Source organism: Sorghum bicolor, chromosome 4, assembly GCF_000003195.3.
Source record: "Sorghum bicolor cultivar BTx623 chromosome 4, Sorghum_bicolor_NCBIv3, whole genome shotgun sequence".
NCBI lineage: Eukaryota > Viridiplantae > Streptophyta > Magnoliopsida > Poales > Poaceae > Sorghum > Sorghum bicolor.
Window position 1 is genome coordinate 54,270,090 of NC_012873.2, and position 141,916 is coordinate 54,412,005.

At 43.4% G+C, this 141,916-nt stretch overlaps 13 protein-coding genes, 2 long non-coding RNA genes and 1 other non-coding gene across 32 annotated transcripts; 11 read left to right on the forward strand and 5 right to left on the reverse strand.

Annotated features, from left to right (window-relative positions):
• Positions 2,583-6,556, forward strand: LOC110435038. 4 transcript variants are annotated; one of them, XM_021460332.1, is made up of 8 exons: positions 2,583-2,894; positions 2,993-3,248; positions 3,956-4,027; positions 4,565-4,629; positions 4,788-4,947; positions 5,232-5,312; positions 5,395-5,484; positions 6,149-6,556. In XM_021460332.1, the coding sequence occupies exons 2-8, from the start codon at positions 3,060-3,062 to the stop codon at positions 6,269-6,271; spliced, it is 780 nt and encodes a 259-aa protein (XP_021316007.1). In that variant the 5' UTR covers positions 2,583-2,894; positions 2,993-3,059; the 3' UTR covers positions 6,272-6,556. The 4 variants fall into 4 exon arrangements, with proteins under 4 accessions (XP_021316007.1, XP_021316008.1, XP_021316006.1 ...); XM_021460333.1 differs by having other exon boundaries at positions 2,583-2,706; XM_021460334.1 differs by having other exon boundaries at positions 2,720-2,866.
• Positions 17,693-21,718, forward strand: LOC8070548 (beta-1,3-galactosyltransferase GALT1). Its single transcript, XM_021460308.1, has 7 exons — positions 17,693-19,168; positions 19,248-19,456; positions 19,542-19,820; positions 19,912-20,040; positions 20,125-20,304; positions 20,578-20,685; positions 21,223-21,718. Exons 1-7 carry the CDS (start codon positions 18,427-18,429, stop codon positions 21,433-21,435), a joined length of 1,860 nt encoding a protein of 619 aa, XP_021315983.1. The 5' UTR covers positions 17,693-18,426; the 3' UTR covers positions 21,436-21,718.
• Positions 18,353-23,566, reverse strand: LOC8070549 (transcription termination factor MTEF1, chloroplastic). 9 transcript variants are annotated; one of them, XM_021460317.1, is made up of 5 exons: positions 22,257-23,566; positions 19,921-20,275; positions 19,098-19,817; positions 18,900-19,024; positions 18,353-18,775 (listed from the first exon to the last, which is right to left on the reverse strand). In XM_021460317.1, exon 1 carries the CDS (start codon positions 23,560-23,562, stop codon positions 22,657-22,659), a length of 906 nt encoding a protein of 301 aa, XP_021315992.1. In that variant the 5' UTR covers positions 23,563-23,566; the 3' UTR covers positions 18,353-18,775; positions 18,900-19,024; positions 19,098-19,817; positions 19,921-20,275; positions 22,257-22,656. The 9 variants fall into 9 exon arrangements, with proteins under 9 accessions (XP_021315992.1, XP_021315991.1, XP_021315988.1 ...); XM_021460316.1 differs by having other exon boundaries at positions 18,353-19,255; positions 19,370-19,817; XM_021460313.1 differs by having other exon boundaries at positions 18,353-19,015.
• Positions 29,483-31,505, forward strand: LOC8055400 (7-deoxyloganetin glucosyltransferase). Its single transcript, XM_002452290.2, has 2 exons — positions 29,483-30,108; positions 30,201-31,505. Exons 1-2 carry the CDS (start codon positions 29,574-29,576, stop codon positions 31,196-31,198), a joined length of 1,533 nt encoding a protein of 510 aa, XP_002452335.1. The 5' UTR covers positions 29,483-29,573; the 3' UTR covers positions 31,199-31,505.
• LOC8070550 (7-deoxyloganetin glucosyltransferase) lies at positions 32,710-34,532 on the forward strand. The gene is made up of 2 exons (XM_021458275.1): positions 32,710-33,351; positions 33,443-34,532. Exons 1-2 carry the CDS (start codon positions 32,844-32,846, stop codon positions 34,390-34,392), a joined length of 1,458 nt encoding a protein of 485 aa, XP_021313950.1. The 5' UTR covers positions 32,710-32,843; the 3' UTR covers positions 34,393-34,532.
• On the reverse strand, positions 38,231-39,324 carry LOC8070551 (photosynthetic NDH subunit of lumenal location 2, chloroplastic). Its single transcript, XM_002454016.2, has 2 exons — positions 38,650-39,324; positions 38,231-38,515 (listed from the first exon to the last, which is right to left on the reverse strand). Exons 1-2 carry the CDS (start codon positions 39,199-39,201, stop codon positions 38,417-38,419), a joined length of 651 nt encoding a protein of 216 aa, XP_002454061.1. The 5' UTR covers positions 39,202-39,324; the 3' UTR covers positions 38,231-38,416.
• LOC8055401 lies at positions 45,859-46,467 on the forward strand. The gene has a single exon (XM_002452292.2). It carries the CDS (start codon positions 45,978-45,980, stop codon positions 46,320-46,322), a length of 345 nt encoding a protein of 114 aa, XP_002452337.1. The 5' UTR covers positions 45,859-45,977; the 3' UTR covers positions 46,323-46,467.
• On the forward strand, positions 50,032-50,658 carry LOC110435001. Its single transcript, XM_021460206.1, has one exon. It carries the CDS (start codon positions 50,168-50,170, stop codon positions 50,522-50,524), a length of 357 nt encoding a protein of 118 aa, XP_021315881.1. The 5' UTR covers positions 50,032-50,167; the 3' UTR covers positions 50,525-50,658.
• LOC110434470 lies at positions 57,141-57,593 on the reverse strand. The gene is made up of 3 exons (XR_002451981.1): positions 57,570-57,593; positions 57,346-57,475; positions 57,141-57,247 (listed from the first exon to the last, which is right to left on the reverse strand). It is a non-coding gene; the product is annotated as an uncharacterized LOC110434470 (long non-coding RNA).
• LOC8055402 (uncharacterized endoplasmic reticulum membrane protein YGL010W) lies at positions 63,993-67,245 on the forward strand. Its single transcript, XM_002452293.2, has 4 exons — positions 63,993-64,402; positions 66,569-66,631; positions 66,718-66,789; positions 66,882-67,245. Exons 1-4 carry the CDS (start codon positions 64,091-64,093, stop codon positions 66,996-66,998), a joined length of 564 nt encoding a protein of 187 aa, XP_002452338.1. The 5' UTR covers positions 63,993-64,090; the 3' UTR covers positions 66,999-67,245.
• On the forward strand, positions 68,570-71,617 carry LOC8070553 (expansin-B3). The gene is made up of 5 exons (XM_002452294.2): positions 68,570-68,938; positions 70,027-70,278; positions 70,365-70,474; positions 70,624-70,808; positions 70,966-71,617. The coding sequence occupies exons 2-5, from the start codon at positions 70,098-70,100 to the stop codon at positions 71,444-71,446; spliced, it is 957 nt and encodes a 318-aa protein (XP_002452339.1). The 5' UTR covers positions 68,570-68,938; positions 70,027-70,097; the 3' UTR covers positions 71,447-71,617.
• On the forward strand, positions 80,142-82,257 carry LOC8070554 (NAC domain-containing protein 79). 2 transcript variants are annotated; one of them, XM_002452295.2, is made up of 4 exons: positions 80,142-80,248; positions 80,554-80,830; positions 80,958-81,274; positions 81,410-82,257. In XM_002452295.2, exons 2-4 carry the CDS (start codon positions 80,635-80,637, stop codon positions 81,983-81,985), a joined length of 1,089 nt encoding a protein of 362 aa, XP_002452340.1. In that variant the 5' UTR covers positions 80,142-80,248; positions 80,554-80,634; the 3' UTR covers positions 81,986-82,257. The 2 variants fall into 2 exon arrangements, with proteins under 2 accessions (XP_002452340.1, XP_021314112.1); XM_021458437.1 differs by having other exon boundaries at positions 80,190-80,830.
• TRNAW-CCA lies at positions 85,331-85,402 on the reverse strand. Its single transcript has one exon. It is a non-coding gene; the product is annotated as a tRNA-Trp (tRNA).
• On the forward strand, positions 91,567-93,633 carry LOC8070555 (transcription factor MYB16). The gene is made up of 3 exons (XM_021460193.1): positions 91,567-91,847; positions 91,950-92,079; positions 92,671-93,633. Exons 1-3 carry the CDS (start codon positions 91,712-91,714, stop codon positions 93,431-93,433), a joined length of 1,029 nt encoding a protein of 342 aa, XP_021315868.1. The 5' UTR covers positions 91,567-91,711; the 3' UTR covers positions 93,434-93,633.
• Positions 128,991-138,159, forward strand: LOC8070556 (MADS-box transcription factor 27). 5 transcript variants are annotated; one of them, XM_021460596.1, is made up of 8 exons: positions 128,991-129,513; positions 130,107-130,185; positions 136,544-136,605; positions 137,251-137,350; positions 137,432-137,473; positions 137,558-137,641; positions 137,711-137,865; positions 137,956-138,159. In XM_021460596.1, exons 1-8 carry the CDS (start codon positions 129,332-129,334, stop codon positions 137,972-137,974), a joined length of 723 nt encoding a protein of 240 aa, XP_021316271.1. In that variant the 5' UTR covers positions 128,991-129,331; the 3' UTR covers positions 137,975-138,159. The 5 variants fall into 5 exon arrangements, 4 of the variants coding, with proteins under 4 accessions (XP_021316271.1, XP_021316270.1, XP_021316272.1 ...); XM_021460595.1 differs by having other exon boundaries at positions 137,711-138,159; XM_021460597.1 differs by lacking the exon at positions 137,432-137,473 and having other exon boundaries at positions 137,711-138,159.
• LOC110435157 lies at positions 135,366-141,894 on the reverse strand. Its single transcript, XR_002452834.1, has 3 exons — positions 141,830-141,894; positions 135,919-136,621; positions 135,366-135,803 (listed from the first exon to the last, which is right to left on the reverse strand). It is a non-coding gene; the product is annotated as an uncharacterized LOC110435157 (long non-coding RNA).

Sequence of the window (141,916 nt, forward strand, 5' to 3'; positions counted from 1 at the left end):
AAAGCAATGCACTTGAATCTCACTCAATCTCACTAGGATTAGCAATCAAGCAAGGAGATGAGTGGAGGGAGTGTTCTCTAGCTCAAAGTATGTCTCAAGTAATCAAATGTGCAAGAGCCAACCCTCCAAAGCCGGCCACCAACTATTTATAAGCCCCTCAAAGAAACTAGCCGTTGGCCACTTTCACTGGGCTAAAAGCGGGGGCACCGGACGCTACTAAGTGGTCACCGGACGCTCGACGCCCAGCGTCCGGTGCTCAGGGGAAGGCCACGTGTCCTTCAGGAATTTCGCGTGTCAGATTCTAACGGCTACTTGCGTATCACCGGACGCTCTGCAGGTCCACACCGGACGCGTCCGGTGCACACCGGACTCATGCGCAGAGAGTTCTGCAAACCTGCGGGTCACCAGACGCTAAGCACCGGTAGCGTCCGGTGCTCACCGGACTCATGCGCAGAGAAGGTTGCAAAACCTCCTCACACCGGACGCTAACACCGGACGTTCTCAGAGTGCGTCCGGTGCTCAACCCTTGCAGTGTCAAGCACACCGGACTCTGAGGCCAGCGTCCGGTGCCTCCACACTCAGCGTCCGGTGAGTGTTTCTCAGAGAGAAAACACTCCCGCGACTTCTCCAAAATTCCCACCGGCGCAATGGAAAATATACACTTATTTTTCTCAAAAGGAACCCAAACCCCTCTCAACCCTAGGAACTCCACCTCCTTTGCAAATGTGCTAACACCAACAAGTGTCCACCACCAAGGTGCAAGTGTGTTAGCTTTTCACAAACATTTTCCCAAAGGAGTTAAGTTAGCACTTTACTAGATCCTAATGCATATGCTCAAGATATGGACCTAGTAGCACTTGATTCGAGAGATGACCGTGATTTCCCCTCTTGATAGTCGGTTATCTATCCTAAACCCGGTCAATCACTTCTCTACTCATCTTAGACCGGCAAAAGTAAAACCCTATGTTTATACCTTTGCCTTGATAACATTGCTCCTGTCTATCATCATGATCTCCACATCAAGCTTCATCTCTTTATAGTCATGTGACCACCTTTCCATGCCACCATGCACCTTCATCGCATGTGTTGCTATGCCTAACTCACATCACTTAAACAAAAGGCATTAGCAACTTGGTGTCATTAATAACCAAAACCAAACTTGGGCTTTCAGCCTCAAGCGTTGACGTTCCACAATGGTCATAATGAAATATCCGTCATGCTTGTAGTTTGATGGTCTTTAAGTATCTCTCAACCGTATTTGTGTCTTTAGGTATAGGTGTAGTAGACTTAGCTTGTGTTCACTAAACTAGCTCCTAATAAGCATAACTAGGCACCATGACCCGCTGCAAGTCCGTTACCATAATGTCCACATCCTCTACAATTCGATTGTATACATAGTATCATTCAACAAACTCAACACCTGACCGAGAATAGGAAAAAGTCATGTTGGATCTTTAATTGCCAACAAAAAGGCCGACTCGTGTCGAAACGACTGGCCATTCTACCGAATCTACCTGCTCGTTTAAGCTTACCAGCCGAATCTGTTCGCCATTCAATAATATTTTTCTCTTACAACAAATCAACAAACAGAACTTACTGTTGTGTCTTTTCATCCAAGCAAAAAGGACAAATATAGGAGTATGGGACCACCACCAGCCACATAGCGTCGCCTTGTTCGCTTGAACTTATAATCTACCAGTCATTCAACAATGTTTTCCTCTCACCCCGCAGGCAACCACTTCTGTGCGCCTTGTTCGCTTGAACTTATCAGCCGAATCTATCAGTCATTCAATAATGTTTTTCTCTCACTCGGTAACTACTTGTAACGAGCTTTTTGACACCACGCAGCGGTTATTACCACTTTTTTAGAGCAACAGACGCAGTCACACAGTTTTTTAACAGTCAGAGATCACTAGCGCTGGACGAGGTGCATTTGCTGTGGGTAGTTAGGAAATACAACCCGTCAGGGATTCTATTAAGGCCAGTCTCAATGATCCGTTTCAATGCACTGTTTCCGAAACAAATCTGCTGACAGAGCATCAATGAAACGAACAATGAAACAACCTCCACAATGCATGAGTTTCACCTTGATGTTTCCTAGGCTGGGCAAAGCATTTAATTACTGCAAAATGATTGGATCACATGCAAGATGGTGAAACGATTTAGTCCTCAGTGAGGATTTCATCCTGTTTCACCGCGTGGTAAACAACGCCAGCGGAGTTTCACCATGGTGAAACTACTTCCTTCTCTCTTCTCTTCGTTTCATGCAAAAAATGCAGTTTTGCTGACATGGCGCTCTAATAAATGTACATGACATCCTGGTGAAACACCCAGATGATGGATTTTGGATAATGTCCAAGCGGCAATCCGAAATCCCCGTTCTCCACAGGTACGTCAACGATTACACACATTCGCACTGTCACGTGGGACCAGCAACGGCGGGAGCCACATGTCAGAACATCGCAATTCGCACGCCGTCTGCTGCGTCCCGAGCTCACTCCCAAGAGAAAACGATGTCCACACGGCGAACTGACGCCGTCACGCCGCGAACGATAAAAACGCCGCGAGGCCACCACCGCGAGACGAACGCCAAGGAAGTGCGGAAAATAGGGTCCTTTTTTTTTTCTCTCTTTTCTCGCGAGAGATATTTCGGAAGAGGAAGTGCGTGCGGCGTGCCTTCCTGTTCCTCGCAGCTCATTCGCCGAGGGACAAGCCCCCCCCCCCCCACCCCCCCTCCTGCCTTTCCTCCCCATTTCGTCCCTGCTCGTCGGTAATCGTTTCCAAGCCTTGCGTTTCGTGGGATTTATTGAGGCGAGGGCTTCGATTCGACCCAGGAATCGCCCAAATCCGCTCGTCTTCGACTTCGGTTCATCCCCTGGACCGAAATTTCTAGGGTTTTAGTGTCAATTTTGTTCCCCCTTCGTTACATTTTTTTATTGGAGGTGGATTGGCCCCCCCGTTCTGATGATTGCCTGGGTTCGTTGGATGGCAGGGCACGAGATCCTCTAGAGGTTTGCGCTGTTTGGCGTGAAATTTTGGGCGCGATTTGCTTTGCTCGCATGGGGGATCATGTCGCGGTGGATGTTGGGGAGCTCGTAGCGTCCCGAGTCGGTGAGGCAGCCGGGTTGGTGTCCCGCGGTAAGGAGGAAACGGAGGCGCTGATTGGGATGGTGGAGTGCCGCATTTGCCAGGAGGAGGACCTCGCGAAGAACCTCGAGAGCCCCTGCGCTTGCAGCGGCAGCCTCAAGGTGCGTGCTGCCTTATTTCTCTTCATTCAAACCAGAAACTCTGGGCCCATCCCACGTTGCTTATGCTGTTTGCCTCTGGTTCATTCTATTGTCAACTCACAGATGATAAATTCTTAAATCTAAGTATCTAAAATGCAAGCATCAACAAATCAAAATATCACATTCAGACTTAAACCTGAGTCTTTGTTAGGACATAACGTAGCTGTTGGGTCTCATGCTGGTTTCTAACTAATTTGCTCTGTATAAGTTGTTACTTGAGATGTTCTGGCTATTCAGATACATCTCCATATTAGGTTCCTCTTCACTTTTTGTTATACAGAAACCTGTTTGGTGCTGTGGTTCATGATATTTTCATGAAAAAGTAGTTGCACAAAGTGATGCTATCATGAGTGGATATCCTTTTCCCTTGATATTTTCATGAAAAAGTAGTTGCACAAAGTAGTTGCATGCTTGGTTTAATCGTCGATGTTGCTTAAAGAGTAGGACATCCTTTTCCCTTGTTGTTAGCTACTTTGCAAGCTTAACAAACAAGTCACAGGGGCTTTGGTATCTTGTGTGGGTTGCCTTCAACTGAAGACTTCGGTCATTGTCATTGTTTGCAAGTGGTCTAACTGCTTACCTAAGTTTGTCTTTTACCATCCTATATGCGCAAAGCCATTGCATAGACCCGTTTGCTAATTTTGTTTATACTACATTTGTTTGTACAGTATGCTCACAGGGAATGTGTGCAGCGTTGGTGCAATGAGAAAGGAGATATAACCTGTGAAATCTGCCATGAGGTAAACAATTGTTTCCTTCAGCTACTACTCCAAATGTAGCAAAATGGAAATTATTTCTTGTATATATAAGACTTAAATGATTGATTTTTTCCATTTTGTTTTCTTCGAAAGCTTTTCATTAGGCTAAATTAGTGTCTTGTTTATTTCTGTATTTTAAACAACTTTTTGGATGCACCTAGTCTTAGTGCACTGTATTATTATATTTCCAGCTATTGTTTAAATGTTTAAACATAGTAATTTGTCAAGAGGTACTAGGACCTGCCATATGCAAAAGGGAGGTTCACATCTGAGGATCCTTTTATGAGCAAAAGAGGGTCATGAGCTTGCATCGTAACTCAAGCTATTTTTTTAGCTGAAAAGATTTCGTATCATAAATTTAATAATAATTTCATGAATTTGAATCCTTACAAGTCAAGTTCTCACCAATTACCTTCTCTGCACTTTGTTTGCCTTTGCAGAAATGTTTATGCTTCCTTGCTAATTTGACTGAACTTTGTTGCTGTAAATAGATTATGAATTTTATTCTCTGTTTATCAGTCGTACAAGCCTGGTTACACTGCCCCACCCCAAGTGCATCATGATGAAACAACCATAGAGATAAGGTTTGTTATCTTTACTCATGAAGCTAACTTTTTTCCTTCTATCCTGGTGTTTTTGTGGACTGTATTTCTGTGTGATTATCAAAAAGCTGTCTTTGTGCACCGTAATTTATAAATTTCTGTTTGTTTCTCATTTTTGCATTTTTTAATTTTTTCTCTAGTGGTGGAGATTGGACCATCTCTGGCAACCGTTTGGATTTACATGATCCTAGAATATTGGCAATGGCTGCTGCTCAACACCGTTTACTTGAAGACGAGTATGATGAATATACTACAACAAACAACAATGCTGCTGCGTTTTGCCGCTCTATATTTCTGATTGTGAGTTTTGTGGTTTCTATTGTCGAAATATGTATTATTTTACCTCTATCATGCCAAGACAATGAAAATTGTAGAAAGGTCAAACATCTCCCTTTTCTCCTCAAACAACAATTAAAGCTATTGCTGCTTGTTTAATTCTAAAAGTTGCATCTTAGATTCTTAGATATTTTGGCTTCTTTATATTATTATTATTGCTCAAATATATTTTCCTTTCCTTTTTAGTGTTCCCAGTTTTACTATGTAACATTAAGTGGTATTGAAGTGTCCTTGCTATCTCTGTCCAGTTGATGGCCCTTCTGCTCCTGAGGCATACACTGACCATTACTAACAGTGATGATGAAGATGATGCATCAGCTATTTTCTCGGTTAGTGATTAATACTCTGTATATTTCCTATGGATCTTTTTTTTTGTCAATGTACAGTTAACTGACTATTGATCTTTGACAGCTATTTCTTTTGAGGGCAGCTGGATTTTTGCTGCCATGCTATATTATGGCTTGGGCTATTAGTATCATGCAGCGTCAAAGACAAAGACAGGTCGGTGGCTTGGTGCTCATGGAAATGTTTTTCTCTTTCATGTGTATACTGTCTTGAGTCTTGAGTAAAAAGAATTCCATGATTCATACTATCATGGCATTGAATAAATATCAACAGAGTTAAAATACCCTAAGGACCCCCCCCCCCACCCACACACACATGCACCCCTCAGTTGCACACATCTTTCATTGAACTGGGGAATTGGGATGTTGGGTTGACCATTTTTGTCCTTTCTGATCAAACATGAGATTTCTAAGGCCGTGTTTAGTGTTTAGTTCCTGAAGGGAAAAATTTCGCGACACTGCAACACTTCATTTGTTTGTGGTAATTATTGTCCAACCATGGACTAACTAGGCTCAAAAGATTCGTCTCGAAAATTCCGACCAAACTGTGCAATTAGTTTTTATTTTCATCTATATTTAATACTCTATGCATGCGTCTAAAGATTCGATGTGACGGAGAATCTTAAAAATTTTGGGTTTTGGGATGGAAGTAAACAAGGCCTAAGTCAGAAATTTTAGATCATTGGTTATCTGGTTTAAATTTCAGTAGTTCTGTACCCTATTAAATGCATGGATTGGGCCTACATGGAGTATTTATTCCAAATTGCCGTACCAATTAAGAACGCATGGTTCATGTTGTGTTGTTTATTTTGATACGTCAGGAAGAAGCAATGCTATTGCCAACCGAAGTGGCTATCATTCTGCACCGGAACGGAAGAACGATGCAATTTGCGGTGGCACCACCAGAATCTCCTACCTCACCTCAGCCCGAGCCAATCCAATAGAATACATCAGTGACAGGCTCACGAGTGCATAACAGATGCTTCTCAGCATCTGGGCTTAAAGGTGGAAACTCGAGGACATTGTGCAAAGCCCTGTTGCCTCGGCCACCTCGAATGGCTCCATGTTGCAGCAAAAATGTTGTGCCTTTCTTGGAATTGAGTTAACTTTCCAGCTGAGATTCAATGCTTGTTTGATGGGCTCTCAGCATCTTCTGTACATAAAGAGATTTCAGTAATAAGTGAATATAAATGTTAAATCAACACAAAATTTGATTTTGCACTGTGGCATATACGAGTTGAATAAGATAAGGTTTCGCCCCTTTGACAGTTGACACACGACAACCAATCACATACTGCTGAACAGATTTCTTTAGGCCAGTCTAAGCAAAAAAAGGTTGCTCAATTCATTTGTGAACTGTAAATTCGGAGTGCAAGGGACTACCAACTGCAGAGCTATGGAAAGCATATATGATCTTGTGTTGCAAACTTGCAATGATCTAAGAAGACCTTGTTGCACACTGATGCTGAGGACAGAGAGGGAGAGAGAGCGTGGTAAGCAAGTCTTGCGCGTGTGGGTTAGACGAGAGTATCTTGCAACAACTTCTGCAGTGCAAGGGACAGTTGCAGAAATAGAAAAAAACTGGTCATGGTTGAGATAAAGCATCAGTATATGATTGTCTAATAATCAGGTTGAGATAAAAAGTTGCTCAATTATTAGTTCCGTTCTCATAGACAATCTTCTACTGCATACCTAGAAGTTTAATTACTACCTTTTGTTTTCCAAGGTGCATGGAGTCTGCTAGACGCTTCGAACTCTTTTGATCAGTAAAATTTCAAGAACACGACCAACTGTAAGCGGCATGCCCATTGATCCACCACAATGAGGGCCATAAACTCCTAAGCATCACCATTGATCCACCACAATGAGGGCCATGAACTCCTTTTCATAGGTGGGAATACCTTGGTTTTTGGGTCCAAGAGATTTTACTTATGAAAGCAAATGGGTGTCCCTCCACAATAAGGATAGCTCCCACACTATTCTAGCAAACATCCGTTTCAACGTAGGATTGCTTGGTAAAATTTGGAAATGTCAATTCAGTAGCAGTACTGAGAGAATACTTTAGCACTTGAAAAGGATCTTGGTGATTAGAGGTCTACATAAACGACACAGCTTCTTCAACAAATTGGTGAGAAGTTCACGAATCTGTCCGCCAATCTTCTCCAGAATCGGCCCGTCCGTCCGCTGCTTCAATGATGGAAGAAAAAAAAAGAAAATAGAAGGATTTTAGGGTTCACAATGTAAAATCTCCTATACACATCAAAGCATGTTAAGAAAAAAAAAATACAGGGACCTAGGTGCAAAGTGTTTGTCCTAATAGTTTACTTTTCTTTTATTCTTTAAATCAGCTGAAAATTGATAAATGCGTAGTAATTCATAGAAAAATCTAAAAATTATAAAACAAATTTTGTTCAGCTCCACATATATAGATCCATGCAGTAAACAAAAATATCACAAATTTTAGTATAGTTTTTTGTTAGAGATGCTTGCCTATGCTTTTTAGTGTAAAATTGAAATTGTTGTTATCTTGCTCCAATTATTATGAAAATTTTATGGTAGCCTATTTAATATGATGTTTGATTTGTAGTAAAAGTTTTAGCACCATTTCTGCATATCTCATTGATTTACTAATTTACCTAGATTTATGCTTGCTAAATAGTTTATAATCAATTTAAGTATGTAAAAATAAAAAAACGATGCTCCTACTACATTTGCACGATGTGTTGTTATGTCAACGAACACTTCATAAGCTCATGTGTTCATAATCTACATACATTTAACTGATATATCATATTTTATAGGAATCCTAATCTAAATAAAAAAATAAAGCTAGCAACAAACTTCTCATGTTTTAATATAATACTAAGGTATATTAAGAGGTAATATTAGAGTAAGATAAGGTTTGCCTGATTTCTATTTTTATTATTAAATAAATATATCTCCAAGCTACATATTATTGTAAATATTAACTATCTAATACCATAGATGTCATGGTTATTAATAAAATAAATTATGGACTTTAAATTTTATAAAAAGGATAAATATAAATAGATATGTAACATTATGTCATCACTTTCTATGGCCATTTGATGCTTTTCTCCGTTGCAACGCATGAGCATATTTGCTAATAATGGTAAAATGTTTGATAAATTTTCTATTAAATCCTGCCAAACCAAGGAAACTTCTTAGCTCTTCGACATTAGTAGGAATGGGCTAGGACAACACAACTTCCACCTGAGAAGGATCAATGGCAACACCTTGATCACTTAACACATTGCCCAGTAGACAATTTGATTTTGTGCATACACTTGGACAACTGGACATACCATTGCTCGTTGGCTAGTAAGGACAACACTCGCTGGAAATGTTTTTTTTGTGTGTTCAACATAAGAAGCATCTTAAATCCAGATGCCTAAAGGGACCATGACGTCCAAGAGAGGGGGTTTTGAATTAGGCAATTTTAAAACTACTTCTAAAGCTAATGCCTCTAATTTTAACCTAGTCAAAACCTTATGAAAGAATGTAATCTATCTAGATAAACAACTTAGATTTTGCTAGATGTGTTGCTATCTCTACCACAAAAGAGTTATACATCCTAGATTCCAATTCCATTACTAGCCTAGCAAGCTAAACTAAAGTGCGAAAGCTAAATTGAGATAGAGATGCAAGCTCTCGTTGATGACTCCAGTATTTTTACCAAGGTATCGAGAAGCTCACGCTTCTCCCTACTCCTCGTTGGAGCCCCTCGCAAGGATGTCCTTGCAAGGGCCAAGCTCCTAGTCAGGACTCTATGGATAGCCTTCGGGTCTTCCCTGCGTGCAAGTGGGTCCTTGCCGTCATCACTGTCGAGTTTCTGGCCAAATCGCCGTTTGACTCGTTCCCTTCGTTACAAGGTGAGACCACACCACAAACACGATTGGTGTGGTCTCAGAAGACTACAGACCCCTCTGATGTACAAACATGGTGCACACAAGCACAGAGTAAGCAAGATATATGATGCAAAACTCATTAACACTAGGCTTAAACCTAGAGCAAGCACATTTAGCGATGGTCTAACTAGCTTAAGAACTCCGCAAAGCTCCTACACTAATCACCTAAGCACTATGCAAGTGGAGGGCACTAGAATGGAGCTCCAACTCCTTTGGTATGTTCCTCAAGTTCCTACTCTTCTCAAATGGCCGGTTGCGATATTATTATTTATAGGTCCAAAGTCCAAAACTAGCCGTTGTCAAAAGTTGCAGCGTTCTATGTACACACTGGACATGTCCGGTGGTAGCACCAGACCTCTACATCGGACCTCAAACATTCATACCGTTGGAATTCAACTGTTCCATTTATTTTTTTTGTGAGAACCAGACTTTAGCACTGGACATGTCTAATGGTTCAATGGATGTCACCATTACGTCTGGTATGCACCGGGCTTCAACACAAGACCTCTACACCAGACTTCACACCGAACATGTCCATTGCTCATATTTTAGCGTAACACACTTTCGTATTTTGGGCATAACTTAGCTTTGAACTCTGATTTTGATGATTTTGAACTTTTTTTGGAGAGCTAATAAAAATATCTACAACATTGAACTGATGTCATATCAATTTGGGCAGATCCAAAATCATGACATAATTCCAATTCATCCATCTCTTTGCCTCGACTTCAGTGGTTTCAATTTTGTTTGTGCCTTTGTGTTCTGGCTTCTACTTATTGGTGTCTTAAACTTCTAGCATGTCTTGCAGGTCTCAAATGGATTATAATTTCTTGCTTGAGGTGCTGATCATTCGGGCCTTCTCACTTTGTCTAAGTCCAAGTCTACCTTGCATCCATTTGAACTATACCTTATATAATAGCAAACGGTGTCAGTGAAAGGTCCTTGTTTGGTTTTGGTAATTGAGTGACAACTTAGGTGGACTAATAGTGTTTATGTGAGATACACAGGAGATTAGTCCACAGGTGATGACGTGATGATGGAGGAGCTCATTGCACATGAGACATGACATGGAGTCATGTGACCAAGGTGGAGAAGATCAAGATGAGGGTTGGCTCGATGGACCGGTTGCAAGAGTGAAGGGCAAGTCGGAGGCTTTGAAGCGAGGGACCGCGTGTGACGGTGAAGCTTGAGCAAGACTTGGCGCCGATAGACCGAGGCAACGGTGAAGAGCAAGTGAGGTCAAGATCGATGAACCAATACGGTCACGTGATGATATGAAGTGGATCATATCATTTGTTGATTGGTTGGTGCATGTGTTGCATCAACATTGGAGGAGATGGAATGGAATGCGCAAGGCAAAGGTATAACCTAGGGCATTTTCATTTCACTGGTCATAGATGTGTAGAGAAGTTTATGACCGGATTTAGGATAGATGACCGTACTATCAAGAGGGGCAAACTTGTTTGCATATCGGTCATCTAGTGCCACTTGAGCGATCTAACTTTGCATACGTGTTAGGATCGAGTGGCGTGGCAAGTTTGAGAGGCTAACTCCTTTGAGAAAATGTTTGTGAAAATGCTAACACACTTACACTTTGGTGGTGGACACTTGTGAAAGGTCCTAATATGGCTAGAGGGGGGGTGAATAGCCTATTTAAAAAAATCTACAAACTCACTAGAGCAAGAGGTTAGTTAATAACAAAGCGAAGCTTTTTGCTCTAGCTCTAATGGGGTGTTTGCAAGCCACCTATCCAATAATTTTAGTTGATATAATCACTAGGCACACAAGAGCTATCTCACTACTTACACTAGAAAGCTACCTAAAAGTTTCTATACAAGTAAGTAAGCTACTCTAGTTTGCGGGAATGTAAAAAGAGATAGTTTGATCTTTATACCGCCGCGTAGAGGGGATGAACCAATCAATAATATGAAGTCCAATCACCGAGAGAAATCCAATGAACAATCACAATGGAGACACACAATTTTTCTCCCGAGGTTCACGTGCTTGCAGGCACGCTACGTCCCCGTTGTGTCGACCAACACTTGGTGGTTCGGTGGCTAAGAGGTGTTGCACGAACCTTGTCCTCACTAGGACACCACAAGAACCTACCCACAAGTGAGGTAACTCAATGACACGAGCACTTTACTAGAGTTACCTTTTGGCTTTCCGCCGGGGAAGGTACAAGACCCCTCACAATCACCGGGAGATGGCCACGAACAATCACCAACTCGTGCCAATCCTCCTCCGCTGCTCCAAGCCGTCTAGGTGGCGGCAACCACCAAGAGTAACAAGAAAACTGCAGCTAGAACGATCCCCAAGTGCCACTAGATGCAATCACTCAAGCAAATGCACTTGGAATCACTCCCAATCTCACAAAGATGTTTAATCTATGAAGGAGATGAGTGGGAGGTGTTTGCTTAGGCTCACAAGGATGTCAAGTATGTTAGAATGCCAAGAGAGTGAGCCCCAAGCCGGCCAAACACGTATTTATAGCCCCTCAAACAAATAGAGCCGTTGGCTCTTTCACTGGGCGAAATACGGGGTCGCCGGACGCTCTTAAAGGGGCACCGGACGCTCAACACCAGCGTCCGGTGCTCCAACGTCAGCCGCGTGTCAGAGTCTAACGGTAACCTGCAGAGCACCGGACGCTTGAGCAAGTTAGCATCGGACTCATGCGCAGAGAGCTCCGCAAACTTGTAGGGTCACCGGACGCAAGCCACCGGACGCACCCTCAGCGTCCGGTGCTCACCGGACCCATGCGCAGAGAGGGTCGCAAAATGCCCGCACACCGGACGCTAACCACCGGACGCTCAAGCCAGCGTCTGGTGCCTATCGTCCGGTGCCTTACCCTAGCTGGGCTAGGCACTGTTTGCACCGGACGCTCAGACTCAGCGTCCGGTGCTCCAGAAGCTAGCGTCCGGTGAGTGTTTTCTCAGCGAGAAACACTCCCGCGACTTTTCCAAATTTCTCACCGGCGCAATAGAAAATATGCACTTTATTTTCTCGAAAAGCGTCGACACCACAACGTGTGCCAACACCACAACGTGTGAACCAACAAGTGCACGTGTGTTAGCATTTTCACAATCATTTTCTTCGAAGGAGTTAAGTTAGCTCACTAGGTTCTAAATGCATGCACATGAACAATGACACCTAGTGGCACTTGATAACCGCTTAGCCAAAGAATTCCCCTCTTTATAGTACGGCTATCTATCCTAAATGTGATCACACCCTCTATGGTGTCTTGATCACCAAAACCAAAACCCTAAGCAATACCTTTGCCTTGATCTCCATAGGGTTTTGTTTTTCTCTTTCTTCTTTTCCGAGTTGAGCACTTGATCATCTTGTGATCATCACCTTCATCACCATGATCATCACTTGCTTCATCACTTGGCATGTACCAACCTCATTAAGTCTACACACACTTAGTATAGAGGTTAGTACTAGGGTTTCATCAATTATCCAAAACCAAACTAGGACTTTCAAATTGGTGGTGTTGGCACATTTGCAAAGAAGGTGGAGTTCCTAGGGTTGAGAGGGGTGTGGGTTGATTCAGCGCTTTTGAGAAAATTAAGTGCATATTTTCTATTGCGTCGGTGGGAAATTTGGAGAAGTCGCGGGAGTGTTTCTCGCTGAGAAACACTAACCGGACGCTGGTGTTGGCAGCACCAGACGCTGGTCCAGAGCGTCCGGTGTGGTGTCTGTGGCGCAGGTGTGCAGAGTGCACCGGACGCACCGGAGTGAGTTCGGTGCTCCGCGTTCGGTGTGCGGGCGATTTGGCGATCCTCTCTGCGCATGAGTCCGGTGAGCACCGGACGCTCAAGGTGCGTCCTGTGGCTCGCGTCCGGTGACCCTGCGAGTTTGCGGAGCTCTCTGCGCACGGGTCCGGTGTGCACCGGACGCGTCCGGTGTGACGTAGTAGAGCGTCTGGTGGTGCTGTGCAGGTGCGCGTGCGCAGTAGCCGTTGGCGGCAACGGTCGAGTTCAAACGGCTAGTGACACATGGCTGACGCCTGAGCACCGGACGCTGGGGGTTGAGCGTCCGGTGCCCACGTGTTTTGCCCAGTGAAGGGGCAACGGCTAGTTTAGCCCTTGGGGCTATAAATAGAAGTGGTGGCCGGCCTTGGCCAGTGCTGAGCACCCTTGGGACTTAGTGTCCATGCTTGGAGAGTGCTAGGAAAGCCTCTAACTCACTTGTGCTTGCAAGAGTGCGAATCAATAGCGAGTGAGTGATTCTAGTGTCTTGCATTGAGAGATTGCATCGAGTTGCACTAGGTGTTCGTGTTGCAAGCCGGTGGTGCTTGTTACTCTTGGAGGTTGCCACCTCTTAGACGGCTTGGTGGCTTGTGACTCCGTCGAAGCACGCAAGGAGATTGTGCGGTGCTCCGAAGAAGAGATTGTGAGGGGTACGGTGCTCACCCCGCGGGGATCGCGAAGAGCAACTCTAGTTGAGCGAGACGTGAAGAGCGACAAGTGGTCCGGCCGGGTCAAGTGCTAGAGCTTGTGGTAAGCACTCCACGTGGGAGAGTGTGACCTGCGGGTCACCACTAGCAAGAGGACCGGCGGTAACCTTGGAGCTTGTCTCAACGGGGACGTAGCTTGGTGGCAACCAAGTGAACCTCAGGAGAAAATCATCGTGTCAACATTGTTCTTCCCGTTGGTTTGCAAGTCCCTAACACAAGCTTGTTCTTACATTCATATACTTGTGCTTGTGTAGTTGCTCTTGTAATTAGTTAGCTTGTGTAGCTTGCTAGTTACCTTCTTTCCTGTGTAGCTACAAGTAGTTTCTCTTGCGTGACTAATTTGGTTTGTGTAACCTTGTTAGTCATATTGCTTAGTTTGTGTAGCTAAGTAATTTGCGTTCTCTAATTTGGCATTGGTTGCCTTGTTATTGAGCTTGCTAGTGAGCTTAGGCTTGGTGCGCTTTGCCTCACTAGTTTGTGTAGGAGCTCCCCCGGTTTGCAAAGTACTAGTTGCATAGGTTTGTGTGACCTTGCTCCTAGAATTGATTAGGTGAGCTCTTGCTAAGGTAGCACCTTGCTTGCTTGTTTAGGATCTTTTCAAGGTGCTAGAGAACTTAGATAGAGGGGTGTAGTCTTGACTAGACCGATAGTTTTATTTCCGCATTTGTTTCGGTTAGCCGGCGTGTTAAAGTTTTAGAAAGGACTATTCACCCCCCTCTAGTCCGCCATCTCGACCCTTCAGTTAGTCCAAATGGTCATGCTAATCACTGAACAACAAAATCCAAACTAAATGGGCCATGAGGTGCCTGATGACAACACGATCAAAGCAAGCTAATAATAGATACAAAAATTAAAATGCACACGTCTTGCTAGGATGCAATGCAAGAGCAAGATCATATGATGCTAAAATATACCACTTTGGAAAGACCCTTGTATACTTATCTTGCCCTTGACGTTGTATAAATGTCCCCTTATGTGACATTATGGATTTAAGCCTCCCCTAACTCCATAATCTACTTCCTCACTTGAATACTTCATTTTTTCTGAATTTGTGATTGGTATTTATAATTGGTTGGGCTTGCGTTAGTCCTTCAAATTCCCCCCCCCCTTTGGAATCGAACATCATAAGGGAAGATATTACTAGCACAAGGGATGGCCAAATATTGTGATCCTTATGCGTGAAATGGAATTGATCACAAACCTTGACTTTCACATTACATAGACTAAGTTCCCCCTAAGCGTATGCATACATATGGTGGATGGCAAAGCACATGCATAACCAACAATTTAAGCACAAAGGGAGTTTAATCTATATGATGTATGTTGAAAGCATATAAAAAGTACCAATTGAAATGACATCGGTTTAGCAATTGGACTTCGAATTCATACCAACTGATATTCATACCACAAAGGATATGAAATACCACTTATAAGATATCAACCATGCTTAGCTCCGAGGACTCTATTTTCCTTTTAATGAGAATACTACACACATTATAAGCTTGAAAAAGGTGTTAGTCTCAAAGATGCAAATTTACAGAGTGACCACTCCTAAACGTGTGCATACAAGTGAGGAATAGTAATAGGAGACATGCACTTAGACTTTTAAGGTCAAAATACCACTTGAAAGATTATAATGTCACATGAAGGTGAACATCACTTATAGGTGATATTTAGGGAAAAGTATTTACAATTTGGACTTTGGCACATACAAATTGAATTCATAGCTGCCAGTTATCTCCTCCTTAATTTTCCTCAGTTTCTCCCTGGTGTGTGAACTCCAGCGTGACACGTGTTATAACTAGAAATATATTCTGGGAAATTCCAAACCCAAGCGTATCAACACAAACCAATTATTTTTTTTACTGAAACACAAACCAATTATATTGCAACTAAACTCTGAATCTTCTAGTCTTCCGCTATGAATCTACTTGATCCAGTCAGAAATTTGGCATACTTAACATTGTCAACAACAACAACAACAAAAATTTGGATTTTGCTACGGTACTCCCTATGAGCTGTTCATTTATTTAGATGAACGGTTACAACCACCTATTTACCTTCTATGAGGTATGAGGTAATAGGTAGAGTATATATTTGTTTAATTTTTCATTTTGTAAAATAAGATAAATAAGAAAAGTTTTAGGTACAATTTTTCTTCTAGATTTGATTGATACATGCGTGATCTGGTGGATATGGTAATTTTTTTATTTTTGTAACTTTAGACTTTTTTATCACGATATAATTTTGCATGTAATCTAATACACTTAAATTTGTGCTAGGGCTGAATTATTTTGCATGTTGTATGTGATTACTAGTCATATGTGGTAGGGCTGATTTATTTTTATTTTTCTACCTTATTTAACCATTCAAAAAAAATCAAGGACTCAGGTTTGTTTTTGAAATGTTCCCTCCCAGTCACTTCTCCACAACTAAAATAGCTAGAATAGCGCTTCAGGAGAAGCTTACATGTAATTGGGTCGATGAACCCCCTAGGTTTCTACTAGGAGCTTTGATGAACGATGTAACTGTCTTGCAAAATCAGTAAAGTGCGCCAAATGGCTTCCTCAAAAAAAAAATATATATGTAGAGGAATTGTCCACCTGACTAATGGCTTGCTCGCCTGCCGGGCTACATCGCGTGCGCGCCTGCCCTCACGAAATCCCACCTCCAATCAGGCTTCCTGTCCCTCGTGAGACCTCTCTTCCCGAACTCGCGCTTGCGCTCGCCCTTGCCCTTGCCCTCGCCACTGTGCTGCGCGCCCAGCCGCCGCGCTACCGCCTTCTCTTCCTCCCCATCGCACCCACGCTGCGCTCAGTCACGTTGTCACGCCCACGGGCTCGCCCGCACCACCGCCTCCTCGCGCTCGCCTATGTCGCCGCCTCCTAGTAAGTAAGTAATTAAATGGAGTTCTATAGCATTGTCCAGAAAATTAGAGAATCGTACATGCACGGGAGTTTAGTGAAGACAACGATACTTATAAGATTCTCCATTACACTCAAACATATGCTCTGCACTAAAGAAAAAAATGGCCAAATATGTATATTTTTTTCTAAGAGAAGTTCACATAAAGACCTTGATTAATAATGTAGCAATAATAATTAGATTAGAGGGTTATATTTGGCCCAACCCCCCCCATCTGACCGAGGGACAAGGGCTCGGGTCAATTTCGTGTCGCTCTTTCTTGTTTCTCACTGCCAGCTTGCCCGGCTGGCTGGCCCATTATTTGTTCCCTTCGCGGCTCCTGTATTTCTCGCCCGTTACTCCTCGCCCAGCCACACGGCAGAGCCATATGCCATACTCAGCTCCTCGTCTCCTCCCTCCCTTGTACTCGATCTCCTCTTCCTGCTCCTTTCTCTATCTGTGTCCAGACCTGAAGATCGAACGAAGCCCGAGAAGACCGAGGTAAGCTACTCATTCTCTCTCCCATGGCAGTAGCAAGTTCATTTGTGTGCGTCTCTCTCTCTCTCTCTCTCTCTCTCTCTTTCTCTGCGCAGCAAGTTCGCTCACCTCGATCAATCCATGCTCAGAGCATTTCTAGCTTCTTTCTTCTTGATTTGGTGACAACCTTTACCAAGCTCTTCAATTATGTTTTCTAGAGTGGATCAACTGATCAAGCTAAGCTCTGGTGACGACTTCTGGCAAGCTCCAAAATTTATCCACTTCCATTTCCTTTTTATTTCACAAACCACTTTAATAGGATTTCTTTCCCTACAAACTACTACTCCCGTCTCACTAAAAATGTCATTTTTTACTTTTAGACTTCTTGCTTGACTGTTTGTCTTATTCAAATTTTTTATATAAATATTATTTATTTTGCTATGAATTATTTTATTTTTAGAGATACTTTAATAATAATAATTTACTTATTTTATTATTTACATAAAAAATTTGAATAAGAAGCAAATAAGAAGTCTACAGGTGAAAAAACGATACCGGAGGGAGTAGTCTTGTTCTAAGAGCAACAGCACACAGACAAATAGCAGTACTTGGGATTAATCGCCTGCAAAATTCCCGGGGTAAAAGGTCAGAATTGCCGCCTACGCCTTTGAAGACTGCAAAGGCAATGGCAGGACTAGACTGGCACGGGGGCGCCTGGTCCGGCACGGCGCTGCTGTTGCTACAAGCTGCCGCCGCAAATAAGCATTGGACACATGCCAATGGTTTTGGTTTTTGACAAGGTCATGGTCATGCACACAGGGGAGGGCCGGCAACTTCCTTTCACTTTCAGCCAATATAACCGTAACTCTCCCCAGACTATGTGCTCTGAATTTTCAGCTGAATGATGATAGAAAAATGATTCATTGATTTTGACAATTTGTACTTTCTATTCGACTTTAGCCTGTTCGCTTGAGCTTATCTACCGAATCTACCAGTCATTCAGCAGTATTTTTCTATCACAATAAATCAGCGAACAATACTTTCAACAATGACTTTCTGCCAAATGAACATGCTTACATGTTCTCTGCGAAGTCATCGCCTCATAATATATTAGTAGAATTCTATTACAGCATGCAGACATGTATTCAAACTGGATAGGATATGCATATTTGACTAACGTCTATTGCACTGGCAGGTGCGTCCGGCCAGGACTTTGACCAGGGGCGAAGAGAAAAAGACCAGAGAGGGCTGCTAAATTTCCATCCAAGCCGGCGCCGGGTATGTGCTGACATTGTGACAACTGCGGCACCAGGGAAAAGGCGATCAAAACATGTGGATGACAAAGAAGCTTGCCATCACGGTTCTGCTCATGCTTACTTCTCTGCTGACAGCACGGTATTTGATAGAGCACAGTGCGAATTCGGGGATATCTCGGTATCAAATCCTCCATCTGGTTCACCTGGACTGGTTCAAGAGCCCAGCGGATGCACGAGAAACCACCACTCTGGAAGTAGCAGTAGTAACAACAGCAGATGCTCCTCCAGCTTCAAACAGCTCGGATTCCAGAAACTCCTCCCCTGAAGTGTTTCAGTGGCTATACACATGGAACCAGATGAAGCAGTTAGCCAACATCACCAACGGCCTTCCTCATGCGAGCGAGGCGATCAGCGATGGGAGAACTGCATGGGAAAACTTGACAGCATCAGTTCAGAATGCAAGCTCTCAGCACAGAGAGAAAGAGAGACTCTGCCCGTACTCAATTCGCAGAATGGATGCTTCCAAGTCGGAGAATGGCATCTTTACCATTGATGTACCCTGTGGGCTGATTGTAGGTTCTTCAATAACTCTTATAGGAACTCCTGGAGTACTCTCTGGTAACTTCTGGATTGATCTTGTTGGGACGGCACTTCCAGGGGAATCTGAAAAGCCTATTGCACTGCATTACAATGTCCGTCTGAATGGCGACAAGGTTACTAAAGATCCAGTGATAGTGCAGAATACCTTCACCGCAAACAATGGCTGGGGGGTTGAGGATCGCTGTCCCAGCACTAACTATAGCAATGCAACTGAAGGTACTTCAATGTTACTTCTCTCTTGCAAATAAGTTACTACTGTGCCTTGCACACTATATTTATCTGACGCCTTCTACAGTGGAAGATCTAGAGAGATGTAATGCCATGGTGGGCACAGAAGAGGACATAAATAACTCAAAACATCATACAGCTGCCAAACATGGAGAGCCAAGCAAGTATTTTCCATTTAAACAGGGATACCTTGCTATTGCAACACTGCGTGTAGGATCGGAGGGTATCCATATGACAGTTGATGGGAAACATGTCACTTCATTTGCATATAGGGCGGTAAACTTCTTCCACATCACCAAATGGATCATTAAATAGATCTGATATGAGACCAATCCTAACGAACTGGTGTTTCTCTTATTAGGGTTTGGAACCATGGTATGTAACTGAAGTAGGAATTTCTGGTGATTTCAAACTTGTAAGTGCGATTGTAAGCGGCTTGCCCACATCAGAAGACTTGGAGAACTCTAATATTGAAGCGTTGAAGTCACCACCTATTCCAGACGACAAAGATGTAGACCTTCTGATTGGCATCTTTTCAACAGCAAACAACTTCAAGCGTAGGATGGCAATTCGAAGGACATGGATGCAATATGACGCTGTGCGCCAAGGAGCAGTAGCAGTCCGATTTTTCGTTGGCCTGGTAAAACACTAAAAGCATTAAGTAATGCAACATAGTAAACTAACAAGAGTTATCTTTCAGACTAAATGTTATTTAATTTTGTTTTATAAAGCATACAAACCTAATGGTAAATGAGGAACTCTGGAATGAGGCACAAACGTATGGTGACATCCAGGTGTTGCCTTTTGTTGATTACTACAGCCTGATAACATGGAAGACACTAGCAATATGCATTTATGGGGTAAACACTACCATCACTAAGCTATACTTCTCCAGTTTCTGCTTCTTATGTTTCTCTGTGCTTAACTGCGATTTGTTTGACCAGACCAGTTCACTATCAGCCAAGTATCTGATGAAAACAGATGATGATGCTTTTGTCCGTGTAGATGAGATCCAATCCACAGTAAAACAGCTTAATGTCAGCCATGGGCTACTTTATGGTCGCATAAATTCTGATTCCAGTCCCCACAGAAATCCTGAAAGCAAATGGTACATAAGCGAAGAGGTAAATTCTTCACATAAAAGGGTTTACTACAATCAAAATCTAAAACTTCAGTCTCCTAACTTTAATGGTAAAAGGGAAAAAAACAATTATTGCAATGCTTTTTTATCTGAATTTCATAAGAATATAGTAGCCAACAGACATCTATGCAGGTTAATTTACAACATATTGCTAACATAACAGAAACTCAAGCAGTCAAATACACGTTATTTATAATATCATCATCAATAAATGTAAATGCCAACATTTCTGATATGTAGTTTATAATATCTCCAGGAATGGCCTGAAGAGAAATACCCACCATGGGCTCATGGACCAGGATATGTAGTTTCACAAGACATTGCAAGGGCAATCAACAATTGGTATAAAGCAAGTCGCTTAAAGGTATGTATATTCAAGTGGGAACATAATCTATGACTTGTACATACGAAATGGAAAATCACCTTCTAAGATCCCTCAAGCTACACAACAAGGTATCTGAAGGCATGCTTGCTCGCACAGAAAAAAATGAACTGCTCTATACCTCATGTGAAAGACCCAAGCTATAATGAACTGCTCTATGCCCTAGCAAACAAAAGCTATACCTCATGTGAAATACCGAAGCTATAAGCCCGTAAACAAGTAACTCAAAGTAATCCTGTTCAGAAAGAAAATAGAAACTACGATATCCATGAAAAGCCATAGACAAGCTTAGTTATGTGCACAAACTGTCCACATTTTCACTTTTCTGTTTCCCTAAATGTTCTGAATGAATATCACAGCACGTGTCCTGTGTCCAACTTGTAGTCTTGTAAACTCATATAAGGTGACTTCAGTTCTATTAATAGTTAGCTTGTCATCTGATGTGTTTTACTCCTGCTTCCAGAAGATGGTAATCAGATCAGAAGAGCTAAATTAAATGCTCCAAATGGTTTTTTGCAGATGTTCAAACTAGAGGATGTAGCAATGGGCATATGGGTAAATGATATGAAGAAAGATGGATTACCAGTCAAATATGAAACAGACAAGAGAATTAACATTGACGGATGCAATGATGGGTACGTTGTTGCTCACTACCAAGAACCAAGACATCTGCTATGCATGTGGGAGAAGCTCCTAACGACACAACAAGCAGAATGCTGCAGTACTAAGTAATGGATAAGGAACTTCAATGCTTAGATGTTGGCCCGGTTTATGTATCAGGCCACTCGCTAACTTTGCGATAACAACAAAGAAGCCTTTAACATCAATTTTTTTTTCTGGTGCGCAGCACTAATGTAATTAAACTCAATGAATTACACAGATAAAGTTAGTTCACCTCATCCCAGCTTATCTATATTTCCAGAGAATGTTTTTTAAGAGATACTAAAAGTCAGGAGAAATTTAATATTTTGTTGCATCTAACATTATGGGGATACAAGCACTCCAGGTGTATAAACTACTTGCAGTCTGAGAGCACATTTTAGCATCTACAATGATAGCATAGAAGTCCTCTGAAGCTAAACATCAACCATAACAACTGAGAACCTTAGGTCCCTAGCCACAAGGGAACATGGATTATAGCTATAATCAAGTATTCCAGATTTAAAATTTGCCAACTGCATGGTGCCAAAATAAAACCATGCAGCAATTGCATTTACAGTAGAAGATATGGTGAAAAAAATTGTCATAATAAAAAGTAGTGTGCATTGTTTTTGCATTGATCTTTACTTGAGAGAGCTTTGCAATGTTCTTGCTTTTCTCTTCTTGTGCACTCCACCCTTAACCTTTGGGGCTTGGAAATAAGACTGGTAACTTAAGCTTCTTTTGTTCTACCTAAATAGAAAGGCAGATATCCTGCCATTTTTCTTCCAAAAAGAAGCAGGAAAAACAAGTTGTTTGTATTCATTCTTAAATTCATGTCCATAAGGAAAATTTCACAGAAAGAAAAGAAGCAAAATGCTATTGCTAAACTCCTCTGGCTGATTACCACGCACCTATGTTTAGGGAGATCCACAGCTTCTCATCATCGTCCTTCGTTCTCCAACAACTAAGCCTCAGGCCCTTCTTACTCCACGACGTAGGAAACATAACTTGGAGTTCAATGGAACCTTTAGCTGTACATCAACTTTAACCTACCATCGCTGCTTATATGATATAAGTGAGTATCCATTCAGAGATTCAATCAGGCTTCTCCAGGTGAACTCCATGTATCTCAGCATTACAAGGCTGAGCTTTGAAATGGCATGTGAAACAATACATTCCAAATTGTTGCCGGTTCCATTTGGTCACGTGGTAGCCTGGTAGGATAATCTTGCTTGACTGAACCGAAATTCAAATGACTGCCATTTCATAATCAATGCTGTAAAAAAGCATATGGTGCATCTGAATGCCAGATCACAGCCTTGCCTTAGTGTCTGACAGCGTCACATTGACCAGCCGCTCCCTGAAATCGTCATCGTTGCTTGTTAGCATGTCCTTGAGTGGCATCTCGATGCCCCTTTGTCTCAACGCCTCGTGCCTCGGTTTGATCCTCCCCTCCAAACTGAATGCAAAGTAGTGCGGGAACTCGGCTAGCTCCGCGGCAGGGTCTCTCCGCATGCGCTCGGCGAGGAACTGGAGCTTAGGAGTGAGGTTGGTCTCGATCCCGTAGGAGAGGATGGCGGGCGCGCGCCTGAGAACCGCGCAGACGGCAGAGTCGGGGAGCCCCGTGGCGTCACGCAGGTATAGGAGCTTGGGGAGGAGGGTGCGCTCAACGGAGAACGCCAGGAGCAGCGCCGCGGCGAGAGGTAGCGGCTCCCGGCGGAGCATTACGCGGCGGCGGAGGAAGAGCAGCGCGGGGCGGAGCGTGTCGGGAACGGATGCGGCCAGGAGGCGTGGGGACCGGACCACCGCGGAGCGGAGGAGCGGCGGCGGGAGCGGCGCGTCGGCGGAGAGGAAGCGGAGCGGCTCCTCGGGCGGGGAGGTGAGGAGGGATGGGAAGGCGGAGAAGACGCGCGTGGCGTCGCGGGCTGTGAGGCCGTGGGAGGTGAGGAGGCGGAGGGAGTCGCGGAGGAGCGGCAGCGGCGCCGAGCGGAGCACGGGGTTTATGGCGAGGAGCGGGAACGGGTCGAGGTGGAGCTCAGAAGAGAGGAAACGGATCTTACGGCGAAACTCCACGCCGGCGCCACCGGCGCCGGTGGCGATGGGTGGAAGTGGGGCGACAGGTGGGAGGCGTGCGCGGCCGAGCATAGCCATGGCGGATTTGGCTTGGGGCTTTGTGGGGAGGGAGGCCGACGGCAGCGGTGTGTGACCGTTATCCATTGTGCCTGCTGCGTTGTTCCGCTGCGATGAACGGATACTGGTTGCGTGCTATAGAAATTTTTACGTATTTTTGCAAGGAAGAAATTTTTAGGTTGAAGTCTTTTTTTTTTCGCCATCAAAACATTGTTCTAGTTTGATTTTGAAATTGAACTAAAAAAAATCAAAAGTCATTAGTCATTATACAATTATAAAACCATTTATATGTGACTATTGAGTTACATCAAATTATGATTTTGTTGACATTGATGACAAGTGGCATTAGGGCCATTCGTCACAACTGTCTCCTCCCACCTACAATCTCTCATCAAAAGAGTGTCATGCCTACTATTTTCCTAATAAAACATCCTCCTCCTCCTTTCCAACCCCAGTCAACCTTATCACTGGAGTAAAAATAATTTTTTATATTAAAAAGAAATATCATAAATATTTTTGTATAATGACTATCCTCTAGGCCCCTAAACGTTTCTAATAGTTGCCTCCTACTGATTTCTAATACCCCTCATCCTCATCTGGGCTGCGAGCTACAACTACACCCACCTCCCTTTTCACCTATACAACCACATACCTCCTCCTATTCCTCTCCCTTGATCCCTGATTGGGACAAACTCGCGTGCCTCATCGGGGATTTTTTTTCTCAGAAGGGACCGAGCAAGTGTGTGAGTAGTGTGTGCGCCAGGTAGATGCATTCCGAGATTTCTCGAGTAGTTTCATCTGTACTTAAGCATGCGATCGGTATAAATGTCCAATACGACTCTTACATAATATGCCAGTGCTCCGGACGATGTTAAAGAAAACTCCTCTCTCTTCTTGAGTGGTCGCCACTACACCATAGAGAAGAGATGCTCTGTCGCTTTTCCACACTAAGCTCATTACCTTTGATACCTCAGCTTCCTTCCTTCTTCCCTTCATTAACCCATCCTCTCTCCCTCTCTCTTCCCTATCTCGCTCTCTAGCTTGTGCGCCCCTCCATACCACATCACCTCCTCACACCACAACAACCAATTTCTCCCCCCCCCCTCTCGCAACCGGTCTCACTCCTCTACCTCCAACATGCACCATCACCCTCTTTAATCTTTTATTAAATATTTTGTATTTAAGTTAATTAATTATTTTTATATATTCATAGCATTTCAATTTTGCTCTAATTAGTTATTTTATTTCCAATTTCCGTATTTTCATTTTTTTTGTTTCCTATATTGCATGGTATACATGTGATGTTCACTAAGTATAAATGCGATCTTCTATGATATATTTGGAATGTTCATATAGTATAAATGAGATATTCCACGAATACTTTTAAGTACTCATGTAATACTCACGAGATGTTATTGTGGTATGTTTTAGTTTGTTCAAATAGTATTTATGTGATATTTTCTTATATTTTCTTCTATTATGTGGGTTTTTCCTTTTTATTAGTTTCTCATATGTTCTGCTCAAGCTTTTATTAATTTATTTTCTCTTGAAATAAATAATTAATTTATAGCTACATATTCATTGCCTTTGTTACTTTCTTATTTTCTTTTCTCTTTCTTCTTTACTTTACTCTAACTAATTATTTGATTTCTTTTATTTCCACGTTTTTCTTCCCCCGCCTATATTCTATGGTAGTATTCACGTGATGTTCGTTGTATGCATGTGGTGTTCTATAAAGTATTTTAAGGTGTTCACAAAGTATGAATGCCAGCAAACATTCATGTTCCCTCAAAAAGTCTTTGTAGACCACTTTCCAATGAGAAATCTAATTCGTTAAAGTTTTGTCTAGTAAAATAGAAGAATTATAAATTTCTCAAATCGTAGATAGAAATATCGTGAATAAAGCCAATGCGACCTCATAAAAGGAGTAGTCCCCCAACCCGGAGCAACTTTATAATTATCTTTGAGTATTTATATAGTACTTGTGACATATTAATAAATTATATAGTATATTTTTAGGTTGCTCAGAAAGTATCCATGTGATGTTATTTAAGTTTCTCTCAGTTACGTGATTTTTTAATTTTGTTTTTCTTTATGCTTTATTCTATATTTTATTTTTTCTATTTATTTAATGATCTAATTCTATACTTTATAAATTTTGTTGTTCTTTTTTATTTTCATGGATAATATAATACCACACTTCACCTATAATTTATTCTCTTAGATGTGGAGTACAATTTTTCTAAATTGAGAATGTTTTTCTTGTGAAGGCAGAATATTGTTTTCTAAATCTAAAACATTGCCTCCACTCAATAGAAAATATTCTATCTTTATGCGATAAATATTCATTAGTGAAGTTTTATCTAAATATATTCATGTGGGTTTTATTTTGAAGGGTTTATTAAAAAACATGATGATGTAATCAATTATTAATTTGAATACTCGTAGTTACGGCCTTTTTTAATTTGTAAGAAAATATGACGTCACTGTATGCAAATTCTCATGTGCAAATCAAGGGAATGAAAAAATTGCTGGCACTTTGTTCGGCACACAACAGCTCCCCAAGTTTGAGGGTTATATTGTCTACGGAGATTCAGCGTGTTTGGTTTGCATCTTGAACACATGCAGAATTATGTCTTGTTTGGTCGAGGAGGTGAAATTTTTTTTTGGTATTATAGCATTTTTGTTTTTATTTAGTAATTATTATCTAATTCTGGATTAACTAGGTTAAAATTTTATCTTATAAATTATAGATAAATTATATAGTTAGTTATTTTTTATTTATATTTAATGATCTATATATTTGTCATAAAATTTGATGTGATAAGAAATTTTTAAAAGTTTTTGGGTTTTAGGTGACAGCCTTGGTCTAGGTGTTTGGTTTGCGTTCGTGTCGTCATATCATCCGTCCCGAAATTTTGTTTACTTTCCCCAGATGCGGACAAGGTGATTCCACGAGAAACGAGCTCACGAGTCCATGCTGGACCACTCCAAGTCTCCAAGGTTGACGAGTCCAAATTGTGCTGAGTGTTTGAGAAGATATGGCATTCCGAGGCCTTGTGTAGTCTCTAAAAATTTTCAAAATTTCTATCATATAAAATTTTTAAACGAACACTAAATATAAATAAAAATAATTAATTGTATAGTTTATTTGTAATTTATAAAATAAATTTTTAAAATTTAGTTAGTTTATAATGAGATAATAATTATTAAATACAAACGAAAATATACTGTAGGTAAATTCGAAAATTTTTAGGAAATAAATAAGGCCCAAGATCAACCGTGGAGGATCAGCCGTGACGTGATTGATTTGCCAAGGCTCAAGAAGGAAAACATGTTAACATGTGCATGCATGCAAGGACAGCTTGCGTGAGCAGGTTGATTCCGAGAGCTATACAATGCAGCATAGCATGCCGTGATTGAACGTGCATGCATGTAAGGTACACACAGCTTTGTTTGTTTCCGGAAAGCATACACTCAATCAGTACGCGTGTACACGAGATTTTGTGCATGCATGTAAGGTACACACAGCTTTGTTTGTTTTCGGAAAGCATACAATCAGTACGCGTGTACATGAGATTTTGGCTTGTGTGCGTACTATAGATAGGCGTAGTTGTGACTTGTGACACGGAGCACAAGGTGGTAAGAGCGGCCAGGCCGATCTACAACTTATTTGCTTGGCTGATATCAAAATATTATTGGTTGATTTAGGCCTTATTTAGTTCATCCAAAAACCAAATTTTTTTAAGATTTTTCGTCACATTAAATCTTGCAACACATGCATGTAACATTAAATATAGATGAAAACAAAAAATAATTATACAGTTTGTCTATAAATCGCGAGATGAATCGCCTAATTACTTTATGGTTGGACAATGTTTGTCAAATAAAAATAAAAATGCTACGGTGTCAAAATCCAAAAACTTTTTAGAGCTAAATAAAGTTTTATTATAAGAAAAAATATTGTTAAACAACTGATATGTTCGATAAATAAACTCATTTCACCTCGAACAGCCTATGGTCGCCGCGCTCTCATCCTGAAGTCCTGACGGGTTCCAAACTTCCAATTGCAGAGCGGCTTGCGCCAACGATGGCAAAGCAATCCACAGTGGGCCCGACTGGTACAAAGGAGTCATTTCCCCTTGTTGGGGTTTTTTCTTGCCTCGTTTTAATTATGAGTAGACTTATTTCTCATTTCCTCTTCTAAGAAACAGTATCATTAAATTTTCTACTTTTTTTATTAAGGCTAGTTTCAATAGAAATTTCAAGTAAGTTTTATTTGTATTAAATAGGGTGCTATATAGACATTTTTCATGACATGACAGTATATTTAATAAGAGAGTCTTGACATAGTTACTAACTCTCTATAAGTCTTGAAATTAAATGCTTTTGAAACCATAAAATGAAACTCTCTATTAAGAATAAGTGTTTCATCCAAGATTTGTTTCATTTTGTATGACATGACAGTCTTGAAAACAACACCATGAAACTCACCATTGAGACTGACCTAATTAGACTATCACATTAGTGTTTTTCTTAACTAACAGAATAATTAATAATGATATAAACTATCATTATTTACTCTATTGGGACTGCCGTAATTGACTACTGATTATCTTGTTCAGTTGGCAGTGGTGTTGGTTGCCTTGTGAGCCTTCACCTTCTCTGTCAGCATTTTTGCATATTAAGAATAAAAAATAGCGGTAACATCAAGAATTAGTAAATCACAAAAATGGCATGGATTATACTATATACTAATTTCACTCTCCACATCCATCCATCCTCTTGATTCCTCGGTTCTTATTGTTATGCTTCTTGAATGAACCGCTCCTCTACTGCATTCATGAATGAGTTTGGTGGACAAGTTCAGTCCCCTATAGGCTACTGCTCAATCTGTTCATTTGAGCTTATCTATGAATCTACTAGTAATTTAATAATATTTTTTTTATAATAAATTAGCAAATAATAATTTTAACCAACCGAACAGGCCAAAGTATGGCTGTCAATTTCACAAGCGGCGTGGTAGGCATGCCGACCTTTTTTATATTTGATTGAGCTATCAACGATGGAGTGCGTGGCGGCAGGATATCGATGATGGCATGATATCAATCGATCCATCAGTAGTTTATTATTATTATGATCAATAAAATTTGTTTTTTTACAACATCAATAAATTTTGGTTTACATGTAACGATGGCATGACGTGAATAAAAATTTCCTGCTCAATTACTTGTGCCTCTATGACTCTCGAGAAGACTGCCGGTGGACTAAAATAAGACAAAAGCTAACAGCTGAATCGCAGGTCCTGTCATTTGGAGACGTTGCAGCTAGAGATGTAACCGGCCGGGTTAGCCCATAAACTTATATATAAGTTTGATTTGTTGACCTATAAAATTAACAAGATAGTCCGCTTGCATCCCTATTTGCAGCTATGCAGAGTTGGTTTCGGTCCATTTGACAGCAAATAGTTGTTGAAATGTAAGTAATGATAAATGTTTGTACGTTGAAATCTTTTGTTTTAAATATATTCGTTTAAAAAACTATTTCGGACAAGCAACATGGTCATTTATGAGGGATATATAGGAGTTTTTTTTTAGGAAAGGCATAATTAAACAACATCTAATGATTACCTTATCTCGAACTAAAAAATTTGCTTCTCATATATTTTAGGTGTTTATTTCTATTGTTATTCGGGTCATATGTAGTTTTTTTATTATTTGGTTGTAATTCTTTTTTGAGTTTATTAGTTGTGCTTTTAGTTGTTCTATTTGATTATTCTCTAAAATTATTCGCTGAAATTCAGGTGCCTAAAATATAGAACTCTAAAAATATAACCTTTCTACTAAGCTGCACCAACCGATAATATCAGCGTCTTTGTTTCTTTACCAGTAAGTTGCCAATGCAAGTGACACAATACTCACCGCCGGTTTTCAAAACACGTGCACCAATCGTATGTATCTGTTTTATATAGGAGTATTATATAAGCGCCAGCAATCCAGAAGATCGCATCACTCATTCACTACTCCACAGAAAATTCCTGAACGTATATAGCACAGCATTACTCCCTCCTTTTCCGGCCGACGAGCGAGAGCTGAGAGATGGCAGCCGGCGACAACACCAAGCCGCACGCGGTGTGCGTCCCGTTCCCGGCGCAGGGCCACGTGACGCCGATGATGAAGCTGGCCAAGGTCCTCTACTGCAAGGGCTTCCACATCACCTTCGTCAACACCGAGTACAACCACCGCCGCCTGATCCGGTCCCGGGGCCCCCAGGCCGTCGCGGGCCTCCCGGGCTTCCGCTTCGCCACCATCCCTGACGGCCTGCCGCACTCGGACGCCGACGCCACGCAGGACCCCGCCGCGATCTGCGACTCCACCATGAAGACCTGCCTCCCGCACCTCAAGCGCCTGCTCGACCGCCTCAACCACGACGCCGCCGGCGATGGCGAGCAGGTGCCGCCGCCGCCGCCGCCGGTGACGTGCGTCGTGGCCGACAACGTCACCAGCTTCTGCCTGGACGCTGCCAAGGACATCGGCGTGCCTTGCCTGCTCTTCTGGACGGCCAGCGCCTGCGGCTACCTGGGCTACCGCCACTTCCAGTTCCTCATGGACGAAGGCCTTGCGCCTCTCAAAGGTTCGTACTGTGCCCACTGCCCCAGCTAGTCGATCGAACACACATCGGCGTCATGTCTGTGATCGGTTAGAGCATGCATGCTGCACCTGCAGACGAGGCGCAGCTGACGAACGGGTACCTGGACACGCCGGTGGGGTGGGCGCGCGGGATGAGCAAGCACATGCGGCTCAGGGACTTCCCGAGCTTCATCTACACGATGCAGCGCGGCGACATCCTGCTGGACTTCATGATGCACGAGGTGTCGCGGACGAACGCCGCCGCCGCCGTCATCCTCAACACCTTCGACGAGCTCGAGCCAGAGGCGCTGGACGCCATGCGCGCCATCCTGCCGCCGCCCGTCTACACCATCGGCCCGCTCAGTCTCCTCCTCGAGCGGCTGGTGGCCACCGCCGCCGCCGCCGTCCCTGAACCTGGCGACGACGTCGTCGTCGTCGACGCCGCCGCGCTCGGCACGGTCCGCGCCAGCCTCTGGAAGGAAGACCACACCTGCCTGCGGTGGCTGGACGGCAGGGCGGCCCGCCGGTCCGTGGTGTACGTGAACTACGGGTGCGTCACCACCATGTCGAACCAGGACCTGGTGGAGTTCGCGTGGGGGCTGGCGAGCAGCGGCTACGACTTCCTGTGGATCATCCGGCCGGACCTGGTGAAGGGCGAGACGGCGGTGCTGCCGCCGGAGTTCGTGGAGTCCACCAAGGGCAGGTGCCTCCTGGCGAGCTGGTGCGAGCAGGAGGCGGTGCTGCGGCACGAGGCGGTGGGGGTGTTCCTGACGCACAGCGGGTGGAACTCCATGACGGAGAGCCTCAGCGCGGGCGTGCCCATGCTGTGCTGGCCCTTCTTCGCGGAGCAGCAGACCAACCGTCGGTACGCGTGCACCGAGTGGGGCGTGGGGATGGAGGTCGACGGCGACGTGCGGCGGGAGGCTCTGGCGGCAACGATACGGGAGGCAATGGCCGGCGACAAGGGGAAGGAGATGAAGCGGAGGGCGGACGAGTGGAAGGAGGCCGCCATTCGGGCCACGCAGCCTGGCGGCACGGCGTTGACCAACCTGGACGACCTAATCAAGAATCACGTCCTGCTACCTAAGTGCTGACGGCTCTTTCCTGAAAAATAATTTTAGTTTCTATACTTAGCCAAACTATCTAAAGTTTGACTAAATTAATAAGAGTAATATGGAAAAGTAAAAAATTAATTATACTTATTTGGTTTCAATAACTATGATATTTTTAGATAAACTTTGCCAAAACACAAATGCTAGTTTCATGTAAAGTCGCTCTAAGCCCTATTGAATAAGCTGATAAGTGTTGGTGTACTTATATATAACAAAGGGCACAAGAAAGTAAAGGGCTGCTTGATTCATGCAGTGGCTTTGCCTCGTCTTGTGGAGGCTCTGGCGGCAACGATAACTGTTTTGTGTTCTATCCTTGGATTAAAGGACACTACAAATCAAATCTTTCAAGCATTCAACAGTTTTTTTAATAATAAATTAGCTAATAATATTTTTTGCCAAAAAAGTTGGGAGGTACTGGTCAAAAAGTGTGTGCCATCGGTCTTCACCTGCTCAATTTATGCAGTAAACTACCGTAAGTCAAGAAAAGCTAGTATATATAGGGAGTGTTTGGTTCACGTTTTCAACTTGGCCTGGCTAGCCAACTAAGCCAGGGTACCCAAGCCTGGCTCTCCCAATGCAAGAGGCAGTTGTTTGGTTCACTTGTCTTAGCTAAGCCTGGATTGCTTTGATCATGTTTGGTTGTCTGCTCAGCTTAAATACAGTTACCTCTTCCTTGTTCTGGTAGCTTTACCTCTTTGAGACATTACATCGAACAGTTGGTGAGCGGCCGCTAGAATCTCCACCGCGCTGTGGCATACGAACTCCCTGGCCATGGCTATCGATGCTGTGCCACTGCCACTGCCCGTGACATGGACGAGGAGGACAGATTCACCTTCGTCGCCGTCGATGTCGATGGTGCCTTCCCAGATGCCCGGTGGAGGACGCCTTCCCAGATGCCCGGAAGAGGAGGACGCCGATGGCCACCGTGCGGGTGCCGCTCGGGCGGCTCCTCCTGGAAGAGCCGTGGTGCGACAACGCCGACGCCGAGTGGATCCAGGGTTGAGAAGAGGAGGCGCGCGTCGGCGAGATCCGGGTTGAGCAATGAGGTCTCACGCGCGGCCGAAGCTCCTCCACCCGAAGCTCCTCCGCCGTGGACGAAGGGGAGAAGAGGAGGCGCGCGTCGGCCGAAGCTCCTCCACCCGAAGCTCGCCGCCCGGCTCCGCTTCATGGACTACCTCGACGAGGAGCAGCAGCGGGCCATCACCATGAAGCCGCGGACGGGAGGTGGCGGCGGCGCGGGAGGTGAGACGGTGCGAGAGGACGCGGCGGGAGGAGGCGCGGACGGGAGGTGGCGGCGGTGCGGGAGGACGCGGCGGGAGGAGGCGGCGGTGCGGGAGGTGAGACGACACGAAAGGTGAGACGAGCGGCCGGGGCGCTAGGCCAAGCCTGGCTACGCTAGAACGACCAATTTGGGCGTTTCCACGGAGCCACCAAAATCGTACGGACTGGGCTTCCACAAGCCTGGCTAGCAGGCCTTACAGGGAACCAAACAGACCCAAATTGCATTATGTAAGCCTGGCTAAGGGCTAAGCCAGGCAACCAAACACTCCCATACTGAACAAACAAGAAACAATTCGATCGCTTCAACATCACGACCGGCGGACCGGCCAGAAAGCCCCAAGCAGACATGAGCGCTGCTGCTACTCTCCCGACCGGCCATGGCCAGAAGCCGCACGCGGTGTGCGTGCCGTTCCCGGCGCAGGGCCACATCACGCCGATGCTGAAGCTGGCCAAGATCCTCCACGCCAGGGGCTTCCGCGTCACCTTCGTCAACACCGAGTACAACCACCGCCGCCTCATCCGCTCCCGCGGCGCCGCCGCCGTCGCGGGCCTCGCGGGGTTCCGCTTCGCCACCATCCCGGACGGCCTGCCGGAGTCCGACGCCGACGCCACGCAGGACCCGGCGACCATCAGCCACGCCACCAAGCACAACTGCCCGCCTCACCTGCGGAGCCTCCTCGCCGGCCTTGACGGCGTCACGTGCGTCGTGGCGGACAACCTGATGAGCTTCAGCGTGGACGCCGCCAGGGAGGCCGGCGTGCCGTGCGCGCTCTTCTGGACCGCCAGCGCCTCCGGCTACATGGGCTACCGCAACTTCCGCCTCCTCATCGACAGGGGCATCATCCCCTTCAAAGGTATGCTCTGCTGCCTGCCTCTGCTCCTCTGCATCCCTATCCAATCCGTCGAAAAGCCATGCGATTTTTTTTCCCCCTTTTGGTGGCGCAGACGAAGAGCAGCTGACGAACGGGTTCATGGAAACGCCGGTGGACTGGGCGCCCGGCATGAGCAAGCACATGCGGCTCAAGGACTTCCCGACCTTCCTCCGCACCACGGACCCCAACGACGCGCTGATGACCTTCCAGCTCCAGGAGGTGGAGCGCTCGGAGTACGCGTCCGCCGTCGTCATCAACACCTTCGACGAGCTGGAGCAGCCGGCGCTCGACGCCATGCGCGCCATCATCCCGGCCCTATACACCATCGGCCCGCTCGATTCCGTCGCGGAGCAGGTCGCCGTCCGCAGGGGGCCCCTGGACGCGGTGAGCTGCAGCCTGTGGCGGGAGGACCAGTGGTGCCTGGCGTGGCTGGACGGCAGGAGGCCCCGGCCGCGGTCGGTGGTGTACGTGAACTTCGGGAGCGTGACGGTCATGAGCGGGCAGGAGCTGGCGGAGTTCGCGTGGGGGCTGGCGAGCAGCGGCCACGACTTCCTGTGGGTCGTCAGGCCGGACGTCGTGAAGGGCGACACGGCCTCGGCGGCGGCGCTGACGCCGGGGTTCCTGGAGGCGACCAAGGGCAGGGGGATCCTGGCGAGCTGGTGCGACCAGGAGGCCGTGCTGCGGCACGAGGCGGTGGGCCTGTTCCTGACGCACAGCGGGTGGAACTCGACGCTGGAGAGCCTCGGCGCCGGGGTGCCGATGCTGTGCTGGCCATTCTTCGCCGAGCAGCAGACCAACTGCCGGTACAAGTGCGCCGAGTGGGGCGTGGCGATGGAGGTCGGCGACGACGTGCGGCGGGAGGCCGTGGAGGCGAGGATACGGGAGGCGATGGGTGGGGACAAGGGGAAGGAGATGGCGCGCAGGGCGGCGGAGTGGAAACAGGCCGCCGCGGGGTCGGCGGCGAGGTCGCTCGCGAACCTCGACAGCCTGATCAACGATGTGCTGCTCTCCGGCACGATTTGACGGCTCACTCAGATCAAAGTTTGCCGGGTTTAATCCATTTTTTTTATTTTAACACTGTGCATTTAGGTTTGTATTTGGTAATTATTATAACCATGAACTAATTAGATTTAAACGATTCATCTCGTAATTCGTCTCATAAATAAAAATAATTAGTTATTTTTTATTTATATTTAATGTTTTATATGCTATAAGAATCGATGTAATAGATATTTTTTTTTAATTTGAGAGTGAACTAAATAAGGCCGACGATGCTGAGCGATGGATGATGAGATCATCTACCGACTATCGAGAGTCTGAAATGGTTGTGTTTTTTCTAGCCCCTTTGTGACTTTTCTGACCGTGTGATGTATGCGTTGGGAAAGACAGCGTTCCCCTTTCGTTGCCTTGCACGGTAATTAGACCATTTCAAAAAGCTGAGTTTAATTTGTTTTTATTAAAAAGTCTCCAACATTTTTAAAAACATGAATCGGTCGGACGCCATTACACTCTAGTCGTGCCACGGACGAGCAATAGCTCAGCTGGTAGTGTCACGGTAGTGGGAAGCTCAAGATTGAGAATCTGGTGCGTCTATATCACAGACTCGTTCTGTAAAATGAGGCACTGGAAACAGAGACGGTTATCAGTGATTTCATCAAGACGAGTCAACGGGTTTGACCAAGACAAGTCACTGCCAAGCCCCCAAACATATCGTTCCTTTTTTTTACCGTAAACTTGCCAGGCTCAAACACATGTACTAGCTCTTCTATCGTAAGGCCAGTATTAGTGGAAGTTTCATTCACATTAAATAGTTATATAGACATTCTTGATGATATGATAGTGTATTAAAGAAGAGAGAGAAGAAATGAGTTTTATTTCGATGAAACTCTCTTGGCACGATAATCAACTCTTTGTGAGTCTTGAATTAAATGTCTCTCAAATAATGGAATGAAACTCTCCATTGAGAGTGGGTGTTTCATCCAGTTTTATTTTATTTCATATGATATGACAGTCTTAAAAATAACACTATAGAGCTCTCAACTGAGGCTGGCCTAACTAGTACACTTCTATTGCCACGTCTCGCACCCGTCTCTCTAGCCGCGGTTGCCCTCCTTGAGCAAGCTGTGGACACAGCCCGAGGCTACCACAAAGTAGGAAGTGGTCCTTGGTGGCCCTATATAGTGGCTGAACCACCAAGGACCACGTCCTACTTTGCGGCAGCCTCAGGTTCTCTTTACTAGAGAATGTTTATTATTGCCAGTTCCAGGAAGTGGTCCTTGGTGGCCTTATACATTGGCTATATGGAGCTGCCAAGGATCACTTCCTACTAGAGAATCTCGGGTTCGTGGTTGTCTCCGTTACGTTGTCTTATTAGAGAATGGTCATTACTGCTAGTTCCAGGTCCCCTTGTTACCACCGGTTTTGGCCCTCGTTGGTGAAAGTTGTTGGATACAAATGGTCATCATTGGCGGTTGGTATATCACCACCGGTTCATGTTACCTGCCGTCGGTGATTAGAATTTCCAAAAATTTCAAAATTAGGTCAAAAAATAGCAAAAAAAAATGATTTCCAAGTACCCCATACCATAAAGTCACACGTTGCATGCCACACAAGTCCCACAATTTTGTGTACGGATTTTCACTTGTGCACGGTGTTGAGATTCGAACTTGTGACTTGTGTGTTGCGTGTTGTGTCCACGCGTGTAGGTCCCAACGTTATTAAAAACAAAAGACTATAAAAATAGAATTCTTTTAATAAGTCTACTGGATCTCTTTGAACTATCAATGTAGTTTGATTTATATCTGCTACAGCTGATATGGGTGCCACATCAGCCAAAGCTACTTTTAAAACCACACAAGCAAATTTGAACAATTTTCAAGAAGTAGAAAAGATGAGTAAATCAGTTATAGGACTTCAACAATAATTAGATGATATCAAGCACACCTTTTCCTTTTAGCTTAGAACAACCCTAATTTGACTTTGAAAATCATGGCCTAGGGTGGCCCATTTGGTCGTTTGAGTTTGTTTTGTCTATAGAGCGACCAATTCATCTACATTTTTGTTTATATTACATTTGTTGTAGTGGATTCAATACGTGCCACGTGATGTTAGCATCAGTGAAATCTTGCATCCTACATAAAGATTTATCCGTGCAAAATCTTAAACAGTTCCTTTGTTTTAGTATGCTAAAATATTTTGGACCATTATTCATATAGGTGACGTGGTTATCTCTGTCTAGATCCATATCTCATTTGATAGGAAATTGACTAAGAGGCAAAGGATGGAGGAGAGGGCCTATTTTTCTAGGGATCTTAGACCTTATTTGCACAATTTGATGTTTGCATAACAAATTAACAATCAAGTTTCTAAGGAAAAAACAATATTCTTCACGTTTGTAGAATATCTTCAGGAACATATTAGCTGTGTTTTAAAGCACTACTACAACGTAAGGGCATTAAAGGGCTGTTTGGTATAACTCACAAGTTGTTGTGAGCTGTTATTTTTTTTACCAAACACTTATTTCTAAAACAGTTTCATGGCCGAAGCTGTTTTTCTTCTTCTCTCGTAAAGACATGTGGGATGAAGTTGAAAAAAGTAGCTTATTGCAGCTCTCTCTCCCTCATTTCTCTCTCTCATCTATGCAAGAAGTAGTTGGTGAAGCTATTTTACCAAATATTTTTTTCAAAACAGCTCAGCTTTATTTAAAAAGTTACTTATGAAGCTATTTTCTAAAAAATATTTTTACTAGTGAAGTTGAGATGTGCCAAACAAGGCCTAAGAAGATCGGTCCAAAAGGCATCCGAAGTTTTAGAGGTTGAAGATTTGGATATCTTGGTGAAGTATGAATGAAAAAGTAATAATAGATTTTACTCATAATTTTCTATTTAATATGTGCTCTCTCTCTCTCTCTCTTTATTTGATAAACATCAGTTAAGCAGAACGTTGTAAGTTTTTTTTGAATACCTAGGTTGTAAGAATTAGCCGTACGTGGTGGCTAAGGCTGAGATTTTTCCTTTTCTAAAGAAAAGACAATTCCTGCATAGTTGCATATGAACAATTCGTCTGATCGCCTGCACTTAGTGCTGCATACAATTCCATACAGCAAGTAACAATGCATCTAAGCCTGGGCGTTTGGGTTATTCTATTTTTTTCGGATCGAGTAATTCGGGTAGTGAAAACTCCTACCGATTTTAGTCCCGAAAAAATATTATCGCAATTTCGGGTACTCGATAATTCGAGTTCGAGTTCAGATATTCCTGATATACCCAAATTTACAGAAAAGAACAAACTACACAAAGTTTCAATAGCAATTTATATATAATTTCAGCAACAATTTGTATTGAATTTCAATAGTCTTTTGTAGATAATAATAATTACAGTCACTTTTCAAACAGAGAGAATTATATATTCTAATAAATTGGTAAGTTTAAATGTTCAACTAACAACACATGATAAATATAAAGACAAAGATAAATATTTTGGTAGTTCGGGTAGTTTGGGTACTGGAGATATTACCCAAATTATCCAAACTAATTTCGGATAATCAAAATCACTATCCAAATTTGTGATTGGGTACCTCGGGTTCGGGTAATTCGGGTCCGGATTTAAATAATTCAGGTATGGATAATAGGTATTTTGCCCAGGCTTAAATGCATCTACGAGGAGAGCACAGTTGCAGCTACAGCTTAAGTACTTTTGCCGATCAGGCCAAATGTTAACATGCTTAGCTGACCAGGATGATGTTTTCTCTAAAAATTGTGTTAAAAGAAAACAAATCTTGTTTTTCAATGAGTGAAACAATTTGAACTTTGACTAAAATATACAAAAAAATACTAATATTCATGATATGAAACAAATACCCTTAGGTTAATTCTGAAACATATTTCCATAGTAAACCTTATTTGAGATAAAAAAAAATGTTAATACTATTCATTATAGATTCGGTCAAACTCAAACCAGTTTGACACACACAACTCACATAGTTGTGTTCTTTTATGGACGGGCGGAGAACATATATCAAAGAACTACTTATACAATAATATGTACATCAAACGAGGAACTCTGCCACGTCATCCAGCGACTTCAACGTCTTCTCGTAGAAGAGGTAGGACTCGTAGACCTTGGGAGTCCGCACGAAGCGATCGAACTGCACAACACACACGCAAAATGCAGGATGCGAAAATTATTTGAGAAAATTTAGAAACCGCAATTAGCCATTTAGTTTTCACCATTCAAACCTCAGTGGCACAGTCTGTCCACAATCACAGCACATAGACGTACCTCCGTCATGTTGTCGACGAGCTCGTTAGCGACACGGACGTAGTCAGCGCGTCGGCCGGCGGGGACGCCGGCCATGGCGGTGGTGAGGTCGAGGCCGAGGTACTTGGACTTGAGGCGCACGTAGAAGAGCACGTACTTCCACGACATGGTCTCCAGCATGGGCCGCAGCGTGCGCATCCCCTCGGCGGTCTGCCGGATGCGCGCGGCCGCCTCCTCCGCGGTGAGCTCCGGCTCGAAGTACCGCTCCCGCACGTACGACCTGGTGCCCCACCGCGGCACGGTCCCGCCGGGCGTCGGCGCGGGCACCGCGGCCGCCTCCGCGGCCATCGCGGGCGGGGGCGGCGCGGGCCGGCGCGCCGACAGCGCGGCCGTGGCCGCCAGCGCCGTCGACGCCGCCACCGCCAGCCGACGCGTCGTGGACTGCGGCGGCGCCGGCGCCGGCGCCTGATGCCTGTCCGTGCCGCCTCCGGTCGCGTCGAGCGGCGGTGGCCTCCGGCGGCGTTGTGAGGGGGAGGATGAGCATAGGATAAGGTGCCTGGCGAGCGTGGCCATGGCGAACGAACGAAGGCGCGAAGCTTAGCTGGGTGGAGTGTGGTGCGGGTGACAGTGTGAGTGGAGCACTGGGGCTGCCGGCCGGTAGGAGATGGTTTTGCTGGGGTTGGATGGAGGGAAGCCCGGCGCGTTGCAGATATTATCCGCATTGGAGCCCTTTCGGCCGTGAATGCGCGCGCTTTTTCGTCTTTTGGTTCTGAGGTTCAGAAATGGATAAGCTGATCTATTATATGTGCTATTTGGCTGATGTAGGAGTATTTTGTAGCGTGATTCGATTACATGGAGAACAGGTGACGTTAAACCATGTTTGTTTGATTGATTAATAAATCCAGCCGTAATATAATCAGATCACGCTGGGAAGTGTGATACCGGCCGGCCTATTCAAACTTTACCACTTAATCAGCTTGTTACCGCTCGCACTTGACTCGAGTGTGAATCTTTACCACTTACCAGCCGTGCAGGTCGTTGTCGTCTTCGTTGTTCTCTCAGCGTTCAGGTCTGCAGTTTCAGGGTCTTGAGCAGAGGCTCGATCCACCATGCTCTGGCAACTGAAAAATCAATCGTATTGATATTGATGATGAGTAATTAATTTTGTTAAACTCTAGCTGCTGCACATCTGAGCGTCGCATGGTTGCTGGCTTCCTGCGATGGTTGCGACCGAAACCGGAGGTAGCGACTTGTGAGGTTACTCTCTCCGATGGTTCCGGAGCAGATAACATTGATGGTTGAGACAGAAAATGAAAGCTTATCTGTTTGCTTCTTAAGCTTGTCCATCGGCTCCATTATTGTCCAGAAAATTCTGCTTGGGCTACTTGGGTCAGACAAAGGGTGGGTCAATTTGGCAAGGCTTTCACTGGGAACTGTTGAGATCAATCTTTTTACCACTTTATCAGGCCCTCCCTAGTCCCTCACTACTGTATCCATTGGTAATTAGTGGTACCTCAAAGTCATTCGGGAAACTAGATTCCTCCGATGATTTATATTGTCCGCGATGAAAACAATTTCTTGCATCAAAGTTTTGATTCTAAACTGGTTGTCACGTTTTGCTCAATAGATACTGAAGACCACTTCGAAATCCTATAAGTTGAGACGATTCGAGGAGTGTTTTCACATAGCTTATTTGCGGTTAATTTCTGAACTGAGAGGATCCGGACACCTGCAACACAAGCTGAGGAGGATGTTTTGGATCTGTGTCCAGAATCATTAGAAAAAAGAAACCATCGCTGACGAAAACTCGACGGCCAACGAAGCTGAACTCAAATGGAATTAATTTAATTATTATTATTAGGCCATGGCTTTTTTTAGGGATATTAGGCCACAGGTTTTTCTTTGAGAAACTGCCCTCTCATCTTTGTTCAAAACCAATTATATTAGAACATCTCCAAGAGATGATCTAAAACGTTTTGTAAAACTAAATTTAGCTATTATTAGAAAAAAAAGTCTCCAAGAGCTATTCTATCCTGTCATCCAAAATAACTAGTCTGTTATTCTGTGTTTATCGCTAGGTAAAGATAGCAAGCCGTAGAGGCTCGCCATTTGCCCATCCACGACTATTCCTGCATGCTGCTCGCGCCTCTGGCATGCAATCAGATGGCAGCGAGCCAGTGTGAACATAACACATGTGAGTTTTAAAAATAGATGACCGGGTTTTATAAAGACTGTTGCATTACTCTGTTTTTTAGGATATTTTAAATTGGACAATGGCTAAATCGATGATTTTTAGAATCTAGTTTTACATGATCTCTTGGAGTTGGGCCATGTAAGCTGGGCGTGGGCCGAAGGTACTGCCGTGGCCAATATTGTCCGAGTGAACCGACAGGCGAGAGCTAAGGGAAGGCTACGAATCGGCAGAATGTGAATAAACATGCTCCGAGTGTAGAAATTACCCTCGCTAAGGTATTTTCTAGATCCAATTTTTTTTTTAGATTTTGATATCATAACACTTTCGTTTTTATTGATAAACATTGTTCAATCATGAAGTAACTAGGTTTAAAAGATTCGTCTCGCGATTTACAGACTGTATACACTACAAAAAATTAGGCTTTACATGGCGGTTTAATGGTGACGTTCTAAAAAAGCATCATAGAATTATATTATCTATGACGATTCATTTCCGAGGTGATACAGCTATGACGACTGATATAGCTATCGTCACGGCTAGATGTCACAGATCATTTTCTCCTGTGCTACTTTAAAGACTGAACTCAAATAGGGTTCTAAAAAAGTTTTTTTTCTTTATATAATTAATTTATGCATAGAAATTATTCATAAAATGTGGAAAGGTTTAAAAATATTTTGAACGTGGTGTTTCCCAACAAGTAAAAAAAAGAAATAGATGCACGCATGTTCTTTTGGTTGTTTCATAGAAAAGTTATAAATAAATAAAAAAGAAAATAAGAAATAATTAAATACAAAATCAACCCAGCACCCATCTTTATTAAAAAAAGAAAAAATATAGAGAAAGAAAAAACAAAATAGAAACGCCCACATCCATCACTCGTTCGCTCGGACGCTCGGCATATCTCCCTGAAAGCCCAACGCATCTCTCTCTCTTAGCCTTCTTCTACCAAATACCAATCGTGCTCCGTAAGCGCCAGCGGCGGCTCCTTCCGCAACCTCCTCCCCTGCGCAGGCCTGTGCTCCTCCCCGCAGCTCCCTGTGGTAGGTCCGTGTGCTCCGGAATGGGGTGCCCCCGGCTGCGAGATCGAAGCGCAGGCGCTAGATCCGGGTGTGGCCAGCTCGAATCGAGCGTGGGCGCCGGTGGTGGCGAGATCCCAGCCCGGGTGGCGGCGACAACAAGATCCCGACACATGGGCGATGACGATGGCAGGATCTAGGTGTGTGCCACATATCCCAACCATCTCAAGTCCCCTGGGTCATGGTGCTCCGTGTGCTCATGGGTAACCCTAACGATGCCTATGATGGCCCTAACCCTAGTTGCATGTTTTGTTGAAGTAGAGTAGATGATGGCCCTAACCCTAGTTGCATGTTTTGTTGAAGTAGAGTAGGATGGGGATTTACGGGATCTGAGTAGAGTAGGATGGGGATTTATGGCTGTCTTGCTCTAGATCAAGGAGATTAAAATTGATTCCACAGGGCAAGATGAGGTCGAGCAGGACGGAATTTATTATGAGATTAAGACCTACAAATCGCAAGCGTCATATTTACTCCCTACTCTCGGCAACATTGTTTTGTTGCCGCTAGTAACTTGGTGCTCAGGATTTTTTTAATTTTGATTTCCAGTTTTGTGATTTGCTCCTTCCTTGTACGCAGGATGCTGGCATCAAATTTGACAACAATTTTGGTGAAGATGTTAAATATCTTGTGAGCCTCTTCTCCCTGTAGACTTATTTAACACTTCTATGGATCTAGGTAGCAATATGTGGTATTGATCTGATTTGGGGCGTAAGTCATACTGCCAGGCTCGTCACTTTCTTCCTGTGTCTTCTCAAGCTGCTAGTATACTGCTGGCATGTATCTGTTCGGTTATCATTGACAAACAATGAAACAAGGTGGTAGTATTATCTGTAGGGCTGAGCTGATAGAAAGAAAATATTAGTTTTGCTCTTGGACAGTAGAACATCGGTTCTTATGAACTTAAGTCTGTTCCTTTGCCAACCGAGGCTTGGGATCAGTGGCAAAAGTAGCGATGTTACTTCAGGTTGATGAAATGTATATATAAAATATGTAAGTAAGTGATACCTTTTTAGTGATGTTACTAAAGATTGACAAATAAACAAAGGTATATACATGTTCATAGAAACTGGATCACGCCTAACTATGTACCTCTTTATTTCATCAAACTAGCATTTTTAGTTGCCTCGGTTGTATTTGTGGTGTTGTCCAGCTTGAATTGTTACATAGGTTTAGAATTAGATTGTGCATACAAAGATTTGTACCATTGTCCAACTTGCATTCTATGCTAGTTTTGTATGCCGGAATTATTTCAAGCACAAAAGGCCTAGGATAGAGTTGCATTTGTTAGTACAGAGCTTGCAATCCACTCTGATTGTTTCCTGATAAATAAATAGCATTTGTTTTTAGAATCTTTGCTCAGAACTAACATATTTTATATTCATATTGATTTTCAGGTAGTTCCTGGAGATGCTTGGTAGCATATCTTATGGAAAACAAGCCAATTGAATTCTTAGAGATGAAATCTAGTTTGTATGTTTGTTTATTGTAGACTCCCTAGAGCTGAAATCTTAGTTTTATGTACTTGTTAGTTTGACTGTGAATTGATTATCCTCAAACTGTATGTGACAATAGTGGACATGCCAAGAAATAAAAGAATCAATGTTTGTTTGTATGATTGGTGTATTCTGAGATGTGCTGCATGTTAATGCAGTGATGATTTCGCACTTAAGTGATGTTCTTTTTCGTCACTGTGGTTTGGATCTAGGCTTGGATATGGGCTGGGTACAATAGATGGACAACTAATCCATGATGAACTTATATGTCAATCTGTGACGATTTATTTCATCACTATTGCCTTTTGCTATTGTTGTGACCAGTTCATCTATGATGAATGAAAAAACCAATTCGTGACGCTCTATTTCGCTCCAACAAATGTATGACGCGGGATACATGACGTTTTGGGTGATGACGTTTTGGGTGATCGTCATTATGAGTTATCTGTGACGCATTTTCTCTTGTCTATGACGAAAGTAATCTGTCATGTATCAGGGAATTTCTTGTAGTGATAATTAGTTTTTGTTTTCATCTATATTTAATGCTTTATGCATGTGTCGTAAGATTCGATGTGACGAAGAATCTTGAAAAGTTTTTAGTTAAACAAAAAAATCAGGAACTCCGAACTTGATGATCCGTGAGATTAGCCTCTGGATATGTGAAACGGAAGAAAATAAGTCCAAGACCGAGATCAGCAGTCAGCACTTCGCTGTGATTAGTCTTCGGTGACATGAAAGTGAAGAATTCCAGTCCGAGTGCAAGAACCGGAAGAAAATCAATTATCCTTGTTTGGGGCTCGTGTGTACCGGACTGGTGAAAAAAGACGGATGCGGATAGGCCGTTTTTTTTTTCATTTAATCATTTTCCCATCAAAATTAACATTTATATGTCTAGGTGTCATAAATCCGTCTTTAGATCCGTGAGTCCTGACCTTAGCGTCGTGGGCTCCGACACCAAGGTAACATGTAAAGATTAGGATTGGTGTGGTTGGCAATGTGGCGCTGACGTGGCCAGAGCTCATTACAATTATGATCCGAATATCCTAAAATTTTAGCATGACATGGTTATATAAAAAATTGGGTGCATTTTTATTATAAAGTGGACATACAAGATATGTTGGAATTTTACCATAACTGCCAAATTCGGAGCTTGACGCCATGATTCACGACACCGAAGCTCAGCGCCACAAAATCATAGCGCCGAGCCTTGGCGCCGTGAATAGTGACACTAAGCTCTAGCCACCACATCGCCACATCGCCAGCCACACCAACTCTAACCTCCAACCTACGTGTTAACTTGGTGCCATAGACCATGGGGCCGAACTCATTTGCAAAGATGAATTTAGGACTCCCAAGGTACAAATATGATTTTTTTTGCCAAAAAAGGTTAAATTAAACAAAACGGTGGTGTGCCCTGATGACTTGATTAAAAAAAGGAAAAACAATGATTGAACATAGTTTAAATTAAGGTGACATCTGAATGCGCTCTCCATTTAGTGCTGCTTCCCGACCGAAATTATTTGACTCATTATCACTTCGTTCAAATAAATATTGCAGACCGACAGGCTAAACATTATCGTACATATACTAAATGTCTTGTCCTTAAAAGGCCATGCGAAATTCATTTCTTCCATGCGAAATCCATTTCTTCCGCGTTTTGTTCTTTTGCGGCAACGCATTTTGTTCCACGTGAAGATGACATCGACGACTGGGGCTCCTGTAGGCTGGACTCGTGCTTTGAACAGGCCGTGCCTTCGAGGATTTGAACCCGAAACTTGCAACACTTATCTAACCACTATATTAGGAAAAGCTTAGAGTGGATCGGTTGGTCCTGTAATTTTTACTCTTTACCTTCTCATGATTTATTATAGATATAAGAGATTAATTGTACATATTTTGGTCTTTTTATCCTAGGCCTTGTTTAGATGCGAAATCTTTTTGGATATCGTTACTGTAGCACTTTCGTTTGTTTGTGACAAATATTGTTCAATCATAGACTAACTAGGGTCAAAAGATTCGTCTCACGATTTACAGACAAACTGTGTAATTAGTTTTTATTTTTACCTATATTTAGTGTTTCATGCATGTGTCGCAAGATTCGATGTGCCAGGAATCTTGAAAACTTTTTATATTTCGGTGGGAACTAAACAAGGCCCTAGCAATAAGAACTTGGCTTTCTAGGGTCCTAAAGGAAAGTCTAGAACTTTCCCTTTTCCTAAAATAATACAAATGTCCAGTCCTTCAGATCGTCGGAATCTGAGGGCAGTACTTTTCCATCGAAATGCAATTTCTTCCTCGTTTTGTTCTTTTTGCGGCCACGCATTTTGTTCTCACTTCCATCGATGGATAAGCCACAGTACGTAGCCTCGTGCTTTGAACAGGTTGAGCACGTGGTTTGATTTATATTATCAATTTCTTGCTGCCGTGCGTCCTATTAAAAGGCCGAGACGACACATCTCCGGTCCACTCCACTGCAAGTGCAAGTGCCAACAGCAGTAGCTAGCACAGTTCATCGACGTCGAGGCCGGCAAGGCGCCGGCGGCAAGCAAGCAAAGCAACAATCGCCCTAATTTAAGCTATCAAGCCATGGCGCCTCGCGGCCGGCTCCTCGACCTGGAGAGGCACGACGTGCTCTTCTTCTACGGCGATGATGGCGCCTACGACCACCACCAGAGCGACCGCGTCAGCGTGGCCACCTACGGGATCGTCCTCTGGCCCGTCTTCCTCGTCGCCGTCCTGCTCCTCCACCTGATCGCCCCGTTCCCGCACGCCGCTGCCGTCTGCGGGGTGCTCTACGTCGCCTACTGCTTCCTCCTCGACCGCGCAGCGCAGGCGAGCTCGTGGCCTTCCGCCACCGCTGGCATGCCGCCGGCGGCATGCAGAACCCTCTCGCCCGACTCTACTCGGGGCAATGCAATGTGGCTCCCATGAAGTAGCTAGCTGATGGCGAGACTTCCCACATGCAGTATCCGGATATGTAATATATTCAACCAGAAGGATTTTCCGCGCCTTGTGAAATATAAATATATAACTTTTTTATTAGTATAATCATAAATATTATATTCATAGTAAATGATGTGTCTCGCTGATTTGGATGTCATAATTTCTTGTGCTAGTTAACTTTAATGCAAATGATAGTAGATTGTTGAAGTGGACACCTTGCATATCAGAAGAAATTGATAATGGCAAATGATATATAGTAGACTAGTGAGATATACGCTTTGTATTTTAAGAGAAACAGATAGTCAGGTTGATAGCAGTCTGCTGAGGTGGTCGCATTGCATGTCAAGAAAAATAGATAGTGAAGTTGGGCCTGAATTAGTTTCCAAAAAAAATTATAATTCTCCGTCATATCGAATCTTGCTGCACATACATATAGCATTAAGTATAGATAAAAAAACTAATTATACAGTTTATCTATAATTTATTAGATGAATTTTTAAAACCTAATTAATTTACCATTGGACAATAATTGCCAAATACATCTACGAATCTAAGGAAACCAAAACGTCTTATAATTTAGACAATGAAGAAAGTATTTATCAAAGAGATTAGATTTACCATGGTAACAAATGTTCTTCCCAGCGTTCAACGAACCGCGCTTAATGATGACCAAATCGTGAAGCTTTGCCAGAAAATATATTTGGTTCTGTGCGTGCCGACTGCCGAGCGACGAGATAGCGGGGCTTTGCCTTCTTGGAAGCTGCACTTCACTTTCTTCTATCTGGTGCGCCAAAGCGTTGCTGTCACGCAACAGTGAGCGTAATGTTTCAAGCAATTATTCGGCAATCAATAATTAATAAGATCCTATTCTATTGCTCCCCCTCACTTTCTTCTATCTGTTGCGAAGCTACGGTTTCAATGACTTTAATCATTTAAGCAATTACTGGGTACACCTATTGTCCAGATTCATAGCTAAAACATCATTCTTTTTAATTAAGACGAAGGATGTAAACTAATATTCTATTATATGGCTCCCTTGTGATTTGCTTGTTCTAGGGTTTTAGGATTATTTTAATCTCTTTTAGCTTTTGCTACCTACCACCTCTGCCCAAACCCCCCACCCCACACAAAATAAAATTATATATATACTATCTAAAATTTGACCAAATACATTGATAAAAACATTAACATTTATAGCACACAAAAGATATACTATGAGTGTATATTTCATAAAGAATCTACTGATAACACTCCCTTCATTTTTTTACATATCATATTAACTTTGTGCTAAGTTAAACATTTATATCTTTGACAAGAATAGTATTCCTACCATCATCACTCTGTGTTCCTCTGCTTCAAGCCATCCCAACCAGCGTAGCAGAGTTTCACTGCTTTGTCATCCCATCCTTGCACCCAGTGACTACACCCGAAGTGGCTTGACACCTTGGCACCGTCAATCGTTATGTCATGACCAAGACCTACGTTGACGGATACCTCAACAAAGGGTACCCACACCCTTGGGTATCGTATGACCGCCTGTATGTATCTTCCAAAATCTAGGTGAGCCAACCATGAATAGAGCATAATCACTGAGCCATGCAGAGCAGAGAAGGTGTTGTGCAACTGTTGGCCCCACAATTAGGGCCTCCAGCTTGGCTCCAAGCCCTCTAGCCAGCCTGCATGGGAACATCTAACATCCAAGCCCCCCTTTCGTGGGCGGGCGGGCGGGGGAGGAGAGGGAGAAAAGGGGCCTCAACGTAATTCACCTTTCCTTGGAGGGCCAAAATAAGCATTTATACCAAGGCCTTTAATGGCCTAGCAAGGGGACATTTGCACTCCCCTAGGAGGCTCCGGATCAGACTATATTCTCCCTGAAGGATCAAGAAGACACTTGTACTGCCCCCCACAAAAAGCATCCGAGCTCCCCCGACTAGGGGGCTCAAATATGACTATCCTCTCCTCGAAGAGTTAGAAAGGCAACTGTACTAAGCCATCATGTCACCAATGCCAGACGTGCCTGCGTGTAGGATACGAGGGCGCCTGTGTGTAGGATACAAGGGAGACCCTCTGTTTGGTGCTTTGGAGGTTGTTGCTTTGGACATTTTTGTCCGATACCTGAATTTGATTTTTCCCATATTATTTGTGTTCGCTTTTCCGTATTTTGTGATTAGCTGATAAGCTAAAGATTTGTATCAAAATATAAGGTATTCTATGTGAATGAACACTCCAAAAAACAATATTCACATACATACCTACCATTGATGTCAAGTACCAACCCAAATATGATAATCAGGTAGGGTTATGTGTGTCATTTGTCTTATCACATACTTCTTCTCTTTTCTTACTCCTTCGCAACATATGGAATCTCATATACCAAGAAGATTGGCATGAGCAAAAGGACCTAGTGGTTGAGTCTTAGTAGCATCTTAGGTCCTAGTTTGACTCCTTGTGAAAGCAATTTTTCAGTATTTAATGGCTTTATACTTTCAAGATTTGTTAGTCTAGTCTTTGAAGAAGCTTATAGGGGCATGTGCCTAAAAAAGGAGAAATTTGTGATTATAGGACTCCAACCGTGTGGGTTTCGCTATAATAGTATTCTAAACATTTACTTCGCTAAAACGACTCCCGAATCATTAACGCTTTGCTAGTATAACATTTGAGACTTAAATTGGACGTTTTATACTCAAATCTTTTCAAACTTGAAATATTTTCAATTAATGGTCATATTGCCCCTAGGGGCTAATAAACAGCCTGCTGCTGCATGCCTGGCCGGCTGCTGCTAGCGCTGGCGTCGCCGGCGGTGGCGAACTCCTCGACCGACGCCCACGCCGCGGCCGCGGCGTGCTAGAGCTGCGCGTGCAGGGTGACTGCGGCGGACTGCTCCGACAGCGCCTTGGCCTGCCACACCGCCGCCTTGCCGCGGAGGCGCGCGAGCCGCTCCTCCAGCTCGGGGCCACACCGTGCCTCACGCTCCGCTTCCGCCGCCTTCTCGCGCAGCCTGCGCGCCGCGGACTGGGCCGCCTTCACCAGAATCGCCTGGTTGTGGCGCCGCAGTCGATCGGCCATCGCTAACAGCAGCCGGCCAGGCATGTAGCAGTAGCCGGTCAGGCGCTAGCAGCCGCCACGCTGTTTATTAGCCCCTAGGGGCAATATTGACATTAATTAAAAATATTTTAAGTTTGGAAGAGATTTGAGTACAAAACATCTAATTTAAGTCTCAAATGTTATAATAGCAAAGCGTTAACGATTCGGGAGTCGTTTTAGCGAAACAAATATTTAGAGTCTTATTATAGTAAAACCCACACGATTGGAGTCCTATAATCACAAATTTCTCTATAAAAAAACGAAGGCTTATATATGTAAAAAGTCGATGAGGTGATGCGTAGACTTTTTCTTTTCCTAGAAGGTACAAATGTTTTGTCCTTTCGTTAAATCGTTCGGAATTTGAGAACAGTGCTTATATACATTATTTTCCTTGCACGTGAAAATGCAATTTCGTCCACGTTTTGTTCTTTTGCCGCAATGCATTTTGTTCCATGTGAACAAACAAGACATCGATGGATGGGCTCGCAATGGCCAGGAAGCTAGCCTCATGGCTCGTGCTTAGAACACGTTGAACACGTGGTTTGATTATAATAAGTACAGTACTTTTTTTTTTCGTGAGTGTGCTGTGTGCCTGTGTGCGTCCTATTAAAAGGCAGTGACATATTCGTCAGTCCACTGCAAGTGGAAGTGCCAACACCAGTACGTAGTAGGCAGTAGCACAGCTACATCCCCGTAATTCCTGCCATCGAGCTCGAGGCCGGCAAGCAATCTCCCGAAGCTATCAAGCCATGGCGCCTCGCAGCCGGCTCCTCGACCTGGAGAGGCACGACGTGCTCTTCTTCTACGGCGACGGCGCCTACCACCACCACCACCAGAGCGACCGCGTCAGTGTGGCGACCTACGGGATCGTGTTCTGGCCCGTCTTCCTCGTGGCCGCCCTGCTCCTGAAGCTCATCGTCCCGTTCCCGCACGCCGCAGCCGCTGCCGTCTGCTGGGCGCTCTACGTCGCCTACTGCTTCCTCCTCAACCGCGCAGCGCAGGCGAGCAGCTCCAGCTCCTCCGCCGCCGTGCCGCCGGCAGAGCCCTCTCGCCCCACTACTCGGGGCAGCGTGGCAGGCTATATGATCGAGCAGAGGTCGCAATGATGCTATATGATCGAAATAGGGCCTCAGCTGACAAATCAGCCTGGATGTATATGTAATCTGGATTCGTTTTAAAAATATATATGTATGTAATCTGGCAACTCTTTTCAGGAATATGAATGGTTGGTTTTCTTTCAGTCTGTTGCCTGTTGTTCAGCTAATTACAGTGTTCATCACTAAATAAAGGACCATTGGATCTGAATATACCACGGCGTCGAAAAAAAAACGCTTCACCTAGACTGCGGCGTGCGGCCAACAGCTGCATTTGCGACCCTTGTGAACCTCTCCATTGCACTATTTGTATCCACTCGGTATGGTCGATTGTAAACTGGTAAGGTTGTGAACCTAATCATTCAAGGGTGTGATCAAAACGAAAATGATAATTTTCGATTTTTAGAAATCGTTTCTAAGTCTTTTCGGATTTTCAGGCCTAAATGAAAGCAGTGATGGTAGCCAAAAAAAAAAGAAAACGATAACAATAAAAATAATCAGAAATAAAAACGAAAATGATTTTGTCCTATTCCGACCGTTTTTAAAGATTCTCATATTTAGCCGGTAATTTATCATTGATAGTTACTGATTTAAAAGCCTTAAATTCTCCAAACTATATAATGCATATATTTTAGGTCCAATTGGCCCACATCTAAACATCTCAGCTGCGCACATAAGCAGATTAGACAAATATTTTTTTAAAAAAAATGAAACTATATGGCAAGTATTTCATCCGTATAGGAATAATAAGTAGACAATCAACCAATCACATACTGCATCCGTGACTCTAGCCAATGACCACAGACATGAACGAACTTAGGAGTTCAGCTTATTTGAGATCTAAGATGATGTAAACCGCGGTTTTAGTTTGTAGTCTTGTCAATTGTGGTTTTATTTATTGTCATGTGAGATAGGTCGAGTTATATAGTTCTTATATTCTAGGCACGGTTTGGTATGTTTATCATTTTGAGGATATCATTCTCATAGATTCCGATCGTTATAAATGTATTTTCCGATAAACTACTATTGTTTTTAAAATTATCGAAATATCAGTGTCGTATTTGTTTCCAATAATATCGTATCGATTTTGTTTTCAAGAAAAAATATGTAAAAATGAAAGTGATTTGGCCTCTATCAATCGTTTTTTATTGTTTTCATCCCTATTCAAGAGGATTATTGGATAATTGTTAATTACAAGAACTTATTATACCACTCTCCCTTTTTTTTATGAGAAATCTTATATCGCTCTCCCTCGTGATTGGCTTTGACACTTCTCTTTACCCGCTGATCCAGACTCCCAGGGAGCCTGATAGAGATCTAGGCCCGGATTTGCCCCAGCCTATGCCGAGTACCTGTCACCCTTCCTTCCTTCCCCGCGCATCAACGCGCCAAAACTCGACTGTTGAAACCACAACAGCCCAAATAAGGGCCTTTAGTCGAGCCCTTCTGTTCCATATAAATCCAGTCTAAATGGAGCTTGCTCTTTTCTAGTGGGCTGTCACATTGGCTAAAGGAAAACCCGGACCGGATTACAACATATCGTATAGAAAAAAAAAATCTACTTTTCCTTACTTTCATCCATCACTTTTATGAAAGTACGTTTTCCTCCAACAACTTTAAAACAAATCAAACCACCTTCCTTAACTTTTCAAACAGTATATTTTATCTTTCTAGAGTGATTTTGAAGACGGTTTTGCTACAGTGAATGATACTTTTGCTACAGTGACAATGGTTTTGTCCTTTTTAAAATTATTTCAGCTAAATATTTGAAAAATTATAATAAATGACAAAAAAAATCATAAAATGAAATTTTATTAGACTCCACATGAGTAGATCTACACAATAAATATATAATATAGTATGCTTTAGTATAAAGTTTTTGCTATAAAGGTTTTGTCTTTTTATTTTTTTATTTATTTGGCTAAATATTTGAATAATCATAGTAAATTACAGAAAAATCAATAAAATATAAAATCTAATTTTATTGAAACAAAATAATTATAGAAGCTGCAGCTATGAATTATTTCAGTTAGTTACAGAAAAGCATAGATCTAAAGATACAACAAAAAAATTGTATTAAAGCATATCATATTATATGTTTACTTGTAGATATGTTCATGTAGAGTCTAACAAAATTGGATTTTCCATTTTATGATTTCTCTGTAATTTACTACGATTTTTCAAAGATTTAGCCGAAATAAATAAATAAATAAGACAAAACCTTCATAGCAAAAACTTTATACTAAAGTATACAATATTATATGTTACTTGTAGATATGTTCTTGTAGAGTCTAACAAAATTGGACTTTTCCATTTATAATTTTTCTGTAATTTACTATGATTTTTTAAAGATTTAGCCAAAATAAATAAAAAAAGAAAAAGACAAAAACTTCATAGAAAAAATTTTATACTAAAGTATACCATATTATATATTCAATGTATAGATCTACTTTTATGGAGTCCAACAAAATTGGTTTTTCTAGTTTACATTTTTTTATGATTTACTATGATTTTTCAAAATTTAGCTAAAATAAATAAAAAAAGACAAAACCAATGCTACTGTAGCAAAACCGTCTTAAAAAATGCTCACCGGTTTGAAAAGTTAAGGGAGGTGGTTTGTCCGGTTTTTAGAGTTAAGGGTTGAAAAACAGATTTTTGTGAAAGCTGCGAGAGGAAAAGTAGATTTTTTTTTTCCTTTCCGAGAAGCACACAAGTAACAGGGATGAAGGGAGTATATATATCAAATCGTTGCTTCTATCTATTCCAAGTTATCTATAGATAATATGTATGGATACATAACAAGAATAAATAAACTAAAAAGTCAAATTGACTTATAATTTAGAACTAAGGGAGTAATAAACTGTGTCTTTGCTCTTATAATTAATAAAATCACATCATTTCAGGATCAAGCGGGTAGTTAAAAAAATACAGGTAAAAAATGAGTTTTTTTTTTGCGATCAGGTAAAAAAATGAGTTCAGACAAGTTTACATCCGCGTGTTAAAAGAATGAGTTCAGAGCACAGTTCAGACTGGTTCACTATCAAAATGTTCAGACTAGTCTATCTAGAAGCAAACTGTAGATGCGATCTTTATTTCATATCAAGGCCTTGTTTAGTTCCAAAATTTTTTGCAAAATAGTAATAGTAGCACTTTCGTTTGTATTTGACAAATATTGTCCAATTATGAACTAACTAGACTCAAAAGATTGGTCTCATTAATTTCGACTAAACTGTGCAATTAGTTTTTATTTTTGTCTATATTTAATATTCTATGCATACGTCTAAAAATTTAATGTGACGGGAAATCCAAAAAATTTTGCAAAATTTTTTGGAACTAAACAAGCGCCAAAGTGATTGCTGGCCATGCTTGCCGCACGGTATAGTTGACCATCCGTCAAGGACTGTACCATCGACGGGGTCAGCATTTGTTAGCGAGGCCAGCCCAACAACGCCCAAACCCTCAAAATCAATATAAAACACTTCGGAGACCCAATTTTTTATAATTTAGCCTTTTTTTTAAAAAAAATTCATAATTAGACCCCTGGAAAACTTAAATGCAGAAATGGACCCAGAGGGTCGACGCCATACATCATGGCGTCGAGGTATCACGTCTCGACGCCATGGATCACGGCGCCGAGCTCCTGGATGCGGGCAACATAGCTTCTGACGTGGAACTGACGTGGCAGGGAGCTCGGCGCCACAGATCACGGCGCCGAGCTCCCTACTACATACCGGCCGACGACCTTCGCTACCGTGGACGCAGTGTTCGTATTTTCATCTCCCCTCTCGGCTTTTCTCTCCAAAAACCGAGCACGAATTTGGATTCAATATTGTGACCATCAAAAGTTTGATTTGTTCCATAGATCTTGAAGAGCCAGGTATACTCTTTCACATATTAGTTTTTGACACATTGATTTGACCTATATTACACGTATGTTCCAAACTTAGATATACCATTTCTAGATTTTTGAATGGATGATTAATATTTATATTATGCAATCGTAGAATGCCACGTCGTGGAAAAAGTAGCAAACCAAGGTAACCTTTCGACATATTTCGATAAATTTCACTCATTATTATTTATCTTTTTGTAAATTCTAGTTTTCGGTTGAATCGTTATTTGCTATGATTTCTTAGAATTGAATTCTGTGAACTGTAGCTATGGCCGGACGGCCGGGAGTCCGTACATCCACAAGCCGCTTCCTAGCGGTGTTCCAGTACCTATGTGCTTTTGTGGTGATCCTTGCAAGGTAGAAATTTCGGAAGACGAGGAAACCTATCGGCAGAGGTATTGGATGTGTTCCAATTTTGCCTGGGAGCCTACGCCAAAACAACGCCGCAGTAACTTTATTGTAAGTTAATTTTTCTATTGTGCACTTAGTATTTTGTGTCCTATGAAGCATGATTTAATTTTTTGAACAAATATATTTGTTGCAGACCCCTCCACCATTGTGTGATTTTGAGCAGTGGATCGACACTGAGATTAAGGAGTCCGACAAGCGGCTTGTACAAGGCCTAAAGGAGTGGGATGCAGAGCGTGCAGAGATATTAGAGAAGAGACGTAGAGAGGAGGCTCAAAAGAGGGAGCACAAGGAAGAGGAGGAAAGAAGACGTGTTGCTGCGGCTCGGGAGGAGAGGGAAAAGAAGCTTGAGCGTGTGCGCCGAGCGAAGGCAGCGATGGATGAGAATCCAGATGCCGAGAGGAAGGGAAAGTGGCCTCGTTGCACTCAGTAGTTACATTAGCTTCTTGTTCTTTGTTTGGTTCATGAACAATATTGTTTTGTGTTGGACTTTTCAATTTATTGTCATGTAATGCACTTTAGCAATTTTAATTTGGTTTCATTATTAGTAGACAATATTTTTATTTGAGTATTGCATGGGCAATGAAATGAGGATAATTAGTTGAAATGGAAGTTAACGAACTAGTATATTGCATAACTAGTAACACACATCACATTGAATGGCATGTCAAAACATGCACCAAACAAGGGTGCAGAGGTCCGAGACTAAACCTAACATGCCTTAGGTAATTCAAGCAATTAACAAGCACAGGAAATGGCATGTGAGAACATATACCACACAAAGGTACATAGTTCTTTCGACTAACCCTAACATGCCTTAGGTGATTAAACCAAACAACAACTATATGCCTTAGTTCAGTTCGACCTAGTAGTGTGGCCACATAGCAAACTGTGTTGCCCCTTCTCCATAGTATCCTCCCAATGTTGGTGGTGGTGGTGGGGGTGGTGGTGAAGGAGGGCCCTTGTTCTTGTGATTAGGGCATGTGCAGTATGGATCATTGCATATTGTGTTTTGGGAGCCAGTAGCATTGCTGTTGTCGTCCTCTTTGTCGTCCTTGTAACCACTGCTAACTTCCATTTCTAAATCAAAGATACGGTCCTGCAGGTAGTAGATGTACTCTGCATGGGGATGAATAGGTCTAGGATCGACCCATCTGGTGAAGCCACAGTTCTCTTTTGACAAGGATGACTGCAATAAGTATGTAGCTTTAGCACAAAAGAGTATCTTATTGAAGGTTGAATTACTAATATGACTTACCCATGCTCGTGGACATTTGAAGAAACGACGCCCTCCATCTATCCCCTCTGTGTACATCTGCACCAAACAATCCTCACCATGCATGCATTTTGGCCACTCTTCTTTTCGGTCATCATATGCCCTCAGTGGTGCCTCTTTAGTAAAATCATGTTTGCTCTCAAGGGGGAACCTATCATAAATTGCTTCCTCAAAGTCTTTAGGACCAAGAGGACCCTCCCAAACAAAGGGATTACCCTTCATCGCCGCCTTTCCCTTTCCCTTCCCTCTAGACGACCCTCCAGACATTTTTACTTCAACTGAACAATCTCAAGTGAGTAGCAACGCTCTCACCACTGCGTATATATATAGGAACTCAATAATTGGTAGCCGTTGTAGTACAAAATAAATGGACCTGAAAAGCCTAGATTCGATTACTGAAAAGCCTAGTTGAAAATTGAAAAGTCTATTTGGATTGTCATCTGAAAAGCCTAGATTCGATTACTGAAAAGACTAGTTGAAAACTGAAAAGTCTATTTGGATTGTTATGTGAAAAGGCTAGATTCGTTCACTGTTTCGGATGTGATGATTCAATGAAAAGCCATATTGGTTCACTGTTTCTGAAAAGCCTACACTGCGAAAACCAATAGGAATGGACCACAGAATATGTGCACTACATTGAATAATTCATGGAAAAAATTTGCAAGAGTTTCCCCTGTTTTTGGTACATCCACAGTTATAAATAGACATCACAGTACAATACAAACATTGATTCATCCAAATATCACAACACAAGCACATACGCCATCAGGAATGATAGTTCAGATAGTCCATAGAGACCATACAGTCTCATATAGTACAAATAGTCCACAAAGTTCACATTGTCGATACATGCAAAATAACAGAAGTTATGCCATCAATTCTAAGCTGCTACCATGGTGTTAGCACAGAAGTCATCCTCACAGCCTCCTAGTCTTACCCTTACCCTTGTGGCCAAGAGCATCGGTGCCTGGAGTGTACCTACAAGGCGAACGACGTCGCCTTCTTACAACCTGCGTAGGCTGAGTAGAAGGAGCATCAGGAAGCTGACATAACCCAAGCTCGTCATAGTCACGCTCCTCGGCCACCCCCTCTTCGTCCTCATCATCATCGCTTTGAAAAGTGTCCATAGTTGGCCGAGACGAGCTCTGTCCTCCAGATCCTATAAACATTGTTCAAATTATGTGTGCACATAATTCATTATCTCATACCATGAAAATTGCTCAGTTCAAATAAACAACAAATTTAATGAAATTATACCTCCCAAAGAAGATGTACCATGCACAACAGGTGTGTTGCATTGTCGTTCCTGTGGCACATGCACATTCATCGCAGCACTAGTACCGCAACCGCACCGAGCTGCAGCACGCCTAAGCCTACGTGCTAGTCTCTATTATGCAAAGATTAAAATTCATATTGTTAGATATATGATAAATGAGGGTCGTAATACTTGTTTTTAGATAAATTCGATGTCAAGTACTTACTCCAAGAAAGTTGTTTAGTGTGTGCTTGTCCACACCTGTTCTTGGAAACCGTTCGATGTCAAGTACAGATTGCTTCATTGCGTTGCCCTATAAGATAAGACATGTAATAGTTTATATAGGTGCAATTTATAAAGTGGAAAGGACAACAATCGTACAATTGTATAGTGGAAAGGACATGTACCACTCGGTCCAAGACAGGTGCTGCCTCGATAAGTGTCCCTTGTCGTGCTGCTAGGTCATAGGAAGTGTCCTCATCCTCAGATGATTCAAGGTACGCATAATCTGCTTGGGTCCACTGAATTTTCAACCTTGTTCGTGTAACACCTAGGTACCAAGTAAGGTATGCACGAAAATTGTAGTTGGTATGTGGTTGCTTATTTTCGTAGAGGTTGTCATGAAACTGGTCCCACACCTCTATGTACTGACGATGCAACGTTTGAAACTCAACTGTCTTCTTCTGCTTCTGACGATCAATCCTAAAATTAAATATTAAAGATGAAAATAATAACACAGATTTAAGAACATTGATTCAAAAACTCAGTACGGGGTTAAAAATATTGAACTAGCAACATGGATATAGGACCAACTATGAAATAAATTTCAGCAAGCATATAAATTTCAGCAAGTAGGTTGGAATTGAATGCATCAAATACTTCCTTCATGACTAAGGATATAAATTTCAGGCAGCATGGATAGGCACTTGCACATTTGTGGTATTGAACTTAGAATAAATATGTATCTTTGAATAAATTTCAGCAAACATTGAATGAAAAAGTAGCAAATAAATTTCAGCAACCATGTAAATTTCAGGAAGCATGTAATTTTCAGCAAACATGTAAATTTCAGCAACATTTATGGTATTGAACATTGAATAAATATTGAACTTTGAGCAAGCATGGAAAATTACCAAAATGACTTACTTGTGCAGCTCCACGGAAGTATCAAATGGAGGGACAGGCTATTGCTGGCACAAGCCAAATTGGCGGGCTACTCGATTTGGAAGGTGCCACTCAACAGCATAGAAGCAAATCAGCGGGCACATCATCAAGTACAAGTCTTCATCCTCGCTACACATGCTGCTTACTCCAAGATGCAGCGCATCATTCGCCGTGTACGGCTCCCAATTCACCTGCAAACATAAGACATGTATATGGCATGTTAGAGAAACTATCGAGCATACATTAAACAAGAACTACTGCATTTTACTCACCATGGATGGCCTAAGCGTGTCGAGCTCATTGGCATACTGTAAGTACGCACGTGAAGTCCTGCTGAAGGGGACTTTCGCCTGGTCCCAAAGATGGGCAAACGTCGGACGGTGACGAGGGTTGCCCACTGCAAACCATTCCCGAGGAGCGTCAACTATGGGCCGTCCAACTGGGAGACGAGCCCACATCCAAAGCTGCAGTAGGTAAACACAACCACCAACGGAAGAACTACTTGCGGTCCGACGACACGCCTCACAAAGGCTACGGTATAGGAAAGCCAGCACTCCCGAAGCCCAGCTGTAAGTACCTGTAACCGTTGCAATCAATTTAATCAATGCATAAGTAAACATAAGTAAGCAAATTAATAATAACTGTGTAAGGGAAAAGTACCTGTGGTGTCCCAGTCAGTGAGGCACGGGAGGTACATCCACGATGCAGTGTCTCCTGTCGCGTCAGGGAAAAGAACACACCCAAATAGGTGCAAGATCCAAGCTCTACAGTAGTAGGCAACTGTCTCCTGGTCCGCATGTGCCGGACAATTACCAAAGCTCTGCCTAAGCCAAGCAATTGGTACCCCAGTGGTGCGCTGCGTCGGTGCCTCCGGAGGAAGTGGTCTTCCAAGGAAGGCCTCAACTCTGGCCCTCCAACCATCGGACCTGCAGTGTTCGATAACTGGACGACCTCTAACACTCAAACCGAGGATCTTCTGAGTGTCCTGGAGTGTAACAGTCATCTCTCCACAAGGTAGGTGGAAAGTATGAGTTTCTGGCCTCCACCTACAATTTAAAGAACATTGTTGTTAGGGTTTTCAGAAAGATAGAGAAAGTTTGTTGAAAAAAACATACGATTACTATAGATAAATGGTGCACCTGTCAACCAAAGCTGTGATCGCCGCGGGGTTAATTGGAGGCAACCCACGACGAACCTGATACGATATGACATCCAGGCCAGCCCTCTGCAGCAGAGGTGTGTACCTGTCGTCATACCGCATCTCCTCGAACTTGTCATGCGTTCGAGGTCGAAGCGGGGGTAGTTCCTGCAACCATACAATCAAGTTATTTAATGCATAAGTACACAAATTAATAATAACTGAAAAGCAAAGATCAAAGTAAGTACCGCCCCCTCGGCAGTGAGTCGTCCTCGGTGCTTCTGCTCGTAGTATGGATCCAGGAGGTGGAACTGCTCCATCCTATAAATAAATTTGATCCATTAGTTAGTAATTAAGCAGAAAAAAAATAATATATTACAATGTCATTATATTAAACAAAGGAGCACTAGAACATGTATGTCTGCCAAAAAGTAAGTTGCATATGAAAGTATTTAACAACTAAAGTACATAGAATATTAAGTGCACCTGACTTAGCGGCCAATGGCAAGTACGCGAGTTATGTCCAAGTCTACCACATTTGCCACATTGATTTTGCTCGGGGTCAGTAACAAACGGGGTTGCTCTCCCTCGCCTCGTTCTACCTGAAATCTGGTCCATGACCATCTTATGCCTCGTACGCTTTCTGGTTCCACGTTTGTTCCAACGAGCACCTGGATCTGCAATGTACCTTGGACCAATGTATTCTGGCCACTGTCCCTCATCTAGGAAAGGCTCAAAACGGGGCGACCAAGTTAGCACAAGGCTATCAACACTCAACTCCCATGGTATCTTGGTCTCGTAGTCAAAGTTGCGATGCCTAGCTGCTGCAATATAGTGAGAACAAGGAGAGTGGTACTGTCTTGGTCTCCCACATCCACATGAAAAATCAGTAAGGACAACAATATAACTCCTTGATGGTCGGATCTCACCATCTGACGTTGTACCACCCCTTTCAGTGACCTGGTACTTGCCAGTGGCATGGTCAAAACACTCTATGTCATGTGTCCTAGCCCTTTCCTTTGCCTTGTCAAGGTGCTTCTTAGCTCTAGGTGCCCATTTCATATTATTACTCTGTAATTGCAATGCTTGAGCATGTCTATCGTTGAACCAGGCCACTAGCCTATAAAAGGTAAAAGATACAATGGCATTGACTGGCATGGCACGTATACCCTTGAGCACACTATTAAATGACTCTGCCATGTTGCTAGTCTGAAACTCGTACCTCCATCCACCATTATCATGGGCTCTTGTCCATTTCTCAGGTTCCCTCATCAAACCTAGCAGCCACTGCCTACCTTCAGCATTTGTTGCGGTTTTTAACTGCTCCAACTTCTCCTCAAAAAACGGCACCTCAAGCATTCGAGCAACCTCCTCGAATAGAGGAAAGTTGTCCTTCGTACCATCTTTTCGAAGTAAATTCTCTGCAAGGTGTCTAGTATACCAACGATGGTGCAAAGGTGCATAACCAGGAATCTGCTCCTGTACGGCACTGAGTATGCCCTGGTGCCTATCAGATATGACACCAACCTCCCTATGTGGGCCAATGACATGTATCCGAACAAGGCGCATGAACCAACCCCAGCTGTCTTTGTTCTCTCTCTCCACCAAAGCAAAAGCCAAAGGAACCAATGCGTTGTCAGCGTCACAGGAAATGGCTACCAAAAGAGTGCCCATGTACTTGCCAAGCAGAAAAGTACCATCAATTGATAACACTGGACGGCAGTGCCTAAAGGCCTGCACACACTGTGGAAAACACCAGAATGCACGAAAGAATATCTGCCTCCCATTTCTCCATTCATTAGGCTTCGGAATGTACTTGTAATGCATGCCTGGATTAGCTGCTTTCATTGCATTGAACATTGCTGGATGCTGCTCGTACCCCTCCTCCCAGTCCCCATATATCATCTTCCAGGCCCTTTGCTTTGCCCTCCATGCTTTGCCATACTTTATGTCATATTTAAATATCTTCTGAGCCATGTCCATAATTGTTCTGACCTTCAAGTTGGGCTGACCCTTTAAAGTTGTGCATAACATACTAGCAATAAGTGTAGAGGTCAACTGTCGATGCTTCTGTTGAAGGTCAGTCTGGGCACAAGTGTGTGGACCTACAATTTTTGTGATCTTAAACTTCCCGGTGGCCTTCTGTTTACGAGCACAGACCCTCCAGTTGCAATCTGACATCTCACACACAACCGTGTAGCGGCGCTCAACATGGGAGTGCATCACCTTGAAGGGTCTTTTACGTATTACAGAATATTGTTGTAACCACCTTCTTAAGCTGGGCAAGTCATTAAAGATCATGCCCTTCTGAATTTGCACACTGTCACTAGGCTCACGAGCCTCCAGCAGCTCATCATCTCTTCCCTCTGCATAGGCATTTTGAGAATGACTGAGGTCACTAAACTCGTGAACTAGTGGATGTCTGATAAGCTCCATTTCTTGTTCACTTAAAGGTGCAACTGGGCGGTCATCATCGGAATCAACAGCTCTAGCTGTGCCATAGGGCTCCTCATCATCCTCAATATGGACATCCAAACTATTAGATGCTATAAAAGCTGCGTCAACATTAAATGATGGAGGCACAGGATGACAAGAATCATTACTTGGATTGTCACCTACAACAAAACCACAAATATGGATACAATTGAGACAACTAAATAGAACGAAGGAAGGCTAACAAAATGAATAAAGCAACTACGCCACTTACATTGAATAGTCTGGGTCATAGGGGTCTCTAGGCAGCCAACACCAACACCACCGACAAATCTTCCAGCCTCATTGGAACCAGATTGAGCATCAGGAACGACAACCACATATTCCACACCCAGGTCCTGAATGGGTATCAGAGAAGCTGAGGGTGCCGGATTGTCCGGTTCCGGCGAGAACCCACCAATGGGTGGTTGCCAATTAAGAGGAGAATCCACTCGAGGGCCTGGCTCCTTGGACATATTGCGCACAACCAAATCCAAACATTTAAACTCACTCTTCATGACAGTTTTGACATATTTGTCCCATTGAACCTCGGATACAATTGGGATCAACCGCCTAAAAATTGTCCATGACCCGCCATGGTGAATGACCCCCTCAACTAAGATTTCTTCTTCATTCGAATTACATTTAAGCTCATCACGAGCACTACCCATCAATTCAGAAAACAAGGGCCGCTCATCAAACATCAAAGGGACCGTTTCCATTCCAACAAAATCAACATTGCCAAACTGATCTTTCTCCACACTTCCTCCATGATATAAGGTTACTAAATTGTCCATCTAATTGATACACAAAACAACCATGTTACTAGGCATATAACTAATACAACTACAACTATAGTACACATACGAATTATTATGTATATGTGTATCTATTTTAATAATAATCTACCTACCCAACTATATAACTAAATTTGCTAACTACATAACTATGTTAATAAGAACATACGACATGAAAATACATAATATTATTACATATCCTAAGTATCTTTGGTAACTACGTTTATTACAAGTACTACCTATCTAACTTAATTGACACCAAAACTTTACTAACTAAAAATTGCTAGATGAAATACCTAACTAAATTATAACACTAATAAAACTAATAACTAACTAAATTATTATTTACTGATAACTAAATTATAAAACTAATAAAACTAATAACTAACTAAATTATTATTAACTGATAACTAAATTAAACATTACAAAACAACCTAAATTATAAAAAAATGCCAACTACAAACTGAAAATTAAAAAAAATTACCTCGGGTGGGCGCCGGCTGCCCGCCCGCCGGCGGCCGCACCGGACCGCGGCATGAGCCGCCCACGCCGCGGTTGAGGAGGCGCCGCGGGCCAGGCGGTGCGCGGGGCGGCGTGGCGAGCTGCGCGGGGGCTGCGGGGCGCGCTGCGCTGCGCGGGGCGGCCGGCCGGGCACGCGCGGCGCGCGGCGAGCGCGGCGAGGCGCGCGGCGGAGGAGGAGCAGCGCGGGGCGCGCGGCGAGGCGAGCTGTGCGGGAGCAGGAGCAGAGCGCTGCGCGAGGAGAGAGGAAGCAGAGAGAAAGGGCTCGGCCGTTTTGGAAAGGAGCTCGGCGCCGTGATCTGTGGCGCCGACTTTTTTTTTTCTTTGCCACACAAGCCGCCACGCAAAATCCACGCTGGCTTGGCCCAGGGAGCTCGGCGCCGTGATCCATGGCGTCGAGACGTGATACCTCGACGCCATGATGCATGGCGTCGACCTATTGGGTCCATTTCTGCATTTAAGTTTTCCAGAGGTCTAATTGTGAACTTTTTTAAAAAAAAGGGCCAAATTGTAAAAAAATTGGGCTTAGGAGACATCCGATAAACACACATCAGGCCTTGCTGGTGTTCCTGCAGCCCGCTGGAAAAAGGGGAAAAAAAAAACTCACAACAAAGCAACCTGAAACTGAGAGCAAGCAACCAAAGGGGGAGGAGAGCCATGGCGAAGCCTCGCGGCGGCGGCCTCCTGGACTTGGAGGGGCACTACGCCTTCTACGGCGCGTACCACAGCAACCCCGTCAACGTGAGCATCCACGAGGTCTTCGTCTGGCCCATCTTCCTCACGGCGCTCATGCTCCTCCACCTCACCGCCCCCTCCGTGCACGCCGCCGGCATCGGCGCCGCGGTCTACGCGGCCTACTACTTCCTCCTCGACCGCCGCGCCGGCGCGCTCGCCGCCCTCCTCTGCTACCTCTGCTGGGCCGCCAGCGGCGCCCTCGCTGCCCGCCTCGGTTTCTCCGTTGGGTGGAAGGTAATAAGGGGGGAAAACGACGCCCTTTCGCATCGATCCTTGACTTAGCTCGTCCTATATCATGTCTTCTGTGCTTGGATTTCTATAATCAGCTACAGTTAGTGTCATTCCTCGAGCATCGGTGCCTTGATTTTGGTATCCACGGGGGAAGTTGGATTTCTGTAGTAATTAGCTACAGTTAGTATCATTCTTCGAGTACCGGTGCCTTGATTTTGGTATCCAGGGGGAAAATTGTTAGTCCATCTGATTAAAGAGAAGATAGCAAACTTCGTCTGATTAAGCAAAGATAGCAAAATTTCAGATGAGCTATTGAGCTTCATCCTTAGGCTGTCTCCAATAGCATATGTATTTGGGAACCCAAACCCAAAATAGGTTTCCATCACAATACCTATAGCCTCCAACAGAGTACCCATACAGAAAACCCATTTTGGGTATCAGGGGAGGCATAACCCAAATTGCAGAGAGTGTTGTCTTTTAGGTCTTGTTGTTGGAGAAGACTAAAAATAGGTATGAAACCTTTTACCTGTAGCGCTACCCAAAGGACAAATGAGTCTTGTATTTTGGGTGACGATTGTTGGAGATAGTCTTAGTTGGTATATTCAGTGATGCCTAGGTGGTTATGTAATTGTAGTCGCCCCGCGAGTACAGTTTGGGATTCCACTCTGACACTTTTACTGGTGCAATAGGGATATTCGGATGATGCTGGTTACTATAGTTCTTTTAGGTTGACAAATTTTAGTCTATACAGTTAATTTTTTATTAAGGGATTTACATGTGAAGTTTTATCCAGTTTTTTCCCTTTAGTTTTTTTGAGGTGGTTGATACTGAGAAACTGAAAGAGCTTGATCTCTCAGAGTTTCTCGATTAGTTTTTTCTTTTTTTGTGCAATTGTGATCTAGCTCTGCTGTATGGATTTTCTTAGTTCGTTTAGCGCTATATAAGCCTATTGGTAATTTTATTTTCAAAAACTGCCCTCTTTTGTCGACCAAGTTTACCCAATATCCTAATGGAGCATCTATGTTTTGGTTTTGTTTGTGACTGAAGTAATGGTCAAATGAATGGCACACAGATGACATGTATGGCAATATGATGGTCAATTCGATCTGCTCTGCTTTGCTGTTTAATAATAGTCTAGAGCATGATCGAATATTCATAAATAAGTTGATTGTGTTGTGTGCAACTCTTTTGTTTAATAGAGAAGAATTAAGGGTGCGAGGATTGTTTGCTGGGTGCTAACTAGATTTGGTAGCATCCTAACTGATGAGCTCTAGAAACCTGCTTTCCCATTTGTCAAAAGGGTTGTGGCCATCTCCCAATGCTAACTTCAAGTTACTGGCATAGCATGGGTTCTTTGGCTGATGTGCAGAGGTCTGGACAGATAATATGTATTCATTGTGAAACAGAGCAAAATTTACATACTGGATAACTTATTTTTAGTTTGCTGTTGTCCTTCCAAAAAGCTCATCCCAGAAGATGAAACTTTGGGTTACTTGGCTCTTCACTGTCTTACCTATGGCAGGCAAAGGGCTTAAAATTTATTCTTTGTACTCTAGCAAAGAAATATTTGGTTCTGAGTGGGGAACCATCCATAGATTGCCGTACATACAGTACAAAATTGGCAGACATGTAAATATCTGCTTTTTATTGATATATGACTATTCCTTCTATTAAGCATTTAAGCTTGTTGTAACCACAAAAGGGCACATTGCATTTTTCTTCTTCCACTCTAATTCTGCACCATTAGTGATCACTAATGATGCTTCTGACAAACTAATTGCCTGCATTTAGTTACTTACCTGTATCGATAAGAAGGCATTTAGCACATCTATGCTAAACGGTGTTTGAATAAACTAATTCTTGAGTCTGCTTTCCACAAGTTGATAGCTCCTTTAAACTAATAATTCGATGTAACTTACATATTTCAGAAGCTAGACCGTGCAGGTGACTTACTTACACACTGGCCCTCTTTTGTAGCAACACAATTTATAAATCTGGCAGCATTGTACCTTTGCTTTGTTCTTAAATGCCTAGAGCAAAAAGATGAAATAACTATAGAAACTCTTGTTACCTGCATTTCATGTTTTCAGTGTGAACTGAGGTAGTTGCAAGGCGCTTCTTTGGTCTATGACTCAATCATTAACTCTTATATACACTTTTTTATTAAAGGTTGTATTGGTGGCTCAGTTGGTCTGTTGGACTATGCAATTCATTGGTCATGGAATTTTCGAGGTAACTCTGTCATTCTATTTGGCTTTGGCGCTACTTATTTTGTAATCACACCCATTGATTACATGTAAATCTTACTGTCCATGCAGAAGCGAGCGCCTGCTCTCCTTGACAATCTTGTCCAGGCTTTCCTGATGGCACCATTCTTTGTGCTGCTAGAGGTAAACCTTTGCAGTGCCGTGGGTTTGTTGGCAACACTGCTGCTTAGCTGGATGGATAACATGACCACTCATGATAATCTTGTGTGTTTCAGATTCTTCACACATTTGGCGGGTATGAACCATATCCTGGCTTCCACGACAAGGTGAGCAAGTTGATTGAGGAAGCCCGGAAGGAATGGGAGGACAATAAATCAAAGAAGTCCTCATGAGATATGTATGAATTAATGGCTCTGAACTGTGAGGTTTGCCTGCTCGAGATGAACCTGCTGGATTGGATGAATCTATCTCAAGGATGGTTACTGAATACCGATACTGTTTATGTTGTATAAGATGATGTGTACTATGTTGTCTGCCAGTATTTAACCGAGGTAAATAATAATGTATATTATATATACTGGTGTGATTGTCTTGCTGGACCCTTTATGGATAACATGACCAAAGCAAGTTACAAAGAAATTGAGTTGCGAACTTGCGAGGAATATCTTTGGTTGAGGTATGTTACAAGCGGACCCAATTCGTATCGAACATACACAAGAAAGCGTGTACTCTGGCCCATGTGTTAGCCCATCTCACTCCGCAATTCACTCTGGCCTATGCTGTTGAGTAGGAAAAAGACCACTCTCAAACCATCTTCAGCAAGAAAACCTGACGGAAAAAGTCTAGATCTAAAGCTAGAGTAGAATCTTTGTACTAAATTATACTGTATTATATACTATTTAATGTGTAGATCTGCTCACGTGAAGTTCAACAAAATTTGGATTTCTATTGATTTTTCTGTGCTGTGATTTTTCACAGATTCAACCAAAATAAATAAATAAAAAGATAAAACCGTTTTTGAAAACCACCTATAACCGGATCAGAAAAGTAAAATGAACGGTTGTAAAAAATGAGGGAGGTGATTTACTTGATTTTCGAGTTCAGAGCAACTCCAACCATTATGCAAATGGACTTGGCATTTATCGAAATGCATAAAACTCCAAAAAAAACCCCTCCAATCGTTATGCATTTGAACTTTGCATTTTACATAGCTATGCATTTGGAGGGGGAAACTTGGCATATATGCCAAAGGAGTCCGGCTATGCAAATAGAGATCACGGGATTCTCGGTTCCACCTCGCGGGATTTTTTCTTCCCTTCGCGCGGTTTCCCTTCGCGCCGCCACCACTTCGCGCGATAGGAGAAGCATCGCGCGTCCTCCTTCGCCAGCTTGACTGATGGCGGCGACCTGATGGAGATCGGTACTGGAGCCAAGGGGCGAACCTATACGACGACGAATTGATGGCAAACTGACGACGAACTGGTACGGTGAACGGGAACTAACAGAACGGGAGATCGGAACTGCGAACGGGAACGACGAACTGCGCAGCTCACGATCGGTACTGCGCGGCTGTTTGGCGCGGGAATTGGTGAACGGGAGACGACGGCGGGTTGTTTGGCGCGGGATCGATTGACCGCGCGGGAAGGAGTGCCGCGAAACAAAATTTCCGGGAAAAAAAAAAGATAGACTTGACATTTTGCATAACGGTTGGAGATCACCCGATTTTAGCCTTGCCATTTTCATTTGGGGGTTTGCAATTTGCCTAAAATGCATAACTTCAAATACATAATGGTTGGAGATGCTCAGGAAAGCTAAACTTCGAAGATGGTTCATGGATGTGAAATGGGCTTTTTCTCTCTTTGTTTGGATTCTAAATTGGGCTGGGCCGCAACAAGGCCTTGTAGCCCACGCCGGCGGACTCTCGGATAAGGAAGCGATGCAGGCCGTCTACTCGGACTCCGAATCGGCAACCGTTAGACGGAGGCGCGAGGCGGAGCGGAGGGGGCCGCCACCTAGGGAGGGTCCGCCGATTGGGGCCAAATTTGCGGCGCGCGGTGGCCAGCCCCCGCCGGATCCGGGCATCCGGCGACGGCGACTCGGGCGACGCCTCCTCCACGGAGGGGAAGCCAGGGAGGGCGGACGGGAGGAGCAACCCGGCGTCTGGCAAAAGGGAGGCTGGGAGGAGATCCGGCGGTTGGCTGGCTCCCCGGCGCGGCTTGCGGCGGCCACCTGCCGTACCGCCGCACTGGAGCGGAGCAAGAGCTGAGGAGCGGCGGGGAAGCAGCCAACCCCAGCAGCAGCAGCAGCAGCAAGCCGGCAGGCAAGCAGCGAGGTAGTTCACTAATCTCACTTCTTTGTAACTTGTTTTGGTATCTTGCAGCTGCCTTGCGCACTGGTAGCCATGGTACTATGGTAGGAAACTAGGGAGATAGGATTGTACTAGCACATTCGTAGCACATTGCACATTGCTGTAAGAAACTAGGAACGCACATTGGTAGCTATGTGGTAGGAATGCGAATTTGTAAAATTCGCAAGCAATTAGTAATTTTAAAGATGTTTTCTTCAGTGTGAATGAAGATGATATAATGGAGACTTTTGTGGCTGTTAGGAAGCATAAGCCCAACATCGAGAATAGTGTTGTTTTCTTATTTGAACTAACATAAGTTTATGAGTTTTTTTGGAGGCAAATTTTATATTTAATTATGGATTTCAGATGTTTGTAAGACAAGCTTGTGTACTTGTATTCTAAGTTAACGATTTACATTTGAGATATATATTTTTTTAATTATCGGACCACTCTAGCTTTAAATCCCATATAAGCGCCACTGACCTGATGCCTCCATTCCTTACATGGTTTGCTCCAGAGTCATGTGACCCGCCACCAAAGAATGTCCTGGCAAGGTGCTTCTCGCTAACCATCGAAACACAAAGCTTCATGTCTGCCCAGTACTAGCAACAAACGAGCTAGCCAGAAGCTTGGAGCGTAGGATTGTAGTGGCACATTGGTAGCACATTGCGCATTGTTGTTACAAATTAGGAATGCACATCAGTAGCCGGCGGTAGGAATGTAAATTTGTAATTCGCAAGTAACTAGTAATTTGTAATGACGTTTTCTTCATTTTGAATGAAGATGGTATAATGGAGACTTTTAAGGCTGTTAGAAAGATAAGCCCAGCATCAAAAGAAATAGAATAGTTGTCTTATTTGAACTATATTGAAAGTGTGAGATTTTCTGGAGGCAAATTTTATACCTAATTGTGGATTTGAAGATGTTGTAACACAAGTTTTTGTGCTTGTATCGTAAGTTGACAATTTACATTTGAGATATTAAAAAAATCCACTTATTGAACCACCCTAGCTTCAAATCCTATATAAACGTCACTGACCTGATGCCTCCATTCCTTCCATGATTTGCTCCAGAGCCATGTGACCCCCTACCAAAGAATATCCTGGCTAGGTGCTTCTCGCTGACCATCGAAACACAGAGCTTCATGTCTGCCCAGTGCAAGCTGGTTGCGCTTGGTGCACTGATCTTCTTCCTTCTTGTCTCGTATGGCTCATGCACTAGGATCGTCAACTTTAATGCCTCCCACATCACGGCGGATCCCTACTGGGTGGCTGCCAGGGCCACTTGGTATGGTGCGCCAACCGGCGCTGGCCCCTACGACAACGGTATGTACATGAATGTTGGTGCATGGTGCCAGATCGTATATGGCATGCATTGTTGTTGGATGATCTGTAAGCTTTTGTGCATGCAGGTGGCGCTTGTGGGTTCAAGAATGTGAACCTGCCTCCTTTCTCGGCCATGACATCGTGCGGCAACCAGCCCCTGTTCAAGGATGGCAAGGGCTGTGGCTCGTGCTACCAGGTACATTACTTGGTCGTACATTACTTGGTTAGAGATACTATTTCTAGGATATCAAGAAGTTCGTTTGTGCTGTTGGCTGTCCTCGTGAAAATGGAAACAGAGACAGAAAACTAGAGTAACTCCTTTCATTTGTTGCTGATCTTTTTCAGATACGATGCGTCAACCACCCCGCGTGCTCTGGCAACCCGGAGACGGTGATGATCACCGACATGAACTACTACCCAGTCGCTAAGTACCACTTTGACCTCAGCGGCACGGCGTTTGGTGCCATGGCACAGCCCGGCCGCAACAACGAGCTCCGCCACGCCGGCATCATCGACATCCAGTTCAGGAGGTCTGTAAGATGCACTGCTCGTTTCATAGAACCACATGGCAAGCAATCTGAAGGCCCTACACCAACAGAATCATACTTCCACTTCACAATTTGGCGTTTTTGTATGCCTATGGACAAGCCTGTTCCAAATGAAGCATAACATGGCATGTTCCTGTAGGGTGCCCTGCATCTACCCCGGGCAGACGGTGACCTTCCACATCGAGCACGGCTCAAACCCCAACTACTTAGCAGTGCTTGTCGAGTTCGAAGACGGCGATGGCGATGTGGTCCAGGTGGACATCATGGAGGCCAACTCCGGGTGGTGGACGCCGATGCGGGAGTCGTGGGGATCCATCTGGAGGATGGACTCCAAGCGCCGGCTGCAGGGGCCCTTCTCGCTGCGCATCACCAACGAGTCCGGCGAGAGGCTGGTGGCTTACCAGGTCATCCCGGCGAACTGGGCGCCCAACACCTACTACCGCTCCAACATCCAGTATGAGGCTTTTGGCTCTGCTGCTGGACAGGCTATTGGCTTTGGCTCTGCTGTTGGACTGGTCATTAGCTCTGCTGCTGGACTGCACACGGTAATTACCGGCATCATTGGCTTGATCTGTTTGGTATTGTATCATTTGCATGGGATTGAGGTGCCTCAGTTTTAATTAGCACTTGAGAGGTGACATGTCAGGTGTCCTACGCTGTAGGTGGTGTTTTGTGTCTTTAGAGATTTGACGAATGGGATGTCTGCCTGGGCCGTCGTCGGTCCAGAGTTTCATTTTCTCGAAAAAGAATTTATGAACCCAAATAATTTTCCTATGAATTTCGTTGATTCCTCTGCGGTTATTATCTTTTTTTTTTTTTGAGAGAGAGAGAGAGGCTGCGGTTATTATCTTGCCACCTGTGTCTGGATCCCTCGGGAAGCTATAGACAAAACACGTCAGAGTTGGGCCGAATCCATATCCGCCTCGCTTGTCCGGTCCAAGCCGTCTGGACTGGGCCATCATCAGGCAGCCCTTCTTGCTTGCCGCGCGCCGCAGCACTTGTTGGAAACATGGACCTGTAAACACCTTGTCCAACCCACAGTGCACCGGCCGGAATGAAATGTGGCGCAGTACTGTTGGGCTAGGACGGGCCTGTGGGATTGTCGTCGTTGGGATGCGATATGGGCCTGCCTCTCGCGCGACGTTGGGCTGGTAGGTCGACGGCAAACTTGACAACACCGATTTTTTTTAAGGGAAAAGTCTGCCTTAACTTTTGTGAACTGATCAGCTGGTTAGATTTCTTGTCATAGAACCTGCATATCCAGCCACCTGATTTAAGTCTTCCGCTTAGCACAAGTAGGAAATAACGGAGCCCCACGTTCTCGTCGACAAATAGGCGTCAGTGGTGACTTCGTGAATCTTGAGGTCTGCGGGCTCAATCCTTCGAAAGTGCTCATAAAGGTAGAGTCTACGTACGTGTGCATAGGTGATGAATGTGTGCGTGTTGTAGGCATCGACGTTTGTACTGTGTAATTCTTAAAAAAAAAAGCTATCTTTCCTCCCTAAACTCTAAAACCATGAAAACCACATCCTAAACTTTTAAAACCATTTGTTTACCTCCCTGACCGATTATAAGAGTCTTTCAAAGGCGGTTCTATCTTTTTTCCTTTTATTTATTTTGGCTGAATCTTTAAAAAATCATGTAAACTGGAGAAAAAACAAAAAAAAATCCAATTTTGTTGGACTCAACATGAGTACATCTACACAGTGACCATATAATATGATATGCTTTATAATATGAGACATGAGTACATCTACACCTATAATTTTTAACAAGCCTACACCTAAATAAATCTATGATTTTCTATAATTAATTTATAGGTGCAGTTTCTATGGTCCAAGTGTTGTGAAATTTTTATGGTGGACTAATTACTGTATGTAAAATATTTTATATTCATTGAATCATGTATACATTATTTATAGATTTATTTAGGTGTAGGCTTGTTAAAAATTATTTATAATCTAGCATTGTAGATTTGCTGAATAACCTCATTATTTCGGCCTATGGCTATAGGCGGTCCCTGACTGTTAATACTATATTTTTCGAATAGCTGGTACATGAATCTGAAGTGCACAATAACAGATATTTGTTGGAATTTCTGTTGATTCGGGTGTTGTCTGATGATGATAAACGACGACAGCATTTATTCATCCTGATGACGAATTGACGATGATGAGAAGTGATCAACTTCATCAGGTGACTGCCTGGACGTGCTAGAAGCAAGAGATTAATGAGTGACAGGGAAAGAGGCAGCACTTTTGTGTCATGATATTTTGTGGGTACCGCACACCGAAATCATTTGATTAGGTGCTGATTCATTTTCTCAGTCATAGTATTTTGATGAGAGAGTGCGTCTCCATAATACTGTGACGATCTCACAACTTGCAAAAAAAAGGTAGGGCTTTTCTTATCGAGGAACTACGCAATAGATTAGGTTCATCGGCCAAACATGCTGGAGGCAAGGCGCCAAGAGATGGCGGCAACTGATGCGGAAAATGCAGCAAAGTGTGCGTCCCATACTGTGTGAAAAGCATGATTTGACAAAAGGTCATTTGACCATCTTTGTTTGGAGTTACTTGACCAGCTTAATTATTTTGCTTGCATGCATGCATTGTCGATACAATACTGATTTAACAACTGATGTAAGCTCTGCTTTCTGACGCTCTACACTACACTTTGTTCCGATCACGCTGCTGCCTCGTGCGCAGAAATATGCTTATTGTAAACTCAACAATACCACGGTGTCTGTGTCTGCATTCCATGATGAGCGCCGAGGATCTGAAGTGGTTGGGAGATCTTTTTCCTTCCAGCGAGCCCTACACTAAGCTCTAGTAGCCTATAGCTTTTGTGCCTGTCACAGGCGCGCACCTGCACTGACGATTCGGTCTTACATATGCTCGATCAGCTAGCTATCATTGTCCAGTGGTTCAGCTGCGTTTTTCTAATGTTGGGCTGACATAATCGGTGACAGGAAGGGCAAGTGCATGCTAGTGCGTGGCGCGTACTAGTTCAAACAGGGCTCCGTAATCAGTGACGAACAATTTGGAGTTGTTTAGTATTTGTGTTTGACTACTAGATAGTAGATAGACAGTACTGTTTACTTCAAAACTATCTAGTTTTCCTGATATCTGACGGTGTCATCTGAAGAAGTCAAATCACCTTTGCAACCGCTCAGAGGCTCAGAGCAGAGATCGAGTACTAGCTAGCAAATGCCTTCGGTGCCTGAAGATTCAGGTCAATGGTCTGCTGTGGCTGCTTGCCTGCAGCCCTGCCGTACTGTGCAGATTTACTTAGGTACTTAAGGTCCATCGTTTTCCATCTGATGCAATGCATTCAGCTCATTTTCTTTACTAGATTCTTATACAGATAGTACAGAAATAATACGGGTTCAGTAGAGCCGTAGCCTTCTGAACTGAATATCTTTTTTGAACGCCCTTCTGAACTGAATATTGCCGGCAGTTTGCTGCCTACCCAGAGCCGAACAACCATTGGTCTTCGAAGCTGCATGCAGTTCCTTGCAGTTTCAGACCACTGTATGAAATATGATAACCATGGTCAAGCCATACATCTATAAAGGCCGTGCACATATCTCCTTGTGCCGTGCACGTACGGCTGAACTGTGTAGCTAGTCTGTCGTCAGACGAGACGACATGCGTGCGCCACGGAGCGCTTTGACCACGGACAAGAAGCATCATCTGTCGGAATGCGGGGCGCAGCGCTTGCACGTATACATACGAGAGAGAAGAGATTGCCGGGGGAAGCAGAACAAAAGGTGGCAGGCCAAGTGGCTGCCGCGTGCGCCGATCGAATCGAACGGATAGCATTCTTAACTGGCAAGCATGCGCCAAGGGTCAGAGATTTCGCCTTGGACCGGCCGAACTCGCCTGCCCGCCCGCCCGCCGGCCGGATTATATTCGCTGTCGCCGGCTCGCCGCCGCTGTGCCTGTCCTTCTCCTTTGCCGCGCGATGGAGCTGATGCCGTGTTGGAGAGACGTGCGTGGGAGCGCAAGCAACAACGAACAGAAAGGCGATTCAATCGAGCCTTTGCCCTTTGAAAAAGGCCTGGCTACACGCCTACACTACTCTATATGCTTAGCTGTCCAGCCAACCAGCGGCGGCGGCCTGAGATCGGCTGATGGCGTGGTGGTGGTGCGGTCGAGAAGGGAACACGGTCGGAGCTGGCCTAACCGGCGTCGCGCCATGTGTGCCACCGGCGATGATTGGTGGCGAACTGACGCGCATGCCCGGCGGGTCGCTCTCCTCTCCGTCTACCGCTTGACCTGGACCGGCCGGTGGCGGCGCGCGGTGGCTTTGCTTGCTACAGCGTGCATGACCGAGTACGCGATCGATGCGCGCGCGCGGATGCGTACGTGCGGGCAATGATGAAACGAGCCGGGGCAAATGCAACGTGTGATGCGCGGCGGCCAAACCCGTGGCTCGCTCGATCGATCGGGATGATGACAGGATCGATGCGATGGTGGTACTGTCGATCGTCACCAGCGATGATATGTGAATTGAAGAGCTAGGGCATGCAGATGAAACAAGAAGAGCATATGCAATTAACTGCTGCGATTAATTAGGAACCGCGCTCATGAGCATAGAGCAAGTGCTAATTAATCACAGTACGTAACGACAAGGAGATGAGAGTCCTGATCACCATAACTACGAGTCAGGATTGGGCGTACTCGAGATGCATCATCCATTCATCATGAGTGTAGCTAGTACTGTATACGTGGGCAAGGGCCTTGTTTAGTTTCCAAAAAAAAATATAAAATTTTGTCAGATCCTCATCACATCAGCACATGCATGAAGTATTAAATATAGATAAAAAATAACTAATTGCATATTTTACTTGTAATTTGCGAGACGAATCTTTTGAGTCTAGTTAGTTTTATAATTTAATAATATTTGTCAAATACTATACAAACAAACGAAAGTACGACTATATCCGTTGTGCAGAAAAGAAAAAAAAAATTGAAACTAAACAAAACCCAGCGAGCGGCTTAATCTAATCGAAGACGACGACCACGACGCCGAGCGCCCGTCTTTGCAGTGGTGATGACCAGGGGCAGCGCAGAGAAAGCAACACGCAATAATTAGAGGAGATAATCTTTTTTAGTGGAGCGATCGAGATCATTGCAGTAACAAACTTACACCCCCACTGCACTCGGGACGCAATCCGCCGGTCTCCATCAACGCTGTACCAGTGCTAATAAGGCGCTAGCTGCTCGATCTGCTCATGCATCTCTACCGCGCGCGCGTACGTCGATCGCTAGCTCCCGTACTCGTACAGTGTACGTGACAACACTGCAGCTGCAGCTGCAGCAGGCGACCGCCGCGGCCCCGTGCTCCTATCGACCCCTTGGCCCGATCGACGCGCGGGCTGGCGCGGATAGGCGTACGCGTGTGCGGCGGTCGTCAGGACACACGCGGCCGCCAGCGCGATGGTGCCGCCCCCGCCCGGCACGTGAAGCCTCCGTCGCCGACTGCCTCCCGTCCCCCGCCGGCCGGGCTTATCAGCGCCAAATGTTTGAAACGAAACGAGCGGCCGGGCACTGTCCACGATGCGCGCGCGCGTGGATGCGACGCAACGCAACGCATATATGCATGCATGATCCTCCTCGACGACGTCTACGTGGCAGCGGCCGGGGCCGGGGGCCGGCAGCCGGCAGGCAGGCATGTGCATATCCATAATATCCATCCGCAAATCTACACACCGCGCGCGGCGTCGCTGTCGTGTCCTCCTGGACGCACCATTGGCAGGCGCAGGCCGTTGAAATGCGGAATGGCCGAGACGTACGGGGAGGGGACACGGACGTGTGCTGTGCTGTGCGACGACGGCGACACGATGTGCCATACGCGGCTACGGATCTACTACTACAGTACGAGCCGAGCGGGTGGTGGTGGTCCAGCTAGTCCAGGTCCAGCGGCGCCTCCGTGCGTATCTGCATCCCCGTCCGTTCCCACGCCACGGCCGCCCCAGCCACCGCCGCCACAGGCCGGAAGGAAAACCGGCATGGCAACACGTACAGAGGCCAAAACCAAGGAGACGACCACTGCCACAGAATACGTACAGCAGCACAGTAGGCATGTGTGCAGGCGTATACGCACGGCCTGGCGTTTCTGGTCGATCTATACGGGCGGGCGGGCGGGCGTATATGCGAACGGCGTACGTGTAAGGTATATGGACAGTACATTGACGACGTATCGATACACTTGTCGTCATGTCATGTCCTTTGCGCTTGTGTACTACGCCTCTACATTGATTTTGCAACAAACTGAATAATGGCGGTGCGTGACAGTCTGTACTACTCCTACATGCATTATTACGCGTAGTTGTTGACAGTTTGTTTTTACCCAAGAGTCGTCATTTTCTTTGGGGAAGACCGGAAGGTTTTATGTCACTTATTACAAGTTACAACCGGGTGTACAGTGTACTCCGTATTTCGGATGCTTGAAGCGCGCAACCGAAATGATTTAGAAGAAAAAAAAAACTTCTTCTTTCTCGATGGTGATCGGTCATGGTATCCAATACTCTCTCTCTCTCTCTCTCTCTGCTTAAACCTGATTTCGTTTTGCTTCCCCTTGTCCATCGACTCCACTTGCACTCATTTCCTTACCCGGCCTTGGCCTCTTTGCGAATAGGGACAAAAAAAGTGGATTCCATTAGCATAAAAATCTGATAATGATGACAAAAAATATATATCAAAATCTGATAATGATGACAAAAATTATATATATATATATATAGGTTGTGGTTGTGGCCGGCGTATACAGTCATATCTATGAGATAGAAATGCAGACACTGCAGGAAATAAAACAGCATCATTTCAGGTAAAGTCTAGCCATCTAATCGATGAGATTGATCCACTTAAACTGAAATCAATGGGCCTACACGACCCAACTGGAAAGGTCTCGCGCGCGGTCCTCCCACAGATTTCGATCGATGTGGATGATTACATGCACGTTTTCGACTGCACGTACGCTGCACATCTGGTCTAGTCTACTACGCTCTAGCTCTATGTGTGCGTGGCTTATTTTTTTAGGGCCTGTTTAGATTGGAGATGAAAATTTTTTAGGTGTCACATCGGATGTGTCGGAAGGATGTCGGGAGGGGTTTCTAGAAACTAATAAAAAATAAATTACATAGCTCGTCAGGAAACTGTAAGACAAATTTATTAAACATAATTAATCTATCATTAGCATTGTGGGTTACTGTAGCACTTAAGGCTAATCATGGAGTAACTAGGCTTAAAAGATTCGTCTCGTGATTCTCAACTAAACTGTGTAATTAGTTTATTTTTTATCTACATTTAATGTTCCATGCATGTGTCCAAAGATTCGATGAGATGGATGAAAAAATTTTGGGTGGGGAACTAAAGAGGGCCTTAGAGAAAAATTCACCGGCGGTCCCCCAATTTAGCTCAAAGTGTCATCTAAATTTAAAATTCCTGAACTTTTAAAGTGATATCTATGGATCTTTAAACTTGGCAAATGTTACATCCAGATCCTTAAACTTTTAAGGTAATCACCGCAAGTCCTTAAATTTGACAGAAAGTGTCATCTAGATCCCTAAACTTGATCGGCAATGTCATCCTGGTCTAAATATGATCCTACCCACTCTATAAGCTGGTATGGTATACTGATTCTATGTTAGACATGGATCGATCCTACATATGTCAATTAATCAATCATTACTTATATAATATTTATTATGAAATTATAAATTATATTTCTTAATTAATCACTTTTTTTATGCTAAATGTTGTCCTGAACGTTATTTTTTACTGGCCGGTTTGCATCTACTCAAAAATGGCCAGAACAGTAGTACCAGAAAGTAGGGCATGCAAGATCGATAGCTCGCTCTGCAGGTGCAGGGATCTCCGATAATTGGACGAGGAACATGTGCATGGCGGTATGTAGAGGTCAGGCCCACTTGTATTTATTGGACTGATGAGGTGAGGAACATGTGCTGGACGCGTCTGCATATCTTTTGCTGTATGGGCACTTGACCGGATAGGCCAAACAGGATATGGCCACCAACCGTCGAGTCAACCCGGGCCATTCCTGGCACATCAAAGCGAGGTTGTTAAGTTACTGTTTGGAATCAAGATCCAAAGGCAGCTACTACTGTATTTGGCCCATTATTCTTATTTGCCCATAGTGTGATGTCTTTATATATTGGATAATGGGCATGCATGCATACCAAAAGGTATTTGATTTGGGAGCGGGGAATTTCTCGCACGGAAAATACTGTTCATCGACTCCATGACTGATGACTCATTGATCTTGTTGTAGAACCTGGGTTGCAAAAGTTCAAGTTTAGCTGTACTTATACCTCCACTTGTACAGTCACACTGTCACAGTGACTATTCATTGACTGGGACTCCCCCTGGCTCACCGCCATTTCGGAATGTAAGGCCATTTGTTTGGAACAAAAGGTTAAGTTTCTATAGAAAAGTGAAGAGAATCAAAATGGAGGAAAGGTATTATATGGACTCCATCGATCCAAGCAGAGCTTAAGCTTTCCGCTCCTGTGTATTGTGTAATTTTGTAGTTTTTCACTTTTTACTCTACTGTAGTTCTGTGTTTTCTTTTGTTTCCTCTATATATTTTGGATTCCTATCTTCCAAACAGGGCCGCAGTGTGCATTATAATCCGAAAAGAAAATCAAACATTACAAACTTTGACTATTAAAAAGATGCATCAATACACTACACACAGATCTAGAGTCCGGTAGACCAGATCCTAATACACCTTATAGAAAAGAATTGGAAGAGAAATTGATGTTCAAAAATAAATATACTGATGAAAGACTTCCTCGAGATCCTATAATAATACACCTTATAGAGATTGGAGGGAGTAAATAACTTCATTGCCATCAAAGAAAAATCTGATGTAACTGGGTATGCTTTTTTTAAAAAAAAATGAAAATAGTAATATTTCTATTTTTTAAAAATATTACAAATTACATTGCTATTTTTAAAATTTAATTTATAAAAAAATAGCCAAACACCAAATAGAAAAAAAGTTGTTGGATTGGATGGTCTGTTTGAACAAATTAAATATGAACAAAAATAGCCAAGTGGCCCCTTAAACTGAAGGATCATGGGCTAGGTAAAATTAACCACTCCCTGCTGGGCGTCAAAGTCAAAAGGTTACTACTACTCGTTCGTATCGTAATTAGTAGTAGGAGACCCATGCCCCGGACAGCCGGCCGGCTGCTGTGCTGTGCCGCGCGCGCACCAGCACCACTGCCGCACCGCGTGTTGTTCCTTCTTCGCCACGTCTCTTTCCCTCTAAAACTGCAGCACCCAGCCGTCTCCTATATAAGCGCATCGTCACCCCTCCCAACTCTAATCTTCCCCTTAACAACTCCACTCTCTCCCGGAAAAATCCATCCGTCCATAAAACCCAAAAAGGTTAGCAGCCTCCTTTTCTCCATCTCCCAGATCCGCACTGTCTCTGATGCTACCTGCGATCTCCAGCTGCTGTTTCTTTATTATGTGTTCGATCTCCACATGTACTGCCTGCATCGATCGATACGATTCAGCGCTGTTGATTGTTTAATTTTGGTTCATGTAGCTGGCCACGTACACAATTGATTTGATTTTGCCTGATTTTCTTGGAGTACCAAATAATCTTGGTCAGGTCGTCGTTGTTTATGCTAGCTGCAGACGAGTGACGAGTACTACTGTTTAATTCTCTGTGTGTTTATGCATCTCAGTCTCATCAGGTTTAGTTGCAAAGCAGCGATCAAAAGCAGGCCTAGACGACGGCGATCCTCAGCTCAGTAGCCAGGCAGGAGATGGAGCACGACGTGCACCACCACCACCATCAGCAGCCGGAGGAGGCCATGGAGCTGCCGCCGGGGTTCCGATTCCACCCCACCGACGAGGAGCTCATCACGCACTACCTCGCCAGGAAGGCCGCCGACCCCCGCTTCGCCCCGCGCGCCGTCGGCGTGGCCGACCTCAACAAGTGCGAGCCATGGGACCTGCCATGTAAGATCTACCTACTAGCTAGCAAATGATTGAGCGAGCTATCAAATTTAAGGTCGTTGTTCCTCCTTCATTAATGACTGACGGTCGTCACACGTGCGCCTGCGCCATGTATGGTGGTGGTGTGCAGATCGGGCGACGATGGGGGAGAAGGAGTGGTACTTCTTCTGCGTCAAGGACCGCAAGTACCCGACGGGGCTGAGGACGAACCGGGCCACCGAGTCCGGCTACTGGAAGGCGACGGGTAAGGACAGGGAGATCTTCAGGGGCAAGGCCCTCGTCGGCTTGAAGAAGACGCTCGTCTTCTACACGGGGAGGGCTCCCAGGGGCGGCAAGACCGGCTGGGTCATGCACGAGTACCGCCTCCATGGCAAGCACGCCGCCGCCGCCGCCGCCGCCAGCAGCAGCAGCAGCCTCATCCCGTCGGTCAGAGCTGGCGCGTCAAAGGTGCTAGCTTTTGTTGCTTGTCCATGCATGTCATCGACCGATCCATCCATCGGTTGCTTGATCTCGATCGAGTGGCGTGTGGATCCGTCTAACCTTGTTCATCTGTATGTGTCTTGGCCTGCATGCTCGCCGCAGGACGACTGGGTGCTGTGCAGGGTGTTCAAGAAGAGCATCGAGCCGCCGTCGTCAGTGGCCGGCGGCAGCAAGAGGTCATCATCATCGGTTGCGTGCATGGGGATGGAGGACGTCGTGGGGCCGTCCAGGTCCATGGCGGACGACTTCGCCGCGTCCACGCTGCCCCCGCTGATGGACGTGTCCGGCGGCAGCGGCGGCAACATGTCACTTTCAGCGGCGGCGGCGGCTGCGGCGTCCATCGAGCTGACGACGCCACCGGCACCACACGTGACCTGCTTCTCCAACACGCTGGAGGGCCACTTCCTGACCCCACCAACCTGCCTCCTCCCCTCCGCCGCCGCCACCGCCTCGCCGTTCCTGGCGAGCATGGCGCAGTACGACGGCGACGCGGGCGTGGGCGGCATGGTGCACGAGCTCCTGCAGGAGGCCGGCGGGTGGTACAGCAAGCTGGGCGAGAGGGAGCGGCTGAGCGGCGGCGCGTCGCAGGACACCGGCGTCACCTCGGAGGTGAACCCCGCCGAGATCTCCTCGACGCGGCACCACATGGATCACGAGGCCTCCTTTTGGGGCTTCTGATGAACTCCCCCGTCTTTTCCGTTATCGTTAAAAAATTGGATTAGAATTAGTCACTGGATTGGAAATGGAGATTGTATTGTGCTATTGAATGAATACTGTTATGTGCAAATGGGGCAAAAAAAAAAGTTGTGAACAAAGCATATATGCTTGTGTAGTACTAAATCGATTTGGTTTTAGAGGAACTCAGCGTGTAATTGTTATGTGAACACTTAGATAATCTCGTAGCGTATATACTAAAACTATTGTTTGTGTATAAAAGCTAGAAATGGCTATTTGGAGCAAGGATATTATGCCATGATCCTACAACATACTAAAATTGCAATTGAGTCACGACTTGTGACACCTAGAAAAGTGTATTTGGGACGACAATAGTGGAGCGAGGAAATTATGCCGTGATCCCGCGACACACTACACGGTTACAATTGCTATGACTTATGAGTTATGGTAGCTAGAAAAGTGTATTGGGGGTGATAGAAGTATGCTTGAAAAGGTATATTTGGATCGAGAAAATTCCGCCGCGATCTCGCAATATATTAATGTAACCATTGCCGATCATATAGCGGCCGTGATCCCGCAACATGGTGTTCTCATCAAGAGTAATGTAGATTGGATGGCAACATGTAGGAACTGCATGGGGTAAGAAAACGCATAGTATATATATATATATATATATATATATATATATATATATATATATATATATATATATATATATATATATATATGCATTTTAGAAAAAATAAAATAACTAAAATTTTGAAACATTGCTTCTTTGCCTCCCTTTTGCGAAATAGTGTGCTCCTCCTTTTGAAAGAGAAACGGATAGTAGTAGTGATATCACCTTTAAACCTAAAAGCTTGACTTACACAGTCGCGCTAGGCTAATCTAGCATTAATAAACCCCTTAGTACTAGTATGGTTTGGTGGAGCCTGAGCTATCAGTGATCAGTCCCAAAGCTCCCTACCGCTTTGTCCCATGCCATAGTGCACCTCATCATCTAGCTAGCATCTGCAAGTGTGCAGCAGCGATAGATGCATGGCCGGTTCCGTTGCCTTTGGAGCCAGGCTTTCCGATCCTCTAACACATGCATGGTCTGACCCGTTCGTCGCCGCGGAAGCGTCCAGCCGCGCGCCGCATGGCTGCCGCCACCACTGTCCACTTGGCTCCCATGCCAACGCGAGCGCGAGGCCGGGGATGTGGACCCCGCGGGGGGATCCGATCCCCACCCTGCCTCGGCACGCCACGCCACGCCATCACCCCGCGCCCACCACGCTCACGTTGTTTTCAGGTCCATCCACAGGCCACCGGACCCGCGCCGGGCTCCGCTCCGGCTGCGATCATGAGCCGCAGCAGCAATCAGCGAGGGGGAGGAGGTGCGAGGAGGCGGAGTTGGTTGGTTCACCTGTTTGTTATTAATTAAAAAAAGAAAAGAAAAATGGTGTGCCGCCACGGGCGAGTCACGCGAGGACAGGTGCGCTAGCTTCTAGTAGATCCTCTCTGCTCTGCTTCTTTAATCTGGCATCGGGGGGGGGGGGGGGGGGGGGGGGGGGGGGTGGGGGTGGGCAGAGGAGCCGGGGCGAAATATCTTAGCATTATCTCCTCGCCTTTGTTTAATCTGTCTCGTATCTTTGGACATCTCTGTTCTGTTCTGTTCTGTTCTTCCTCCAATCCTCCGGCGGACTCCACTACAACAAGTCTATTCCAATCCAATTCCACCTGTCGACTTTGCTGGTTGGGGTTTCAGATAAAGACGCAGACGCATGCATGGGCAACGGACTCAATTCACAGCTTCCTTTTGTTTAACTACTAGTATATATATCTTTTGCAGTCAAGTGTGTGTCCAGTGATTTGTACTACGGCCATTGTATGTGTACGCGGCAGGTTGTACTACTGCTAAGGTCGTCCGATTGGATCACATGAATGATTGTTCAACTCATGATTAACAAGATTGGGAGTTGAAGCTGACGTGGTCCTGTTACCTCTTGACTAGAGCTTGGGAATATATGTCCAGGATGATTCCTAACGAGTGATTTAAAACCTAATCCTGCTGTACTTCGTCGTCCAAGTCCAACTGATGAGAGCAGATGCAGAGAACCACTCTGATTGCAACTCATCATCAGGTGCAAAAACTGCCAGAACAGAACGTACGTTTGCAGAATAGGCCGGTGCGCATCAAATTGTCTTCCATTCCAGGAACAGAATAAAAACCTTCAAGTTGGGCAGATCCATCCAATCCAACTCTTTGTGTGCGAGATGGTACCATCAACGCCTATCGCCCTCAGGCTACATGCATCTGGAAACACATCCTGCAGGCCCAAGTGGCGCAAAAGCAAAACTGTGGGCGCAGGGCGGGCGGCCTTTTGTTGCAACTAGTAGCAACAGTCGCCCTAGGATAGGAGGCCTTGACAGATATGGAAGACGGTTATACCTTTGCGATGAAGATAATAATTATTATTCCTTTGATCTTGATGAAGATAAATATTATTGGCTTTCCTAAAATTTTTTGATTTTGGGTACCGTAACATTTTCATTTTTATTTGACAATTATTGTCCAATCATGGACTAATTAGACTCAAAAAATTTATTTTGCGATTTACAGACAAACTGTGTAATTAGTTTTGGTTTTCGACTATATTTAATGCTCCATACATGTACCGCAAGATTTGATGCCACGAGAAAACTTAAAAAGTTTTTAATTTTTAAGGTAAACTAAACAAGTCGTTATTGCTACCTGCTCATGCAACGAACCGGGTCAAGATCCGTCCATGCATATCCCCATCGGCAGGAGACGCCTTTCAGATCTAACAAACGCTGCATGAGACAAAGGAAGATATTCTTCGCACACCAAGATATATAGTACTACCGTAAATTGGAGTGGAAAAGGACGTGAGAATTTGGAACTGGTGTGGCATGGATGGGACATGATTCACATGCATCAAGCATGTATTTGATCCAGTTTCATATAAATAAATAAATAAAAACATGCATTTCATCCGTGACCTTGTTGGTATGGTATTTTTACATGCAGAACATCTGAAGGTCAATCAAATCAAACTAGAAAACATGCCACACGGATTCGATCGTTCTAATCTGCCAGCCAAAGTAAGCCAATAAAATCCAAAATGGAATTCTTTTTATATACAAAAGAAAAAATAGAAACGGCCACACAAGACTTTGAGGTAGTGAACATTCGAGTGATATTCCATTGTTCTCGGCCACAAAAAAGGGCAGGCCCATAAGGCCCACCAACTTGTGCGTAAGCCCGAATAAAAAAAATTACAAATGCTGGCGGGCCGAGCTTAAACGAAAAAAAGATAAAAATAATCCGGATTAGGATCGGGGTATTGAACCCGACGTGAATCGAACACGCAACCTTCTGATCTGGAGTCAGACGCGCTACCATTGCGCCACGGATCCGGCTGTATCAGTTGTCCTGAAGAACATTATAAATATCTTGATTATTGCTTCAACGAACTTACAAGTTTTAGCTCAACCAGACATTCCTCCTATATTTTATAAGATGATGAACTATATATTACTATAATTTTCAGTGCCCCACTAGCAGGAGCACTTACCAAGTCCTCCACTGTGGCGAGATGGAGCTCCAAGGGCGCCCCAAGCTGATTTGGGGCTGCAAACTCCTGCAGGGAAGATGAGATGGCTACTACACATCAACAGGCTAAACTCTCGAGCCAAGCTCTACTAGAAAAAACATCAAACCACTTGAAGAATCCCACTGCCCCGCTTTTGATGGTATCTCTTGAGGACTTGCGACCACATCTTCGTCTCGTGCTCCAGGGTGACCAGAATCACACTGCTTGCATACCAATGTCTTCGAGCGGCTGCAACTGCAACTGCATTGTCTCCCCTGGCGCATCGGCCGCGAAATCGACCTCCCCCCCCCCCCTCTGTTAGGATCGACACCATGCTGACAGTTTTGTGGCACATTTGGAAAGCCTGCAACAACTTGATCTTCACAAGGAAAACGCAGTCGCGATCTTTGTGCTTTGAAGCATTGGCAAAGATCTTGGCATATGGGCCTGTCGATACCGCAAGGACAAGACTCTCATTTTGGCCTTGATTGCCTATATCCAGGATTGTATCAGTCCCCGTGCTTCCCCTCTCATGTACTCATAGGGGGATGAACAATTGAGTAACTCCCGCCTGGTATGCCGGATGTAACTTGTAATCCCTGAGCCCTTTTTGATAGCTCAAGCCTCAATTGTTCAATGAAGTTGGTGGGGCTTCGCCCCCTGAACTGATAGGAAAAAATATTATAAATTCATCACCATTTCTATGCCTATGAAGCTGTTTGGATCATGACCGATAGTCCGATACTGGTCTAATGTCCAATGCAAAATCAAACTCATAGGGGGGCATTGGCAACGTAACGCCACCAACAGGCCAAACAAAGTGAACAGCCGCCACCGCCATAGTGCTGGGGTCTCTTTAGCTAACAGTACTAAGGCCGCAAGTCCCAATCTGCTTCCATGTTGGTGAAGTACGTAGTGGTACCTAAAGTAAGTACGTACTACGTTGGTGACGGTTTAGTGCTGGGTCTTTGCTCATGGTACTACTAATTAAGCCGCGCGCTAGCTGGGTCTTATAGCTAATGGAGTAATGGTAGTACTACGTAGTACTAATTAAGCCGCAAGTCCCCATCTGCATGCTTCCACGCTGATGTGTGCTGTGTGTGATGAAGTACGTAGTGTGGGGTGGTACCTTGTACTACGTACCTACGTTGGTGACGGTTTGTTCCGCGCGGCTTATAGCGACGCCCGATCAACAAAGGGCAGCACGCTCATGAATGCATATGCCCCCGATCCGATCCGTCGAGTCGACATTGTACAAGCAGAGACGACACTCGGCATCGATCGACGGCTATAACTACGTGTGTCGTCCCGGCCGGCGATCGATCGCGAACCGTACGTAGCAGTCGTAGTATTGTCATGGCGACATGGCGTAATCACGCGGTAGCTCGTACCATCCGATCTAACCCGCCGGCGGCCGGCTAGCTAACACGACGACCCATCCATCCATCCAATCGCGTGCCGCAACCACGGTAGCTCCAGCTAACATTTTCCGTAGCTAGCCGTAGTAGTAGACGGGGTGTAGAGCCGCGCGCCGGTGCCTTCATTGCGCGCACACACGCGCGCGGCCGAGCAGGGGGAAAAAAAAAAGGACAGCCCGGGCTGGGCCGAGCGAGCCATCCGCGCCGCCGAGCCCGCGAGACCCTGTCTGGTCGCGGCGCGCGAGCATGAGGATCGCACGCGTGCTGCGGTCCTGCGGATACGGACGGGGGCTTCTCATCAGGGAATAATCAGCGAGATGGAAGGGCGGGCGGGGCGGACGACATGTCCTGGCGTCCCCAATTGAAGGAACCACGTGTCCCTGTCGCCCGGTGGTTGCGCCGTCCATTCGGCCCCCGTTCGCCGCCCGCGCCTCGCGCGTACGAACGCCCGCCCGGCGCGCAGCACTTGCCAGCCCGGCCGCGCGCTTTGCATGCATGCATCGACCCATATAGTACTACCGTACCATGCATGCATGATGTCTGAAAACTCCTGCATTCTGAAATTGGATGGAGCGAAGGCGAACGACGGGCCTTGATTTTATTGGGCCGTTCACTGTCCAGGATTCAGAAATGAAAATCATGCATGATACGTGGCGTGGCTGAAATTGGCAGACTCTCAGTTCAAATTCCCGCTCAACACCCTCTCGCCTGCGGCAAATGCACCAAGGTCTGTAGAATTTAATCAAATACAGTATATATATATATACTCATTACTTGGTATACTACCTGTTAAATTACCACGAGCCTGCTGTTGAAAACTGAACCCCTGCGCCTGCAGCAAGGAAAGACGAAAGCTTGTTTCATCTGCAAGAACAATTCACCGTGTACTAGTACCATATTAACACCTGGAACGTGAACGGTTGAGTGGTCAAACCGTACAAGGGGAAGAAAAAGAAAGAAAGGTCCAAGTAATTTCACTGAACAGTGAACACAGAGGGAAGATGAAAGAACACTGCAGAAAAACCGTGCAAAGCATGTTGAGCCTGACTGGAGGGCGATGACAGAAAATGGGGTCACCTGATCGGAAAAGCAATCGCTGGATGGACCGCTGGTTTTGCCCCCCGTAATAAATTAGGATCATGCAGGCTCGTTTCTTTACCAGAGCAGCACGGCTGTGCTCTGCTGTGCTGTCTGCATGTGCATCACAAAAAGTTCTTTTTTACTCCCTTGAACAGTACAGTAGCGCCATTCCATTCCAGTTCTTACGGGCCATTAATGCACGCGTGTCGTCGGTCCACGCTGCTACTACTACGAGCACATGCATTGACCGTGTCAGTAGGTCACCAGTCAAATTCCTTCTTCTCCTTCACCAGTCAAATTACTGCCGAGACCCCCAAGAACAACAGCTGCGCTCCTCTCAGGTTAAACTCTGCGACCTGACCTGCTGCGGCGGATCTCATCAATGCCAAGTGATGTCCGTACCTGTCTGTTAGGTTGGTCATTCTCGCCTTCTTGGTGCGTGAAACAGGAAAGGTACTGCGTGATCATGCTAGTCAGCAGTAACTTAATTTGTCCATTACGAGTAGTTTTGACCTGTACTTACCCTACCCTTGGGGGGGGGGGGGTGATTTTTCTTTCTCCTCGGAAACAGGCCACCTGAGTGATCCCGTCTCTTCTCTTCTCTTCTCTGTCGCTGACATTTCACATGAACACTTTAATCTTCGAGTGTGTGGAGCAGCGTGCAGAGGATGCACAGAGCGCCTACGAGCATCCGAGGACTCCTGATCGGGTGGCAGGTCACGTCCTTCTCTTCTCTCACTCCCACACCGGCGTGATGCTGACTGACCGGGGCGGTCGGCATCGTCGCCGTCGGTGCCTAGGTGCAACTCAATTTAGATCAGGAAGAACCGAAACTTTTACATGTCCGCTGAGTACAATTCCGAAGGGATTGAAAAGAAAAGAAAAAACTCAGCATGTCTTCCACGCTGACTGTCAAAATGAAGCTTACTACATTTGAGACCGACGGATAATTCCTTGGCTACTGGCTAGGATGCACATGGGTTTTGTGGACAGATCTGTTTAGACATCGCTGGGTGGTCCTGTGGCAATTTTCCATGGAAACCGCACAATTAATGGCCTAACTGATCCACTGTTCCTACCATGACTCGACTGTAATGTAATGTAATGTAACTGGGCATAATTTTCACAGAGGCTGTCCCTCCCCTTTGCATGGTTCTGCTCAGAGTAAAACGAGTTACTGAAAATGCTTTCAGAATTCAGAGAGGGGAACGCGGCAACTGGGATCCCCTCAGTGCGTCGCACTTGATCTCTTCGAAACTGTGAGGAGCAGAGTAAAAAAAAACGAGTTGCTGAATGCCAACAGAGTCAGGGGATGTTTGGATGCCGGCCACAAGTCGCCACGCCTAACATTAGGCTCGCCACGTTTACTTTGGTAGCTGTTTGGTTAAGCACGCAGGTATGGCTCGCCACAGCCACATAATCATCTCGCCACAGTTTTCTTCAACCAAAGTGTGGCGGCCGTTTTTACCGCCGCACTACTCTGTGGCGCGCCACCGCATTAAAAAAGCTTCTCCACAACTTCTCTGTCCCTCCGTAAAGACCCATCTCGATCTCTCCGGCCTAGTCCCATGGCTTCTCCCTCTCTCGTCGTCTTGCCGGCTGAGCACGTTTGCTTTCTCCGTCCACACAGGTGGTGGCCGAGGCTAAGCACGGGGCCAACGAGCGTGGTGGTCGTCCATGGCTGAGGTGCGAGTGCGACTCCTGCTTGAGTTGAGTCAAGCTCTACTGGAGTTTTGGAGGCCGTCCATGGCGGAGAGCCATGGCTCGAAGCCGTATAGCTGTAGAAAATAATGGGGAATGGATAAGACACTTCCTTCTTGTAGGCTGGACCACAAGCAGCTTTTCTTCGTGAGGAAGCCTTGTAGCCTTGTAGACATACTTAACAACATGATTAATTACCTACATCGTTGTTTGCTATACTTTTTCTACACTGATCTAAAAATCCATTCTAACAAGATCATATATTTTTCTTGGGCAAAGGAAGTACATATGAAGTTTGATTTGTCACATGTCAAATATCTGTGACAATCATCCTAATAAATGGAATTTGGGGCATTTTGATCGACATGTGGCTGCAATCCAAACAACTACCATAATTCTTTTGTCTAATATTTATAGCAATAAACCAAACAATAGCCACACTATTTTTTTGCCACGTCTTAGTTGCCAACCAAACACTCCTAATTTGCCATAGAGTGTGGCTTGCACCTAACCTTAGGCGTGGCAAACTGTGGGCTGACAACCAAACATGCCCTCAATCGCGCAACGACACGGCGCACATTCTTTTTCACCCGCAAGCGGCAGTCGGCTTCACCATAACTCCCCCCCCCCCCCCCCCCCCCCCCCCCCCCCGCGCCCAGAACAGGGCAGTATACCATGCGTCGCGGTGTAGGGCTGGGGCCCCGGTCCGCCGGCCAGTGCGCTCCGCCAGAAACAGCAGGACCCTGCCGCCTGCAAGTGCCAGTACCAGGCACAGTTAAACTGGGCAGGCCAACAACATCTCGCCCAATGGCTGCTCCGGCAGCCACTCAGTGCTGTGCCGTGGCTGGCACCAAGAAGACGAGCAGAGGCAGAGCTCGCGCCAGATGCAGTCAAACAAACATGCATCCAGACTCGTACTGCCAGGAAAAAAATAAAACGTTTGCTTGTGCCTTGTTTAGTTCCAAAAAATTTTGCAAAATTTTTCAGATTCTCCGTCACATCGAATCTTTAGACGCATACATGGAGTATTAAATATAGACAAAAATAAAAACTAATTGCATAGTTTGGTCGGAATTGATGAGATGAATCTTTTGAGCCTAGTTAGTCCGTGATTGGACAATATTTGTCACAAACAAACGGAAAGTGCTACAGTATCTGTTTTGTAAAATTTTTTGGAACTAAACAAGGCGGTATGGTATGGTATGGTAAGAACTCGGATCCGAGGCCAGAGACACACCCTGTAGCGCACGCCGCACAGCACGAGCACGGCGGCCTTAGACGGCCGGGGAATGTGGCACGGCCGAGCCACAAGTTTAAGCGCATGAATACGCAGCTCGGCCGTCCCTTTCGGTCGGTACGTAGACGACGCCCCTGCCGAGTAGCCGCCGCCGCCAGCGCGCACGGGATGGAGGCGGCGGCGCGCGCTCCCGTAGCCCGCGGCGGACCAAGCCGACCGGCCGGCCGCGCACCACCACCAACCGCTGTCGCCGTCGTCCGGGGACGTACACGTAGTACCTTTGGTTCCTTTGCTGGAGCCCGGCCCGGTCGGCCGCCTTCTTCCGCGCGCTAACGGTGGCGCACGTGCGGCGCGCATGACGAGGGACGGGAAGGCCAGGTGCGCCTGACGGATGGGCCTCCCCCTGGGCGGGCGGGCGGGCGTGGCCGCACGGAAAGCCAGGAAGATTCTCCCTCCGGGTGCACTGGGCAGGCAGGCAGTCAGTACTGGGTACTCGGCAGCACGTACACGTACGCCAGTCGCCCAGGGCATGCACCACCGCCCGCACGCCCCCGCTCTATTTATGCCGCTTGCTAGCGACACCGACCGGGGGTCACTTGCCCACTAGTCACTTCATTCCCTGTCACTAGAGGAGCTGCTCCCGGCCTTTCACCGATCGATCCTTTCTCCTGTGTGCGATCGCGTCTGGCCGGGATCGATGGGGAGGTCGCCGTGCTGCGAGAAGGAGGCAGGGCTGAAGAAGGGCCCGTGGACGCCCGAGGAGGACCAGAAGCTGCTCGCCTTCATCGAGCAGCACGGCCACGGCTGCTGGCGCTCGCTGCCGGCCAAGGCCGGTGAGAACCGAAATTTCGTTCGTTTTATTTGCGATCGAGGACATGCAGTGTGCTCATGCTCATGCATGGTGTGTGTGTGTGTGTTTCGCGTCTGTTCTGCAGGGCTGCGGCGGTGCGGCAAGAGCTGCCGGCTCCGGTGGACCAACTACCTGCGGCCGGACATCAAGCGGGGCAAGTTCACGCTCCAGGAGGAGCAGACCATCATCCAGCTCCACGCTCTCCTCGGCAACAGGTGATCATCATGCACTTGATCCGTTCGCTAGCTTGCGACGACGTACGACGGCACATGTACAGCTCGTCGTGTGTGTCTCGTACTCTCGTGTTCGTGCACCTTTTTTTTTTCCCCCCGTAAGAACGTGGTGAGACTGAGGTGGTGTAGTGTAGCAAAAAAAAAACTAGTCGCACGACCGAGTTTATTTTGCTTTGGTTAGTCACGTTTGTCATTAATGTTGGCGAGCCCGCTTGCCTCGCTGTGTGCCTCGCTATCCCTGTCAGGGCGAGCGACCGGACCGTCGTCACCGCCCGCTTGTCGTGTCGCCCTGGCCCTGCCATGCATGTTGACCTGTAAAACCAATGCCTCGCCCCATCATTCCTGCCATCCCGGCCTGTCTGTCCTGTGCTGCTGCTCTTCCGATCCACCACGACACGAGCTCCTTCAATGCCCCTTCGCACCACACGCACCTCTAATCATTAACGCCAAACCATTTTCACTGTTCGAGTTATTACTAGTAACATTGCATTATGCTTGCTTTGCTTGCTTCACCGGATGAAATGAAATGAAAAAAAAAAGACTGACAGTGACATGCCCGCGTGCAATCCGCAGGTGGTCATCGATCGCGACGCACCTGCCCAAACGCACGGACAACGAGATCAAGAACTACTGGAACACGCACCTCAAGAAGCGGCTCGCCAAGATGGGCATCGACCCCGTCACGCACAAGCCCCGCGCCGACTTGGGCGCCTCCTCCGGCTCTGCTGCAGGCGCCGGCGCCGGCGCGCGCTACAGGGCCGCCGCGCACCTCAGCCACACGGCGCAGTGGGAGAGCGCGCGCCTCGAGGCCGAGGCGCGCCTGGCGCGCGAGGCCAAGCTGCGCGCCATCGTCTCGCCGCCGCCCGCGCCCGCGCCAGGGCCAGGGACAGGGCCGGCGTTTATCAGCGGGCTCGAGTCGCCGACGTCGACTCTGAGCTTCTCCGAGAGCGCGCAGCTGTTCGCTAACGCGCCGCCGCACGACACCCACGGCACGCCGCGCCACGCCCTGACGCCGCCGCGCTCTTACGAGGAGGCGTTCGGGGAGCTGCAGCCGCAGCAGCAGCGCTTCGGCGACGCAGCCGCGCCGGGCTTCGTCCTTGCCGGCGTCCTTCTCGACAGCTCTGTCGCCGGCGCGGATCAGCAGAGGTTCGCAGCCTCGTCGACGGACGCCAGCGTCAGCGTCAGTGAGCAGCAGGAGGAAGAGGACAAGGGCTACTGGAGCAGCATACTGAATATGGTCAATTCTTCCATGTCGTCGTCTTCGTCCTCGTTGACCTCCGACGCTGTCACGGACCCCGCCATGTACTTGCCGGCGGCGGCGGCGGCGGAGTTCTGAGTGACTGTCACGCAATAATGAACTTGTGCTAATGTTACTTTTGTCATGTGTGTTGGTTGCTAGGTGTTTTGATTCTAGTTTACGTGCTAATGGGTGTCCACGTGTTTTGGTTTTTATTATGTGCAATAAACGTGTAGTACGGACTGATTTTGTTTGCGTGGGTGTCTCCAATGTAGTACAAATAACAGTGTTACTGTTCAGGTTTCATGCGTATGCCTTTGAAATTTGGTGCTTCTAAGAGTAAAAGAAAATGGGAATCGACAAATCCATCAAAGGCAAATCCAATTCCAGGGACAATAATGCCTTTGCCCAACCCTTACCGATCGAGGCTATTCAACCCTGCAATTGAGCAGGCTCCATAACGTCACCTGGTGCCGAGTGCTGACTAGACGCCCGTGAGGCCGTGAACGCCTTTCCCCCACTGTGCATTTAGGTGTTGTTTGGTTCAGTCAAAAGAATGGTCGATAATAATGGAATCATTTGCTGATGCCATCTATAAGGATTTTACAGAAAGCACTATTTGTTTGGTTGTTGTGTGTATGGCTGGACTAACAAATATGAGCGGTAACGACTTTGCACATGGGTGTATCAGTTCTCTCAGCTATCGATTACGCCAGAGCCAAATCAAAAATGAAGTAACATGATCTGTTATCGCTGTGAACTGTTACAGCATAAAAAAAAGGAAAAAAAAGAACTAAACAATAACTTAATTTCCATGGCCGACTATGGGCTTACAACCGGTTGGAAATCCTCCTCAAAAGTCAAGAATGATTTATGTTTCATGAGCAGGAATGTAAACGGGAAATTTTTAGTCGGGAGATGCCTCCCCATCTTCGTCCCATGAACACTTGCGATACTTGTTTCCATTGCGCACATCCCCATCCTCATGTTGGGAATCGATTCACGACGAGATCCCTAACATCACAATGTTTTATCCATCCAACCTTTAATTAATCGCTTTGATATCTAGTCCATGCTATTTACACGCTTTAATAAAAAATAGGTTATGCAAAAAAGTGCCTTCATTTCCCACACGCTATGTTTTTTTCCCTTTCACAAGTTAACATGTAAAGGTGCTCCGCTTCCTCCTTGGTACCTAAAAAAAGCTTGTCGACGAGGATATATAGTTGGAAGTTTTGGTTGAAGCTTTGTTGTGGAGTTGTTTATGGTGCTCTAAGGTGTGTATCCTGTAGGCTACACACGCGTGCTTTGGTTCCGGAGACTCTCTGTCGAGGCTTCGACTCCCTTGTGCTGCTTGTCTCTTGGGAAATATGGAAAAAGCGGAACCGTAGGACATTCGACGACAAGTCCATATCGACAACACAGCTGCTATGCTTGACCTGGACAGAAGGCGGGGCTAGATCTCGGCGGGCTTCCGCAAGCTCAACCCCCCCCTGTTGGCATTGGTGGCCTAGCCACGGCTCCTTCCCACCACGGTCGCAAATTAGTTTCCTAGCCCAGTACAACCACACCTGCTCCACCGTTCAAGCCAGCGATTCCTGTGATTGTGTGTTACTTTGTCATATGCTACGACACCTCGCCATTGCATATGACATAGTTGTATTATTGAACTCCCCTTTCCCTTAAAGCAACACGTGCATTGCGCGCTTTTGAAAAAATAGCGTGAAAAATAATTCTTATTACTTGGGTCCAAAAAGAATTGATGCAAGAAAAGGTTTGGTGGCAGTGAGGGGATCAGGTGAAAGGAAAGATCATATGACGTCATGACGAGGAAAAAAGATGAGGGCTAGGTTCCACGCGGGCAACAATAAGGCCTTGTTTATTTTATCCAAAAATCAAAAACTTTTTAAGATTTCACATCACATTAAATCTTGAGGCATATGCATAGAGCATTAAATATAGGTGAAAACAAAAACTAATTAACAGTTTGCTTGTAAATCATGAGACGAATCTTTTAAGCCTAGTTACTCTAAGATTGGACAACATTTGTCAAATAAAAACAAAAATGCTATAGTGTTAAAATCCAAAAACTTTTTGGATCTAAACAAGGCCTAAGTGTTGGCGTGAGACATTATGTAGACAAAAAAATTGAGTTCAGACCACTAACCTCCCAACGCAAACAGTATGCATGTACTTTTTTCTACGGACTTCACCACCCTACACTCCGTAGCTTTTTTTGCACTCCCCACATTGCTTTGCAGGTCGTTTTATTGTCATGGGGGAGTCTCTTTGGCTCACAAGTCACAACTTGAGCTCAAACAATAGCCTCCGCTTTGTTTCAGATGAAGCATATGGTTTCAAGTCGTTTGCTTTGACATAGACAATCTACTTCGACATGGTGGTGCGTTGGGCATAGCCTGTAGGTATGTGACACAACGCCGGTCCTATAATTTTGAAGGCCCTCTGACAAATTTATCATGAAGACCCCTCTAAACTATAAAATGTTATAATAATATAAGCTAATTTTATTTATAAGGGGAAAGCAAATCCAATTATATATAGATAAACTACTCTTCTTATCTTTTTTTTTTTCATAGTCCCTAACAAATGTTTTTTGGGTAACACTCTAAAATTCTAACACCTAACCTAAACTACAAGAAAACTATGACTATATAAGTAGAAAGTTGTAGACAAAAACTAAACAAGAAAACCTAATTCCTAAACAATTGGGACATGAACTAATTTGAAGTTAGAACCAAGATTCACAAATCATAAAAAAATAAAAGGGTAGAAGGAAATAACCAAGATCACATGTCATAGTCCTCGTCGAGCCCTGCCAACTGGTCGTCGCCGTTGTCGTTTGGATTTTGGAAGACTAGAACTCAGACGTAGAGGTTTCGGTATTATCATTGCAGCTGGTAATCGCGTGGTGAACTGGTGATCGTATCGCCGATGTTGCTGCGTCTCTCCTCATAGTCTTGCCACTCTCACCGGAAGTCTAAAAGTCGTGACTCGTGATCGCTATGTGCGGCACCGCGTGCACGGCCATTGGTGAATCGACTCCTTGGCTCACGACTTTTTTTATGACAGACCCGCTGCATCGTATATATGCATGTACTAATAAACAAAGACTATAGCTAAAGAATATGTGGTATTATATACTTAGAATTGGACCCCTATCCCGTAAGGGCCCTCGACCATCGCACCTCCTGCCCTCTCCTTAGGGTGGGGATTGATGTGACACCTCCCACTTTTCAAGTTTATAAGATCAAAAAAGAAAGAGAGGAGGAAGAAAAAGTTGAAACACTTGTGTTAGAGGTCATGGTCATGTATCGAATATCGATAAAGATGCAGATCTCACTTATTTAGGGTCACTTCTTGTTCGTTTGGTTGATAAGCCATGACATAGAAAGTACTGTTGTTTGATTTATTGTGAGAGAAAAACACTGTTGAATAGCTGAGAGATTTGGCTGATAAGCTCAAGTGGGAATGACATGCTACCTAATTAATTAGGGAAAATAAACTAATCAATGCTGGAGACAATATTATCTACTCCCTCTGTCTCATAATTCATGACATTATAGCTTTATGAGATTGTCTCCAAATACTTAACGTTCTAGGCTAACAGGGTAGTGCCAGGCTATTCAATGGTCATGTCAGTATAGAGCTTTGTTGCTTACTTCTATCTGGGCGTTATTTAGTTTCAAATTTTTTTGCAAAATGAACATTGTAGCAGTTTCATTGTATTTGATAAATATTTGTTCCAATTATGGACTAACTAGGCTCAAAAGATTCGTCTCGCAAATTACAGATAAACTGTGTAATTAGTTATTTTATTTATCTATATTTAATACTATGCATGTGCCGCAAAATTCGATGTGACAGGAAATCTCAATTTTTTTTGATTTTAAGGTGAATTAAACAAAGCCTTATTATGTGGTTGGTAGTAACTGGGTGGCCTAGTGGGGTGGGACGGGACTGTAGCCTGTAGGAGGCATCTGCACGACTGCACTTGTGCAGTGCACGAGGCCGGTTCCTCTGTCATCACCGCGATCGCGGCCCACTCCGGGTCTAGCAGGCCACAAGCTATTCTCATGTCTCGGCCCAACAATGAGCGGCGACGCCGACACGGCAGGGAGACAAAGCCCAAGGTTCCTTTTGTCCTTCTTGTCGCCGTTTACACGAAGCCCAACAAGCATGAGCCCGAGCTGTGTCGCCCATAGGCCATAGCTTGGCTGTTGGCTCTGGGCTCTGCCTGGTCCCCCGCCGAGGTTTTCTTTTCTTTTGCTGCCGTGAAGTGGAGGCCCCGCCGTCAGGCAGTTGACACCGGAGGGAGGTGTTAACTGGACAGGAAAGGGAACCTATAACCTATATATACCTAATCAGCGCCTAAATGATGATAAATAAATAAATAATAAATAAACAAAAAAAAAACCAAATGAAAACACCCGCGCCGCACGACTTCCCACCCCTAGTCCCTACTACTACTACTACTCCCGGGCGTTTGCTTGGTTGGTGAACAACAAGCAGATGACGCCGCGGCGGCGGAATCAACGAGATTATTGTGAGGCCTGATGATGCACATGCCTGGATGCCTGATCCGTGCAGTGCAGATCAGGCAGGACCAACCAGAAATAGCTATAGGTCGCTACTTGCAAGGCCGGACCCTGGTGGGATGGGAATAATGGGTGGGAGGACGACGAGCTCGTGATAGGGACACCACGGGCCGGGGACCCTTGTTGACGAGAGCCAGCTGTCGGTTGAAAGAAACATTCCAGTTCTGCCACTTCCATTTTGCAAACAGGGAAAAATGGCACTTACCATTTTTGTCACCCTCTCTCATTCACAAGATAATATATAATACTCCCTCCATCCCAAGTCATTCCAAGAATCTTGGAGAGTCAAACTTTTCTAAGTTTGACCAAATTTATATGATAAAATAATTATTATTATGATACTAACTAAGTATCATTAGATTCTTCATTAATTATATTTTCATAGTATACTTACTTTATGTTACAAATCTTAGTATTTTTTTCTATAAGTTTGGACAAACATTAAAATGCTTTGACCCTCCAAGATTTTTGGAATGACTTACAATTTGAAATGGAGGGAGTACTTTTTTCCAACACTAGAGAGTATAGTTTGTACATTAAGGATTGATGAATGTGTGTGCGCGCGCTCATAAGTGTGTGTGTGTGTGCACACCCATAGGGGTGTGTGTGTGTGCATATATGTGAGCATCAGTGTCTATAATGTGTGATTTCAAAATCAAACACCACATTGCATTGATATCCTTATATGCACTCTTTCAATTATATTCTTGATATTATCACTGCTGGTTTCACCAAAACGGACAATAATAATTATCAATGCTGGTTAAGGGGAAAGAGCATATCACCATAGATTTTTATAAATTCAGCGGTACTGATACCTCATTATTACTGCCAGTTGACAACAAACCCCGACGATGACAACATCTTTGTTGGATTTTAACACTAGTCGACAATGATAAAGGCAAGGACTTGAAATTTTATTCCAATCTAGTTAAGTCAGATGGCTGGTGTCGAGGTTTCATCGAATACTCTCTCTCTCTCTCTCTCTCTCTCTCTCTCTCTCTCTCTCGTCCATCCTCCCATGCCGCTCCATCTCTTCCCCCGAGCTTGCACCCCCACTCTTGAGTCTTGTGTACGAATTATTTATATATATATATATATATATATATATATATATATATATATATATATTTGGGTGACCTCCTCCACCTGAACAAATTAAGGCCAACATTGTATCAGTGATTGGAGGGAGTATATATATCTGTTATTAAACAATGATAGATTGATTGTGTTGGTGGTTAAACTCAATGTGGCACATCGATCTTGGCTGAGATGTGATGTTGGAATATTATGGTGGCAAAGATCGATACACTATAGTTAGGGGGTGCAAATACCCCCCTAAAAATGAAAACAGTGAACTTAACAAATTCCACCTTGTATACATCCCTATGACATAAGTCTATGCACCACAAGGCAATTGCTTTCATTTTTGTAGCTGAAGTATAAAGTAAGATCATCTTGCAACAGACAACAGCTACTACCGGCACATCACATATGTCTGGCGTGCTGTGGCCCAGTGCTACAGGAGTTCTCTCTGTTCTTTTTCCATTTCCAGATTGAATGATCATAAAGAGATATCACACGCATCATCAGATAATACACCTAACTGCCGAAACATCTAACGTGATCAACATGTACTAACTACTGACATCGACAGACACATGCATATTTTAGTGTAGTTTTACAACATTATGTTCTGATGAGCGGTACACATTTTTTTATTTTAATTTGTACGTCTTCGTATATACTAATGATCTCCATCAGACTTCCTGCTTCGGAAAAGGTTATTGAACAATTCAAGGTCTTGTTTAGTTTTCAAAAAAAATTATAAAAAAAATTCAGATTCCTTGTCACATCGAATTTTGCAGCGTATGCATAGAGTATTAAATATAGATAAAAAATAATAACTAATTGTATAATTTGTCTATAATTTGCGAGACGAATTTTTTGAACCTAGTTAGTCTATAATTGGATAATATTTATTCAATATAAACGAAAGTGATACGATATCTATTTTATAATAATTTTTTTAACTAAACAAGGCCCAAGTAGCGTGCAGTTTTGTATGTGCATGTGCTCAAGTAGTAGCACGAAAACTTGAAAGAGGAAACTCCTTCATTTGGTAGTACGATTGCATTGGGTGGAGCGAATCTCGAGAATCTTGCCCTTTTCGAATTGCTGGTGACTGACACTTGTGATGAGTGCCATGCATTAGATTATGGGAAAAATAATGGGATCGAAGTCCTGTTGGTCGCCTATTTTTAGGAGGTGCTGAGTCATATCCTCCTTTGCTGATTGGTTAGGGACATCGTCGTATGCTAGCTCACATGGGCTCCACCAGTTACCAAGAACTTTGTTTTGCTCAAGTTCCCATACATGGTATGCGCAAAAGGCATGGACAGAGTGTATCATGCTACCTGGGGCCTGGACAAAAGGAGCCTTGCAGATGCAGGTCTCCTGATTCTGTCCAAGATCCTCTATGCCTAGTAGAGTATGGATGCAGCGGTACACATTGTTCAGCCACCACAAGATTTTTTTTTAAAAAAAAACTATAGTATTTTTGTCTCATGGACTCCATTCTCTTTTGAGAATTAATTGTTCTATATATATGCCATGCCTATGATGATACATAGAGTATGTCACACAAAAATTGCTACTTCCCGGTAACTGCAGGGCTGTTTGGATTGTAACCTCGCCTGGCCGGGGTCGAGCTACCACCCAGGCACGTCGGTCCAATCCTAGGCATGGGAAATTGACGGTCCGGAGATGCTGCCTGGCCTAGGCATATTCCTCAGGTCGTCTCGATCCAAACTAGCCCTACAAGTGAACGACTAAATTATAGAGCATTAGGTTATTTCTCAAATACAAATATACAATGATCAAGTTCTAGTCCAATGGTCCCATGCATCCTTTTTCTAATTCTTTATCATTACTGAGGCTGACCGAACCAATCCCATTATATTCTCCTAGGCTCCAGGCTTATGTTGCAACAAAATTTTACTTTCACTATGCCTTGTTAGCGGAGCAACAAAATTTTACTTTCACTATGACCTGATAAGAAATTTTATGCTGAGAAACAAAGAAGATAATAATATCTATGTATAGTACGTGTTGAGGTGATCGATTCCAAACATAACGTACGCTATATGCTAGACTAGCTATAATTGAGAAGTTGTCATTGTTTAATAAACAATAAAGCTAAGCATCTACAACTAATCAGTCAATCACATTCACACTATTTTATATGTGAAGACATTACCACATTCTAGAACTTGGTAGGTACTCTTAGTGGTGAAGAGGCTAAGCAAAGATCTAGCTAGAGGGGCAACCAAGAATAAAAAGGGCTCAGACTCTGTTCGCCAAAGAAACTTTGTAGTTGAGAGGGGGGGGGGGGGTTCGAGCTACAACCTCGTCCCTTGCTTGCTCCTCTATTATAACAAAGCAAATTAATTAGAAATATTTTATTCACAAAATGCCCCACCTCTTTGGGAAGCATTTCAATATTCTCTAAAATATTCATGAAATATTTTAGGTATATCCATCCAATATAATGATGTTTGTTGTTGTTCGGTGTACTAGTCATGTGTACTCGTGTCACCACCCATACTATTGGGCGGCTAACTTTTAATTTCTATATGACTTTCTTGACGTGTGATAAAAGAGGGGACATTATTGGTGGACAAACAGGGCTATACTCAAACCTCCAACGATGGACTTAGTCGCCTTTATGAGATTTACTATATTTTATGTAATGATGGCTTACATTATTTGAATACACATGGTCTGGTGATGCATTGATAGTCATGGTTGCTATTAGCCTATTAGCTTTCAAAGAGATTGTATGGTAGTGTGTTCAAAGAATGTTTGGCTAATGCTCTAAACTTGGTGCCCATGGGTAATATGAAATATAAGGAGTAAGATCTTAAGAGATGCAACAAAATAGCATAGAAGCCAGAGTAAATGGTCCACTAGATCCAAAACTTTTTCTTTAAATAAAACTAGCATTGCTAGATATTGCAAAAGCAGTAGCATGGTTAACCTATTTAAACAATTATGTGGTACATTGCTACTTTAACATTTATTAAGAAGGAAAATTTCGTTGACATTGAAGCACACTAGGCTAGAGTTAGGTTATTTCTTTAGAATGCTCTGAGTACATTTTATTTCAAAAATCTACTTTCTCTCGTCACAAATGAGAATGACATTTTTGAGCTGTCTAAAGTTAACATTTCAACATTTAATTCTTCCCTGAAATCTACATTGTAGAGAAATAAATTCAAACTTTAGTTGTCATAACATATTTGTAAAATATGACAACTGTGTATTCATAATATTAATTTTCATCAAGCCAAATCTATTGCTACTACTTCCAAACATTTAAACTCAGCAAATAAAAAAGTAATCCATATTCAAAGCTTAGATAGAATGATTGATTTCAGACAACCCAAACATCACTAGCTTGTTTTCACTAGGATATAAGTATTCTTATTATCAATAGAAACTCAACGCCACCTCTATATAGAGCTCTTGTATTGTTTTCCCAATGTATATTTTTTTGAATTTCAAAACCCCCAAAATGGAATCTAATTGTAATCTACAATCAATCCAAATTCAAAAAATGGAGTGGTAACATTTTTAAAGGATGAGAGGAAGCATGTGCTTTTTGTGGAACCTCAGCTGGTAGCTTTTGGCATTTTTTCTAACAACATATCTCTTTTTCTCTTCGCATACCAATCATCATTAGGTGTTCGGACTCTTGAACATAAAACCTTGCTAACTACTCTGTTTGTAGAAAGAAGTATTTTTTGTTTTTTTAGGTGTCAAACAGTTTTAAGTTTGACTAAGGCCCCATTTGATTAGGATTGGAGAACCGTTTCAGTTCCTCATGTGAACAAGAGGAATCAGCTCCAAAAAGTTGTTCCGGCTTGTGGTTCAGAACTGAAAGAATTCAGCGATTTTACGTTTACACGCGAAACAACCCGACGGTGGTTTCACAATGATTCTCCTATCACTCCCTACGTACTTCAATTTAATATTTTTAGTTAATTATTTTCTAATGCGACAAAGTTAAAATGGGTTAAGTTATTATTTGTCCACAAAAAATTCAGAAGTTTTTTGAAGCATATTTTTATTTCTGTAACTTTTTTTGAAAAAAATATTGTTATGAACCTGAATTCAGTCTACTTGCCACACGGTTTCATAAAATTTTGATTGATCATCCAAAATGTTTATTAAATCTAGATCTTAAACGTTTTTACGAGAATCTTGATCCCTAGCTAGCAAATGCATCCTCAACCTGTAATGTGATACTGAATAAGTATTATTAGATTTAATTACAAAATTTAATTCTATAGTATATTTGTTTGGACTTATAAATGCTATGTTTTTTATAAATTTAGTTAAATTTAAAAATGTTTAATCTAATTCAAATTTAGACTGTCTCCAACAATCCTTACCTAAAATACAAGACTCATTTGAAGTTTGGGTAGCGCTACAGGTGAAAGGTTCTATATATATTTTTAGTTTCTCCAACAACAAGACCCAAAAGGGAATTTTTCTTATAAATAGATCTCGAAGGGAGAGGATACTTATATTTGGGTTATCTCTCCTAATATCCAAAATAGGTCTTTTATATTAGTACTCCGTTGGAGGCTATATGCATTGTGTTGAAGATTTATTTTGAGCTTAGGTTACCTGATGGATCTTTTGTTGGAGATAGCGACTTTTTTCGGCCACAGGTGCTCTTACAAAGATAGCGTACGTGATCTACTTGTTTGTCCTGGACGATACTCCATTTTCCATTGGTAAGGCCTTGTTTACTTCCCAGAAAATTTTACAAAATTTTTCATATTTCCCGTCACATCGAATCTTTAGACGCATGCATGGAGTATTAAATATAGACGAAAATAAAAACTAATTGTACAGTTTGGTCGGAATTGACGAGATGAATCTTTTGAGCCTAGTTAGTCCATGATTGGACAATATTTGTTAAATACAAACGAAAGTGCTACAGTGTCCATTTCCCAAAATTTTTTGGAACTAAACAAGGCCTAAGTACACTAGGCAGGACGTGCGTGGAGGTGCAGGACAGTATGGCCGTCACATCACTCGATCCTTGATCCCATTGGTCGATGTACGGCTGTCCTCGGCTTGTGAGCTTTCGGTTTGTTCGAGTTATTCTGTTCACCGCCCTAACTTCTCAAAAACTCAAATTTTTTCAAAATTTCCTGTCACATCGAAACTTTAAACGCATGCATAAAGTATTAAGTATAGATAAAAATAAAAACTAATTGCACAGTTTGGTCGGAATTGACGAGACGAATCTTTTGAGCCTAGTTAGTCCATGGTTAAACAATAATTACCACAAACAAACGAAAGTGTTACAGTGTCGCGAAATTTTTTCGTCGAAAACTAAACAAGGCCTAAAGCAACTCCGACCAATCTCTTAAATTTTGCCTCTCTATTTTTTCAAATGAGAGTCTCTCGTCCATATTTCATTCTCTACTCCTCGAGGTACTCCAACGGATCTCCTAAATTTTCTCTACTTTTACATTATATTGTTATGGATCCCATTTATCGGTCCCACTTGTTAGCTTTATGAAAGAGAGAAAGGAAGATGAGGGAGAGAATGAGGGACTCCTACATCCGAGGATTCAGGAGAGAAAGAAATGAGAGTCCCTCATCCATCGGGCCTTGAATAGGGGTTCGGTTGGAGAGGTCTTTGATGTGTTTGAGCTCTCAAAATAGGATGAGAGCTCAAGTAGGAGTTTGGTTGGAGTTGCCTGCAGATCAGAGGCGTGTTTGATTTGGTGGATATTTTAGATTTTTTAGGTTATGGTGTAACACCCTAAAAATTTGTTCTTTTTGAAATAGGTGAAAATAATTTAATTTTGTATTTTTGTGTTCATGAAATATAGAGAAATAATATTTTCATTAAATTAAAAATTTATTATAGGGTTTAGCAACGTGATTGTGCATTCATTTTTTGGAGCATTTATTTTCTTTGTATTGTGTGAATCTGATTCAAGTTCAAAATCGTTTCAAACTAATTGAAAATGGTTTTCAATTTGTCTTGGAATAGGTTTTGGAATAAAAGAAAAGAAAACAAACAGGAAAAAAAACCTTCTCCATCTGTTTTTGGCCGAGAGGCCCAACCAAGTTTCCCCCTGCGCAGCCCACCGCTCCTCCTTCTTTTCTTGGCTGACAACCAGGCCCCGTTCTCTCTCTCACTGCCACTCTGGGCCCGCATGCCAGCGACACTAGTTTCCCTTCCGTCTTCTTCCTTGCGTCGTGCACAGGCAGGACTCCGCTTAGGAAATCAAATCCGCGCGGTCCCGATTCGTGCGGGATTCGTCGCGTGGGAGCGAGCCGAGCTGCCCTAATAAGCTCCGCGTTATCGCCCTAGCCGCCATTGAAGCCGAGGATCGGATCTCTTGAAGCTAAATACAACCGCTGTCGTGGCCCTCGCCATCTGGTGCATGAAGATAGCCAACCACCGGCTGTCGGGCACTGAGACAGGGTAGCGAGGATCGTAAGCTTCTTCCCAATCGCTCTACTAGCCTCTGTCCTGCGCTGATGATTGCCGAACCTGTACAGGTAGGGACGCCCGCGGTTTGCGTCGCGCGTCTCTCCCGAGGCCTTCCCGCGCTTCGATACCCCCCAGGTGAGTTCGCGAGGGTCCTCTCTTGCTCCCGGAACTTTTTCCGTCGAAAACCGAGCTTCCTAGTGTTTTCTTCCCGAACTCCGGCGAGATTTTCCTCTTTCCGTCAATGGAGCCACCGTCTGGCTCCTGGGCACCTGCCGGCTGAAATCCCCCATCCCCTAGATGTGTTCTGGACCGTCGGATCGAAATTCAACGGCTCACAATAGAAGATACCCCTTCATTCACACATTTGCTAAAGAGTCCCTGCAATCTTTACAAACCAACCCGCGGTCCTAAAGCGCCTTCACGTAATTTGCTTTGCCCTTTTGAAAGCGTAAACAGCTCGGTTTGTTTCAAAAAGGTGTTTTGCTGTTTAAGAAGCGTATTCTGCGTTTGTTTAAATGAAAATACGTTTTCATAATTTTCAGTTTTGCCACTAGATTTGTTTAGCTCATAAAATGTTCATTTTAACTCCGATTCGACCCATTCAAATTGCGTTGGGTTCATTTTCACGAGCTCGACAAGATAGTCACACTGTTCTACCAGTTGGAAACTTTTTAATTTCGTGAACCTATTTAATTAATTACTTTTCTATATAAAATCTTAGAAAATTCATAACTTCTACGTTTTAACTCCGATTTTCGTGAACTTTACGTTTGTGTGATCGTAGCGCTGCGTAGAATCATTTTATAAACTTTTCATACTGTTTTTATATGATTGGTGTACTGTTCTAATTGTAGCCTTGTTTGCTTCGTGTATGTTTGTTGCCGTATGTTTGTGATCGATGATCGGAATTAGTCGGTGAGCGATACGTTGGTGATCAAGGTCAAGCTTTTGAAGATCAGCAGCAGGCTTAGGAGAGCTTTGATCAAGGCAAGTATAACTGGGGATTATCCTTGTTACCTATACACAATTAATACAATATATCATATGCATGTGTCCACCTTGATGACCCTAGTAAAATCATAGATGATTGTTATCCTGAATTCCTTGTTACCTATTTTGGATATGCATTTGGGTAGTTCTTGCTAGTGCTTGAATATAATCCATGATCTTGTAACATGAATGTTTGGATACACAATAAACAATAAAATAAGCTTTCTAGCAACTTGAACATAAAGGGTGGAAAGAACTCTGGCTTTTGCTGGATTGATCTTGACCCTCCATAAGGACTTATCCCTTGGCAAAAGCTGGGACAACTCGTACAACCATGAGGGCTATATGGCTCTGGCTTTAGTCAAGTATGAGTAAGCTTTTCTAGCTTGTTAGAGGTTACCCGAAAGGGCGGAGGGGCTGAACCGTTTTGGGTATAGTGCGAGCCCCTGTCCCTATGTGTATAGGCTGCGCGTCATTGTGCCATTCGGAAGGGGGGTATCTATATCTGCGCGCAAAGGAAACCTTGCGGCCCTAACTTGCTAGACGAACCTTTGAAAGACTTCATAGTGAACCCTGCCGGCTTTCCTTGGAAGTGAGCTAAGAGGTCGACGGGCCTTGGGCGAAAGGGTAAAACACGACTCATGGGTAAAGATGTACAACCTCTGCAGAGTGTTAAATCTGGTATACTAGCCATGCCCACGGATACGGGCAGCCCGGAAAACTGACGGAATAGATGGACACTGATGAACATGATTAATGATGATAATTTATGGTTTATTATGTTGTTTATATGTGTTATTCTTAATTCTTGTATACATTGATCATGTGGTTATGGGATTAATTATGCTACCTTGATATTTGCTATCCAATGATTAAACATGCTATCCACTATTAAAAGCTAAATGCAGTTAAACCAGTGTCAGCTATTTGAGCCTCATGAACCCCTGGTTATACTTGTTGAGTACGATATGTGCTCACTCTTGCAATTTCCCCCACACTTCAGGAGTTGCTTTAGGCTTGTGATCAACCAGTCAGTTTGATCCTGTGGAGAGAAGTTAATACCCGAAGTTTGGAGTTATCTATCCGCTGTTTGATACTGAAGGTTATCTCTTTTATACTAAGTACGTTATATATTTATGCATTGTCTTTTGATATTACCCCTTATTTGTAGCTATATGTGAGATTTGTTTTCTAAAACTCACATATGGTGCATATCTGGTTTTGTCCTTAAAATCGGGTATTACATATGGCAGATGTTTTCAGATGGAAGATGATGGTTCATGAATGAGTGAAGTTTGATTCATGGATGATTTAGGCAAGGATACTCACCAGGAGAATATCTCTTTAAAATCTACTCCCTCCATACTTAAATATTTACTGTTTTCTGTTTTCATACCACAAGTTTAACTATATTTATAAAAAACATGTATATCATTTTATCTCCAAATAAATTTGTTGTAAAAATAGATTGAACGATTTATCTGATGATATTAATTGTGTATCGTAAATATTAATGTTTTTTATATAAATTAGTGAAAGTTATTTCTCGAGAAGCGAGAACGACAATTATTTAGGAACGGAGGGAGTACTGACCAAGCTTGTCCATACTTTTTAATCTATATTATTAGTAAATAAATTAAAGATTATTAGTATGTTATGTTATTACTCTGTAATTATGATCATAAAATTAATTTTGATAGCTGCTAATATATATGTTGATTAGTTCATGTTTTGTGTACCAATAAGGGTGGTGGTGGTGCTAGTTAACATATTTTATTGTTAATTAGTGATTATCAAGACAATTTTAGTGCTTATTTATTAGTAAATAAATAGTTGTTATTATGTTTAAATAATAGATATAATCAGTTAACTATTCTTATCCTATTCATCTAACCAAACATGCAATATGGATAACCCTATCTCAAATTCCATGAGTGGCAATATCTCATCCAACTTCATCCTCAAACCAATGTACCCTAGGAGAAGCAGTATGCCAACCCACAACCCCTCTTTGAAGAATTAGCTAGATCGATGAAAGGTCCTAATATGGCTAGAGGGGGGTGAATAGCCTATTTAAAAATTCTACAAATTCACTAGAGCAAGAGGTTAGTAAATAACAAAGCGAAGCTTTTTGCTCTAGCTCTAAAGGGGTGTTTGCAAGCCACCTATCCAACAATTCTAGTTGATATAATCACTAGGCACACAAGAGCTATGTCTCTACTTGCACTAGAGAGCTACCTAAAGTTTCTATACAAGTATGTAAGCTACTCTAGTTTGCAAGAAAGTAAGAGAGAAGGTTTGATCTTTATACCACCGCGTAGAGGGGATGAACCAATTAATAATATGAAGTCCAATCACCGGGAGAAATCCAATCAACAAACACAATGGAGACACAAGATTTTTCTCTCGAGGTTCACGTGCTTGCCGGCACGCTACGTCCCCGTTGTGTCGACCAACACTTGGTGGTTCGGTGGCTAAGAGGTGTAGCACGAACCTCGTCCTCACTAGAACACCACAAGAACCTACCCATAAGTGAGGTAACTCAATGACACGAGCAATCCACTAGAGTTACCTTTCGGCTCTCCGCCGGGGAAGGTACAAGACCCCTCACAATCACCAGGAGATGGCCACGAACAATCACCAACTCGTGCCAATCCTCCTCCGCTGCTCCAAGCCGTCTAGGTGGCGGCAACCACCAAGAGTAATAAGAAAACCGCAGCTAGAACGATCCCCAAGTGCCACTAGATGCAATCACTCAAGCAAATGCACTTGGAATCACTCCCAATCTCACAAAGATGTATAATCTATGAAGGAGAAGAGTGGGAGGTGTTTGCTTGGGCTCACAAGGATGTCAAGTATGTTAGAATACCAAGAGAGTGAGCCCCAAGCCGGCCAAACACGTATTTATAGCCCTTCAAACAAATAGAGCCGTTGGCTCTTTCACTGGGCGAAATACGGGGTCACCGGATGCTCTTAAAGGGGCACCAGACGCTCAACACCTGCGTCCGGTGCTCCAACATCAGCCGCGTGTCAGAGTGTAACGGTAACCTGCAGAGCGCCGGACGCTGAGCAAGTTAGCACCGGACGCGTCCGGTGCACACCGGACCCGTGCGCAGAGAGCTGCGCAAACTTGCAGGGTCACCGGATGCAAGCCACCAGACGCACCCTTAGCGTCCGGTGCTCACTGGACCCATGCGCAGAGAGGGTCGCAAAACGCCCGCACACCGGACGCGCACCACCGGACACTCAAGCCAGCGTCCGGTGCCTATCGTCCGGTGCCTTACCCTAACTGGGCCAGGCACTGTCTGCACCGGACGCTCAGACTCAGCGTCTGGTGCTCCAGAAGCTAGCGTCCGGTGAGTGTTTCTCAGCGAGAAACACTTCCGCGACTTCTCCAAATTTCCCACCGGCACAATAGAAAATATGCACTTCATTTTCTCGAAAAGCGCCGAATCCCGCCTCGCAAGCTCGGCGGGAGGGAGAGAGGAACCCATCCTCTCTCTAACCTTCAAACTTCAACTCCCTTCTCAAAGTGTGCCAACACCACAAAGTGTGTACCAACAAGTGCACGCGTGTTAGCATTTTCACAATCATTTTCTTCGAAGGAGTTAAGTTAGCTCACTAGGTTCTAAATGCATGCACAAGAACAAAGACACCTAGTGGCACTTGATAACCGCTTAGCCAAAGAATTCCCCTCTTTATAGTACGGCTATCTATCCTAAATGTGATCACACCCTCTATGGTGTCTTGATCACCAAAACCAAAACCCTAAGCAATACCTTTGCCTTGATCTCCATAGGGTTTTGTTTTTCTCTTTCTTCTTTTCCAAGTTGAGCACTTGATCATCTTCTGGTCATCACCTTCATCATTATGATCATCTCTTGCTCCATTACTTGGCATGTACCAACCTCATTAAGTCAACACACACTTAGAATAGAGGTTAGTACTAGGGTTTCATCAATTATCCAAAACCAAACTAGGGCTTTCAATCGAGCACATTGATTGCGGTTTAGAAAAAAATAGTTGATCAAATAAACAAGTTAGGGAGCATTTTTAACAATATCATAGATGAGGACAATTCCACAAGCCATCTCTCTCTCTGACTTTTCCTATCCTTTAACAATCCACAACCTACACAAGCCAATTTTAACAATCTCTTGCTGACCCAAATTAAACAAAGCTATAGCACACTAATAAAGCATAATGCCGAGCAACAGTAACACTTCATTCACAGTTTGGCATGGTTAAAGTAGGTCTTTGGCTAGTAGCTACCTACTTGAATGGTTTCATGAGCACTAACGGGAATCGCGTGATGATATGTAACTAGTATATTTTATTGGACTATCAAAGCAATGGCATGATGCTTTGTGTTTTTACCTAGGCGCAGGGGATCTATTATTTGCCGAAAGCTGCGAAAAACTTTCTTAATATAGAAAACAACATGTCACCAATCTCCCGTCTTGTTATATAGTGTATTATAACATTCAAAATTTATTCACAAATATAATGTATTCTGGAGGATAAAACCCAATTTTGCATTAAATATTTTTCAATTACCAGCCAATCACATTAGTCATGTTGATGATAGCATCTAATTTTTGAAAATAAAATAAGAGTATATGCTTCTTTTATATTCTTTTTTAGTTTATCTTAAGATTCCTAGAATACACTATATTAGATGACATAGGGAGTAGACTATAGAAAACAATGCCAAAATGGAGCGGGTAAGACATAATTGTCTTTGCACATACCAGTGGAGTAGATATCTAGAGCTTATACATCCTTGAAACTCGACGCTGGTGAGTATATAAAACTATCATACACACTACTCAAGTAACCTTCAACTTGGTAGTTATCCGAAGGAACAAAACCGTAAACTTCACATGAAATGTCTACGACATTATTTGAATTGTTAAACTTATATATAAGATCACAAATTACATATACCCTATTCTGAAACTAGGAAACAACTTTTTATAGAGAGACAGTAAGGTAAACTAGTTAGACAACAAGATGGTCATAATAAGCACTACACTTGAGTAGCAAGAAAGTCAAAGCAAGAGAAAGCCCTACACAAGTCTAATAGCAAAGACTACAACTAGCTAAGCAACTAGAACAAGCAACTATACTAGCTAGCAAGAACAACCACACAACGTAGATAAACTAGTTAACCAAAAAACTACACAAGCAAGATATGAAAAATTGTAAAGAGCAAGTGTAGGAGGCGCAAACCACAACAAGGAGAAACAAATATATATCCTCGAGGTTTGGTTGCTTACCACCAGCTACCCCGGTTGAGGCATGTCTAAGTATGACTACACCTCTACTACCTCCACGATCCCTGAAGATCAACTCTAACATGAGCGCTAGTGTATGAGATGACTGATCATAAGCCTCAAGATCAACAAGAGTTTCTCTTCACCTCACCAGTGGGAATGAGCACGTTTGGTCTTGGTTGATTGATGACCCAAAGTACTAACCCTCATGCTAAGTGTGTGTAGATTAGATGAGGTTGGTACATGCCAAGTGATGGAGCAAGAGATGATCATGGTGATGATGGTGATGACCACAAGGTGATCAAGTGCTCAACTTAGAAAAGAAGAAAGAGAAAAACAAAACCCTATGGAGATTAAGGCAAAGGTATTGCTTAGGGTTTTGGTTTTGGTGATCAAGACACCATAGAGGGTGTGATCACATTTAGGATAGATTATTGTACTATAAAGAGGGGAATTCTTTGGCTAAGTAGTTATTGAGTGCCACTAGGTGACATTATTCATGTGCATGCATTTAGAACCTAGTGTGCTAACTTAACCCTTGAAAATGTTTGTGAAAATATGCTAACACATGTGCACAAGGTGGAACACTTGATGGTTAGCACATTTGAGCAAGGGTTGAAGAGGAAGCAAAGTCACAAGAGTGTTTCCCTCACTAAACGCTGGCTTAGTGTCTGGTGCATTGTGGCCGAGTGACACACTTCTGGACAGAGAGTTGGATCGTCCGATGAGTGCACGTCGGACGCTGACCAAGTACTGTTCCCATGTTCGGTGCAGCGTGACGTTAGCAGGCACCACAAGCTAGGATTTATGCATTGTGCGTGTCAGACGCTGGCAACACCTGATGGCGAATCATCGGATGTGTCCGATGACCTTGCGAACTTATAGACCTCTCTGAGTAGCACCTAGTGCCTAGGTGCCATGTCCGGCGCGTTACACCTGATGCGTCCGACGTGTGTTAACTATAAACTTCAAATTTTAAGCGATCGTTGGAGACCAATGGGTCATGTTTAACTAAGGACACATGGCAGCAATCCAGTAGGCCTATCAGGGGACCGTCAAACTCTAAGGCCACGTTCGATGCCTCGACAGAGGCAGCCTCTAGAGCCTAATGACTCTATTTGTTGATGGACTTATAAATAGTTGTTCGTCAGCTCTTGGGTGTCTCCCTTTGGCACTTTGACATCCTTGACATCCTTGTGAGCCCAAGCAAACACCTTCCATTCATCTCCTTTATAGATTAACCATCTTTGTGAGATTGAGAGTGATTCTAAGTGCATTTGCTTGAGTGATTACATCTAGTGGCACTTGGAGATCGTTGGCTACGGTTTTCTTGTTACTCTTGGTGGTTGTCACCACCTAGATGACTTTGATCAACGGAGGAGCATTGGCATGAGCTGGTGATTGTTCGTGGCCATCTCCCGGTGATTGTGAGGGGTTCTTGTGCCTTCCCCAGCAGAGCACCAAAGCCAACTCTAGTGGATTGTGTGGGTCATTGAGCTACCTCACTTGTGGGTAGGTTCTTGTGGTATCTTAGTGAGGACGATGTTCGTGCTATGCCTCTTAGCCACCGAACACCCAAGTGTTGGTCAACACAATAGGGACTAGCATGCCAGCAAGCATGTGAACCTTGGGAGAAAAATCATTGTGTCCATCCCTTTTGATTGATTGGATTTCTCTCAATGATTGGTCTTCATCATATTTATTGGTTCACTTGTCTCTACATGCCGGTATAAGGATCACAACCTCTCTATTTATATTCTCGCAAAGTAGTGTAATTAGTTCTAATTACTAGCTTTGCCTTGTGTAGCTTAGTTCACTAGTGTAGCTTGTTGAAGGGTCGAGATGGCAGACTAGAGCAGGGTGAATAGTCCTTTCTAAAACTTAAACACGTCGGCTAACCGAAACAAATGCAGAATTAAAACTATCGGTCTAGCCAAGACTACACCCTTCTATCTAAGTTCTCTAGCACCTTGTAAAAGATCCTAAACGAGCAAACAAGGTGATACCTTAGCAAGAGCGCACCTAACCAATTCTAGGAGCAAGGTCACACAAGCCTATGCCACTAGTACTTTGTAAACTGGGGAGCTCCTACACAGCTAGTAAGCAAAAGCACAAAGCTCCTAAGCTCACTAGCAATGCTCAATAACAAGGCAACCAATGCCAAATTAGAGAGCGCAAATTACTTAGCTACACAAACTAAGCAATGTGACTAACAAGGTTACACAAACCAAATTATCCACGCAAGGGGAACTACTTCTAGCTACACAAGCAAGAAGATAACTAGAAGCTAACTAATTACAAGAGAAACTACACAAGCACAAGTATATATGAATACAAGCTTGTGTTAGGGACTTGCAAACCAATGGGAAGAACAATGTTGACACGCTGATTTTCTCTCGAGGTTCACTTGGTTGCCACCAAGCTACGTCCCCGTTGAGACAAGCTCCAAGATTGTCTCCTGTCCTCTTTCTAGTGGTGACCCGCAAGTCACACTCTCCCACATGGAGTGCTTATCACAAGCTCTAGCACTTGACCTGGCCGGACCACTTGTCGCCCTTCACGTCTCACTCAACTAGAGTTGCTCTTCACGATCCCCGTGGGGTGAGCACCGTACCCCTCATAATCTCTTCTCCGGAGCACCGCACAATCTCCTTGCGTGCTTCGATGGAGTCACAAGCCCTCAAGCCGTCTAGGAGGTGGCAACCTCCAAGAGTAACAAGCACCACCAGCTTGCAACATGAACACCTAGTGCCACTCGATGTAATCTCTCAATGCAACGCACTAGAATCGCTCACTCACACAATCGGATGATCACTATCAAGCATATGTGAGTTAGAGGCTTACTAGCACTCCCCAAGCTTAGACTCTAAGTCCCAAGGGTGCTCGGCACTAGCCAAGGCCGGCCACCATTTCTATTTATGGCCCCAAGGGCTAAACTAGCCATTGCCCCTTCAGTGGGCAAAAATCGTGAGCACCGGACTCACTGCAGGGAGACATCGAATGCTCAACACCAGCGCCCGGTGCTCAAACAACAGCCATGTGTCACTAGCCATTTGAACTCGACCGTTGCCGCCAACGGCTAGCATGTGCGCGCGCCTGCACCAGCCATACCGGACGCTCTGCTGCTTCACACCGGACGCGTCCTGTGCACACCAGACCCGTACGTAGAGAGGGTGTTTTTCACCTAGGGTCACCAGACTCACATCACCAGATGCATCTTGTGCACACCAGACACGTACGCAAAGAGTAACACAAACTCATAGGGTCAGTAGACTCACACTACCAGATGTGTCCTATGCACACCGGACTCATCCTGTGCACACCAGACTCACACCACCGGACACGTCCTGTGCACACCGGACGCGTCCTGTGCTCACAGTGCACCGTCTCAAACCTTGTTAGGTTGCTAACTTTTAGCTCCGAACTCTAAATTCAATGATCTTGGACATTTTGGAAAGCTTACTCAGAGGGCTACACAATATATTTGGATACTTGATCCAAGTCTTAATCCAAGAGCCATCCTAATGTCTGGAGAACACCAAAAAACCTCTCTCTCTTCACCAAGTTGATCAAAATCAAATCCAACACCTTCTCCTTTGCAAATGTGCCAACACCACCATGTGCATGTGTGTTAGCATTTCACAAATATTTTCCTAAAGGAGTTAGCCTCTCAAACTTGCCACGCCACTCGATCCTAACACGTATGCATAGTTAGATCTCTCAAGTGGCACTAGATGACCGATATGCAAATAAGTTTGCCCCTCTTGATAGTACGACCATCTATCCTAAATCTGGTCATAAACTTATCTACTCACCTATGACCGGTGAAATGGAAATGCCCTAGGTTATACCTTTGTCTTGTGCTTTCCATTCCATCTCCTCTAATGTTGATGCAACACATGCACCAACCAATTACCAAATGATATGATCCACTTCATATGATCACGTGACCGTATTGGTTCATCGATCTTGACCTCACTTGCTCTTCACCATTGCCTGGGTCCATCGGCGCCAAGTCTTGCTCAAGCTTCACCGTCACACGCGGTCCCTCGCTTCAAAGCCTCCGACTTGCCCTTCACTCTTGCAACCGGTCCATCGAGCCAAGCCTCATCTTGATCTTCTCCACCTTGGTCACATGACTCCATGTCATGTCTCATATACAATGAGCTCCTCCATCATCACATAATCACTTATGGACTAATCTCCTGTGTATCTAACATAAACACTATTAGTCCACCTAAGTTGTCACTCAATTACCAAAACCAAACAAGGATCTTTCACTTGTAGTGACCTAGCTTTTATGTGCCTAGTGATCTTAGTAACTAGAATTGTTGGGTAGGTTGCTTGCAACCCTTGTAGAGCTAGAGCAAAATTGTATTATGCCTTTTGTTGTACTAATCTTTTGCTCTAGTGGTTTATAGATGTTTAAATAGGCTATCACCTCCCCTCTAGCTATATTAGGACCTTTCAACATAGCATGAAGAAATCCTCCTTTAGGGCAGCTAAGAATCTCTAATTGAGTGCTCTAAAAGTCCCATGGCTCCAAGCTGTCTAGGTGGTGACAACCACTAAGAGTAACAAAAAATCTGCTTTAAACACTAACCTAGTACCAGTAGATGCAAACTCTTAATTCAAATGCACTATATCAACTCCAATCTTACCCAAATGTAATCTCAACAAAGAAAATGTGAGTAGAGAGGTTACTTAATCTCTAAAGGGTGTGCAAATAAGTAGGGGGTGCCAAGAGAGCTATGTTGAAAGCTTTAGTTTGTTTTGGTAATTGAGTGACAACTAGTGGACTAATGCTTTCAATGGAGATGATTGAACTAGGTTCACAAGATGAGTTGAGTGAGGCTAGGAGATGGTGGAAATGATGATCATGATCATGAATCAAGTGCTCAAGCATGGAGAGAAGATGGAAAGCAAGCCCAAAGGCAAAGGTATATGTATAAGGGTTTTGCTTTTGCTGATCAAGGTGCAAGTGCACGGTCAAAAGGTCCTAATATGGCTAGAGGAAGGTGAGTAGCCTAATTTTAAAAACTACATACCAACTAGAGCAAAAGAGTTAGTAAAAGATAAAGCAAAGCTTTTTGATCTAGCTCTAATTGAGGGAAGCTACACTAGTGAACTAGGCTCGCAAGGAAAAGCTAGCAACCAAAGCTAATTACACTACTTTACAAGAATATAAATAGAAAGGAAGTGATCTTTGTACCACCGCATAGGGGATGAACCAATCACCAAGATATGAACCAATTAATCACTAGAAGAATGCCAATCAATCACAATTGAGACACATATTTTTTCTCCCAAGGTTCACATGCTTGCCGGCATGCTAGTCCCCATTGTGTCAACCAATACTTGGTGGTTCAATGGCCAAGAGGTGTAGCACGAACCTAATCCTCATGTAGGACACCGCATGAACCTACCCATAAGTGAGGTAGCTCGATAACATGCGCAATCCACTAGAGTTGCCTTTGGCCCTCTAACAAGGCACAAGAACCCCTCACAATCACTAGAAGATGGCCATGAACAATCATCAACTCATGCCATTGCTCCTCTACTACTCCAAACCATCTATGTGGTAGCAACCCCAACAGTAACAAGAACTCCACAGCTCAAACGATCCCCAAGTGCTGCTATATGCAATCACTCAAGCAAATACACTTCGAATCACTCCTAATCTCACAAGGAAGATGAATCTATGAAGGAGATGAGTGGGAGATGTTTTCTTAGGCTCACAAGGATGTCAAGTATGTCAAAGTGCTAAGAGAGACACCCAAGAGCTAGCCACCACATATTTATAAGGGTCCCAAAAGACACCATAGAGGGTGTAAATGCACCTAACGCTGCTGAAAGCCCTAGTTTGGTTTTGGACAATTGATGAGTCCCATGCTAAGTGGTGGAGCCTAGAGGATCATGGTGATGACCACAAGAAGATCAAGTGCTCAATTTGGAAAAGAAGAAAGAGAAAAACAAAACCCAATTGATCAATTCAAGTCAAAGGTATTGCTTAAGATTTTAGTTTTGGTGATCAAGACACCATAGAGGGTATAATTACTCTTAGGATAGATAGTCGTACTATAAAGAGGAGAAATAGTTATCAAGTGCCCCTAGGTGTTTTTATATGAGCATATGCATTAGGGACGTAGTGTGTTGACATGACTCTTGAAAATGTTTGTGAAAACATGCTATAACACCATGCACAAGGTGATACACTTGGTGGTGTTAGCACTTTTGCAAAGGAGATGAAGTTTGGGAGGTAGAGAAGAGTGGAGACTCCCTCTAGAGGCACTAGAGACGCTTGCACCGGACTTAGGTCATGCGTCCAGTCAGTTCTGACTTGTAGTGTGCAGAGGCAACAACCTAGGGTTAAGTACCAGATGCAGGGACCTGCATGTCTAGTCATTTTCTAGGATCACTAGATGCTGCTGACCAAACACTGGGTGAACACTATTCAGCATTTGGTCAGTGTGACGTGGTGCCAATGTGCGAGCACTAACGGACTGGATGTAGGGCCGAGTCCGGTCACTTATCACCAGGCGTGTGTGACGAAGAAAATCACAGTTTGCAACCTCTGTGAGTAGCGATTGGACTCTAAGGTCCAGCGTCCAGTCATTTTCTAAAGCGAGTCTGGTGTGATCTTAACCATTGAGATCTAACATGTGATGTTGAAAACATAGTGACACATGGTAGACATCTGAGCACTAGACACTTTGACATACTAGACCTAACCAGAGCATTTGGTGGCCTCGCGTTCTGTGAGAACAGAGAGCCAACGACTCTATAAATAGTTGGTGGTCGGCTCTTGGGTGTCTCTCTTAGCACTTTGACATATTTGACATCTTTGTGAGCCTAAGCAAACACCTTCTACTCCTCTTCATCCTTTCATCATCTTTGTAAGATTGGGAGTGATTCCATGTACATTTGCATGAGTGATTGTACTAGTGGCACTTGGGGATCATTGTGGTTGTGAAGTTCTTGTTACTTGGTGGTTGCTGCTACCTATATGACTTGGAGCAATGGAAGAGCATTGGTACAAGTTAGTGATTGTTCGTGGCACGAGTTGTGGTCATCACCATCAATATATTGATCAACTCTAGGCTCCACCACTTGGAATGGGACCATCCTTACATGTCTACACACTTAGCATTAGGTACTCCATAGGTTTCATCAATTATCTAAAACCAAACTAGGGCTTTCAACGATCAAGTTTAGAGTACATAGTAATAGCATAAAGAGAGGGCTCTAATGTAATTATGCTTGTCTAAGTGCCACTAGGGAGGACTAACAATGTAGATGCAGTAGACCTAGTAATGTGGTGAGGAAGTAAGTGAAAATGTTTTGAAAACATTTTTAAAATGCTAACTCAAGTGCACATGGTGTTGGTGTTCTTTGGAAAACACTTTGTAGTTAGCACATTTGAAACAATTTGTAGTTATACTAGAGAAAAATAAAGTTAGAACCTAGGCTATTGTTGGTATAAATTAACTGCACTCCATTTAAATAGATTTAAGTAGGATTATCCATAAGCGCACAGATATCATACCAGTGTCACATTTTACTCAGAGGTTTTAAACATCGTATCCATAGGGAACAGTTGTGATGATGACAAAGTATATAGACTTAACCCTACAATTAGGCTAGATCATATCAAGAAAAAGAAAATAGCTAATGCACTCTGGTTCCGACTCCGGTAAACTTTGTATAATATCGTCTTATCGGGCAAGTAACCTGAATAGGATAAGAAATAGAGTAATCTCCTACCAAGCACCTATAAGCCTATCAGTCCTATCAATGGGAAGTGGACTACAGAGGAATCAACGCAGCTATAAAGTCACCTACGCGAACTACCACTGTCCGGCTGATAAGGGGACATCCACAAGTAAACCTAGCCTAGGCACCACGCCTACACTACAAAATACTACTTCAACCAAGTAATTACCAAGATCAAAGCACTCAATATGAGTTGTGAACCAAAGAACGAATAAGAACAAGTTGCTTACTTAAATCAGAATGGTAAGTACAAAAGTACCTCAGAACGTAGCTCTGGGCGAGGGAACTAAATCCAGAAGAATCAACCACAAAGAAGCACCGACATGCCGGAACTCCTCCAGAATCTCTACTCCTCTACTTAATCTCTCTAATCTCTAAACAAGACTAGATCTAGAAGAACTAGTCTCTCCTAATTGCTACATCTAGATGAACTAGATCTAGATGAACTAGAACTAGATCAACTAGAGGGACCCTAACCCTAATTATGTAGAGAATATGAAGCACCAGGGTGTAGAATGCCTCTTAGGGGGAGCCTTGGGCGTCATTATATAGGCCGAGGTGGAGTAGGAGGCAAGGAACCGCCACGTCAGCGATCCACGTCTTCATCTTGTGTGCACTGTTGGATCAAACCGATTTAAAATCGACGAAGGAATACTTTGCTTGGCTTCCAAGGAGGCATGGGAGGAAGACTCAAGAAGGCGGCAGGCATTGGGCGAAGTAGGGCACCGACTGGCCCTAGGGTGGGGCTGACCGGCCCCACCTTCTCTCCTCTGCGACTCTCGTTCCTTCGGGTGTCTTCTAGACTCTTCCTGAGTCTTCTCGTGATGTTTTCCGACGCGGATGAGTTTCGTGGTAAATATGCACTAGAATCCCTCTTTTCAGCTCTCTGTGAAATAAACCCTAGAAAATACAGAAATCTGCAAAACTCGTGGAAATTGTTAGATTAAACTCTAAACTAATATATTTTTATGTGTTCCCTTATGTCTAAAGTTCTAATAAATGTTGACCTTATCGACCGTCAACAGCTATGGGCACTAAGAGCATTCTTTAGTGCCTCAAGGGAGGGAGCTATTTATAGTCAGCCATTCTTGCTCTTGTGGTTTAGTTTCTTCAACTTCATTGTTCTTCTTCTCCTATTGTGTTGCAGTGGGTGCCTTACCTATCCTTATCGGATGTGGAGGATCACGGGTAGGCTTGCCACCTCTTGTGGTTATACCTTTTCAGGGTTAGTGGCAAATGGCAGAGCAGCATACAGGTTTTTGAAGTTGACACATATGGTTTGGGAATTATAAGTATCTTGAATATCATGATGATATTTTTTGAAATTGGCTCATTGTTCAAGAAAATTTAGTAAACGTCCATCTTGGTTGATAATGCACACACCTCCTCATTGGCTTCCTTGCTCTTCTTGCATGATTGAATGCTATCTTGAGACTAGTCGTGGTTGAAGACTATATTCTCCATTAGAGCTTTAGTTTTTCCAAGGGTGAGTGATATAAATGATCTTCCAGCAGTAGCATCAATTGTTCATGAACCCACTTGGTTAATCCATGATAGAAGCCTTGCATGAGCAACCAATCCTCTATCCCATGATGAGGACAATCTGTAATAATCTATTCTTGGTTTCATCTTTGTGTTGCTAGAAGTTGGAAAATTTTCCTCTTAAGGCATTGGTTTTTCCTTTAGGAAAGAACTTTGCTAGAAAGATCTTTGAACACAATAACCATGTTTTGATGTCATCTCACTACTTCACTCTTTCCACTAGTAAAAATAAAAATAGGCTAAGTAGTATGATTTTTCGAGCAACATCCTTAATGGTACTCATGCTACTAATCTCTAGCAAATTCTAAAGATGAGCAGTAGCATCTCCATGTGCCTTTTTGCTAAATGGGGTAGCTTGCACCATGTTGATGAGACCTGACTTGAGTTCAAACTCAAGGTTGCTGGTTTTGAGTGTTGGTATAGTATGGATGTTCTTAGTGCTTGGAGCTAAGAACTCTCGTAGAGTCTTGTCACTCATAGCTTCAAAAACTAGTGTCAAGTTGCCTCTTGATTGGTTTGATTCTGATTCAGAGTTGGTGAGTCACATAAGATTAGAACAAAGAGAAACAAGGGTAAGCCTATTAAAGCAGTGGTGCATAGTATGATATCATCAATAAGTATTTATTTGATCAATTCTCTTTTTACCCTTGTGCCTTCCCCACAACAATGGCATAAATGCTTGTTGACATTTCTTAACATCACTTTTACTCAATGGAGAAGCTAGAGAAAATTAGAGGGGTGCACTTAGCTTGTGGGTGCATAAACATCTTTTATGGAGGTGCATATATGGTGAAATTTTAGACCTAATCACTATTTTTATAAATTTTAGGGAGTGCATTTGCACCCCCTAATCAATATGTAGCTTCATCCCTGCTTTTACTAGGTTGTCATCCCTAGCAATGATGTCAGAAACGTTTGTTAGTAATTATTAAGGACACTTGTAAATTTAGGAAAGAATATATATATATGGAGAGTATACTCTGTAGCTAGCTACAAAATATGTTATTCTGTAGCCACCTCTATTTACGATCTTTTATATACTAATTTACGATAATATGTATACATATTTATGATAGTTCGGTTACTCTAACATATGGGGCATATTTACCGTAAAGTTATAGTAAACCACTTAGTAAGGAGTTACTATAATCTTGTAAATTAATATAGTAATTATCGTAACTCAAAGTGGCTACAAAATAAGTTATTTTGTAGCCAACTACAGAGTAAAGTTCTATATATATATAATACTATTGTATCACTTCAGCTGGGAGTATTCAAGGTATCAATATTTCTATTTTCCACAGGGCGGAGCGGTGGCTAGGGATATTGACAAATATGATACTTATGATGAAATCATTAACTAAACACTTACTCTTAACAGGGGTAAGCCAAATGATATATTAATGACAAGTATAGGGCAATAATGATAATCCAGAGATAGAAATAGGTAGTCATAAAATAGTATAGCTAGACTAAGTGATTAGTTAAGAGAAAGATTCCTAAGTAGTTTCTATATACTAAGTCTTCTGTACATCTAAGTATATATACTTTTATCTTTAGCATAATTAAATCTTCATCTACACATGGGATATTATTAAGAAAGATCAAGAACAGAGCCTGATTTGCTTCATAACCAAGCTATAGATTTGGCCTATAAATGGGGACTGGACTAGAAAGGACTCAACGAGAATATCACATTCGGGATCTACCACATGGCCCGGAGTGTAGGGTGCATCCATAGGTAAATAATATTTAAGCACCATGCTTACATAATGTCGCTGTTAGTAAAATAAGTTCTCTCATAAAATACATTTTACAATAGTGAGAGAGACCAAAAATATGGGAAAGATTCTAGCCAACTACCAATTAAGGGAAGAAGTAATTCTTTTTTGCCCTTTTTTGCCCAATGCATAAGCATATAAAGTGCAATCCCCATATAGCGATCATCGTCAGTTCAGAACCCTCCATCACCGCAAGTTTTAGCCCTAAGTGGTGAAATATCGATAACTATGACGGTAGCCATAGTCATCACTACTGGTTCAAAACTGACTGTGATAATATGCTATCACTTTTGGTTTGGAGTTTAATCCGACTGTGGTAATGACAAATTGTTTGCTAGTACCTGGTTATTTATCTCATGACATACTGTATGTGTGTAGTTACTTCTTTCTCCACAAGACGGTTGTGATTGGCTGTTTGCTCATCAATTGGAAAAACCAGTGGAAATTTTAGACAATAATCCCCACCCAACTTGTAGTGACTACTAATGTGAATGATTAGATCAAATATTCCCTTCTTCCAAAGAGATAAGCCACCTTTGGGACGTGGGCCTATGCCATATGAGGATAGGAATGAAGTTGCTTAGAAAGTTGAGCTCCACACACAAAAAAAAAATTAAAACAACAAATACACTAACATGGTTGCCTTGTGAGCTTGTGATTGTTGGATTTCGTAGTGGTGCGGCATCAACGTATTGCGAGTGGGTTACTTAGTTATCCTGTAATCCCTCTGTTCCTACATCTTTAGAAAGTTGTACTCAAAAGTAGACACTAGCCATGTATACTTCAATACTTACCTCAAAACCAGATCAATCATAGAAGGTGAAATGAAATTTCTAACGTTCCAAGTTGTCCTGAAGTTATATTAGGGTTCAGGAAAAAAGTGCGATCAAATGAGCGATGTTTTGGGTTATGGGATATATACATAATGTAGCATTCTAAAAGCTTATTTAATAAATGTTTAAAATGGCAGGTTTAAATTGCACGAAAGGAACATAAATAGATTTGTCTAGTTTCCATAATATTGACAATAGTATGAAAAGTCTAATGTTATGTTCAGTGAAAAGAAATGGATAGTGGAGACCGATCATGGACAAACAAGGTAAGTGCGTGCGTAAAACTAATTTATCTATTGCACGTTCATCAGTTTGCCTTTGAATTTAACTACTAGTACGCAAGAAACTGTTGAAAGATCAGTCTCTGAGGATTGTCTTTGTTATGAAAGATTGACAAGGACGTTATGAAAGATTAACTGGCTAGTAGTATACACATATATATTGAGACTTGGTCAAAGATTAGATGACAATTATCTTGGGCGAGACACACGTACGTATATCTGTTTCTGTAGGCATTTTGGGCATATACTCCCTTGATCCCAAATATACATAAGTTCATTAGGACATAGTACATTCTACAATATATAATATGGTGCTTTAGTTTGACCACATAATATGGACGGAGTTGCAGATTCACTAGTAGAGAAACAATCTTTCATCCATCGCCAAAAAGTTTTTATTCCCGGTATAAAATTGCAACATGACTAAAGGGAGGACTCAGACCTTTACTCTCCGTTTGCAATACAAACTAGGACCAATTCCACCTTTTAGTCCTGAATGCAACAGTGCGGGAAGCTTTAGTCCTGGTTTGAGACATGAACCCGAACTAAAGGTACATTTAGTCTCGGTTTGTATCTCACACCCAGACTAAAGGTGCCTCCAGAGTGAATTTAAAAGGAAAGCATATCTTATCTAAGTCAGATGTATGGTGGAGTTGAGATAGCAACACATGACTTTAGTCCCGGTTATAAGAATCGAGACTAAAAATAGAGACCTTTATTTCCGGTTTTCAACTAGTATTAAAGCTCCTGTCTCTAGTGATTATAAAGTAAGTTTCATGTGAATCAAGAAACATCAACTTACGAAAGTCAGTTTATATGTTTTTTATAGATGCCGATGATAATAGGATTTAAAAAGTATAACCAACAACAGTTCTAAATAAACTTATATTTCATATCAGCTGTGCCAAATATTGAAATATGGGGGTCACATGGTCTGTCTGCCAAGCTTTTGGCAGCCGGTGGCACAAAAATTGAACTGTGATGCCGTAGGAGTTGTCTCAAGGTTTGAAACACTATAATAGTAGTTTCGTGCGCCAAAGAACTAATTGGACTAAAAGATTACTAAAAGGTTGACCAATATCACTTAGTAGTATTAGGTATATGCGAACGACTCAAGATAATTAAAGTTAAGCGCCATGCATCAATAGTTTTCTCAACTGCTAATCTGGTTTGAATGGCTGACCTGTCTAACGTCAGGCTAGTTTTGAATACAGAAAAAGATGGATGGGTTTATATATATTATATTATGTGTGTGAACACAATAATATATATATATATATATATATATATATATGGTAAATTTTTCCTACTCCCTAGGAGTAGTTACTCTCTCCTCCTCCCAGGCACACGGACGAGGGCGCCCGGCCAGTTAGCGGAGGTAACAGGTTAAAGAACTTGATCCGTTTATACCTAGCGTACGCGTGGTATGTGTATATACGTACATGAATTAAAAATTAGCTTAGGGTGTCCGGATAATTAGCGTGGAAAGCGGATCTAAAGGCGATGAGTCGAGTATATACATGACTTTATTTTCATCCTCATCTATCCAGCACGCTGTGCGGCCCTCGACGTACGGCGGCGGCACAGCCAGACCATCAGGCTGCGCGGTCCCCGGCAGCGGCGCACCCCCACGACTCCCTCGGTGGCCATCCCAGAGTGCGGCGCTTGCTCCCTGTGGCTGCGAGCCCTCTCCTCTCCAGATGTGGCGGCGAGCCAACGACCCCTCCACCCACGCGGGCGGCGGCGCGATCTTCCTCGTTGCATCAACGACTGATCCGGACGGTGGCCATCAAGGTGCTTCAATGGCGCCTCCTTCCTCTTTGCATCAACGACTGATCCAGCGGCAGCCCCGACTCTCGCTTCTGCGTTGACGACGGCAACCCCGACCCTCCGGCTGTGTGAAGTTGCTCCGATCCACACATCTGCTGTCCGCCGTCGTTGTGGGATTGGTTCGTGTGCAATCCTGGCCGCATGAGTTGTTGCACCCACTGGCTGCTCCATGCGGATAGGGTGCAGGCATTGGCAGTGAGCTGATTGAATTTTTATTATAGTGATGATGATTTGATTCTGGCTTGTGAGTAACATTGGTGTATTTTTTTTGAAAAAAGTATATACAGACAACCTTCTAAAAAAAGTATAGAAGTATATTTTATTCTCAAAAATAGTATGAATAGATACTCGTTGTTTTGTATACCTCCATACTTGAATGTATGTATATATACTCTGATCGTATGGTCACTTATACTATGGCGTATGTCTGCATACTCCATTCCAAAATGTATGTATAAATACTTTATTCTAATAAGTATGTATAGATACTTTATTTTAAAAAGTATGTATAAATAATATTCTAAAAAGGTATGTACACCATCCTAAAAAGTATATACAGGTACTCTTACATTAGATATAACAAATACATATTCCTGACCGATTAGTATCTATAGCCGTACTCATACACCAGCAAGTTTAAATACAGATAGGTGTGAATCACGGCCAGCGACAATTACGATGACTGTATAGCCGTATAAATTATTTTATTTATTCATTAACTAAATCTGTTACATTCATGCGCCATGCCTAATTGGATCCTCCAATATCCGCTAACCTCTACATCCGCTGGACTAGCTGGAAGGATGCGGCAACGCTATTCTACACCCTAGGTGTAGAATATTATTCTACACCGCAAGTCAAAACTGAGTAGAAAAAATACTGAGCAGTACTGAGCAACGTTCAGTATCATCCAGCCGTACAGCCAGTACCACGAAATACTGAACAATACTGAAACACGGGTACTGAACAATACTGAATTCTGTTCAGTATAACAGTTTGGTGTAGAATAGTATTCTACACCTAGGGTGTAGAATAACACTTATATATATATATATATATATATATATATATATATATATATATACCAGATTTTTAAATTTCTCCTAGTAATGTGGCGTTCTCCTAGTGTTTTAGCATTTCACTTGGACGGGAGTATGTACTTGCGGGAGTAAAAAGGAATTACCCTATATATATAATGTTGTTGTTAGGGTCGTCTCCATATACACAAAATGAACATGTATAAGTTACTATAGAGAGCACTGATCTGTTTAAACCCTAAAACTGGATAGACAGCGTGATATGACGACTGCGTAGTACATGTGCATGCATGTAAAACCGGCCAGGCATGTAGCTAGGTTTCTTGTGAGTTGTGAGGCGATATTGTTGGGAGTCTTGCCGGCGCCTCCACGCGTCGGCTAACCGTCCGGCAGGCGGCGGGGACACCACGAGCACCTCTCACCCATCTCTCTAGGGCACAACAACAATAATATTATCTTCGCCATCGGCCGCAATTGTTTAACTCTACTTTTTTTAATAAACTTTGCTAAGCACGCTAAACCACAAACTAATCGTTTGAGATCTTCTGTGCGCAGCATATCATGTGCCACCGTTTGCAGTTTGTCTCTTGTGTGTTCTTGGTGCATAGATAATAATATATACATAGCATGTGGCACACAATGGGTTTTCTAGTCGCACGTACTGCACCAAAATTTTGTAGCTAGATAATTGCATTTGGCTATTGAGATTACTATTACTAGCTAGTTAGTGCAAAAAGTAAAGGAAAAAGTCTACATAACCTCCCAAACTATCTAAGGGTGGAATACTTCACCCCCCAAACTATAAAACCGGATATTCTACCCCCTGAATTTTCAAAACCGGTCAAATAACCCCCTCGAGTGGTTTTAGAGGGTGGTTTTGTCTTTTTCTTTTTTATTTATTTCCGCTGAATCTTTGAAAAATCATAATAAATCACAGAAAAATCATAAAATAAAAAATTAAATTTTGTTAGACTCCTGATGAGTAGATCTACATAGTGAATATATAATATGATATACTTTAGTACAAAGTTATTTCTGTAGCTTTAAATCTATGTTTTTCTGTAATTAATTAGAATAATTCATATATGTAGTTCCTATGGTCCAATTGTGGTAAAACTTTTATGGTAGGCTCATTATTGTATGCTTGAACTATGGTAAAAATTTCATACTCATTGGATCACATATAACTTAGTTATAGATAAAGCATAGATTTAACAAGAATAAAGCTAAATAAATCTATAACTAAATTTTACTTGATCCAATGGATACGAAACTTTTACCATAGTTCAAGCATACAATAATGAGTCCACCATAAAAAATTTACCACAATTGAACCATTGGAACTACATATATGAATTATTCTTTTTAATTATAGAAAAACATAGATTTAAATCTACAACCAAAACTTTGTACTAAAGTATACCATATTATATATTCATTGTGTAGATCTACTCATCAAAAGTCCAACAAAATTGAATTTTTCATTTTATGATTTTTCTGTGATTTATTATGATTTTTTAAAGATTCAGCGGAAATAAATAAAAAAGAAAAATATAAAACCACCCTCTAAAACCACTCGAGGGGGTTATTTGACCGGTTTTGAAAGTTCAGGGGGTAGAATATCCAGTTTTATACTTTGGGGGATGAAGTATTCCACCTTAGATAGTTTGGGGGGTTATGTAGACTTTTTCTAAAAAGTAAAGCAACTGCTCCTTAATTATACTAATACGGATAGAATCACAGTAGAGAAAACAATATATATATAGTACATATATAATAAAAGTGGTGTATCTAGAAATACCAAAATGACCTATAAATTAAAACAGAGAGAGTACTTAATTAATTAATTAATTAATTAATTAATTAATTAATTAATTAATTAATTTCCAAGGACTTTGCTTATAGTTTTTTTTTTTGAAGGAAGGACTTTGCTATAGTTGATGGAACTAGCTAGCTAGCTAGGCCCTGACGGAGACATGCACACTCACAATAGAAAAGATCAGCACCCTCGTGTTCAGAATGGTCACCTTTCGTGGTTGCGACGATTTTCTCGGCTATCATTAGCACAGGCGAGGCATTTAGGGGGTAATTAGCACCACCAGCTAGCCAATAATTATAAAGAAAAGCCCTGATGAGCTGAGGTAGGCCGGGGGGTAGCCAATTGGGTGTCGTGCGCGTCTGGCCTCCCTCCCTCCTCTTGGCTTTCCTTGCTAAATAAAGCAAGTAGCAGATAGGGGAAAGTCTGCTCGCAAGTTGCATCCAAGAAAAGCCATCCCCCTCTTCCCACAAACGCACACACAAACACAAGAAGCATCATTCATTTCCAGGCCCTCTCCTCCTCCCTTTGGGAAACCTGCTGCTTTTGAGCTTTCTTCTTCGAGAGCTCCCACCAGATTTCCTCCTCCCCCCTTATTACCTTCTTTGGCTTGGCGCGGAGATCCTGCCGCCGCCGCCGTCGTCGACCTAGCTCTTGTTGGAGGGCCACAATCTGATCGAGAGAGAAGGTCAAGATGGGGAGGGGAAAGATTGTGATCCGCAGGATCGACAACTCCACGAGCCGGCAGGTGACCTTCTCCAAGCGCCGGAACGGGATCTTCAAGAAGGCCAAGGAGCTCGCCATCCTCTGCGATGCGGAGGTCGGCCTCATGATCTTCTCCAGCACCGGCCGCCTCTACGAGTACTCTAGCACCAGGTCTGCCGCCTCTATTCATGCATCCCTGCTGCTTTATTATTAGTTAACTTGGCAATTATTTCCTTGTTCCTTCAAGCAATATAATATATATATTTGGAATTGCTTTATTTCGGGGTTCTCGATTGCATTTTATGATTTGAAACTAGAAACTTCCTTCCTTCCTGTCTAAATAACATCATACATCGACTGATGAGGGACATATACACCTTGCTGGCAAGCAAGGTTTGTGTGTAGTCTAAAACAATACATCTGTGGTACGGTTTAGTATATGTGTCCCCCCCCCCCCCCCCCTCTTCTTTCCTTGTTTGTCACCCCTACATGTGATCAACACAACACATGTCATTGCAGTAGGAAACACAGGCTTTTGTGATATAATATAGTATATGCGTATATATGTGTGGGGTTTTTTACAGGCTAGTTATAATATGATCGGAAAGTTTTTTTCCCAGAGAAAGAGAGAGAGCACCTAGATCTGACTTCTCTGATTAAGAATTTAGCTTTTAGATAGTTAAACTTATATATTTTACTCTGAATCACATAGTAGTAGGTTTTTTTTTTTTTTGATAAACTGACCATTTGTGCTGTGTGTGCAGCATGAAATCAGTTATAGATCGTTACGGCAAGGCCAAGGAAGAGCAGCAAGTCGTCGCAAATCCCAACTCAGAGCTTAAGGTTTGCTCTAGATGAACTCTTCTGTATATTCTGAAATGTTTGCTTGTTTAACTAAAAGATTGCTACATGTTTGCTTTCAACTTGATATATATTCTTTAATTTTATGGCTTTAAGGATGGGAGGAAATTACACAACTAATTAGCAGATTTAGCTAGCTAGCTAGGTTGAAGAAAAATCAAATTAAAGTATGTAGATCTGGGTTGTTGTTCTATATATATGTTCAGATGAATGATCGGGTTGTATTATTCACTACCACCACCATAAGCTAGAAAAGATAACCATTGTGGCTAAGTTTTTTCTTAGACTCGTGGTCACATCAGCAAGCGTTCTAGCTTTTTTAATCTTATCATGCCTTGCTGATCTTTTCCAATTAACAAAAAATAATTTCAGTACTTGAGGATATCATCACTTTGCTTGTTTATTAGATGATATGGTCCACTATAAAATGGTTTGATCAATCACGCTTTCATATTATATACGTGGATATATAATCCCTAATAAACAGCACTAGTATACAAAGATTGGAATGTCAATTCAGACCAATCCTAAAACACTAGGTTAGGGAATCACATTTTTTATTGGTTGGTTTTGGAATGTACATTTAACAATCGAACTTTAAGGAATCAAGCAATTAACTATATACCATTACAAAGTACAAACTAATGAAATAAAGAGTAATCAACTATGCATGAAATGATCATCATCGGCGATTTGAGTTATCTCAGTTCTTACTTCACCTCTTAATTGGTATTATCTTATGCTTTCAAAAGTGGTGCCTATAGATGCAATTTAGTAATTTCATTTCTGCTTTTGCAACAACAACAACACCTGTTTAAGGTTGGACAAAAAACTCGTAACTCGCTAGCTCGCTCGACTCGCTCGTTAATAGCTCGGCTCGAGCTCGACTCGTTTTATAATGAGCCAGCTCGTTTTATAATGATCTAGTTCATTTTATAACGAGCCAGCTCGTGAGCTGCTCGCAAACCATGCTAGCAATGAAAATTGGCTCGGCTATATGCCCAAATAATTTTCAGTGGCTCGACCTAGCCCATTCGTCAATGCCTAACTTTATCTGTCAATGGATGATGCTTAAACTGTATGAGTATGACTATCATGTAGTCACAGTCGTGGTCGTAGTGAGCTGGCTGGACAAAACTCTAGTTTGTTTATTGAATTGTTAAAGTTATAAGTACTTTATCTAGTTCATTTTAAGTATGCATGTGCTGTATTTGTTGCTCAATTGCTTTTATAAATTTATAGTCTCTTTGTACTATGTTTTTATGATTTGGCTCGTGAGCCAAACGAGCTGCTCGAGCTCACTAATGAGCCGAGCGGAGCCAGCCTTCTAGCTCGTTAGTATAACGAGCTATAACGAGCTGAGCCACTAACGAGCCGAGCTGGCTCGATATCCAGCTCGATATCCAGCCCTACACCTGTTAGTCAGAAGCAAGTTTGGTTAGGTTATAGTTGAAACCGAACATGAGCCATCAAAAAAGGAAAACAAAGATAAAAAAAAGGAAATAAATATATATAAGGCACTAATAATAGTCATATTATATTATAAGGGGAAGCTTGTTCATACCAGCTTCTCACGAGTTATACCGGATAGAGCAGTGTGCTTGGGGGTCTCTCCTTGTCGATCTGTGTTCAAATCTTGGTACAACTTCTTATTGCAATGCCCATACCCTATGGTAGAGTTGATTTTTTTAAAGCCCGTTCATGGTTCAAACCCATGAATATCTACTTTCCATACACTCCTATCCAAGGACTTTCCATAGGTATATTCCATACTCTCCTTTCCTTCTTATTGCCACCACCCATGTCAAGTTTGATCGACCTTGCCGATCCCTACATTGTTGCACCTTATCATAGTTCTCCAATGCCTCTGGTGGTCTCCGTTGAACATGTCCAAACTATTTCAATTAATGTTGGACAAGCTTTTCTTTAATGTGCTACCCCTATCCTATCACTTATATCACCATTTAGGACTAGATGTGTTCTTGTATGATTTTAAATCCAATGCAACATATGCATTCATGCATGTGATACTTAAATGTTGAACATGTACATCCATATTAGTAGGCCAACACTCTAACAATACAACATCGCAAATCTGCTTGCCATTCTATAGAATTTACCTTTAGCTTCTATAGCACCTTCTTGTCATGAAGAATATACATACATTGTGTCATTTCTTCCACTCCACTTTAACTATATTTCTAATCCTAGACATTGAAAGGTGTTCTTCTTGTTGGGCACTAGTTGATCTTCTAAAGTAACATCTTCCCTCGTGTATATGGTAGCATCCAAGTCACACCTCATATACTCAATTTTAGTTTCACTAGGTCTAGAATCTTTCAACTATAGATTATGTCACCACAAATCTAGTTTGTTATTTACTCCCAACCATTTTTTGTCAATGGCCAACACTACATCCATAAGCAAAAAGAATGTACCAAGGCATATCTCCTTGTATGTATTCATCTCCAAGGCAAGTAGGCAAGTTTTCAAAGATGGTCCCCAACCTATGTCACAACCTCTTTGAATACTACTCATAACATTATTGAACATGTCCTTGATGAGGGAAACATAATTTGTATAAAACCCACCACATGGCATTGCTTAGCGGTTTTTATAGGCTTCTCTAAGTCAACAAAAAAAACAATGCTCCATAACTCAATCACATAGCTTCACAGTATGTCTCATCACTTAATTCCCTAAGAATTAGCACAACTTTGACTGTGAATCTAGCTAAACATCATTAGGGTCAATTTCACTACATCACATAGATTTTCTTAAGTTCCAAGAATATTTTACTAAAGGATTACAAAATTTGTCAAGGTCGACAGACCCTAACAAACACCCCTAAATTCACCATTGCCCTTGAGGCATCTTCATATACTTCAATTGGCTAGGGCTTGTCACCTTGCCCTGTTTGCCTATCAAACCTCAAATTCTTGAATCTTATGCACCAAGAACGTATAGTGTCATCAAAGGAGCCATCCAATTGAATAGCTATGTTCTCATTCTCACTAATGAATCATTTGTCTAAGCGCTATTGCCATTTATGTTTGACCTCATCCTCTTTCACCAGTAATCAATTGATCATCATATTAATGCATTTAACTTGATAGAGCTCTCTTGTCTTCCTTTCATGAACCCTAGCCATTGTATATGTCCTCTTCTTTGTTTGTACTTAGGTGTTGAATATCCTCATAGGCACGACCCTCTCACTCACAACATGTTTTGCAGCCTTCTTTGCCACCTTAAACTTCTCTACACTATCTACACTCATGTCATGGTACAAGGACCTATAGCATTCTTTCTTCTTCTTAATAGCCTTCTAGACGTCCTCATAAATATACCAAGTATCTTTAGGTTTGCTCCCTCTTGTTTTAGTCTCTCCAAACAACTTTGAAGCTATTTTCAAATATGTTGTCATCTTTACCCGCATGTTGCTTGCATCTTCTCCATCATTCCAAAAGCCCTCTTTGATAACCCTTTTTTCTTAAATACCTCTAAGGCCTTCCCTTTGAGTTTCCACTACTTCATCCTTGCAAATGTGGCTTGTTGGTCCCTACAAGCATGTAACTAAAAGCAGAAGCCATTCACTGCTAAGAAACAACATACTCTCCAGGTATCACCTTATTACAATACAAGCGTGTGCTCGTGTGTCATCTCTTTTTGGAAAGATGTAGTCGATCTCACAATAGTGGTTGCCACTACTAATGGTCATCAAGTGGGGCATCTATTTTAAAGGAAGTGTTGGTTATCATCATATCATAAACTATAGCAAAGTTCAAGAATCTCCCTCCCTCCTAATTCCTACCATCATACCCAAACACCCCATGTGCCACCTCAAACCTTGTAGTACCAAATGACCATTGAGATTTCCTCGTATGAAAAGCTTCTTGTTGATAGGTACACCACTAGCAGTGGCAGATGCAGGATGGGGACAAATGAGGGGCTAAATAATAAAGATTTAGGGCTAGAGCTAGAGATTAATGGTGATTTGAGGCTAAGTAATCGTGGTCTAATGAAGAAATTAGGCTCACTAGGGAGAGGGGTTGTAGCCCCAGCAGCCCCCTTTGGATCTACCCCTAACCACTAGTCATGCCATCATATAATTCTTCCTTGCACTCTCATATGTCCTAGTTAAGGGGTATATGCATTAACTACGTTCAAGGCTAATAAATCACCAACATAGTAGGATTACTTATGCACTAACAAGAAATGTGATGGGGAAAATTGTCTCAATTGCATGCTAATAGGATAATTTGTAAAAAGAAAAGTACAAGAGGCAATGAGTTTCTATTGATCTTACTTATATTTTAATCAGCTGAAAATATAGTTAATTTCATTTCATCATGTATTGTGGGGACTTATACATCTATACCTAAAACTTGTGAATATAGATAATTTCTCTTTATATTTATTATTTGTTTTAAAAAATAAACTTCAATGCGCACCCATTTTGCTACAGAAATGGTACAAACTAGAAACTTTAGTGAAAGGAAGGTTTATCCATGCAAAATAGTATATGATGCCAAAAACTTATGAGAATAGGTTTAATAAGTATCCAGTGCATGAAAATCAAGGTGCAAAAGTTCCAAATTTTGAAAAAGGAAAGTACAAGAGGCAGACAACGCGAAGAAAAAATTGCAACAACTATATCTAGATACAATGACAACTAATCTGTTTTAATATCATAGACTACTTATCGTTGAAAAGGTAAGCAAATGAAAAGTTAGTCAAATAGAAAAGGTAAGCAAATGAAAAGTTAGCCCATGAAAAGTTGTCTATGATATTAAGGTAAGCAAATGAAAAGGCAAGTTGGACTCTGCTGACAAGATGTTAAAATCTAACATGGTTTGTCGTCAAATTTCCACTGTCCAATCTGTCAAAGAAATCTGGTCTGTATTATCTTGGGCCGAGCTTACTAGTGGACAAGGGTGCACCTCTGCTGAGTCACAATTTATTCGGAAAAAAATAGCTTATGACATTTACACTTGCACAGTTGCATGACTGTTCTTTGGAAACGAAAATTTGGTTCGGAATATATTCATTTTACTAGCACCAGGAACACTGTTCGTCTCTCTGCCATACAAATCAACATACTGCTGGATGTGATTTTTGGGTTCTAACATGCTTCATACCTGTCTTTGGCCAATATACTTATCTTTACACGAGAATTGTGATATTATATCCCATTCGATAATGTTTTCAAGTTCGCTAAGTCAGCTTCAAAATTTTGCTGATTCGGATGTTACACAATCTGGACTCGAAACAAATGTTTCGAATGATCTTAAAATGTTTTTACAATAATCATTAATTGATAACAAAACATCAACGCATTCTTATTTACATGTTCTCGAAGCAGAATTTACAGTGTGCCAATGGAGAACAGTGTGTCGTACGAACTTGAATTCTACTGCTGTATGTTAATTGGAACTCATCTTGCATCAAGAAAACTAGATGTCAGCAGACGCCTTGTCCAGGATTGTCGAAATTCTAGTGCTGTTTCAGAACATCCCATGAACACCGAAGTACCATGCCACAGGCTGGATAGTTTACACGCCAGAAACTGCCCTCAAATATACCTTCTAGTCTTCTACGACCTTGCAAAACAAAGAACGTAGAATGCAACTATGCATGTCAATCCAGCCTGCTAATTTGCTCTGAAATGCACATAACAGTGAAATTAAGTTGGAATAGTGTGCAAGCTCTACTAACATTAAAGCTTGCTGTAGAATAGATACTGAACACCCTGAACACATACGGCAGAAGAACCAGCACTGACTTAAAGGTCATCAGCACCCTTCAAATCATAAAATGAGGAGATCATTTACTTATACTGACATGTTCTTATAAGAATTTCCACTCACCTTGTTATGACTTCATGGAGTCTGCTTGCAACATCGTAGCACAACAGTACCCACTGCAATACCTTAACATACCGCTTGTTGATCCATAAGTAAGCAAAGTCACATTAAAATAGCCTCTACATTGCAAAAAGAATTGGACAAGTCGGAGTGCAATTTCTAGGTCTAGTAACAAACATCGTTCTCCGTCAGTTTTATACTCCTTCCATTCCAAATTATAAGATGTTTTAGCTTTTCTAGACATAGTTTTTGCTATGCACTTAGATATACACTATGTCTAGATATATAGTAAAATCAATGTGTCTAGAAAATCCAATGCGTCTTATAATTTGGAATGGAGGGAGTACCTAAGAGCTGCTGTATGTGCATCATGCTGCAAGATTTCCAATTAAACGTCATGTCTGTTACCAACACATATCAGTTAAAATTTGTGCCAATGTGTTCACTGATAATATAACCTGTGCTTTTCTTCATAGTTTTGGCAAAGGGAGGCAGCAAGCTTGAGACAACAACTGCACAACTTGCAAGAAAATTATCGGTATGGTTCAAAAACCCTGCAAAAGTTTCAAGCAAATTATTCATTAGAAAATTGACAATTCAGAGACAGAGGTACAATGCACAAGCATGCAACATCCAAATGCAGCTACACCTATTGCACATTCATAGATAATAGAAACAATTAGCAAGAGCCAAATCATCATGTGAAGGCTAGACAGTAGACATCAAAATACTTCATACGAGATAAGTTGAGCACCTGGAAATTATTCTACGGCCAACAATAAAACAACAACAGGGCTATCACAGCTAAACTACTTCCCCTGCTTCATTTTAAAGGTGCATTAGGATTTGAATAAGTCTTTATAATTGTACTTTGACCATGAACTTCCCTGACAAGGTTGTTCTAAAAGCTGTGAGATATGAATATTGATATAATTTTCATACACTAGCCTGCATATAATTTGATTAACTGTTAATCAAATTTTGTAAAATGACTTTTTTCTGTACAAAAGAAACAGAGGGTATATCAAAACATATTCTGATGATGCTCCAAACATTTATAGAGAAAACACAAATGTCAAGCCACATATATCGGCTATTGGCAAACATCATGGCTAGACTGTGTGTGTATAATTGTATGTATAAAACACAACATTAAATGGTACTGCATATTAATCGGTTACAGGCAGTTGATGGGAGAGGATCTTTCTGGGCTGAATGTTAAAGAACTGCAGTCCCTAGAGAATCAGTTGGAAACAAGCCTGCGTGGTGTCCGCGCAAAGAAGGTTTGATTCTTAATCAAATTTCTATAAGCAATTGTTCAACAAATTACTAAAGATCGTTAAAAATATTGATGTTCTTAACAGGACCATCTCTTGATAGATGAGATTCACGAATTGAATCGAAAGGTCTGCAGTATGATGAATTTATAGTTCTGTGTTAAGTGTTTTATTTGATTTAGTAACACTGACTAACCACTTTGTTGGTCGCAGGCAAGTTTATTTCACCAAGAAAACACAGACTTGTACAATAAGATCAACCTGGTTCGCCAAGAAAATGCTGAGTTACATAAAAAGGTAGCTGATGAATTGAACAAAAATATCACTAAGTAACCACACATATGACATGATATTAATTGTTCTCAGATCTATGAGACTGAAGGACCAAGTGGAGTTAATCAGGAGTCACCGACTCCATTCAACTTTCCAGTAGTAGAAACCAGAGATGTTCCTGTGCAACTTGGACTCAGCACATTGCCACAACAGAATAACATTGAGCCATCGACTGCTCCTAAGCTAGGGTATAACATTTATTCTCTATTCTCTCTATATATTTCAATTCGTTAATAGTGTTGGCTACAGTGATATAATGAATTGCTAAACACATGCAGATTGCAATTAAGTCCATGAAGAAGAGTAAAACTGCCGTCTTATGATGCTGAAGGAAACTATTATTTATTGTAAAGAGATGATACTCAGAGCAAGACATATTTGTGAGAGGGGGAATTGAGATATGAACTTGTAAATTTTATGCAAATAATTTCCAGACTGGAATTGGGCAGTGAAATTCGGAGGATGATTGCTTTCTAGTTGCATTTGATGTTTGATGAGATTTCTCATATTAAAAATTTAAAACTTTAAAAGGGTGCAAATGGTTCTACTACACTTGCCAGGCTTGTATAAATATCTGACAATGTGTACTAGTATTAGGAAAAAAAGAAAAGAAGACAGACAGCCGTGTGGAACATCTTCACATGTTTCTAAAAGGAAATGGTTCGATAGGGTACAATGATGCTATCTAAGGAGTAGAAACAGAGTCTAGTCTCCACTCAATTGAGTTTTATATTGCTATCAAGTGTTATCAAGGTTCAAGAGTTTTAGTAGGATACAAATATAATATGAGAATGCAGTTAGAGGTATTGGTCATTTGTTGGGCCATATGGAAAAGCCAAAACAGAGCCTGATTCGATAGGAAAATAATAAAACACCCATGCAAAATACTCTGAAGCCAGTGCTTATTTGACGTACTGGGCAGGTTTATACAAATCAGGGCTAAAGGAAGCTACCGTCGAAGGGATGGGCATCATTCCACAGGCAGCCATCAGGATCATGACACTGCAGGTGCATGACATCCAACCTGATCTCCTGGAGTGTTAGGAAGCAAGCTATTCTATCCAGGTCCAGCGTGGACGCAGAATACAAAGCTCTGGCCAATGCCATTGCCAAGATCATGTGGGTACAGAAATTGTTGACTGAGTTGGGCATACAACTTCATCTATGGAGTGATAACCTGGGGGCTAAGTATTTGTTGTCAAATCCTATCTTCCACACTCAGACTAAACATATTGAGATAGACTTTCATTTCGTTCATGAAAGGGCAGCACAGAAGTTGTTGGATATTGTCTTAATTAGTTCAGAGGATCAGATAGTGAATGCATTCACCAAAGTAGTGTCTACTCGGCATTTGGAAACTAAAGGCACAATCTCAACTCAGTCCCGGCATTGTGATTGTTCGAGAAGTGCTGGAGTTGCTAGGGTTGCGTGTGTGTTTGTTGTAAACTGAACCAGCCTATACTTTTGCATGAAGATGCCAGGTGCGACTTGTAATCTAGATTCAGTTCGTTAGAATTGGTGCACTTCGTGGGCAAGCCATAGAGATGGATTGCAACTTGTAAGCCACAACAGGGACTCTTCCCATCTTACATAAAACGCAGCCGTCTGCCCATCTGTATGGGCTGTCTGTATGCTTTGTGGGGCAGGTCTGGCTCTAGTTGCCTGAGGCAGGCCAAATTAGTGGTTTCATCTGTCACCAGGTTGTTTGTCCGGAATCTTTTCTTATTTTCATCTTCCTGCTTCTGTTACTGTAATGGATTACTCCGTTAGTTAATGAAAAATGGGGTAACTCCGGGTCGAACAAATGCAGTTAGGTGGTACATTAGCTTTCTACCAGGAAATTATTGGTTCACAACAGCGATAAATCAGTATAAAGCCATGGTATATGACTATGGAACACCATTCATATTCATATTTTAAGAATCCCATTATCACAAGAAATCCATCATGTTCTTTATTCGAGGCCCACTGTCCCAGCAAGGAAACAAAAAATAACTAAGAAGCATCATCAGACAGATGATATTAGATTTGTTACCAACTTACCTTGTGAAGAATCATCATAAACCACATGGGGCATTGACAGCTAGGGTTGAGAACACAAACAAGTATACTGGGAAGGATGAAAACAGAAGGCCATATGCTTGTTTTTTTGGAAGATAAGGTGTTGCTTGTTATATATGATTAAAATATAAGAAGTTATAAACTACCCTGATTGAAGTTTAAGTCTCCAAAACCTTGGCAGACAACAAAATGTGGGTATATCCTCTATGGAAAGAATTTAAAGTGTGACTCAGAGTTCAGGGCCAAAGAATACTGAAACCAAGCGCCTCCGACAAAACAAAGCACCTACGGCTCCACGCCCCCTAAACTAATATCTGCTATGGCCCTGGACTGGAGGTTCACTGCGGACCAAAGTGACCAGTATGGTCAAGATTGTTAGTATCACGATATGGATCATCCTACAATCCTACCCAGCTTGAATGATAGTATTGGACTGTGGAACGTTTTTGGGTAGCATAGACGTGGGATCAAGATGCGGATCATAGAATCCTTAAAATCATAGCACAAATGTGACATCATGCAACTCTGCTAAAGCAGCAGCTCATGGACCTCCATGGCCAGGCAGCAGCGCGTGGCTGGTGGAGGCACTGTCCCAGCAAGCCACCTTGGTCACCCTGCACGCCCAACTCGCTGCGGCTGCTAGCAGGGTTGTTCATGGTCCGGGTTGAGCAGGTTTTGAACCCGAGCCATGCCTGTGTAAATTGGTTTGGGTTGGGTATGGTCTGCAAGGGTTGGCGACCAGTTTTTTAGTTTGCTGGGTTGGGTGGGTTCGGTCTGGTGTCATGGATTTTTGACGGTTTGGCGTTGAAAAGGAAGGGAGGTCACCGTCCCACCGCACCGCAATGGCGTGGCTGACTATGGCTGGGTTCTGTGTGACCGGCCACTGTCGTTCGCTTCAGAGGCAAGGCGCTCGTCGAGGGAGTCACAGGAGCACAGAGGGAAGGGCCCTGGGAGCAACGCAGGCATCGGCGGGGCAGGATCATCAGTGTTGTCGGGGACAAGGAGGCTCAGGAGTCAGGCCCATCCCGTCGACGTCGTCGCGGCACTCCAGGCTCAGCCGCTCCAACGCAGAGGCGGGTGCAGCGGAGGCCGTGGAGGACACCATTGCCATTCCCATCCTCACCCAGCTTGCAAACAAGGCCACTATCTCTTTCTTGCTTTCTCTTGCCTCCACCTCCCATTCTTGTTTGATTTGCTTTCTTGCTTCTCTTTCCCCCGCCTCCCAAGCTGCAATGCCTTCTCCAACGTTTGACGAACTCGAGTCATGCAAGGATTTGATGGCTTGAAACTCGATTCAAGCTGCAGCAAACTCCATTTATGCGATGGTGATTCGATGTGCATGGTGGCATGCTGCTTGATTGGGGCAGGACAAAATAGATCCGATGGGAAAAAAAACAATGCTTGCAGTGGCAGGCCTAATTCTAGCAAAAGAAGCTCGATTTGGTGTGGAAGGAGTCGAACTGGGCAGCTGCATGCTCAATTCAGTAATCTATAAGCTTCATTTGAGTGCATGCATTGAGGTCGCTAGCCTCGGAAGTGAAGCACGGAGCAGTGCTGTTTGGGTGGGATGGGGGGGGGGGGGGTTGTCTTGTTCTTTGAGATAAACCCGCAATCTGGTCATTTTGTGTATGAGTTTCCTCGGTTAGGAGCAAAGCCGACCCAACCCACGTAAATCTCCACCACCATGGTTTCATCAGGGTTGGTTCCAGTCCCGGTCTGGTTTGCGGTTTTGCCAAACCAATGAACAGGGCTAGCAGCCGCAACACAAGCATCAATCAAGCAGCTAGCCACCAGTGGCTATGCCGGCCCAGACAGATGGTGGAGAAGAACTCTTCTCAGGCCTCCCTAGAAGCTCACCGTAGTTGTGCTCCCCAGCACATGTGACAGACTGACAGTAAGCACTCAGCAGCTGCCACCTACAGCCGCTACACATTTTTATGCCCGCTGACAACGATGAATCAAGGAATGGATCGGATAAGAACTAGCAAACATCATAGTTCTAAGATAAATCACAATAATGAATCAAAAGTAGTTTTCCAATTCAGTCATTTTCTGATATGCAATGTGAGTACTTACGAAACAATTACTTACAATTTTCTTGCAAGATATGCAGTTGCTGCCTCTAGCTTGTCACCGCCCCTTGCATTAATCTGCCATAAAAACAAAATGCTGAGCTCA

Coding starts and splice junctions, on each gene's coding strand:
- LOC8055402 (XM_002452293.2), top strand. CDS start 64,091: ATGGCGAAGCCTCGCGGCGGCGGCCTCCTGGACTTGGAGGGGCACTAC. Junction 64,403..66,568: donor GTTTCTCCGTTGGGTGGAAG/GTAATAAGGGGG, acceptor TTTTTATTAAAG/GTTGTATTGGTGGCTCAGTT. Junction 66,632..66,717: donor TTGGTCATGGAATTTTCGAG/GTAACTCTGTCA, acceptor CTGTCCATGCAG/AAGCGAGCGCCTGCTCTCCT.
- LOC8070555 (XM_021460193.1), top strand. CDS start 91,712: ATGGGGAGGTCGCCGTGCTGCGAGAAGGAGGCAGGGCTGAAGAAGGGC. Junction 91,848..91,949: donor CTCGCTGCCGGCCAAGGCCG/GTGAGAACCGAA, acceptor TCTGTTCTGCAG/GGCTGCGGCGGTGCGGCAAG. Junction 92,080..92,670: donor CACGCTCTCCTCGGCAACAG/GTGATCATCATG, acceptor TGCAATCCGCAG/GTGGTCATCGATCGCGACGC.
- LOC8055401 (XM_002452292.2), top strand. CDS start 45,978: ATGGCGCCTCGCGGCCGGCTCCTCGACCTGGAGAGGCACGACGTGCTC.
- LOC8070551 (XM_002454016.2), bottom strand. CDS start 39,201: ATGGCCACGCTCGCCAGGCACCTTATCCTATGCTCATCCTCCCCCTCA. Junction 38,516..38,649: donor TCGTCGACAACATGACGGAG/GTACGTCTATGT, acceptor TGTGTTGTGCAG/TTCGATCGCTTCGTGCGGAC.
- LOC8070553 (XM_002452294.2), top strand. CDS start 70,098: ATGTCTGCCCAGTGCAAGCTGGTTGCGCTTGGTGCACTGATCTTCTTC. Junction 70,475..70,623: donor GCTGTGGCTCGTGCTACCAG/GTACATTACTTG, acceptor GATCTTTTTCAG/ATACGATGCGTCAACCACCC. Junction 70,809..70,965: donor ATCGACATCCAGTTCAGGAG/GTCTGTAAGATG, acceptor ATGTTCCTGTAG/GGTGCCCTGCATCTACCCCG.
- LOC8070556 (XM_021460595.1), top strand. CDS start 129,332: ATGGGGAGGGGAAAGATTGTGATCCGCAGGATCGACAACTCCACGAGC. Junction 137,474..137,557: donor TTCACGAATTGAATCGAAAG/GTCTGCAGTATG, acceptor TGTTGGTCGCAG/GCAAGTTTATTTCACCAAGA. Junction 137,642..137,710: donor ATGCTGAGTTACATAAAAAG/GTAGCTGATGAA, acceptor AATTGTTCTCAG/ATCTATGAGACTGAAGGACC.
- LOC8070554 (XM_002452295.2), top strand. CDS start 80,635: ATGGAGCACGACGTGCACCACCACCACCATCAGCAGCCGGAGGAGGCC. Junction 80,831..80,957: donor CGAGCCATGGGACCTGCCAT/GTAAGATCTACC, acceptor GGTGGTGTGCAG/ATCGGGCGACGATGGGGGAG. Junction 81,275..81,409: donor TCAGAGCTGGCGCGTCAAAG/GTGCTAGCTTTT, acceptor TGCTCGCCGCAG/GACGACTGGGTGCTGTGCAG.
- LOC8070550 (XM_021458275.1), top strand. CDS start 32,844: ATGAGCGCTGCTGCTACTCTCCCGACCGGCCATGGCCAGAAGCCGCAC. Junction 33,352..33,442: donor GGGCATCATCCCCTTCAAAG/GTATGCTCTGCT, acceptor TTGGTGGCGCAG/ACGAAGAGCAGCTGACGAAC.
- LOC110435001 (XM_021460206.1), top strand. CDS start 50,168: ATGGCGCCTCGCAGCCGGCTCCTCGACCTGGAGAGGCACGACGTGCTC.
- LOC110435038 (XM_021460331.1), top strand. CDS start 3,060: ATGGGGGATCATGTCGCGGTGGATGTTGGGGAGCTCGTAGCGTCCCGA. Junction 3,249..3,955: donor CTTGCAGCGGCAGCCTCAAG/GTGCGTGCTGCC, acceptor TTGTTTGTACAG/TATGCTCACAGGGAATGTGT. Junction 5,485..6,148: donor AGCGTCAAAGACAAAGACAG/GTCGGTGGCTTG, acceptor TTGATACGTCAG/GAAGAAGCAATGCTATTGCC.
- LOC8070549 (XM_021460316.1), bottom strand. CDS start 23,562: ATGGATAACGGTCACACACCGCTGCCGTCGGCCTCCCTCCCCACAAAG.
- LOC8070548 (XM_021460308.1), top strand. CDS start 18,427: ATGTGGATGACAAAGAAGCTTGCCATCACGGTTCTGCTCATGCTTACT. Junction 19,457..19,541: donor CTTCATTTGCATATAGGGCG/GTAAACTTCTTC, acceptor TTCTCTTATTAG/GGTTTGGAACCATGGTATGT. Junction 20,686..21,222: donor ATAAAGCAAGTCGCTTAAAG/GTATGTATATTC, acceptor GGTTTTTTGCAG/ATGTTCAAACTAGAGGATGT.
- LOC8055400 (XM_002452290.2), top strand. CDS start 29,574: ATGGCAGCCGGCGACAACACCAAGCCGCACGCGGTGTGCGTCCCGTTC. Junction 30,109..30,200: donor AGGCCTTGCGCCTCTCAAAG/GTTCGTACTGTG, acceptor CTGCACCTGCAG/ACGAGGCGCAGCTGACGAAC.